Here is a 112,310-nt window from a genome sequence, read left to right as displayed (position 1 = left end):
ATGAAAAATGAAATCCGTCATCCATGGCTTGTTTTTGATCTGCAGATGATGCACAAAATATAAGCCTCTTAAATATAAAGATATTTTGCTTTTCTGAATATTAATTGATCGTAAGCCAAAGCCAGAGAAAGATGTTTGGCAATGTCATTATATTAAAACCCAAACCTAAACTCCAGAAAAAGTTGAGATTTTCTGAAAATTCAACAAATAATTAGACATTAAATTATGTAACAGACACAAGTACAAATGAAACATTTTTTTTAAACCTAACTGACCCACCACTGTTTTAAAACATTATAGGTTTCTGGAATTTGATGCCAGCAGCACACTAAAAATACAGGTCTTCCAGCTGTAACGATTAGGTAGGAAGTTCATCCCCTTAAATACAACACTGTTGTAGGAGGGAAATATGACTCACATGAGCATATACACACATCCGTGCAGACTTAATTTTCCTTTAAGAAGCTACAAAATCATAATAAGAAAGTAGGAGAGCGTGGTGGATGATGACGCAATTCAAGCGTTCATGGTGCGAGTTTAAGACCACCTTAGACCAGTGCTTATTTCTGAGTTACATTCAGTTATTTTAATATTTCCTATCCCTAGTTGGGGATAGCTAATAGCTCAGTTGGTTGGGGGTTGAAAAATATCATTCTTTTTACAAAATGACAGCTATCTGCATAGAGACATTTTTCACCATTTACATGCAGTTTCTCTCACAACTAAGATGCTCTTATTTAAAACCAAATAGGTTGTTTTCAACCTGCTTGAACTATTAACTAATGGGGACATTTTTGGACTTCTCCATAAAAAAGTTGTGAGAGAGGCATGTTTAGGTAGATTACCCCTAGTTTAACAGCACATTTTAAATGTTTTGAAAATAAGACCACTAACTAATGCAGTTTTGCAAAAGAAATCTATTACAATTCTTGCTGAATACAAGATTTTAGCTGCCCAACAATCCATGGTTGTTTCTGATTTTCCTCTTCATAATGCAACATTCAATAAGAGACATTTCTGAACTGCAGGCAGTCTAGTCAAGACCACACTCTGGTTTCTGTAAACCCAGAATGGGGTCTGACACTGACCTGCTTAAACAACCACTGTTCTGTTGGGAAAAGATGTTACCTTGATAGTCTCATATGTCTCTCCACAATTCCAACATACATCAATCAGCGGTACTCACCATGTCACAGGCACAGACACACCATTGTATCATCACAGACACAGGTTCTGCACCCTTTGCTGATAATAGCCTGGATCATCTTTGACATGCAGAACCCAGTGTAAGTTTTCCTAAAAGTAACAACCATGTGGACTCATATGAACACAGAACATGTCCACTGATGTTTTTTCCATCTGAGATGCGCTCCCGGCCAGAGAACTAGTGTTTCTGTGCAGAGCTGACGTGTGGCTTGTTTCTTGCATAATGCAGTTTATGGTTAGATTTCTTAATGCAGGGATGAGCTGTTTTGAATGAAAATAGTTTTCCAAGGTAATCCCAAGCCCATGTGGGTATATTGATCACTGTAGCATGAAGGTTTTTCATGTGTGTGTGTGTGTGTGTGTGTTACTGGTGTCAAATTCTAGATTTGACAAAATTTTTGAATATAATGAAGGTGGTTAATGAATACATTGAAAATCAGCCATTTTTTTCATGTGAAATGACGAACGAATTACAAATTTAGGTATAGAAAACTTTAGGAAACCTTGGTCAATTTTTACTCTTATATGGTTTTTAAGTATAAAAAAAGAGACAGAAATAAGAAAAGTTTGTTCATAAAAGAAAGGAAGAAAATAATTTTATAATGCATTTTATAATACATTTTACAGCTGCAGATTCATGTTGGTGTGTGACTGAAACTGGAGAGTGGGTGCTTGGGCAAAGCAGCCAAAACACAAAGTTTTAGCCACCTGCATGTGTGACTGAGAGAAAGAGGCTACATGTCTCTAGCACATTCCTGCTCTTGAACTTAGACAACATTCACCATTGTGGATGTAAACCATCTTGTGCTTTAGGTACCTACAAAAGTGTGGTCAAATGCTTCCTCACTTACAAATAATTAAATACATGTGCACGAATTACCTGATACTCACAGATAGGAAGCAGGTTGGATGGGGCCCAGCCTCCAACCTTCTGTGGAGAGACTGCTCATTTAAATCTTGTCCTTCACAAGTTTTTGTCAGTCTGTTTGCTTTTCTGCTTCCTTGCTCCAGCTAAAAGGTTCAAATTAATGTATATCTCTTGGTTTAGATGTTTAAAAATACATAGTTAGGGTTACACACATACATTGTCACAGCATATGAAGTTCTTCACTTATTGGTAACTGTTCCTGTCATATGACTTTGATCTACCCACCACAAAATAATTCAATAAAAGGTTGAGTATTTTTGCATTTTTTATTTAACTTTCAAGTTAAAGTTCCTTATTGTGAATAGAAGAATTTGTTTGGTAGATTACGTTTGCTTTGGTCAAAACAGGGATGTGTTTGGTGATCTTGATTTTCACATTTCCATGTGTTACAAACCCCAGCTCACCATGGGGAAAGGAGTTGCAAACATTAAGCCAATGTTTGCAGACAAATTCTTATCAAAGTCTTTATTTACAGGGCTTTTTAGTGACAATTTAAGCAGAATATAAGATGTGTTAATACAGAATAGGCCTAGAATACCAAATCTATCTATCTATCTATCTATCTATCTATCTATCTATCTATCTATCTATCTATCTATCTATCTATCTATCTATCTATCTATCTATCTATCTATCTATCTATCTACAGAAGTTCTCAGATGACATGGCCGTAGTTGGGAGAGCTGAGAACAGATGGGACGATGAGAACAGTACAGTACAGTGTAAGGTGTGCAGGGGAGTGGGCATTAAAACTAAGGACACAGACTGAACAAACTCATCAAAGAGGCAGAGTCATCGGGATGAAGCTCCCAGCTCTGGACGAAATGGTTAGGGACAGAATGCGGGCAAAACTGCTAGCAATCATGGACAATAGCTCCCATCCCCTCCATGACACACTGAACAGTGTGAGGAGCAGCTTCAGCAGCAGACTCCTCCATCCTTACTGTCTGAAAGAACAACACAGGAGGCCGTTCTTGCCTGCTGGTGTCAGGCTCTACAACACTTCCACTACCACCCACCCCGGACAGACACAAAGGACCATGCATGTGTGTATATATGCATAAAAATATCTAAAAACATGTATGTGTATATGTATATATATATACATATATATATACACACTACCCTTCAAATGTTTGGGGTCACTTCCCTATTGAATCCCATGGCAAAGTGACCCCAAACTTTTGAACGGTAGTGTATATATATATATATATATATATATATATATATATACATATATATATATATATACATATATATATATATATGTATATATATATTTCTTATAACTTATCACGGTGTATGATACACACACATATGTAGATATATAATTATAACATGATGAGTTTTATTGTAAGAACATGAAACACGAAGTACTGTACTCAGTAGTTGTTGCAATCTAGAAATATTAAAGCAAAATACATTTTATGGAGATAATTCTCACCAAGCATGAACATTTAAGTACTTTTTGTCAAGGATTAATTGTTGTTCTCTGATTTATTGTTGTACGCACAGGAATGTGGGATAGTTATAAGCAACAGGATACGTCACCTGACTGCGTTCAGTGTGTGTTGCTTTTAGTTAACACAGGCAGTACCATTGGTAATGCCTATAGCCTACCTTGTCTTCTGAAAACTAAAATTAAAATTATATTGGCTATATGTACTTCTGGGACTGGGAGAATTAAGTTGCTGACAGGAAGATGCAGTCCTGGAGGGAAGTCCGCTTCTCTCTGGCCTTACCTACCCAGACCCCTCTCCTTCCCCACTTTCTCACACACACAGGTAGGGTGCTGGGAGGTGTGCACGTCATAGTGGGTGAAGTGGAGGAGGGCATCTAAGTGGCCTCATTATCTGCACCCTGTGGCGACTTGCATCTCAGTTTTAATTACGTTTATCAAAACACGAGAAACACAACAGACAAACAACTTTTGGGGGTGTGTCATGTAGTGCATGGTGGGCGGAATTGCTCGTGTGGCCTTGCTCACAGCACGATGTGGTTACTGCCCCTCAATTTTGCGGGGTGTTGGTGTGGAAAAGAGGAGGAAGGGGGGGAGTGGTCGATGGTGCCCTGGTGCTCAGGATGTGAGGATGGAATACTGGGGTGGGTGTTGGCCTGCACTAGTGGCCGTCTGAGGGGGGCTTGGGGCGCTTGGGACCCTGGGCCCTGTGCTCTGGCCTGGCAGGATCGATGACTGCCAATCTTGGCCAACAGGGACCTTTGCCCCTTGACCGCGGGGGCTCTAACTTGGTCCTTCTTCTGCCAACCCTTAGGTGGGTCCTGGGTGGTCTTCATGATGGGGTGGCTTGGGTTCATGCTCCAGGAGTGCTGCTGATCTTCTGGGTCTCTGGGACGCCCTAGTCTGCCTCTAGCCTCCATGGTGATGTGGTCGCATTTGCACGATCACACTCATCTCTGATCCCTCCTCATTCCTCATACTCTGCATGCTGACACAGCCAGTGAGTTGTTCATACGCTAAAAGCTTCTTTTGTTTAGGTTTTTATTTTGTGAGTGTGTATCTGGTCCTTTGTGATACATTTTTTTTGTTTGTTTGTTTGTTTTTCTTTGTCTTTTGTTGGTTATTTGGATATTTTTTAGAAACTCCTGATGATTGTCAGCCTTGTTTTTCTGTAAAAGCCAAGGAATTTCTCTGTTGTGCTTTTGTACAGGTGTAGCAGTTGGTTGTCTGGTAATAGTTTAGATTGAAGGGTCGTTGTCTTCTATCTGTTGTGTCTTTGTCTCCTCTTTCTTCTTTTTGCTTTCACGTTGTAACGTAAAATGTTTCTTGTTATTACAATAAAACTTATAATTTATAACATAAGACCCCAACTTGTTTTTATTGGGGTGGCAGCTCTACACTTCCATACAATAACGTATAATGCAACATCAATTGGTATTATTAAAGGGCAGAAATAATCAACCAAAAACAATTTTCCTTACTTTTAGTGGTAAGTTTATAGTTTACATAAAATATGAAGTCATTCTATTTTTTTTCCACAAGGCATTACCATATCAGTAGCTACATTCAAACCAATAAATATGTTTCCTTATTGTGCTTTTGAAATTAAGGGCAGGTTAAGTAGAAATTAGGACTTAAATGGTGCATTCAGATCTAACATGGGCTGGGGCTTTTTTTTAGTTGTTAAAAAAATTACTTTAGCTTAAGGTGAGTTGCATTTCCCCTGAGGTTTAAGGTCCAGGGTATATTCGGCAGATTAAACTTCCTGGATAGTGTCACTCCACCCCGTATGGGTTCAGTGGAGTCTTGGCGCTGCCATGCTGAGCCTACAGTAAAGCTAGACCATGTTACATGTTTTATGGGATTTGAAGTGTTTTCATTTGTGATTTAGAGCAAAACCGCTGTGAAATAATTGGAGATTATCTTTTAAGTACATTTTTGTTATCAGAACTGCTGCCTCAGTTGTGTGCTGTAGAGGCTGTGCTGTGCCCCTCACCCAGCAGCCTGCAAACAAAGAAGTGCACTTCAGCTGTAATCACTCAACATTCATCCATATTGTACTTCTGTGGGGTTTGAGGTGCTTTTAATTGTCTTTTAGAGCATAACCATTTTGGAGAGATCACAGATTAACATTTCTTTGCTCTAATTTCACAACTTACTTGTTACAATTAGCAAAAAACCCTCTCATTCAGGAAATTGTTCGAACACAGCAGCTCACAGTACATGCTGTATCCAGTCGCTGCTCTCTCACGCTACAATAGAAACATGAGGAAGTGCGAGTCAGCTCCATATCTGTCAATGTTACACACTTTTACAGATTTTGGGTATTATGTGTGTTTTAACTAACAATTATACCTGCGGTACAACTTAAAATAACAGATTTAATGTGTTATTGTAGATATTAAACCTGTGATGACTACAGTAATAAGGTGGAAATAAAATGCTGGGAGTACTCAAATGTAAATCTCGAACTTATTGTTTGTTATACACAATCTCAGATTTGTAACATGCACAAAAAAAAAAAAGATTTACTATTTTGTCTCTCAGAAATCTTTAGTCAGGATGGCTCACGTGACGATGCAGGAGTTGTGCCAAAACTGCCTTGGGGCTTGCTTGGCACAACTTCTCTGTCATTTTATTTCACCACCTGCTCAGTTATTAACCCCTTTCACAAAGCATGTTCATGGGAGGATCGTTGCTGCTGGTTGCTCTGTGGAAGGTACAGAGGGAGAATGAGGAGACATTTTTAAATGCCTTGGAGGCCTTCAGAAGAAGTAGCCTCAAAGGTAAGTCAGTGTCTTTATGTGTAAGAGCTGACATGGAGAGACGTTACAGAAACTAATGCTCAGCATTAGAGCTGCCCAGTCTGTTTCTGGTTTTAAGTCCTTGCTCAAGACCCACTTTTTTGCACTGGCTTTTGAACCTAGTTGAGCTTGACATTTATTTATTTATTTATTTTTGCTTGCTTGTGCTTTTTATTTCAGTGTTATGTCATTTTTTTCTTACTGATTTTATTGTTTTACTGTGTAGTTGTTTTATTGTTCAGCGCTTTGGGCAACGGGGGTTGTGGTAAATGTGCAGTACAAATAAACTTCAACTTGAACATGTTATCTAAGAAAACACATTGTGTTTGCATTACATACTGGCTTTGTGACTTTGTTTTGCCCAGTTCAAAGGAAATAAGCAGTAAAATGATTGGGTTTTCTTCGTTGCAGAGTCTGTGTTTAAACACCTGAATGATGAGCAGCACAACACAGCTGCTGCTCATCGTTACACAAGTGTAATTTTCTTCCTCTTACACAAAACTTTCATTGTTTTGGAAGCACTCAGTTATTTTCCATTTGTACTTTAGGATCACCTGCTGTGCCATTGCTAACTTCATCAACCTCAGTGTTTTGTTTGGTTGTTGAAATAAAAAGCTGCAGGTCCTGCAGTGTGTCTCAGCTAAGTTCCTGCTGAGGTTCACAGCAAATTGCAGCGCTGTAACCTGAACGTTGCTTTGGTCTGCAGTATACAATGAAGTGATACACAATGTTGAAAAGTAAGCTGCAGATAGGAATGGTTTCCCATGCTTGCAGATAATTATAGTATTCATAATATAATAAGTGAAAAGAAAAGTTGGCATTTCCTAAAAAAATACCAGGAAAGCAGCTGCTGTCACAACAAAAACATTTGGTGTTTTAAATAGCTACAGTTTATAATAAGAAAGACTTAGAAAATCCCACTATAACTCAGATTTCTTCATTTTATCTCTAATTGAATTAAATAAAAAGACGGAAATCTACAAAGATTTTTTGTTTGTTTGTTTGTTTTTAATTAAAGTAATAATAATAAATTAGAAGATGATAATGCCTTGTTTCAGAGGGGGATGAAATTGGTACCTTCCTTTTTTTCTGTCTCGCATTGGACTTGATGAAACCTCACACTGAACACACTCAATGTGTTGGTGTGTTGTGTAGAGGATGTGAAGAATGGTCAGTTATGTTCAGCAGCTTGTACAACATTGTTCTCTGGACAATCAGCTCCAGTGGCTCCAGAGTTATCTCCAGCACAGAACCAGCTTTCTTGATCCGTTTGTTCAGCTTCTTTACGTCTCTGGCTCTGATGCTGCTGCCCCAGCAGATGGCTGCAGAGCTGACTGTGTTTTCCACAACAGACTCATAGAAGATATGTAACATCTTGGTCCAGACACTAGCTTCAGTAAGAAGTAGAGTCTCTGTTTGTAGATGCTTCTGTGTTGCATTTCCAGTCTAGTCTGTTGTCTAGCTGAGCATGGAGGTATTTGTATTCCTCCACCAGCTCCAGCTCATCTTACAGGATGTAAACTGTCTTTAGTTTCTTTGTGAAGTCAACAGTCATGTCTTTTGTTTTGTTTGTTTAAAAGATCCGTTATTCTTCCTCTAATTAAGCACAACATACTGTATTTCATTCTGTACTGTATATCTTCTGGAACATCACAGTTTCCTGGGCTTTTCCTTAACAGTCATATGGAGCAATGAAACTATTTGATGGATAATTGAAGCTGGTTATAAATCAGTAATATCAGCAGTGAAGTAGTAAGCTTAGAACATGTAGCTCAACCTAAGACAAGTACAGTGCCGGCATGTCGGAAAGAAAGAGCCACATCTACAGGGGATACTGTATTTTGTTTTGCTTCTCATGCTTTCAAGAAAACATATTCCTGCTACAAGGGTTTACTTTTGTTAAAATGGCTGTAAAGAGTCAACAGGATTATGGTTTGGCAGAAGACAAACCTAATGTATGAGCTTTTGGTCTGTCTTCAGGGGGAACATCAGAGGTATAAGGCTGAGACAGAAATGCTTTTTGTATTTCGTGCCAGAAGAGCACATTTGAATTTTAAAGGTACTGAGAACAGCAGAAGAGGAATAGCTATTATCTTCATAATAATAGTATGCTCAGAGGAGCCTTTACACTTTATAGGCTGAATTAAAGAAATAAAATGAGAGAGCAGGGGGAAGGTGGTGGGAAGGAGTGCGAAGCTGCACGGTTTTATAATACCAAACAGACAAACAGGTTCAAGAAGAAGTTATGAGTGTTGTGGGTGTATGATGGGGGAGGAAGGAGAGTATGGGGGTCAGATAAAACTATGACAAGAACAGGAGGGTGCCCCACCATCATCACCACCACCTCAGCGTACACACAAACACTCTCCTGTACGAGTGGCTCATTTGAGCGAGCTGTCTGCAGAATGAAGGAGAGGAGACAGAAGTAATGTAATGAGAGTGGTCTCGACACAGGCACGGCATGTCTCTGCCGCTTCGCTGGTCACCACTACATCCCACAGAGAATCAAGAGTGTTTGCTTTTATCTGCCGTTGTTCCCTCCTCCTCCTCTACTCAGCTCGTCGCCATGACAACAGCAGAGCTCCACCCAGGAAAAGAGATGTGTACGCTGGGAGAAAGAGGATTATTGGGGTCAGTGGTCTCTGCATGTGCCTCTGTCTCTCACGCACATTCATACACAAGCTTTCCCACAGCATACTGTATGATTACGCACAAACACATACCAGTACACTAACTCTGGTGCTTGACGTTAATGGAGCCAGACATTTATGTTTTTGTTGTTTATTCAATTAAACGCAACCCTGGATTGGTATGTGTGCTGTGTTTGTGATTATAATCATTATTTTCAGGTTTTAGGTTTGTTTTTGGAGGATGTTTTTGTACTATTTTTACATTCAGTTTGTGAACTGAAATCCGGATCGAGTTTCTAAAGGGCTTTCTAAAGGATTTCTGCTGTGTTTAACCATTTCTCTTCTATACATTTTAAGGACTCCAAAAGAGTGATTAAATCAAGGATAAACATAATGAAAGCAGCAGAGTCCTTTTGTCTTTTTTTTTTTTTTAAATTTAACATGGATCAGACCAAAATCGCTGAATCCCTGCATATCCCATAATGCAACTTAAATCGCTTTAGTAAGTCCATCACTGTCTGGTAAATGCCCTCTTCTCTCAAATTCTGTGGCTCAGATTTGTAAAGCTTAAAGCTTTCTGTCATTTTCATTTGTTAACTCTAACATGGCTAACATCTACTTACAGAGGAACCAGCTCATTCCTTTCTAAGACGGCACTGGTCTTAAATCCAACCCTCATTTTTTCTTATATGGCAAAAAAACAGCAAATCCTGGTAACAAAATATGCAAACGTAAATAAAAACAAACTGATTTATTGTATCATTCTGACAAACTTGAAGATCATTATTTAATTTGACTTAACTTCATCTTTCAACATGAAACCCTGTTAGACATGTTTTCTTGTTATTTATTTAAGTAGTCTTCAGAATGATCACACAGTGCTTCCGTAATGTTGAGGTTCAGGCTCTTTACATCCCTTTACAAGAGCTGTTACTACTGATTTTCAGTCCAGATCTTATTTCCCTTCCTTAAACATGGCTGCTGGACAGGCACACTTCCATGTTCACCATGCTAAAAGTCAGCTAAAAAAGATGGTTACATGGAGTGTCGGGTCAGATCTTTGCTGATTATTTTTTCCTCTACTTTTTAAGGACGTTACTTTCAGATTCTAGTCATCTGCTACAGTTTGTCAAAGCTCAAACTTCTTCTTTTGTCCTTCATTGTTTCAGTTTTTTTAATGGATTTTTAAGGACACACCACCTTGCTGGGATGTGTGAAGTTTTTAAACTAATGACCCTTGGTGTTGCAAACGTACTATGTCTGTCAACGTACAAGAGTCTGTCCAGCTGTTTTATCATTGACATTTTACATAACAAGGAAAAAAAAAGGGGAAAAAATGTACGTCTTAGGAACAGGTCAAGCGCCTATGTTCTTGCTAAAAGATGCCACAAGGATGAACTGTTAGAGTTATGAAAACTACTGGACAATGCTCCTTTAAAAATTAAAAGACGTCTGGTTCCTTAGAAGCAACATATAAAGAAATGAGAGATGGTTTAAGAAGTTTGCACAGTACTGTACCTCTGTGTTTTTAAATAAGGTACATGTTAAAGACACTGGATTTCAAGAGCTTCACCTTAATAACAAGATGTACTTCTTCTACAAATAAAGAATCACATCTACTGTCACTTTAAATCAAGCATAATCTTACAGAAGTCTGTGAAATGAGCATCACATTACATGCAGTGGAGACTTGTAATGGGTTAAAGTTATGTGTCAGTGCCAACGAGCTTATCCTCTCCTGACATGATTACTTGGGTAGCGACTCCATCCCCAGGCAATAATGACAACACAGCACAATCGCTTTTGTGACAATGTTAGGCATTAATTAGTTCATACGAGAGCAGAAATCAGATTATCTTGTCAATTTTTTAGTAACATCAAGTTGCCTAAGCCATATACGTTCTCAACTCTGATTAATTTAGGCGCCTGTTATTACTGAACAAAGACACTACTACCACCGTAAACTACTTCCCGAAACCTAACCAAATAACAAATAAAAACAAATGGAAAAGTCTAAAAACCTATTTAGTTGGGAATTGGTTCCAATGAGGAATTAAAACCTATGTGTCGTGGGTAAAATCTTTCATCCCCCTCCATTCCCAAAAGTGAAATTTGCTGCATATACTTCTTTCATAGAGGAAATGTAAAAGCCCCGCTGTAGGAGCTACTAACTGACTTTCCATTGTTGATGTTTCTGATCTTTCCACAAAGCCAGCTTCCAACATCAGCACATTACATGCCACCAGGTATTTCTATGAGAATATGTTTGATATGTTTGGTTTTGTTTGTTTGAGTGATTTTTATCTAAAAATCAAGATCACCTTGATGATTGTACAGTCCGTGGTTCTCATCAGGGGGTATTGTAACACTCATGTTGTAAACCAGAGAGTTAGAAGATAAATAACATTAAAAAAAACATTGGGATTGGCAGTACAACACTGAACGCACTACAGCATTTCTTCCCTGCTGTCAGCTTCCCAGGCAAGCAGTGGGGATTAGTCGGCACATTTGCTGCTATTTCACATTCCTGTTTAGCTTGATCCACCGTTGGCCAAAAAAAAAAAAAAAAAAAAAAAAAGCTCTGTAAGGTCAGTGTTAATTACTGCTCAGGGTCTTTTTGGACAGATCTGATCTGTCTGTGGGGGGTTTTGGGCATACGTTCTCATGAATGACTGGGCAGATTTTCAGGTCCAGGGGGCCATTTTTTTAAATTTGTGATTCTCACTGCTGTGTTGACATTTCAGTATTAAACCAGATTCCCGATAATCTCAGACACTACTATTTAACTTGACTGTATATATATATATATATATATATATATATATATATATATATATATATATATATATATAGTTTGATACCATATTTTTTATTATTTATTTTAGACTAGGATTTATCACCATTACTTAAGATGTTCAGTTTGACAGATATTTTTCCTTTTAAAATCAAAGCTTGTTCAGTTTAAATTTTAAATAAAAAAAAAAAAATATATATATATATATATATAGATAGATAGATAGATAGATAGATAGATAGATAGATAGATAGATAGATAGATAAACTAAAGAGGCTCAGTACAGGATAATCCTAGTTGAAATGAAAACTTGCTCATTATTACCATTTTAAACAAGTACTTTCAGTAGGCATTATATAAAACTGCACTGACCTTTGAGGATCTGTGATTTGGATTGTTGTCCTTGGCCCTGATTACTGATTTAGAAGACTGAAGGTTCACTAGAAAGCTGACTTAAACTCATCTGCTATAGGGTGACTGTACTGCAGTAGACCCCTCAGTCTGACCCCAGCCTCTTAAGAAGCAGAGATAAACAGAAAATGTACACAGCTTAGAAAGTCCTCATCTGTAACACTTCATCTGTCCCGTTTAAAGACAGACTTGTGAATCTTAAATTTATCCTCAGAGTAGGCTGTTATTACTTGAACACAGAGCTGTGAGAGGTGAATCACGTTTTTTTCCAACCAAATGGTCCATGAAACAAACAGTTTGGCTAATTTGTGCTCCTAAAGTATTAAACCATTTGATTGAACTTTGGTTGCTCATCTATGACTTTCTGAATGTTTCTTGTCCTCTGTAGCCTCCACAATCTGGTATATGTCGCCATCTTGTGGTAGTCAAGCAGCATTACAAACTCACAGCCTACCATGTCAATAGAATGAAGCCGAACACCTCCTTTCACACAAAACTGCGTCCCTGACTCAGTGATATGAATAATGCATTAATGCTCTTAATTTATTCAATGAAAGAAAAACACCTGGTGCCATTCCAGAGTTAATTGGATCCATCATGCATGAGATGAAGGAGCACATGAATGGCTGCAAACTGGATCAATTATTCACCCCTACCAAGGTTTGGATGAGCTTTTCTCTTTGTTATATTTCACAAACTGAGGAGCTGTTTCATTCAACGTGTGCATCTGAGAGCTGCGTCTGAACATGTATTATATATTTAACCCCAGCTGGGAAAGAACAGTTCTGTCTCACACCAACAATGTCCTTGAAACTGAAAAGAATAAGAATCAGAGCTTTTTTTAAAAAAAAAAAAAAAGCAAATGAGTCAGATGTTATTGTTTTGTAAAAATCCTCAATGTGCAAAACTAGCATGATATGAGCTACTCATTTTTAGCATTTTATACCTGAAGAATACAGCTCAGGAAGGTTCACAAAAGTTTTAATAAGATGCAGTGAAGTCACTAAAATGTGTTCAGCCAAATGATGGAACAGGAGCTTGAGGGGTTTAAAAGTTAATGAAAAGGAAAATATGGTTCTGCTTTGTTGTAAACTGACATGATCTAGATGTACACTGCTCGGTAAAAATGAGGATGCAATGGCGTCAGCCTCAGGATTGTATTAAGGGTTACTGGGTTTGGAAAATGTGTTTACAGCAGGTTTTATTTAGTTAAGCTATTTGGTGACTAAATAAATAAATGTACTAAAGGTCTGACATTTTTTTAAGTCAAAACAGTCTTATTCAATAAGCCGTCTGGTCTGCTGTGACGTTTTAACCAAGAATTTACTGTTTTATCATTGGCGCTGCTGCAGTATGCTTAGCATGACACTGCTATAAAAAGTGACATTCAGTAGTGTGGCACTACCCTCATGACAAGCAGACTGTCTCTCAGTGGTAACATGGTATGATTAATTAGAGGGACGCAGAGAAAAGAAATAAGTCTTGACAGTAGTTGACCTCTTACAACCAGTGTGCAGTGACTGTTCTGTCCTGACCAATGATCTAAAGACCACTGTTCCTCCACCAGGAAGGACAAATGTTAGACCTGATCAGGTCAGCACAGAGCACAGAGCCTGTGGAGACAACAGCCCAGAACGCCTGTGGTGCTCAAACAGGTCTGGACATGTCAAGAGTCAGCTGATTGATACCAGCAGTTCCAGGGACAGAAGGAAGAGGTGACTCATAGTGATCAGATGTGAAGAAAACTTTAAACAAGAGGCTTTGTTGCTCAACTTTCTTACTTACTTATCTTATTGTTGAAAAATGACATCAAATTTTCACTCATGCTTAATTGTAACCTTGCAAATAAAAATAATTTAATTGTGTCATTTCTTAAATATTCAATTACAAGTATGATCTATAAAATTTCAGGTATTTTCTAAACATCTGTAAACTGGAGAGAAACATCAAGAACAATCATCACACATCTGCCCAATAATGCTATTATTTTACTAAACTTGACCAAGAAAATCCGATCTTCCAATGAACCAGTGAATTTACAGCATTTTTCTCACTAAGTTAAAAAGACTGATGATCATAAATTGTTGCAGATACATTTTCTGCAGCTTGGCTTCTGAAGTGATCATTTCAACTCTGACTGAATCGGGAGGTTTAGGGGGAAAGCATTTCAGCAGTTTAAATTGAAAAGTTGAAAAAGTTTTCATTACTACAGCAGCAGTAGTTACCAAATTCCCACGTTACTGAACTGGCCTCCATAAATAAATGCACACAGACATGCTTTGTGTATTTTTTAGGAATAATTTATTGCCAGTAGGAAAGCGTGAGCTTGTGGCAGTATTCAATAAAAACCTTAACAAGACCATAGCGTTGCTCAGACACACACAGACACCTGAAAAGTCACGTGTCCATGGATAACTCTGCACTATAAATATATTGGGTCCCATTATCTTGGTGGAAAAATAAAGAGGTTCCAAAGTCAAAATGTACAAACAAATGAAAACAAAAAAACAAAAAACACAAGAATATGCAGTCGTTCATTGAAGACCCTTTTTGAAATGAGCAAGAGACGATAAACTTAACGAGTACACTGTTCAGAAAAGCCACGCTCTTCTTTTTTTTTTAGTTTGTTTTTAGTGAATGTAAGCACAGTAAGGCTGATGTCACACCATTTAACTCTTTTTTTCATTGAAAAGAAAAGCATAGAATATCTACAAAACCTAGTAACCTTTTAAAATCAAACTGTACATTTAAATTTACACTGAAAATGAAGACTTTTATAAAAACATTTTTCTTGGTTTTGTTTATAGAAACAAGATTTTTTTTCATGATACACATATATTTTTGTTGTACACTGAAATGCTGATCCTTCAGAAAAATCCACTTCCTGTTTGAGATTAAAGTTACTTAAAGGGGACAAATTATGCTTATTTTTTTTCCCAAATCTATATTCTTATTCTGGGATGCCACTAGAACTGCTTTGCATGATTCAGTCACACTAATCCTTTATGCAATTACTTTCTTCATCCTGTGAAATAAATCTGTTTAGCTGTGTTTTAACCCACTCCACTGACAGCTCACCGTCTTCTGATTGATGGACTGTGTGAAAGCCTTTAATTGTGATCAGCTCGTCTTCTTGCTGGTGTGAAGAGACTGACTGTAAACTGGACCCAGTAGCAGCAGCTACATTAATATAAGAGTTGACTGAACAAACAGCTACAGATTACAATCCTCAGTTTGGCCTTTTTTAACACTCATTTCCTGATTTTTGTTTTGTATAATGATGAATTTAGTCTTTCAATCACAACATTAAGAAAATAATTTAACTGCATCTGCTGTTATTAAATGCCAACAGTACTGTAGCAAGCAGGTGTTATTCTGCTGTGTTTGAATACTGCATTACATAAACATCTACATAACTGCTCAAGTAGTATTCCTTATGAAAACACGTATATATTTATGAAGAGTAGTTAGACTTTGTGGGTGTGCTGGAGTAGATGACATTATTAGGAAATTCCTCACCGCTTACGTGAGCTCAGCATTAATGTAGAAAAATTGTTAAAGAAGTCTGAAGCCTGAGTTTCTGGCTCCCAGGGATTACTTTTACATTGATTTGCTTCATTCTTTAAAACTTAGACCTTATTCTATATAAATATGTGATATTATGGTGGAAAATAGATGACAGCATAATAGGTCCCCCTTAAAGCAACAGTACCACCGACTCAAAGGTGCAGGAGTTGAACCAAGATGTGAAGAGGTTACAGAATCACTTATGTACTTCTTATTTTCTCTGACCCTTAGTCTCAACCCCTGTACATGTACCGTACCGTATGTGTGTCATGCTGTTTTGTGTCCACGTACTGTGTGTGTTTAGTGTTGTGGTGTTTTAAAGGCTACCATAAGGTGTAGCTGTGGGTTCAGGCACTTTTGTTTGGATCCAGTGTCAGACTTCAGTGTGCTGTTGGGAGTCCAGCGCCGGGATGGCCAGCCGTTCGAAGTGGCCCTCATCACCGCTCTCGTAGTCGCTTATCATCACCTCAGACTCCTCGCAGCACGCCGACATGTCCGAGCAAGAGGCTGTGGATGTGTACAGAGACATGGACATGTTGTCCAGAGCTGAGGAGTCAAAGTCCCGACTACAACCTAAAGGATAGCCTCCTCTGTAATCACTAGTGCCCATGGTGGAAGCAGGGGTAATGGTTGCAGAGGTGGAGGTAGCACCCTGTCCCTCAGTGTCGCCCCCTTCACTTGGGTAGGAGTGATGCGGCAGATACTGGTTAAGGCTGTAGAGCTGGGGCAGCGCCGGACGCTGGCGGACTGCGCTGGAATTGCCTGAACCAGACGCGTCCAAATCTCTGCCGACGGGTCGCAGTGTGTCGCATCGGTCGCTGTACTCTGGCAGAGGCGGCAGGTCATCGTTTGCAGGGAAGTCCTCTGGCGGTGGCGGGAAATCACTCTCTATGTCTAAGCCACCAGGATAGTAATCTGTGTCGATGGCACTCGGGTCATTGTACAGAGGGGCGGGTGACTCCACAACCTCATAATGTGGAAACTCCTGTATTCCAGGAAGTTGAACACTTGGCATCCAATCAGATGTGTCCCAGTGATATCCTGTTTGATAATGAAAAATCAAAGCATAAACATCTGTGTTAGTGCTGTGCAGTCAATCAATCTCATCCAGTCATTAACAGACACCAAATGCCATCATGTTAATGTTAAAAAACCCATACCATGCAAAGGGAACATGAGTTGAAATCACACCAACACACAAAGCTTCAACACAGATTTTTTAACAATCTTTTTACACACTGCAGACATTATTCACAAACTGAAAAACCGTTAAATAAAAAAAGAAAAAGTCATATACAGTTATCCAGATTTTATAGCTATAAAATTGATGGCTCATTGTGATATATAAATATATAGGTATACGTATATATGGTATATATTAATTATTTTATACAAATATGATACAAATATGAGAGAATATTACTAGTGTTAGAGGTCTATGTTCATTTTAAATAGATTCTATTTAAACTAGGAGTCTTTGGATGTTTCTGTGCTTCAACACACCTGCCTTAAATTAATGTGGTGAACTTAACAAAAAGCTGTTGGATCCATTTCATCTAAATCATGAGTGTTGGAGCAGGAAAGCATCTAAATCCTGCAGGACAGTGGTTCTCAAGGACCCCTGGTTTAATACCTGAAATACAGGCTTGTACTTCATTACAACTTAATTTAAAAAAAAAAACAAAACAAAACAACAAAAAAAACAACAAAAAAAAACTGATTCACCAAGACAGACTACATGCAACCACTGTGTCTGATTTTAAGGTTATAAAAATAGATTATGTGAACATATATACACACCCACACAAAACACAAATAAGAATATTTCTAGTCGACTACTAAGCAGCACCTTTGATCATATAACACATTTAATAATGTTGTCAGCAGTAAAACCATGCATAGGGGTGCGTTGAGGGTTATGAATAATCTCACAAAAACAGAAACGACGCCTCATAAAGCCACTGCAGCATAAAACGCGCTCCGTGTTACATCAGCTTCACCTTACAGAGGAGGTTTTACACACATTCATTCGTCTTTTGGGATTAGTGGTTAAAAGTTAGAGTATGGGATCAGAGGAACACCAGTGAACAAGCAAACAAAGATGAAAAAGTCACCTCTTGGGTTCTTGAGATCATGAGCCAAAAAAGACTCTTTAATACGAGGCAATAAGAGGGAAAAAGAGAAAGAACAAGTTATAAAACAAATCTAAAGAATGAACAATTTGCTAAGAGCAATAATGAAATGAGGACAATGACACACGTAAGGGCACATGATGAGCGGCAGGTAAATTAATGCATGACAGCTTTGCCATTTTCTTAAACAGACTTCAGGAGGTATCAAAAGTTCTAAAATAACAAGTCTTGAGAAATAGCGGTAACAATTGACTGTTTGTGTGTTTGCATATCTGTTCAATTAGCAGGTAAATGTAAAACCAAAGATGTGAGAATTGGATGAGGCTGTCAGTGTAAGATAATGGCAGCGTTACAACCTACACTTCACATCCCAACACCAAGGACAAAGCTACCAGCAGATAGAAGCTGGAAGAATACCTTCTCCTTCCACCGTGTCAACAACAGAGTTAACAAGGTGGATTACTGTCACTATGGAGGCTTGTGAGGGGTAGAGGAGGGGAGAGTGGGTGAAAAAGATCCAGCATTAGTACAAATGCTATTACCAATTATGAAGACAGAGAAAAAAAACACATGGAATGTGGTGGGAGTGATGGCAACACAAGTGACACTTCCCACAAATATCACTGTCCTTGTTGCTAGGCACACTTTTTAGTCGTTTTCACATCAACAGTGAGTGTCTTAGGAGGTTTTATGGAAGTGGACAAGACAATATCAGAGGGTAACACACCAGCATGTGTGTGTGTGTTGTGAGGGAATGGTGAGGGAAGGGGATCTGGTTTTACTTGCAAGATAACACACAACAACATACTGAGGAGCTAGAGGGTGCCACTGACAGTACAGATGGAAGAATCAGTGAAATTCCCCAGAGATATGAACACATTTCCAACCTGACACACTGAGACAAGCTTGTGTGTGTTCAGAAAACAAGAGCTGCTGATTAGAAATATATTCTCTGTTTCTGATTCACATTTAGATTTACTTAGAATTATGAAGGTGCAGAGGAAGGTTTTGATGACTTGTGAACAGGAGAACCATCATGACATCCCAAATATAACTGACGGGAATTAAACATCATACGATGAAGGAAATGGAGAACATAAAATAAGAGTCTATACCCTTGTGAAATGTTCCTCGTTTGCTTTAAACATCCACTTGTAGCTATAGTTTGAAAACAACAAAACAAAAGAAAAGGCATGCTGGTAAATTAAAAACAAAAAAGAAATGATCTGGTGAGTGATTTTCAAACAGGATAGAGATGCTGTTTGTGAAAGTCATCAAACTCTTCTTGAAGTGTAACTCATATAAGCTTTGAAGTAAAAGAAGAGATAAAACAGGATCTCAATGTTTTGTTTTGAAATAAATAATCCCAGGAGAATTACACAGTGCAGGCTGTTGTGATTGCTTCCGTCTGTACCGACAGCGATTGAGGACTTACAGGCTGAACCCCCTATTTAAAACCTTGTTCTGGATCTGTGGACTGATTTGATCCATATGGGAGCTGAAGCCCCGCAGCAAAAAGAAAGAGAAAAGACACGTGACCCCACAGCCGCTACTGGGCCATCCATTCTGAACATGCAAAGTGAAAATGTTAGCATTTAAATCAACAAGGCTGCAAAAAACACAAAGGCAACTGTTGCAAAATCCCACAAGCTTACCACACAAAAGAAATATATCAAATTTCCAAATGCTTACATGTTACAAAATAAAATCTATCATTTTTCAAACTATGCTGTCAGGTTAGTTTTTCTCAAAAGATGTGAAGGAACAAATTCAGTGTGGCAGCTTACCGTTGTCATCACAGGACTCGGATTGAAAGGAGCTGAGGGACTGGACCTCAGACATGCTGCCTCTGGTGTTATAGGGCTGACAGGCGGTGTCTTCCACAGACTTCTTGGTCAGGCATGGATCCAAGTCCACCACTTTAGCTGGAGGAGAAAGCATGGTATGACTGTAGTCTGTAGCTTTCATTCTGTTATGTGAAAATCAGTCAGATTTTTACTAAAAAGAAATTCCTGTCATTTCTTGGCAGTAATGTAATTTTTCTTGACATTGACATTTTAGTTTTATGGACTAAATTTACCAAAGATAAAAAAGTAACCCTTAATAAGAGAGTTAGTATTATGAGAGTTGTCTAAAATAATGAGAAACCTTCTCAACATAAAGAGAAACCAGTTGAGGGATTCCACCAGACTCACTGTCTGCCTTCATGAGCTGCATTCAGTCAGAAAAATCATTTATTTATTTATTTGGTAACTAATGACTGAGCTATTTATATTCTGCCTTCAAATCGCCCATGGGTAATTTCTATGCTTGGTTCTCTCTGGTCTTTTGCTTTATTTAAAAAAAGAAAAGCATCTGTGGTGTCATTTAACACATCATACTTATTTTGCTATCCTTTGTTGAAATCGTCTGGTTTATTTCTGGCCACGAGCTGCATCAATTCAACGATGTGACATAAGATCTGAAATCTGCATAGGCTGTTTTATGTTGACTTTATACACAAGAAGAGGAGAGAAAAATATGTTAACTGCTCAGTTTATAGTAAATTTTAATTCACTGTTGTTTGTTTGTAGTCCATGTGCTGGATGTTGGAATAAATATTGGGATTATTTTTTTCTGATAGTCAGAGGTACCTTCGATGTTTCTCAATCTAATCCTGTGTATGTTTATATGTAATTTATCCCAGCAGGCTTGCAAGGATCAGCGAACTTGCTGACACCAGAAGCTCCGACATTAAAGCAAAAAGTACAGTAGAGTGCTCATTAAATGTAATGATAGTCATTTGAATTCATCTCAGTGCCTACGATCAGGTAAGTAAAGCTGTTGCTACCTAGAGGCAGACTTACTGTCATAATCATAGTCCCAGTTTGGCTTCTGGATGGAGTCGCTGTCAGAGACAGAGTTGGATGGAGGTGGAGGCGGGAGATTGGGCGCCACGCTGCACACAGCCACGGTCTTGCGATGTCCATGCACAGATTCTGGGTTGAAGGTGGTGAACTCAGGGTGCTCTGGGATGGCTGAGCCCTCAAACGAGTTTCTGTCCAAGTTGTTCCGTGAGTCACTTGGAATGCTAGGAGTATAGGAGATGGGACGCACGGGCACCTGAGGAGGGATGTCTGAGTAGATGTTCTTGTTTATTTTGGAGTCAAAGTAAGGTCGCTGGAGAAAGGAGTGAGGCATGCTGGAACTCCCAGGATGTTTGTCATCGTCATCTATCTTTGACTTGCTGCGGCAGGCTTTCTTGCGGATAATGATGAAGAGGAGGACCAGGATGAAGATGCTAGATACAAAGACCACAATGCCGATCACCTCTTCCAAGCCGATGTTCCAGGAGGTGGAGACAAAGTCATTTCGGACAGCTGCACGTTGTTCACACATGTGCCCGCTGAAACCCAGCGAACAGTTACACTTGAAGGAGCCGTACGTGTTCTGGCACAGTCCTCCGTTGGCGCAGGGGTTCTTGACGCACTCATCTACATCACTCAAACACCTGGATGACATCAGAATTCAGTGAGAAGTCCAAGAGAACAACAAGCTGGATATAATCTATGATGCAATAGGTTTTGCTTGTCGAGTTAATGAAATTGAATTAATTTAAACTCAAAATGGGCATACCTGTCTCCCTGGAAACCAGGTTCACATTCACATACAGGACCATCCAGACTGTCGATACACTTTCCACTGTTTTTACAGGGGTTGTCTCTGCAGTATGGCCCTAACTGGCACCTGCACTCATTACAGACAACAGTGACAAGATGTTGTGTTAGTGGTAGATTTTTAAAAGCTAAATTTCTGCATGATATATTACTTTGATATCACATTATATTTTATAAATTGCATAATTTTCCTTCCACCTTCATCTCCTGTCGTCACAACACATGCGACACATTTTTTTCCTTCAGGGCAACAGTCAAAAGAAAATAGTATAATACCTCTGTCCTGAGTACTGCCCTCTGCACTGGCAGTAGAAGTCATCTGCACGAGGAACACAGGTGCCACCGTACAGGCAGGGGTTGGACGCACAAGGACTTATGGCAATCTCACAGTGTGTGCCCATGAAAGAGGCAGGACACTTGCAGAAGTAGCCTGTAAAATTCCCAAACAAAAAAAACCAGCACTGAGCCAGGGATCATAGAGCAAAGACATTTTCACTTTTTAACTGTGCAAGAAGTTCAGCACATTATGTAGATTCATGCCTTCTGCTGATGGCAAGTAATACCTCTAGATACAGATGAAATGCTGAGTTTACTTTCATAGCAAACAGCAATAATGACAAATTCAAAGAAAATTAGAAGAACAGTTTACATTATGATAAATGCACTTTTAAAACTTCAAACTGGCCTTATTTCACCTTTTAAGTTTAAAAGTTTTGCTACTGCTGGCTGACTTATACCTCCATTAGGCAGTGAGGTGCAGCTTCCTCCGTTGGTGCAGGGGTTGCTTGAACAACTCTCATCAGGTGTGAGTGCACAGCCTGGTGCCACATCCACAATGTCCTCCAGCACAGCGTGGGCCCGGTGAGCTTTGGTGTTGAGTGGTAGCTCCTGGCCATTCAGTGCGATGGCCTCCATGCAGCCACGGAGCCCATTAGTAATAGGCAGGCTGCGACCAAGGCGAGGGGAGCTGTGCTGGCGTATGTGACCACCAAAGTAAATGCTGTTGTCGAGGTTTAAGGTGCGCAGAGTGCCCGGTGCTGTACCAGAGGCAGCGTGCACCCGGTCTAGAACCAGTTTCGCATAGTTACCATCTACCTCCAGAGAGACAGAATGCCACTCCCCATCGTTAACTTGAGCGCTGTGGACAGACACTAGGCCAGGACCACTGCCGCAGTCAAACTTGTACTGAAGACGGCCGTTTACTATCTATTTCAGACAAGAAATACAGAATTAGAACAAACAGATTCTCACTATTAATCACACCAGGTTATCCATCTCATTCTGACCTTTTCACATGGCTCAAACACATTTACATCAGTATGTAAATGTAAAAGTAGTAAGTAAATCAGTAAAGCCTCCAGCATAGGACACGTTCACTTACTGATATGCAATGAAAAAAACAAAATAAAATAAATAAAAGGTTTATACATCAATATGCTTTAACTTCTGCTCAAGCCTCTAAAACACACAGTGTAGATATGAAAAGCCTTTTATGGAAGTCTGATAATCAAAAACTGTCTCTTATCCAGGCAGGGTATTTGTCTGGCATGCAGACTGCTTACCAGACAGTCTCAAAAAGGAATGTGTGGAAAACGGCAGTGTGTTTCCCTCCCAGTACTAAAATAGCTTGCGTGTGTGTTTTTTAACTCACCAATACATTCCCATAGTCCCTTGTGTGAAAGGAGTTTTAAAAAGGCTTTTTGACCCCTCAGCATAACTAGATTATACATATGGCTGGGTGGTCTCACAGTGGATAAGGTCAGTTTATTAATGCCCTCTGATATGGAAATGTTATATGATAATGCAGAGACTCACTAAGAAACTCAGAGGGACAGTTTGTTTATACGCATCTATGATGACCAAGGTTGATTTAATCTGAGAGGTAAAAAATGATACCTCTAGTTAGTTACTGGGCTGGAATTGAAGGTTAACACACCTCAAGGATGCTGTAGTCAGTCCCTTTTGCATACATGACAGTAGCATGGCTGGAGAAAGTCCTGAGCCTCAGAGATAGCTTCATCAGCTCCTTGTTCTCATTCTCCATCAGACGGTACTTCACATAACCACCTCCGCTAAATGTTAATGAGTGGCCATCTAATGAAAACAAAACAAGCATTGTAAGTCTGGAAAATCAGACACTGAGAGTTATTTTTACATTAGTTTCATCATCACTATCAGTAGAAGAAGTCAGAGAAAGACAGGGAGAGAAGGATAAAACTATTCAAGATAGCAGATTAAGATTCTCACCTGAACATTTGCCCTTTTTGCCTTCAGGACACACACAGCTGTACACAGTATCTTCAGGATCTGCTACACAGTCCATGCCCTCTGGGCAGGGGCTGTTCTCACACAGGTTGTTCAACACAGGACATTTACCACCTAAAGACCAAAATAACACCACTCAGAATAGGAGTTTAAATACAACAACAGTAAATGTGTGCATTTGCATGTGTGATAAGATGAACTGTTACCGTCACACTGGCAGGTTGCGGTTCTCTGGTGTTTTGGGGTGACGAAACTGAGGCGGGACGTGCTGTGTGTGGACATAACAGTTTTATCCAAGGAGATGACCTCATCGCAGAAGTGCAACGGGCAGTCAAGACCAGCACAGAGCTTCTGCACCACCCGCACGATGCCTACCCCCGTCATCTCTTCGATCACAGCTGCAGAGGAGTTCAGCTTGCGGAAGACAACCTGGAAAAAAGAACAATGACTTAATTAAGGGGAATACCTGCTAGAACGAGAGCTGTACTTATACAATAACTGACAGAAAATTTTGCAAAAAAAACTGTCCTGGTAATTAATTATTTTTTCACAGTACTGTTTTATTATGGCATGTTCAATTAGCTGATTAGTCTTTTGATGGAATGAGAAATTTTTCATACAAAAGCTGCGAACACTAGCTGGTTCAAGTTATTTAATGTAAGGGATGGATTTTTTCATCTCTGTTTTATGCCACATTGAATATATATGTGGATTATTAATATACAAAATACTCAAATCAAAGAAAGAAATTCCAAAGGTAAACACAGAACTAAATAAGGGAATGTTCTGACATTTCATAACGCAAACAATGAAAAGATTGTAATTACAATAATAAATTGTAGCAAAACTACAACAATAGTTTTAAATATGCTATTAGTTCAGTTTTATTCTGGCTGGTTTTACCTCCTGAGATTGATATGGGCTGCCAGATCTTTCTAGTGTCAGCAGGACATCCAGATCTCCTTGCTCTGAAGGCTGCAGGCTCACCAACTGAACCTCACTCCTCCTAACCCCGGCAATGTTTCTCAGCGCTCGCTGGAAGTTGCGCCAGTAGTCCCCGATAAACTCCTCAGGGGCAATGTTTGCAAAGCGTACTGCAATAGAGTTGTCCAGGGCCTGGCGAGTCGCTTGACGAACGTGCACAGTGACGTCGGCAGGTGTTGTGAAGCGTCCGTCGGTCACTGTCACATTGAGAGGATAGTGGCCCACATCGAGCGGCTGCAGGGCAATAACTTTACCATCGGAGGCTGAAACTGAAAACAAGGCACTGCTCTTGTCTGCGGATGAGGAGGCTGAAGGGGCGAGGCTGTAGGTGAGAGTGTCATAGATGTCTTGGTCGGTGGCATGGATCTTTCCCAGGACACCTCCAGGGTATTCATCGCCAGCAATAGAGACGAAAATGTCTAGTGGTAGTACTGCTGGAGGGTAGACACTCTCTTCAATTATACGCACACTGATGAAGGTGGTAGAGAACAGCTGGGGTTTGCCACTGTCTGACACCTGAAAATAAGAAAAGAGTAGGACACTCAAGCTTTATCTGTATTTCTAACACCAGAGGGCAATCAAGCTCTTGCGATTCTCCCATACCTCAGTAACAGAATCTGCATTTTGCAGATGCACCAAATAAAGTAAAAAAAAGAACATTTACAAGATCAAATATATTAACTATCACACTTTTACAGAAATGGCAGTTGTACAGCAGGAAACAAAATAAAAAACTCCAATATAAGTGTGCAAAACCACATCATACTTATCATTTCATGTCCCATTTGCCCATACATGTTCTCTGTTCCTTCCTCTGAGGTGACACATGATCATGAAACATACTCTGAAGAAGCTGCTTTACTTACTTTCTATATGAAGTTACTTAAAACAAACCTTATTCAGAATACAGAATGAAGGGGATGCTGACAGGAACAGTGGCTGGGAGGGAAAGTGAGTGATGAGAGATAGAATGGAGGGAGGACTAACAGAGAAGATTGCTGTGGCTCAACACTCTAATCAATGCATCCCCTCAACCCTGGTCTCTCCTTGGCTCTGTGACTCACCTGAACTTGCAGCAGATAGTGTTCTTTACTCTTCCTATTCAGCGCCCCCACGGTCACCAGAGCTCCCTGCTGATTGATGTGGAAAGCATTGCCCTCGTTCCCGTCCACAATGGTAAATGTGAAAGGTGGGCCGTTGTGAGAAGCATCACGGTCGCTTACAGTGAGCTGAAGAACACTTGTGCCTTTTGGTCGATTCTCCTGAGGGACACAAGAGCGTTGTGGTGAGATGAGGTGCTTGATATGTGGCTCACTCATTTTCTGTTGTAAAAATGTGTTTTAATAAGTTAACACATACACTGACAGAAAAGTGATGAGCTGCAAACAAAACTGTTTTGAATAAATTGTACATTTGGAAAAAACACAGTTCTATTATACCTACATCTGCATGTGCCGTAAATGAATGTGACTCTGGTAATTCCAGGTCAAACCATGAGACAAAACACGAGCTAAAGCTCAGCCAAAAGGGTTATTCATGATCAGTTATGATAACTTTGGTAACCTTTTCCACCCAGCTTCATCATCAGGTGAATAGAGGCAACTCATTCATACATGCACTTAGGAAAGGAAATGGGAACTTAACAGCTGCTTGTTGTGTACGGTGTATAAACAAAACAAAACAAATAAAAAAGGGAAATTAGGCAATTTTTGGGTCCTTGTATAACAGTGTGTGAATAATTGGAATTCACAGTTATGGGGCCACTGATGTCATGAATGGCTTCTTTGCACTGCAATGTTATCATTTAGCTAAAAGCATCATTTTGCATAAAAACAGCCTCATGGTTGCAAACCTTTTACTTTAAATCAGACTACATGTCATAAACCCCATGGATGGCCTCATATGGGGGGCAAAGTAAAAGATGGCTTACTGCTCCTCTAATTTGACTAATCTGGCAGTGCTAATTATTGGCTGTCCTTGATGACAAACTTGTCAAACATGTTGTGGCCTGGTTTCTGATCAAAAACGGCGAAAAAAGGGAAAAGACATCAACTTAAAACAAAGGCTTCATCTTTTATTTTTCTGTTCCTGAATGGGATACAGATCTGACGTTTTGTTGAATCCTCCATGTCCTGGCTCCATTCTACTTTCACTCTCAAATGCTGAAAAAACTCTCGCTTTTCCAGGTGGTGTGCACAATATGTGCATCCTGTGTTGTTTTATTTATTTGTTGACTTAGTGGGATTTTGGACTATACTTTAAGTATTCCTCGTAACTATACTACGTCAGACAGAAGGTAAAACAATGTTTCATCTTGATGCACTTTAGCTGTTTTCATTGTGTATCATATATATATATACTACCGTTCAAAAGTATGGGGTCACTTCCCTATTGAATCCCATGGCAAAGTGACCCCAAACTTTTGAACGCTAGTGTAGATATATATATATATATATATATATATATATATATATATATATATATATCTTGTAAAAAGAAAAAAGAAAATAAAAAGACAAAGCCAGTTGTTAAATAAATATGACCAGTATACAAGTGCCTTAAACATGCATTCTATACAATGGCCAGCAGGGGGCAGCTCATCTGGTTGCACAAGGCAGAACCTAAAAAATTCTGTGGGTGGATGATCATATTAATCATGGAATTGGTAACAATATTTTTTAACTTTACATCAAGTTCATTTACAAGAACATGATGTTTGTTATATGAGTTACAGTTCCATTTTGATTAACTGTATTTGAAAAGCTGCAGACCACTGGAAGTATTTAGACTCTGCAGGTCTTTGTTAGATCTACCGCTCAGTGGTAATTTCTGGTTTGAGAAGACTTTAATGCAACACTATAATGCTAGTCCACAAAAGAATCAGTGGTATAACAGTGATTTCATGCTCATTTTATAAACATAAAGAAAAAAATTGCTAAATCGTCTCATTAACCTTTGGAATCAGTTCTTTTTCACCCTTTTTCAGCTTAGCATCTTGCACATCACTCCTATTCAGCCCTTTCTTTCCATCCCTGATCTACATTCTCATACTTAAGATGCAGCCCCCGTCTTTCAATTCCCTCATCCCTGTCTTTCCCTCTTCTTACCTCTGTTCCTGCTCCATCCTCCAACTTGCTTCTTGATATTCTGGTCCCACAGCCTTCCATTATTTCTCTCTGCTAATCCCTCTCTGTGTCCACTGCAATCCCTCCTGCAACTCCTTCTCTTTCTTCCTCTCAATCTATACTCGCTCTCTCTAATCAGTTTTTTTGCTCTGACCTCTTCCCCGCCTCTCACCTGGATGATGAGGCTGTAGTTGGCCTGGGAGAAAAGAGGCGGGTTATCGTTGACGTCCGAGATGTCGATGTTGATCATGGAGCTGCTGGAGAGGGGGGGCACTCCGTTGTCTGAGGCGACCACCATCAAAGTGTACCCTGATGTCTTGAGAAAAAAAGAAAGCCAGAATTATCATACAGAAGCAAAGCAGCTCTTCTAAGCAATAATGCAACAGAGATCCTTAAACGAGTTGCACTATTAGGTCTGGTATGAGTCTGATTGGATTCTGCATGGACTGCATTTAGCTCCTCAGTGGATTAAATGGTATGTGAACAGTCAGCATTGTATCTGCTGTTTCTCTTACTCTTTCTCTGTCCAGCTGGCGAGCAACTTTAAGCTCCCCTCGCAGCAGATCAATGGTGAACGGGCTGCCTTGGTTACCATCCACAATGGAGTAGCGGATGTGATTGTGGGAAGGCCCGTCAGCATCCTCAGCCATCACCTTCGAGTCAAACAAATGCAAGCATCGCAATTAATCAGCAATCTAAAGAAGGCTTGCTTATATGTGCTTTCACGGCATAAAACCCTGTTTTCTCATGCTGCCTTTGATAAACAGTGAAATACCAAATAAACACACAGTTTTATTTCAAAAGGAATTTGTTTTGTCACACAGGAGATTTCTTATTTCTCATTTCTGCAGTTTTTATGTTTTTACTATAAAAGCCTATATTTAGACCACATGGTGAGCGTGTTCAGACAATGCATCCACTACTGTCCTCCACAATAAAACGTCTGAGTTACTCCCTCTTAAAGGAGGAGCTACTAATATATCCTAAAGAAGAAATTTGGTAATTCATTCAAAATAATATGCTGCTACCGGCTTAACTATGTTTTTGCATCTCATAGTATTTCTTGTTAAGAAATAGAGGTCTTTAGTGCTCTACATGCCTTTCCCGCATATAATTCTCCACAAGCACAAGTGATGAAATAAATGACTGACTCCATGTGATTTTAATGCCTTACGTTCATGTCTGTTGAAGGTAGTAAAATAACTTGAGCTGGTACTGTTGGTCAAAACAAAAATTTCTTTTGATGATTTAAAATGAGTCGCGGATGCTACCGCAGGCCCCTCCCCCATCCACATGCACTCACAAGAGGTTTATTCTCAAGATGCAGGAAGAGCCGATGTTCTCTCCTCCTTCATGACCGGCCTGAAAATGAATTGCGCGAAGCCGCTACCGGCTGATCACACCCAGGCTTACAGTCAGATATTAATGCCTTTTAATGTAGACTGTAGACAAACACATTTAAAAAGCTAATCTTTCTTGCCTGATCTCATCTAAAGTACTGTGAAGAAAAGGGCACTTATGTAAACAGGAACACTACCTAGTGTTGAAGTTGTTTTTAGTTTTGTATTTTTTGCACCACAGTGAGCAAACAAGTCTGACAACACTGTTCCGAGACTGTGTGAAGACTATCTCTGCACAAACTAATAGAGCTTTAAAATAATGCATGTATTTTACATTGTTAAAGTCCTTTCATATATTTATTAATATATATTTTAGATGTATTGTTTGGATTGTATTGTTATTTTTGTGATGTTAAAAGAATAATACATTTCCCCATTCTATAGTATAGAGTATCAGCCACCATCCTTAGTATTGGTATTGAGTTTCAAATTTTAGTATTGACAACCCTACATGGAACACAACATCTAAACAATTTACCAGTGGCTTCATTTGATTATTAAACTGAATAAATTATGAATATCCATATTTCTATAAACTTTATCTGTTTGTTTTTTGCTGCATAAAAATAATTTGATTTGAGATAAAGTTTTGAGAGTGATGTAACTCATAACAGTTACTCACAGGAAGAAGAGGTCAAGTTTCATATTTTGTGATTAATCAGACAAACACTGCGCTACCTTCAACAATGGAAAAAAAACTCTCTTCATTATATTTAACTTCATTCTATAAAGTCTGTCTAATTTATAATGACAGTTATTAAGTTTTAACCTTACTGTTGCAATTTCCCCTCAACTTCAAACACACATATATGCACAAAAACAAACACACATGGTCTTAAAATCCATTAACTATCACATACTGAATCCCCAAAGAAATCATCAGACACTGAAGATTTACATATGTGAGACTGAGTGACAAGCAATCAAAAAAAAAATTATGATGAATAATTTATATTTAGACGCATTAGATGAACACATAAATGGCCGTAACTAGGGGTCTTTGTTTAGGAAAAGCGAGGAAGGTAGATAGAAAAAAACAGGAATGGAAATATAACATCCAGGAGGATGAAAACAACCTTATCTCTGATAGGAAGCTTAATGACTCAAATGCGTTTTAATTATACTGTTTGAGCATGTGTGTCAGATACTGCACAGGAACAGGGGTGCAGTGAGCATGAAGAACAGTGGTCCTAATTTAGCTTTTCCGCCAGATGGTGATTTGCCACAGGTGCAGATATGTGATAGTGTATTCAGTAAATAATGGGCAGAGAGGAGACGGGCCGTGACTGAGCGAGAAGGTGGATGAACCGACAGTTTCAGCTGGAAGAAAGTTAAAAGAGATGAAAAATGTCCAACCCTGCATCTGGTTTTAGACTAATTATGGATTATTTCCCCACAACAAACATCTGCTCTGTGCTATATAAACACTTCCCTAAAGATAACATGTGCATCCTTACAGTCAGCACAGTCCTCCCAAGCTCAGTGTCCTCACTGATGACAGTCGTGTAGACGTCTTGGCTAAAAACAGGCCTGTTGTCATTGACATCAGTCAGGTTGATGTTGACAGTGGCCATGTCACTCAGGGGTGGCGAACCACCATCTGTAGCCTCTATGGTAATATAGTATCCATGGGAGACCTCATAGTCCAATGGCTCAATCACAAAGATATCACCTAGAACAGACAGCAAAGAGACATGAACATAATTCTTTAATATAATTAATTCAATGCAAAAATACAAGTAATTTAGGAGAATAACCTGCCTAAGTATAGTTTTATGTTCTCCTGGCGGCTTAAAGCTTGCTGTCTTGATTAGGAGGAAGGGTCTAAAATTACGTAAGTCTTTAACAAATCTGAAATTTATTATTATATGAAATGCCTTCTTTACCACATAACCAAGTTTAATGAATGTTAAACATGTAACACTGAAGACATCAGCACTCACCTCCTTAAAGCAACAACAAGAAACATCTTGTTCCTAACAGCAAAAAAAAAAAAAAAAAGTGTTCACCTTCATTCTGCAACATACCAGTACGTGAGTCGACGCTGAACATGCCATGCTCATTCCCGCTGATGATGCTGTAGGAGATCTCTCCGTTAGCATCTGCGTCACGGCTGGCTGCCTGCACTCTGAGCAACTGAGTGCCCACGGCCACATCCTCAGACACGGTGGCTGTGTATTCACGGTGCTCAAACACTGGTGGATTGTCGTTAATGTCCAGGACGGAGACCACCACTTGGCAGAGAGAGGAAAGACGTAGGGAACCCTGGTCACTGGCACGGGCCTTCAGCTCATATACTGACTGCACCTCGCGGTCCAGAGGACGCTCCAGGGTTATTACACCAGTGTGCTCGTCAATTGAGAAGAATCCTTCAGCAGAGTCATCCAACGAGTAGAGGATGTCACTGTTCAGACCTGGAATAACATACAAAGGATACTTTTTTTTTTTTCTTTTTCACTCAACAGTGTTTGTTTTCAATTGCACTTTGGTAACCATCTATATTATTCATGATGTGACAGCTTACAGTTAACAATTTGTTTTAGTGTCTGGCCACCCATCACGCCTACCCCACCCCATGAACATCTCGGCCAGCAAGCTGTTGGGAATGTCATTATTATTGCCACATAAAGTACAGGGTGTAAAAAACCATAGGGATTTCTAAACTGATTTATTGAGTTTTAAGATGATTAAAACTGGCACCTTCTATGTTAATTCTGAAACATCCATCTTTCACAGGGCCTCTGATAAACAGGAGCTGTAAACGTCTAATCTATGCCATCCTTATAACTCATGTCCTCCCGCAAGCTAGAAATTCCCAGAAACAAGACAAAGACTGATCACGATAAGAATCATCATGCTTTTCTGCAGGTGGTCCCCATTTGGAAAATGCTATTATAGTCCCATTTATCAGGTGAGAGCCCCCTATCCTCTCTAGATCTCATTATCAAGCTCAGGAGAAGAACTCTGCTTATATGCTTTCTCATCACTCTCCTCTGCTCCGATCAGTCATAAGATGATAGCTTAATGATGGTTAAGAGAATTGTATTGTGTTATGATTGCATATATTGTCTTACACACTAATGTGCACAATGCATGTCTGACTCCCATGGCTGGAACGTTTAATATTAAGCAGAGCTGGTAATATTAAGTCAATTTATTTGCTATTACACGAGCAGAAAATACATGCAGCTTCTCACATCAAAAGTAGCATGATCACAATAGCTGGAATTGAATGCTATGATCTAAAATCCATTGACTATTAAATAAAAAAATATTTTTTCATTGATGTCTATCAGAAACCACAGCATACCTCTAATTACAGGAAGGTTTCATTTTGTATTTTAGTGGAGTGTTATTTAAAAACATTTTTTCTTGGCTAGTCCGTGACAAACTGCAGCAATGCAGACGGGGGAAAATGATTAAATTCCTCCACAATGGTGAAACATTAGAAACAGAATGAAGAAAATAACATTGCAGGGCATCGCCAGGGGCAAAGAGATATACTCCAATCCAGGTGATATGATAAAGGACAAAGCTGAATCAGGGCAGGAATTTTGAAGTTTATCACAGATCAAGGGCACAAGTCTGAGTCTGCGTGTCTGTCTGGTTCATAATCATTCCACACTGATAAGTGCTGCCTCTTAGAGACTGAAACAGAAGGCTGAACTGGGGAGCAGCTATGTGGGTGAGTACGAGACTTCACAGAAGGATCATAGAGGCTGTGGTACACAGTAACCAGTGCCAAGAATGAATCCACTTAGAGATATCCAGAGAGTATAAAGGATAATGCAATGCTTTTCCGTTTTTCTTTCATGTTTTAAATTTTGATTGTTGGCTGCAAAGACAGCTGACTGAAGCCTGCATTAACTGGGTCAAAGCTTTATTGCCTATTTTCTGTAAGCTACATATTTATGTGGGACCAGTCGGCTGTGCTTTAAGCTTGTAACTCAATAAAAAAAATCACAAGATTCTTAAAAATAACTCTTTACGTAAGCAATGGCCACATGTCAGAAATACTGACCAAATCTCTGTGTTCTCTCCACTGTAACTAATAGTTATTGCCTCTAAGTAAACTGTAAGGTGCACCATGTTTTAAGTACATTTGTCCTCGATAGTCAAAACTTGGACCAACCGATCTTCTGCAAAGAGTCTAAATGTCTTAATGCCAGTTGTTTTGTTGCATTTCTTTCATTCTGTCAGGCTGTCAGCCATACCCATCCCCCTTGAAAAAAGAGGGGGAGGAAAATAGAAAGAGTGTTTCTGTCTGTCAGTCTAAAAGGATTCTTCAAGCTTGGGGGGGTCCCCCTCCTCTAAACTTGCAGTGCAATCTGGAATTGCATGCCCACTCAAAAAAGAAGAAGAAATCATCTGAAGGTGTTCCAATGACTGCTAAATAGCATAGTTTAAGCTCTCAGACTCACCCATGTGTGAGCCTGTGAAAGCAGGAGACGCCTGACATAAATATGTGGCCCTGAGGTTTAGCACAAGGCAAATGAGAAAACTGCAATAGTCTCTTTTGAGAATTTAGCTTGAAGAGAAAAGAATTTCATTAGTGTAATAGAGCTTTTAATTTGAGGGGTTGATCATTCATAAAATTTCACATTTGTTATCTTTTCCTCTCACCACTTAGAGCAATGTCGCTCCACAGCAAAAAATTAAGAAGTGCATGATGAGCACAGATGAATATGCAAAAGCCTCGATGCTGAAGTCAAAAGGATACCTGAGCACACAGTTTTTCTGTGACCCCCAGTAATGCACCAGATGCTAATTGCATTTTAAGCACATTTGAAATTGACTTTGTACTGCCTGAACAAAAGCTAAAACAGTTTAATTGTTTTTCATGCTCTCTATAGTCAGTATTAATTGTAGTATTAAAAATACTTTTTAAATTCAGAGCAATATTAAATATCAGTACTTCAAAAATAAATATTAAATGATGAAAAACTCTCCAAAGATGAAAAATACTGTAGCCTAACCCTAACCCTGTGAGTTCTGGTCATACTTGACAGTATAAAAGCAACAAATCATTTCTGAGGACATTTTTTAAGAGACTCAATTTATCATCATTTTAACATCAATAATATGCAAAAGTGGTAAACCAAAGTCTTTATGAAATACAGTATAATGTACCCAATATAGACCCAATTCCCCAAGCTGACAAACAGTGCAGTGTGGTAATCCTGTGACATGCAGATGCAGATTTATCTGACACTGGCAGGGTTAATAAGCATTTTGTGAACCAGTTTTTGAAATATGAAAGTCTCATGTAGCAATTTACAGCGTCGAGCTGCATTGTTTCTAAACTGGAATCTGAATTCTGACTGACCGTTTACCAAAACACTGCCTTAAACTAAAACTGCGTGGCCAAATTTTAGACCTCTTCTTCCGGCTGACTCAGTATGTGGTTGTAGAAAGACTGAAGCTCAGCATTTAAAGAGAATCCAAGGGTGGTGTTTTTTTCTTTCTTTTCTTTGTTTTTTCTTTTTTGTTTTTTAATCTTTCTAAAGTTAATAGTGATCCAGGTTTTTTTCATGGATCAATGAGGATGAAAACGCTGACTTTGTGCCTGGAACATAATTTTATTCTTATTAGAGACCGTTTTTCACAGGGTTCTTGTGCTGTGAACATTAAAACGTTAGCTGGAGACAAAACTTTAACCACCTCATAAAATTAAAGTCAGGTTAGCATACTGTTAGCTTCATAAATCTTGTGGTAAGTAAGAAGCATGCTTTTGACCTTTTGGGACCTTTGGTCAGGATGAATGCGTGTTCTATTGTGCGTGGTAAATCTTTTCTCCTATGACTGTAAGCTGCACATGTACGGTACAGCAATGGCAGCTAAAACACGGCAGTCAGTGGACTCATGTGAGTCAACCATCTGTCCACAGTTTTAGAAGCATAGATAAAAATAACTACTAAATAATTACACATAATTACTAAACACTTTTGGTTATAGTGCATAGTTTTGAATAAAAGAGTTAAAATTTCTCACCGGTATCAACATCATTTGCCAGCAGTTTTGCAACAAACGTGCCCGTCTCTGTGTTCTCAAAGACTGTGATGGTGTAGGGATCCGATGAGAACTGCGGCGAGTTGTCATTTATGTCCTCCACCGTGATGTGGATGTCAGATTCACAGTAGCGACCTCCTCCATCCAGCGCTCGCACTTTAAACCTGTGCTCGTCTTGCTCCTCTCGGTCCAGGGGTTGCAAGGTCCTCAATTCCCCTGAAGTTAACACATGTACATATATAAAGTGAGATATGGATTTTCAACCAATTAATGAACAAAACATATACACTTTAAAGCACTGTCATCTCCTTCTCTTCTGTCTGCTAACCAATATAAGAAGTATCCAAACAGCTATAGCTTTCAAGATGGGGAAACAGGGGAATGAAAAAGAAACTGAAGCACAGGAAGAGGTATAGAAAGGCAAAAAAAGGGTTTGATGAAGAAAAACATCACAGCTGGCAGCAAAAAACAGACTGAAAGTGTCCTGGGAAGTGAAGCAGCCGATATTACCACAACCTCTCTGGAAAACTCCAGAGCCTCTTGGCAATCCAAATCATCAATATCCCTACTTGTCTGCCCTGGAAAAAGAAAATAACATTCTCTTCTCATAACAGTAGCGCTGACACTGGAAACTTAATATTGGCTGCTACCATAACAAAGCTGGATGGCATTACTGTAGTTTTATCTTTCGATGCCACAGCAGATGTGTTGTGTAGCTGCTAAAATCTACTGACTTAGTTTGCTGTCTTTTCATGTTCATATTTTGCATTAATTTTAAAAACAAGTTGGTTTGATTGACTGGGATTGTGTTGATATTTCAGTTTCTTTCCAGAAGCCAGATGAAATAGCTGATTTACAGCATCTCCCAGAGGAAATAATTTACAGGCAAGAAGTATAGCAGCCATTAAATTAATATAAGTGCACAACTCTGTATTTTAATTCCACTGTGAGACTTTCTGTTGCCCTGCAGGGAAATGTGCACAGTGCTTTGTAAAATAATAAGTAAATAACAACAGGGTAAAAGTTCTAAATCTCCTCTGTGGCTAAAAATCGTTCATACACAAAAAAAAAAAACACAAACACACAAAACAAAACACAAAAATTTTGCAGAGGGATCACAATTCTCATGTAAAATGTAAAACTGCTGTCATGCCGAATGCTTTTTGATTTGGTGGCTCAAAGCTAAAACCCAGAGGGTTTCATGACAGACTTGTACATAATTGTCCCACACACTGCTCCCTAATAATTACAAATAACATCCAACACAACTGGAAATAAGTTACACCATTAATGCATATGCAGAAAAAAGTAAATAGTTAGCTATATTACTTTTGCAGATCATATATTTCTTCACACAGTTACTGCTCTTTTTACTGAACTCGTTTTGAACAAATGCCTGCTGCTGCATGGGTTCATACCTGTGTTCGAGTCAATGATAAACAATTCGGATCCAATGCCTTGAAGCTCGTAAAAGATTTGGGCATTTGAGCGGATGTCAGCATCTGTGGCAGAGACCTGCAAGATGAGCCTGCCAGCTGGGGAGTCCTCTGGGACACTTTCACTATAGACAGACTGGAGGACACAGACAGCGAAAAGAAAATAAAGAAGGGGGCAAATTAAAGCTAATACTGGGCAGAAATTAGCCTGGATAGAAAAAATATACAACTGACTAGACCTTACCTTTTCGCAAACTGGGTCATTGTCATTGGCATCCAGCACCTTGACCTCCACAACTGCTTTGGCAATGAAGATGCCATCGCTGGCAGTAATGTTGAGGAGATAATTGTCCGTTACTTCTCGGTCCAAGGGCTTCCTGACAGAGACCTTCCATTCATTCTGAACGTGTTCGATGGCAAATTGGCCGAGAGGGTCCCCTCCTGTGTAGTAATACAAGCAAATATACAGCTTTAACGCAATCAACAATTCAGAAGTAAAAAGCAACCTGAGCCTTTAACAAGCTTTATTCTCTAAAATATCAATTAGTAATTATGGAAACAAGAACTGAGCTACTTCACAAATCAAACTGCCACTTCTAAAGCAAATAATGTGCATACACAAGCCATCCTGCAAACCAAGAAGCAAAAAAGCACCTATTAAATAATGATGGAGCCTACTTCTAAATTCTCTTGATATTTCCAGACCTGGCATTGTTGCTCACACATTTGCTAATTAGAACCAGTCTTTTTCCAGGTCTATTTAAAAGCATTATTCAAATAATTACACATTTCTGTGTCATAATGACCTAAATACTTGTCTAGATCTTGGGCAGATTAGGTGATTGTTCAGATGGCAAGACTGTATGATGTTTCAAACATGAGATATTATCATCATATTAAGTGATATAAACTGGTAACTCCCCTCTGAGCTCTGTTAGTGAAAAACTGTTAGACAAGGAAATAAAATGTAAACTCTAAGCTAACCAATTGTTATTATTTCATAAAATGATTTAAACCCACCTGTTATGAAATAGTTCACTTGTTTATTAATGTCTTCAGAATCATCGTCTGTGGTGCTGAGGATAGCAATCACCCCACTGGGTGGAGGATCATCTTCACTGACTGTTCCCTTGTAGATCTCTGCAGTGAAGCGCGGCGCGTTGTCATTCACATCGGCCACCGTTACCTCCACCATGGTTCCAGTAACGTGTTGAACTGTGCTGCCTTGGTCTGTGGCTAGGACGGCAATGGTGTATTTGTCCATGTTTTCCCGGTCCAGCTCTTTTAAGGTGGTCAACCATCCGGTTTCACTATTAACAGCAAACAGCTCAGAGATCTCCTGCGAGTTCTGCTTGGGGTCGAGACTGTAGATGACACGGCCGTTGGTTCCAGAGTCGAGGTCGGTTGCTTTGACTTGAATGACTTGAGTCCCACTTGGAAGGTTTTCAGCAGTGACAGCCTCATAGGGGTCTGCCTCAAAGATTGGCTTGTTATCGTTGACATCTTTCACCTGGATGTTCACATTTACAGATGCAACTATCTCATTATCTTCATATTTGCTTTGGGCAAACAAAGTGAGCTGATACCATTTGGTTGTCTCATGGTCAAGGCTCTTCTGAAGCTTCAAGGATCCGTTGTCTCTATCTACAACAAACACATCATCCTCGTTGCTCTCAGGAGTGTTCCCTTTCATGAGGCTGTAGAAGAGCGGCTGCTCGCCCTCAGCCTGAATCACATCTATCTCTGTTCCAATGGGAAGGTCCTCTGCAATAGTGTAACGATAATGCGGTTCAGCAAATTTGGGAATTGGAGTTTCAGATGAGACAATCCTGATGTAAACTTGGACAACTGAATGTTTGGGTGGATTCCCAGTATCCTTTGCCTTCACAAAAAATGCATAGAGTTCATTTTCAAGTCCAATGAGGCTTTCTTTGGTAACAATGACCCCAGAGGTTTTGTGAATTTCAAAATTCTCTGCAACATTTTCAACATCTGCTTCCAGTGAATACTCAATGTCAGCATTACTCCCCTCATCCATGTCTGAAGCAGCAATTTTAAGCACAGAGGTTCCTCTTGGGACATTTGATGCAATAGTGGCTTTGTACTCAATTGCTCTGAATTGCGGGGCATTATCATTGGTGTCTGTGACAATGACATTGACAGTACAGAAGCCTACATTTCCTCCTCCATCTTGAGCTCGCAAAGAGATAGGGATAACTTTCTCCTCTGTATTTTCACGATCAAGGCTTTCAGCAGTGAAAATCTCTCCTTTTTCATTAATAGAGAACTTTTCTTTAGCAAAGTCATTTACAATCTGGTATGTTATCTGGCCATAAATGCCTTCGTCATCATCTGTGGCCTGTGCTTCTGCTACCAGGGTACCAACAGGTGAGTTCTCAACAAGCTCAACCAAATACTCCATCTGAGAGAAAGTGGGGGTGTGGAAGTTGGCACCAGTAACTGTTACCATGACAAGGGCTGAGCCTCTGAATACACCATCTGAAACTGATATGTTAAGATTGTAAAATGGCTGCATATGTGACCGGCGGTGGTTAGAAACAATGATGGCACCGGTTTTTTTGTTGATGGCAAAGTTCTGCTCTTCATTTCCAGATATAATTGAGAACTCCAACTTGTTTATGTCTGAACTGTCAGCGTCAGATGCCTGGACTTGGCTGATGAAGTGACCACGTGGGGCTAATTCGCTGATGGTTGTTTTGTAAGTATGCTCTGTAAATATGGGAGCGTTGTCATTCAGGTCAGTAACATCTATTGTCACAATGATGTCACTCGAGAGGGCTGGAACGCCTCCGTCCACCGCACGGACTCTCAGTTTGTGTTGCTGGATCTCTTCGTGATCAAGAACTTTAGCTGTAGAAATTATTCCTGTGTACCGGTCAATGGTAAAATAATCAGAACTCTTTTCTCTTTCCTCAACCAGCTGAAAGAATACTTCCTTGTTATTGCCTTTGTCAGAATCCATAGCATCCACCTGCAAAACTGATGTACCAATTACAGAGGCCTCAGAAATATTAGCATAGTAAGCCTTTGACAGGAAGACAGGGGCATTATCATTTACATCTTCCAGTATGATATCAACAAACACCTCAGAGTGTGCTCCAGTCAGGGAGTCGGTGGCTCTTATGTTTAACTTATAGGCAGGATGAATCTCAAAGTCTAAAGACTGTATCACATGAATGACCCCTGTGTTGAAATCAATTGAGAACTGTTTGAAAGGATCCCCTTCGGAGATGGTGTACACAATGCGAGGGCCCTCAGAGTCAGTGGCCTGCACATGGAGCACAGGGGAGTGCAGCTGAATGTTTTCAGGGATTTCAATTCTGTAAAAAGGCCTCTCAAACACAGGCATGGCTTTGTTCACCACTGTTATTGGCACTTCTACTTCTGCTGACAAAGATGGTTTTCCATTATCTTCCGCCACAGCAACTATGAGAAAGTCTGTGTTGAGTGACTCTTTTTCAAATTTCTTTTTGAGCAAGATTTTACCAGTCAGACTAATCTCAAAGTGTTCCTGATGCTCCTTTAGGTAATAACGGAGATCTGCATTTGGGCCAACATCTTTATCCACTGCTGTGACCTGTCTGATGACCTGGCCTTCCTCTGCATCCATCTGGACCAGAGCATGATAGGGAAGATTTACGAACATGGGATTGTTGTCATTTACATCTTCCACAGTCACAGTAACTAAAACATGAGCTGTGTCTGCAGATGACTCTTCACCAGTGACCTCCACAACAATATCGTATGTGTCTTGTGCTTCACGATCAAATGGAATCCCAGTTGTTGAGATAACTCCAGACGTGCGGCTGATTTTAAACCTGCTGTCAGGGTTCAATATTCTGTAGAACACAGGCTCATTCACTTGGTTCCCAACAGCCCCAATGACTGCTAGTGTTTTCTCATCTGAGGAATTTTCTTGGATGTAGGCTTTGTAGGACTCCTGGGTGAACTTCATCTTGCTTCCCGTGTTTTCTTTCACACTGATCTTAACTGTTGCAACAGCAGCAAACCTACCATCAGAAACTCTAACATTTAATTCGTATCTGCTCCTGAGCTGTGTGACGTTCTGAATAGAAATAATGCCTGTTGTTGGATCAATTTTAAATTTCTCACCAATATTCCCCTCAGAGATAGAGAAAAGCAGTTTGGAGATAGGCTCTGAGTCTGAGTCTGTAGCACTGACTTGGATTACTTCTACCCCTTTGTATGTTGGCACAATGATGGCTACCTCATACACTTCTTGGCTGAAAACCGGTGAGCAGTCATTAACGTCAATTACTTCAATGGTCACATTGGCCGCCGTCTCTGCAAACAATCGTGGCGTACCTAGATCATGGACCTGAACTGTGAAGCTGAAAATGCTCCTCTGTTCGTAATCCAAAGCTGTTATGGTTCTGATGGCTCCGGTGCTTGAGTCAATGGCAAAATAGTTATGAGCAAATGGTTCAACTATTTGATAAATGAGTCTTGCATTTTGGTCACAGTCATTATCAGAGGCTCGGATAACAAAAGGAGTGTTTTCATGGGTCAGAACGACGCTACCGATGGGGGCCGACTCGCTGATTACTCCTTTGAATTCCTTCTGGGTGAAAACTGGGGCATTATCATTTTCATCCTTCAGATGAATCAGAAGGGTTGCATTGCTGGAAAGTCCAGCCATGTTGGTGCCCTGTATAATGAGTTTGTATTGAGAGGTGGTCTCATAATCCAAAGCTTGATGCATTACAACCACTCCTGAGTTTGGATTTATATCAAAGGCGTTGTTGATGTTACCGCCTTTTATTTGATAGAAAACAGAGGACTGGCTGACGGCTGTGACGGAGCTCACAAAGCTTCCTAGATGGGCTGATTCACTGATTTCTGCAGAGAACTCCTTTTCAGTGAATCTGGGGGCTGCATTGTCAGAAACTGTTACTGCGATGTTGACCGTGGTGGTGGTGGACAGTGGGGGAGTTCCATTATCAGACGCCTTGACAATGAGCTCAAAAGCTGTCTTGCTGCTTCGATCAAGTTCTTTGGCCACTGTAATTGTCCCGAGAATAGGATCAATAGCAAAGGAGTTTGCAACATTTCCTGTGAGACAGAAAGACAAGGGGATAATACTATAATATTTTTGGCATACTGTACAAGGATAATCATTTGCTATTTTAACCCAAGGTTGACTCAAAACAAATAAAGCTACAACACAGCTATCAGCTATTTTAAAACAATGCATATCTCCAAACAAAAAAAAAAATAATAACATGTTTGTTAGAGCACGCTGTAGGAGAAAACTGTCATGGGAAAGTATGAGCTATCTCCCACTTATTGGAAATCCTCTGAACAAAGTCCTCCATATTTCCCTACTCTTTGTAAAGCATTTCATTCATGACCAAAATCCAGTGGGCAGCATGACTGTAATGAGTCATACATTTTTAATGCGTTGACTTCATTAGCTTACATATAATGAAAGCTTTCTGCTACTAGGAAAAAAGAAAAATGAGAAGAAACTGCAGCGGACGCAGTAACTTATTGAGCATTTACCTGATTCGAGGCTGTAAACAACCTCTGCGTTAGAACCCTTGTCTTTGTCAAGAGCTGTGACCTGCAGGACTGCTGAGCCTATGGCAGCGGATTCAAACACACGTCCAGAATAAGGTGTGCCAATAAACCAGGGTGCGTTGTCATTTGTGTCCTCCACGTTGACAATAACACGTGCAAGATTCCTCTTCACTGGAATGTCCTGGTCTCTAACCTGGAAAAGAGGACAATTATAAAGCTATGAAACAGAATGGCATGACAGTTGTTCAAAGGACAAGTAATTTCTGAAAGGAAAAATGATAAAAATAAAAATAAAAAATCAGAGGAACAAACAACCTCATCTGGATTTTCATGGTGGTTTCTTTTTTTTAACATAGCAAACCAGTCTAAAATTAAATCCGTTAAACCCTATGTAGAACTGAAATTCCTTCCAGAAAGCATAGCTAATATGCCAGTGTGTACTGATTCATACCATGACAGTGAGGATGTGACGATGCATGGTCTCATGATCCAGTCGCTCAGTGGTGTACAAAGTGCCAGTTCCTCCATCCAGGCGGAACTTCCTGTGGCTGATGGGATCAGTGCTGCTCAGGAGTGTAAAAGTCAGTTTGTTTTTCTCATCTCTGTCTACGGCACTGATCTGCAGGACCTCAGTCCCTGCTGGTTTGTCTTCGGGGACATTGGTGACATAAACCTGATGAAGGAATTCTGGCCTGTGGTTGTTTGTGTCAATGACACGGATAAGCACCTAAAACAAAAAGAAAAGAAAAAAAAAACAAATCTTTTAATACCAAATGACAGTTGTTTTGCAAATCACTCATGTGAAAATAGCTTTGAGGCAATCATTTGAGTATTTTCCAATTTAAAATGTGTGCACTAACTGTAATGTCAACATAAATACAGAGCTATATGTTAGTCTTGAAATTCTGAAGTTATCAAAATAGGTTAGGTGTGTACAAGAGTACACACTGTACATTTGTCCAATAACCCAGTAGCTGTGGTAAACACAGCAAAAATGTTCAGTAAACATAGTTTTGTTTTATGTCTTTTTGCTCCTCTTCACACAACACAGTGGTTTAAAACTTTTGAAATAATTTCCAGAGTTCTGGAATAATAAAAACATTATGATGGAACAGACTAAATCAATATGAAAGCAAAAGCAATCTTTTAACTGGAAGACCAATTGGTGCTCAAACAGTAAAAAACAAGACATCAGTGCTGAAAAACCATTAAAGCATTCCAATGGATTCTAAGCCTTGTACAGAAGCAGCTGATTCAGGAATATCTGTGTGAAACACAAAGAGACAGCGAACCGTCCACTGCACTAGTGAAAATGATAGTAACAATATTACATCTTTACAGGTAAAATAGCTTTTTAACTCCTGTGGAGATGTACTTTTCCAACAAGTAACTATCTAGATTTAAATCAACAAAACATTTTGCACACACATTTCTTTCTCTACACAGCAAAAAAGTGTGTCTGCATGTGTGTGTTCTCTCCCACATACACAAAGCAAAGAATCCACAATTCCCAAAGTGTAAAATTCCACTGGTAGCATGTTTTATCAACAGCAGCCACTCGTCTACTGGACTTCCGACAGAGGATTATGAAGAGCTGCTGGAATGCCATATTTGCTTGCCAGACCAGCGAGAGGGCTTCTACCATTGCCAAACATGGGGAACAAAGGGATCAGCCCAGATTAGACACCTGCATACCAGACACCAGGGGGTGATGTCCCGTAAGGAAATGGTCAAAGCTGAGCTGTTTTGTGCAAAGGAGACTAAAGGGGGCTGTGGATAAAAAGCCTTGACCAGGTGACAGCTCTCTAGCTAACCAGGGTTTGTCAGATCTTTGGTCAAAACAACTGCCCACTGGCATTTGTGGTCCTAATGCTGTTTGTTGAGCACTGTGAGCTCATATCAGAGACAAATATAGACTCAACCTGACAGGACTGATAACATTTACAATCTGTTGTGTGCTGTGATGTTGGCATTGCTGCTGAGGCTCACAGATGTCATCTTGCAGGGGGAACTTTGAGATGCATGCGGTCCATCAGAGCTAAATTCTGGCCATTTGCCACAACTCTTGTCTTATGAGCAACTCATATCACACCACTAATCAGGAGGTGTAAAGTAAAATTAACACATTTCTCTATGGCAATATTTATTTCACAGAAAGCAGCCTATTTTCAGCAGCACTGTGACAATCTCTCTCATTCCAAGCATGTATTCTCATGTCAACTAGATCACTGATGTCTCAAAATCCACCTTTTACACACACAGACACACATGCATGCATCCAACTACCCACAAATGCCAAAATGAGCTCATAAAATGTGCATCCACACAAAGAGGCTGTGCAATGTGTCTCAATGTGGCCGGTGTCAGATAACACATCTTGTGAAGAGCCAGAAAGGTGGCAAGGACTGATAGTGCTGTAAACAAGCTGAAAAGGATCAAACCTGGTCAGTAGTATCTACACCTGTGTGCAATGTACTATTCCAATACCTTTTATAGAATCCACAAAAGGGCTATTCACCCCTACACCCCACGCATGCAAGCAAACCCACCATTCCTTTTGCAAAGAGACTCTACAACACTTCAAAGGAACTTGGCCCCAAACATTACAAAGCAGTATGATGCAGGCTGACTGCAGTAGAAATGATGGTGTTGTCTTTGTGTAAGGCTTCCTGAGGGAATGCTCAAGAGGAACAAGACTGGGACGAAGAAATAGACATGGCAGACGGAGACATTGAGGACAAAAAAAAAAGCGCTGTTAGGGTGAGATGTGAGTAAGAAAGATAAGAAATGGTGAAAACCTAAAGAAAGTTCAGGGAAATTGTCAAATTTAAGAAAATAACACAGGCTGAGGGTTAAAATGAAAGGAATACACAAACAAAAGCTGTGGTTGGAACTCAAAAGAGTCCTAGATACAATAATCAGCTTTGAAACCCGAGGTAGGAAAATATGCAACTATGACCGAATAAACTGAACCTTTGAGTGAGACATAAAGGGACCTTTGTAATGTGGACAGAGATAACATGAGAAACAGGAGACCAGGAACAGATTGTGAGCAGAACAGCTTGAGGTGCTTCTGCACGGCCAAGGGAGGATGTCATATAGCTGAAGACTGGGGGAGGGAGGCTGGGCTGCATGCCGAGGCTGCCTTGTTGGCACAGCTTATGGCTATTAGGTGCCCGAGCTGGAATGCAGCACCCCTTGTCTACATCAGCTGATCCTTTGGAGACGCCTTCACAAAACTAGGATGGCTAAATGGAAAGCAAACAAGAGAATGGCCACAATCCTTTAAGACAAATTTATTAGTAGAACCCCTAGAGGGTTGTTACCTAAAATTATTACCACAGTTTACCAAAATTATGTGAAAATAAATGTAAAATTTTCAAGAAATAAACTGAAAAAAGTGTCTTGTGAACTGTGAAAATTCTTTTGTGTGGTTTCCAGAACAGAGCACGGGGGAGATTTAAATGTGCTGCTGACCTCCTGTGCAATGCGTAGGAGAGGAAGCCCACCCTGCCAGGTGCCAGGTTCTGGGCAGAGAGAGGCCACTGGCACTGAACAGTAAAACATGTTCCCAAAACAGGATTAACACTGCCCACTACCCACAGAGGTCCACTGCTCTTGATTGCACTTGATTATACCCAAACAGAATAATCATTGATCCTGCATGCCTGGCCAATAAATGCAGAGAATTTTTAAAAAAGCTGAGAGGGAGACAATCAGTAAGAAATACAAAGGGGAATTGAGAGCGAAAGAGAACAAAAAGAAAGGAAACATTCCAAGGAGAGAGAAAATAGGCCAGCCCGTCTGGCAGCACAGCCTCCACATGACTTTGATTTGAGGAATAGATAAGTCCAACGTTCAGCTTTCACGAGGTGCACAGCGTTTGACGAGGTAGATCTAATTTGTCTTGAAAAATTTGTTAGTTTCAAAATAAACAACACACTTCCCCCAAAGAAAACACATTGCTACTACTAATAATTAACCAATGAAAACTCCTTTAAATTTATTTTTCTACTAAATTATACCTTCAGTTTTGCAAGCACAGAAAATGGACCAATGATGACTCAGCATGTCCTTGTTTTTCTCATAATGCACAAATTGTTACACTGGATTTCTTTTAATTGTTTGTAATAATAATCAACTACACGGTTTAAATGACTTGCCTGCTTTAAAACAAAAATGAGTGAACCTAGCAGGGAACCTGAGCGTGTGAAGGTTTTAGTAACATCAAATGTTGAAACTAGAGATTTTCCATCAACACACTCATGCTTACCTTCCAAGTGTGACAAAGGTATGGTAGCCATTTTGCCTACTCTGGGCTACTGTAGAAACAAGACAAGTGCAAAATAGCCGACTCCATGTTGGAGGACAGTAGACAGAAATTACCTAAAGATGAAGATTTTTATTTTTATGCAATTCTACACTAACAATAAAAAAGTTGAGAACATCACATTCTAATTCTTCCTTAAAAAAAAAAACTACTCAATAAATATTAATACAAACCATTAAGACCCTTACTACCTAAAATCTTGTATATGTTGGAAATAATAGAGTTTCAACAGCTACCAGATTTTAAATGCTATTTTACTGAACAGAAAAATAAAACAACTTTCCTACAACACACCAAAAATATACAATAAAAGAAGGATTTTTTTTTGTTGCAATTATTAGCAGCCAACTAAATGCAATGTGTAATGTTACTGACAGCTGACACGTCCCCAAGCAGTCATCATAATAAAGCACGGTTTACTGAAACATAGAAATTCAGTAAATCTGATCCTCCAAATGAAAACAGCTGACCAAGAGTAATCAGCTGGATACACAATGTCTCTCACACACTCCAATTCATCTGCAAGACAGCAGATCAGTTATAGTTTAGATAATATCCAAAAAATATGCACATTTAAGACTGCTGCTGTAATCAGTTAAATTAATCTGGTGTGAAACTGACGGTTTTATTTCAGTTCAACATGGGAAACTGTTGAAATGACATTTCTGAAGCTGATCATCAAAGAGCTTATCAAAGTCATCTCCACTCAATCTTTTATCATAAGGATAACTCTTTGGCTTTGGTAAAAAGAAGGCTTGATTTTAAATTAGATTATTAAGAGAACATCAGCTCCAACAAATCAGCATCAATTGTCATGGCTTTGAATGGCTTCCTTTGATATCGTGCAGCCAGTTCTGAGAAAGTGTCAGAGAATTAGTGCAATATCGAACATTTTGTTTGTTAAATTACTGAAGAATGTTGCAGTTACATGAAATAATTACAATGTCCTCTGTATTTTTAGATTTAGTCTGAATAAAATCATCTTCTTTCCTGTGAAAAGGTTGCAAGTACAGTCATACTGAAAAATAAGCTGCACTAAATTAGACCTTTCAAATAGGTTAACCTTTAAATGTGATTAATGTGGCTTAAAATGTCACTGCATGCTGGATTGCTGAGAGGCTTTTAAAGAACTCAGCGTTGCCAGGGCTTTTAAGAAAGTGTTTAAATGAGGGAGAAAATCACAACTGAGGAAACGGGAACTTTGTGGCTGTTTTTAAGGTTCTGCACTAAACTAAAGGAACTGCCTCTCCTGCGGATGAGCTCCAAAATGCCAGTGAAGGCGGCGCTTCATCCAAGGCTCAGTGGAGCACAGCAGCCAGATGATGAAAGGCTTTATTCATATGGGGTGACAACAAATAGATTCTTTTCCAGCTACATTTCTCTGAAGCTCCGCTTTGAGGACAAAGGACAAAACATTTTAAATGTCACCATCCTGTATGACCCAAACTACCATGTAAAAATGTTCAAAATCTCATGGACAAGGCATTACCATCTGAAGGAAAACAAAACAAAAACTAGACAAAACAAAGACAGTTTACATGTTTAAGAAACTTTTATCATAGCACTCCAGATTTGGTATTAGCTAGGCTGAAATGCAAACTATTCCATATTTAGTTGCATTAAAGAAAAATGACTGAACCAATCTGCTGGTCTCACAGTACAGGAGGAGAAGGTTTACTGGTTCGGGGAGACACACGGTGGATAGGAGGAGTTAAGAAGACAAGAATGCACACTTGAAACAAAAAACCTTTGGCTAGACAGCACCATCATCACAGCAGCTCAACATCAGAAAGAAGACAATGGGGGATTGGTCCTTGTGAAGAGTGTTTCCAATGAAGTATGCTAACAATATGAGGCTTTAAAAATGTAATTATGAAAGCTAGTTTTTCTTAAAACTGACCTGAACAATCAGTCTTTCGATTTGGGAATGTGGTTATTTAGTTAAATGAGACAGTGGATGATGCGCTAGATCAGCAAATTTGAATCATGGTGTGGTCACTTTTAAAAAGTATGAAAGCAGCAAGTCAGCTAACCTGATTACATGAAAGGTTTGTCTACACTCTACTTTACAGTCTTGAACTTACTTTGAAGTTGCCAGGCAACCGGAGAAGTCTTAGGAAACTTACTGAAAATGGAAAAGAATTAAGCTGGATTTATACTTGCACAGTAGTGATGCGCGGGCCGCCCCCTAACCCGCGGGTCCCGCCCCGTCAAAGAATTTTCGCTTCACTGCGGGGCGGGTTGGTGTGGTTTGCTATTCTGAAATAGTTCTAGTTCTAGTTCTATCTATTAATTTTATTTTTTGTCAAACTGAAAATAAAGACTTTAATCAGTGTCTACATTTTGTTACTATAACATGTAAGACAAAATATTTATTGTTTTGTATTGCACTGATATTATTAAGTCTCAAAAATAACCCTAATTTTATTTAATTTTATTCAAAACACTTTATTTATTTGCCTATTTATGTTTATAGGCTTAACGTTCAAATGAAAATACATTTTGTGTTGCCAGTTTCCAGTGCCAATTTAGGAGACCATATGCACCTTATGTAGAAAAGATACAATACAGCACTGCCATAATATCTCTATCATCCAGTAAGAAATCAGCTCATGTGACCTCATCACATCATCAGCATATCTCCCCAAAAGGACAATCTGGCCACTGCTTTGCTCATTACCTTCTCTTAACTCCTGCTATCTTTCACATGAGAAAAACAGAACCATGATACCTGCCTCATCAGCCTCCAACCGTTTCATTAGTGTTTCAATTACCTGAGTGCTGACAGTTCGTGTCCCATCTGTGGCTTCCACCGTCAGGTTGTAATTTGATTTCTGCTCAGCGTCCAGGGGCCGCGCTACAATCAAGGTTCCACTGGCTTTGCCAACGTCAAAGCGATTGTCGTAATTACCACCTGTGTTTTTTTTGTTTTGTTTTTTTTTTTTTTTTTTTTTTTTTTGTGTAAACAAGAAAAAAAGACACAAGATTAGAGAAATCATCACATAGTTAAGTTAAACAAACACTAAATGGGGGCACTGAGATAGACATGTGAACATTTATTTTCTACTCCACCGATGTTTAAGATGATACTGAACACTTATACTAATGTCATTATCCAGTAGTATACATCTATTTGCTTGTTTAAATATTTTCTGGCTATTTCATGCATTTAATCCAGACACCAACAGTACTTAGGCAACATAATGATTATGTAATATAATAACCACTGTACAAAAGGGATCATGAACTCAGGAATAAAACTGTGGTGCTCTAAGCACACAATACAAAAATGGACTATTAAACAGGTTAAAAAATCTAAGCGAGGGAAAATGAATCACATCATCCTCATGGCACAACACAAGTCAACCACAACCAACAGCCAGCACCAACAAACAATGTCAGATGATCTCTGAACACAGCACAGCCTGTTAGGAGATCCCAGCAGCTACCTTCTGCTGTACAGTTGTGGTCACAAGCCATCTGAAGGATGTAAAACATCTCAGAATCCTCTATGCCGTCTTGCAAAAATCCAACCAAACAGAACATTCCAGAGAAAAGAGGAAAGCAGTGAAAGAGCACAGAGAAGAAAAGAAGAAAAGGAGATGTGTCAGTCAGACATTGATAAGTAGGAAAACAGGCTAGTAGAAGAGACAAGCATTTTTAAAAGAGTCGTTTTAAATTTGCACAGTGGCGCATTATGGAGGAGAATAATAATGTCAAACACAACAAAAATACAGTAGCTTATTTAAAATAAAGGAACAAAAATACACTGTATCTCCAAAACCTATGGAAATTATCAGTATAAAATATAATATAATCTAAACTACCATTGTTGTAATCGTTTTTTTATGTCCATATGGATCATCCCAGTTTACAGAAAGTGGGATTTAATCTGTCTTGTAGCATACTTAAATGACCCACCAAGCTGAATGAATTTTATTTGAACTGAAAACTGACATGACAGTTAGGCTGCCTTGACAAAAAAAGATTCTTTTTTTTAAGGTTTCTGAGTTTTTTTTTATTCTGTATTTCAGGGCTGCAGGTCTTTTCTTTTCCCATGAAAGGGAAATCTTGTTGCAAAATATACACCTCTTTCAGCACTTATTTAAGACATCTGATAATAACAAGCAAATTTTTTATCTAAACTGTAATTATAACAACCTTAAATGGAGATGGTATTGGCAGATCATTTAACTGTGGCTACTTTTTGAGCATGTTTAATGACAGACTAATATTTTCACAATATTCATCTGCAAAATTGTTAACCATGTTTAATATTTTGGAGCAAGTCCTCAAACTGGCTTTTTCTTAATGTTGAATATGCAGCTCCAAGAGAAGCTCCTCCACTAAACCATGCCCCCCCTGTTTTTTGTTCTGCAGACACAAACATGTGTGAAAACTAACATTCTCCTGTCTAGAGCCATTTTTTTCTTCCTTGCCCTTTTTTTAAATGAAAAAAATGCTTCAGTAGATGTTCAACAAACACTTTAATATAATTTTGGGAACAAACACTGCCAGATTTAACAATTTAACTTAACCTTTAATATGTTCATCTGGGGAAAAGCAGATTTAGGTTAAGGCTACATTGGGTGTGACCAATTCTAAATGATTATTTTATTAGTTCAGATGCCAAGTAATATCAAACAGACATACACTATGTTAGAGCAAAAATGCTTTTCTACTTACAAACCCTCATTATGACATGCACAAAACAAATATGCACGTAGAGAAGACAATACCTGTGATTTCAAACCATACGGGAACATCAGACGACTCAGTGGCAACAACGCCCACCATGTGCGCCACAGGATCGCTCTCCATGACAGAAAAGCTAAATGGAGACTCCTCAAAGCGCAGGGGAGCTGCATCTGCTGGAACTTCCGGTTTAGGGATCCACTCTATGTGCAGACGGCAAGTGGAGGATTTCTGAGGACGCCCGTTGTCGACGGCTTTAATCTGAGAGGCAGGGAATGAAAATTTGAATTACACAGTGTTATGCAACACGTTTGTGATAAATGAGTTCCTATGCAGCTCTCCAGCAGACCAACCTCCCTGAAGCTCTTCAAAGGTAAAGTAAAATCATTTCTACAAAATGAGATGTCCACGCTGGCAGATGTTCAGAATAACAGAACACCTTTGGTGATTTAACTGTGAGTACGTCTTTGTGTTGTACTGTAATCTGTGGTGAGAAAAATGTTCTTATAACAGAATATATTTAGACAAAAATCTGGATAAAAATCACTTTAAACTTCAGAAAATGTGTTTTGAGTATCACCATGATCTGTATCACAGCAAGTCTGACAGCCAACTTTGATGAATAAACTAGAGTTGAAAAGATTTTGGCTCCGAGCTGGAAGATTGACAGATGCACACGCATTCATTTCCCCACACACACACACTTGCTAACATTTTAAGTCTATGCTCTTGCAGATAAGTTTTCCTCTACATCTGCATTTCATGATGGTGGACTACGCTGGGTCTCTCTAACAGACACTTTTACTGCATTTTTAAACACAAAAACTGAGAGAAAGGGAGGCCAGTGAAACAAAGGGGGCTAGAGGACTTCAGAGGATGAGGAGAATGAAACAGTAAAACAATAAACGAACATCTGCTGTAAAAATTTACAGCTCATTGAAAAACTCTCAGAAAAGGAGCAACATGAAGACCTGAAATGAAATACTCACAGTAAGAATGTCATATTCTCCAGCAGAAGAGAACTTCTTGGATGAAACTAGACCAGTCTTTGGCTCGATAAAAAACTTCCCATGTTCGTCTCCCTCCTCGATGCTGTAGGAGATCTCAGCATTTGGTCCTTTGTCGCGGTCTGATGCAATGATCCGATACACGGGGTCTCTCTTCATGGCTCTCTCTTTCTCTGGCTTCTCCCGCTCAGGGAGCTGAATCTTGTAGATCTTTTCCAAGAACATTGGCCTGTTGTCATTCTCATCGAGGACCTGCACGATGACGCGGACGGTGGTGGATTTTGGAGGAATGCCTTGGTCAGTAATGGTAATCTGAGGAGAAAGATTAAAATCTTCACACAAGGAAATGTGTCGGCTGAAACAAGACAGTAAACATTATCTGATGCAGCTAACTTTAAATCACATCCACTAGCTCTTATCTGTTCAATGCACAAAGCCTCTTTTGTTCTCTTTTACTGTCATGGTTTCGGAAGCTGACACATTGAATAAGAAGAAAAAATATCACTGAATATTATGCACAACTCTACCAGAGAATGTCTCAAGATCACAACACTGTGCTAGAAATCAATCATTCAAAGCCTAGAAAATATCAAACAAAAGAAGTGAATGGAAAGCTTCGTTTTTCTCTCCATGCCTTCAAATTATTTCATTGTCAGTGAGTTTTTCAGGCAACTTCAACTAAGGCTTATTGTCAGTGGGTCTTTTCTAAAAGACATTTTTCATTTTTAAAAAAAGGGTAAGCGTCAATAGATTGTTCTATATTTGGATACTGCTGAAGTTGTTGAATCAGTCCAGTTAAACAGTCATGAGAGCATCTCTTGCTCAGCCCCACAAAAAAAAAAAAACAAAAAAAAACCTGAAGTTGTAAAAATATATATTAAAAGTAGAATGTATGCATATGTAATGCTGTGCGTAAATCAATTTTATTGATGAATTTGAATTTGTCATTGTGGACTTTTAAAGGAAATGTGATAATCTCTTTAATTTCAGGCTTTCCTGTAGTTCAGGAGTTGCTCTCCCTTGTTCACTTACTTCAGAGATGTGGCAGCATGTTGGGAAAACTGAGTAAGTAAAACTATTCTCTCTAATAATTATTTTGGATAGTGAAGCCCATCTTACCACTGAACTCATCATTTGTAAAACTTTATTGTCCAACTCTGAACCCCCCATGTTTCCACTAGAGGAGGAGGGAGAAGGAAGAAAGGTTGGGTACAATGGACAGCCAGGGGGGGAAACCACAGCACCACATTGAGGTTAGCTTCCAAGGGAAAGTCTGGAACCAGAAGTCTTTCAGCCTGAACAAGACACTGGGAGTGCCATCATCCAGTGAATAGCGAAACCTTGAAGGGAGGTTTGACTGTGTGGAAACCCATCTCAGGACTAGCAAAGGACGGCTGTGGTGGATGGAAGAAATGAAGAGACTCCAAGATGGTGGTCACCTGAGAGCAAAGCTGGGTGGGTGGCCATTGTTCCACCCTCATCTCAACCTTGAGCACTTTAAGCACAGACTGCACAGGAGTATAAACAGAATGAGATGTTTGATCATTGTTGTGGTTATAAATGTGAAAATGATTAAATTTAGTTGTATAGCCAATCTGTTAATCTTTTTAGATTTTCAGTGTTGTTTAGAATGGCAGACTGTCTTATTTTCACATATTTTCAAGGCTTAAAGGTCCCTTATTATGCAAAATTCACCTTCTAAAGCTTTTCTAACAGTCATATGTGTCCTCATAGCCTGTGTATGAGGCTAAAAAATTATTAAAATTCTGTCACCTTTCTCACTTGTTCCACTTGTTAGCGAATGTGTGCTCAGACAGGGGAGTCTGAGATCTTTCCCTTTGTGACCTCACGAAGGGAAATAACCACTGCCCCCGGTAGTGAATACTGTCATTGACCCGCCCCCCGGCTAGCTGAGTCTGCCCCCTAAAACCACCGAGCGGGCACCAGCAAAGACCGGCTCCTCTCCTAGAGAGGGGCATGTACAGGCACCGTTTATGAACATTTAAAGGTTCAGACACGGAAACAGCCCGTTCTCATTAGAACTCACTAGAGCCACATTAGGAAATGCTGAAATTAATGATAAAGGCTGAATTTGGGGTAATGCACTTTGAAAGCAATGCTGTTTGACCTCTGATACTCAAATGAAATTGTTTGAATAAAAACAATAAAAAATAAAAAAATAAAATAAAATAAAATAATAGACTGAGGTCAATGGGAAACAAATTGCAGATATTATGTTTAGACAATATTGTGAGGCCTAAATGTAAAGAGAGTTCTCACTTTGGACAGCAACTGTCTCTGATGAGCAAAAATAAATAAAGAAATAAAAAGCATGCTATTTTCCTTCCAACAGTTGTAACAGGTTCATAGGTTAAATTTTGATTAATCCTCCTATTTTGTAATAAAAAAAGATTGTGATATTTTTGCTGATAACAGTAGCTTGTGTGACTAATATGAACAGCAAACTGGTGGTAATTACTTTTAATTAGCTTCATATATTCTGTCTGCTAGCAGTAGCTGCACTGATTCTGCTCCTCTGTGTCGAGTTGCACACTAAGATTTCTTACTGCCAATAAACATTAAGACTCACTGCTCTCAACTAAAGGCTGGGGGCTTTTCTTAAACCTCAGAAGTCCTGAAGACAGCGTGGAACAACTGCACCATTAATAGGGACTTAATTTAAATCTTGACACTGAGAGTTACTGGTGACACTCCAAGGCTTTTTTTTAAATTTGTGCCATGATTTCACACATCAGTGTAACTTTAGACAGTTGAGTGCACAGTCTGTGAAGCTTAATCAAAGGGAAAGAGCCACGGGCTGACCTAAACAAACAAATGTTTAACAGAGTCCCACAAAATAGGATCAAGGATTGTGTGTCTAAGCACTGGCAGAAATGTGAGCATTGCTAGCTTCAAGCTGCAAATTACAATAGAAGGGTAGAACAAATGTCACAGTCATTTAAAACCATCTGCTAAGTACTTCAATAAAAACAGTCAGGAGTCCAGGGCCAGGCACACACCATTTGGTACCATACTTTGAGTTATTAAAGTAATGTGTTTTTGTTTTTGCCACAGTGTCTGCAGCTGTCCATGCTATTCATATGAGCAGAGTCAATTAAATAGGATGACAAGAAACCTGAGAGTGAATGTCTCTCTAAGGAATGATACAGCATGTTGTATCACTGCATGTTATTGTTGTATGTTAGGTCTCATATAGAGCACTAAAATGGAGTATGTGCCCCAGATCCACACCACGTCTAAACTATTGTGTGTGACTGTGTGCACTAGCAAGGTAGTCACTTAGCTATTCATCACTCTGCCCATTTCTGGAACATTTTTACCAAAAGCCTTAGTCTTAATGTAATGCCACAGAAGGTAAATCACATAAAAGGCAGAGATGTTACAAAGGTGGGAAAAGTGTCACTGTTTCAGTACGGCACACTAAGACACTGACACAAGCCATTATGCTCAGACTATCTACATACTCTAAGACTGTATCTGATATGTCTGAATGCAAATTATGCATGCAAATTTGTCATATCAATTAGTGTTTAAAATGATAAAAGGACTTGCAGGAGTTTCCAAAAAAGTTAAAATAGGATATTTTTTTATTACCAATAGTCCACAGTACCTGCATACACAGAAAAGATGCCACAATGTTCTAATATAATTCTATGTGATTGAACCGGGGTCAGTTTTTCATTTTGTAATAACTTTTTGAGAGCTGAGAAAGCTAAAGGTCCATTCTTCAGGAATTGCACCCCCCCGCCCACATCATGCTGTGATCATCCAGCTGTGCCAAGGTTAGAGAGGAGCAGGGCATTTTCTGAAAAAAGTGTACTGATATCTCTGCTGTTAAAGGGTGGGCTTAAAAAGCAACTATGTTGATTTCTTACTATTTTAGCCTGTTTATACACCAGCTAATTAATCATAAATAGTGCTCTGGTAGGATCTAATATCTATTAAATCGGCCAGCCTGCATGCTGGCATAGGCTCCAGCCAACAGATGTGAACAGCCCATTCCCCTCTGCTTTAACGTTACAATGTGTTCCCTATAGTCCTACAGCATGTCCTGGCATGTCCCATTTTTGCTATTTACCCACAGCCCTCCGCCCCTTCTGCGGACGAAGGCATCTGATCATGCTGCTAGAGCCCACACTCAGACCAACAACAGCAGCTTTGCCTTTGCTCAAATTCCCCCACTGCTTTTAGCTCTCTCTCTGTTTCACACACAGACACACGACAGCCACCAACCCCCATCTGTCTCATCATAAAAGCTGAAAGCCCCCTGCGCTCCCTCCACCTCTTCTTGGCATTTGGTACAAACAATGCTGACACAGCCCCCACTCTAATTGCTCCACATGTTCCACATGGCCCCACATGTTTAGTTTTTTCTCCTACAGCTAGCTAGTATAAAAACTTCAGCACTTTTTAGGACCTTGGTCTGATTTGCTCTGCTAGCGCCTGGATACTAAACTGTGAGGTTTAAGGGTCTGAGCTGCTTCATGAATGTGCAGCCGTGTAAAAGGCTTCCTGTTAAATTTCCAATAACATGCAAACTGCAGGCACAAACTTACTTAGTTTCCATGGTTTCAAACAACTTTTCAGAGAGTGTTTAGTCAGCTTTCGTTACTTTTACTTGAAACTATTCCTTTAACTAAAATACTTAACAACAAGTTGCAACAAGTTAGGATAACTTGCAACTTTTCTGAAAAGTTATTGTCTATAATATTTAAAGTTTTGATATAAAAACTGTTTATCATTAAAGCATAACAGTAACGAACAGTAAAGAACAAGACTCATAAAATCAGCTTAAGCAGGAAACTGTTCTTTTTTTTAATAAATAATGGCAAAAAACTTTGCAAAAGACACCAACTACAGCTTTGTAACTAAACAGTTTCAGCCCACATGGAAGAAGTAATTCTACCCCTACTGCAAACCACTGGAGCGGAGGAGCTTTGGGTTGTTGACCCTGGTATCCAATGGTATAGCCCAAAATATCAAACTGTTTTTCTCTGGCACTGCACAGAATAGTCTTCCCATATTCCCCACATCTATCCCTATCATTTACGCTCAGTCCTGTAAAGCAATTAGTGCAGGGAAACGTACATCCCGAGAATAAAATATGAAACAATTCTGACACCAGATGCAGCAGCACTAACTGTCACCCAGAGATCACTGGACTGTGTAACTTCTAACAATAATTAAAAGGCAATCAATCTGCTCCCCGTCAGCACTGGAAACACAATTAAAAGAGCTATTATCAAACTGTGGTGTGAAAGAAGGAGGGAAGCATCAGAGGAGCACAGAGCTGAGCTCAATTAAATCCCACAAGTTTAGACATTGGCCTGTTGGTTTGACAGCAGTTTCCTGTCTCAGCCTGCTCCATCCACGAGACGGAACACTGGGAAAGAACAAAGGATCTCTCACACACCTCTTCCTCATACTCCATCTGCAAATCAGTACATGGGGAAATTATTCCGAAAAGACCTTTCTTGCATATACATGAAGCCTTTTCAGTTGCCAGCATGTGGCACTCGGCCGATGTTGACTGGAAATGCCAAACCTCAGAGACGGAAAATCCCCAGTTCCCCAGTTAATTTTTCCTTTTCCTGAACTGGAGAACTAATTGTGTTGACCTTTCTGATCAAGGTCTTGATTACCATGGTGCTAAATAGTTTTAATATTAATAAAAGAGGCCCACTTTTATTTTTATTCATTTAGTTTTTAAAGGAAAATTCAATCAACATAAAGTGCTAACCTCAAGTATGTGTTCATCTTGTTGCTCCCTGTCCAGTTTCCTTGAAGTGGTTGTAACCAGACCTGTTAAAAACAAACACAATACAAAATCAGTTATAAATATAAATAATCTAGCTATACAGTCAAAGTGAATTCAATATGCAATGCACTATTTTTTGTCCTTTAACAGAGAATACCAAAAGTCAGAAGCAGCAACGCTGAGTCGGGCTAAAACAGTAGCCAATTAACTTAATTGGATAAGCATATATGCCATATGTACAAGAAAAAAAACAGAATTATCAAGAACATGGTATTTACATCACAAACTGTGTTACATTTAGTCTAAAAACAACTAAAAAAGGAGGGATCCTCATGAAAAATTACATCAGCATCAGCTTTTAAACGATCAGCAATCAAACACTGAAATGTTTTAAACTTAAGCAGCATTGGACTGAAAGAAGAAAAAAAGAAAGGAAAAGAAAAAAGAATGCCACCACTCACTGTTGGGTGACATAATCTAAACCCTGCTGGTTATCTAATCAGTCACCCATGAGTGAAAAGCTTGAAATTGCCAGACAGTTCTCCATACTGCCTGACATGTGAAATATCACAAAGATCTGCAAATAGTACCCAAACAGCAGTGTAGCCTTGACACCCTACTTTTAGTTTCTCCCCAAGCTGAATAAATAGATCGGCCACAGGTCTGAGCACTTTTCTAACAGGGACAGAAAGTTCAAGAAACATCCTGCTGTTAGTTATAATGTTTTAAGTCTCTTTTTGAGCTCCATCCTCGATTTAAAATAACTTGACAGATGTCGTGTGACATCAATCACAGAGGGAATTTTGACAAAAGCAAAAATTAAACAAGCTGGAGTCTTGAGTTCCTGGCTAATGCAATTTTGCATCAAACTCACAAACAAGGGCAGAAGAGAGAAGAAGCTGGGGGGAAGGGTACTGCTACATTTCTACGTTAAAGGCAGCATTCTGCTCTCACTCCCAGTGTAATTGCAACTTTGCAGACACTGAGTGTAGAGTAGACATGCCAACTTTAACCGCACCAGAGCTTTCTGCTTGCCACACTGCGCCTGATTAGCATAAAGCAAAGGATTTCGGAAACCCAAACCCATCAATGGCACATATGGCTGCTACAAGAATAGCAGGCCACAACTTGCAGGTCCACAGAAATAGCTGTCCTCTGCTCTGAGATTGAGGGATATGAGCGAGGCACTTTTGCTCCCCCTACTTAGGCTTTATTTAATCTTCACAGTGAACTACACAGATGTAAGTCTACTCGCATTTGCTCAGAAAAATTGAATTTCCAAAGGTGCAAGCTATATTTTTTGCTCTAATTAGAGATCATGGTTGCATACTACGGGAACCCCGTTCATATTATGCATCTGTATAAAAAGGTTGTCACTAAAAATGCAATTACGAATAAAACTGACACAGAACACCACAAACCCACTGGCCAACACTTAGTAAAAAGAGGTGTTCCAACACCGACAGCACACAAATTATGTTTAAGTAAATTTTTACACCCTGCTGGGATCATTTCTTTACATGCTGCATGCTGTGTCCATAACCAGCATCGTTGAAATGAGCAGGTACTGTTGTCAAAACAAGTAGTTCTACTGCACCACATCAAAACAGGCCACACTGGCCAATTATTTGTGTGTTTTGGTAAGATCAGAGATGATGGTTGATTATGTTTTTAAGATCCCATTTGTGCTGTGCAAGGCATTCTGAACATGTATTATACAGCAGAATACAAATGACAACATTAACAACACCAAGTCTACATGTCAAATTTATTATTTCTCTGCACAGCAACTGGGCATGGTGTCATAGCTGTTCCACTGCTTGTAATTACAATATAATCTCTATGCTGTGCCCTTTAAACAGCAACAAACACAAGAAAATAAAAATAAAAAAAAATACTTGCATTTCTTACAAATCTGCTCTGTAAAAATGGAAACTGGTTTTATTTATTAGAATGTGGATAACCTGCAGTTCCTAAGACATCATTTACACCTCAGTATTGAAGCAGTTAACCCACTAGAAAATAGGGAACAAACAAAAGATTGCATGCTCATCATGATCATTATTTTATTTATAAAGAGCTTAAACACTTGCCACAATGTGCTGTACATCTAACATAGATAAAATAAAAACATGAAACACATTGGTGTTTTTTTTCTGTTTATAGGTGCAGGTGAGGACAGATTTGTTGAAAATGCTACAGTAAAGTAAGAGAAGCTAAAGCTATGTGTAACCCAAAAGTTTTGCTCACAAATCATGCAGTTAATTAGAGCAGTCGTTTCCAACCTGGGGTTCCTGATCCCCTGAGGGGGTTCCCAAAGAGAACAGGGGGTCCACAAAGCTTTCACTGTACAGAGACTGTGTTTCTTAAAATTAAGGACATGTTTAGGTGTATCCACTTAACTGGTTTTTATCATTTGGAAATTTCTGTTCTTAAGCTAAACAAATCTGAAGACTCTGGTTGAGATTATTTAATTTATTTTAGCCCTTTCCATTCACATTTCTGATTTGCATCTTCTAAATACGTAGTTTGCTTTAAACTAGATTTGCAATGTTTTTTGTGTTATTTGATTAAATTCTTTTACTTATCAAGTTATAATGGATTCATAAATTCAGCTTTACTGTGGTCAATCAATTTTGGGGCAAAGATATTAAAGAAATTTAAAGGAACATGAAACTTCCATCTGATTTGAAAAGCTGTTGTGCACAAGTAAAACTATTTTGGTGCTTTTGCTCACTTCTGTTCCATTTTTGCTTGATAAGTTGCCATTTTAAATCTTCCACCCATTTTAACATCCAAACACTGATATAATGCTCAAAATACTATTCACAAACAACTTGTTTCCAAAAATACAAACTTTTAAAGTGGTGAATCCTCCTAAATTTATGCTGCAAGGCAAACCTCTGCTGGCACAAATGTTCAAGTCAGTAAAGGTACATACCTCTCTCTCACTACCTAAACGTTAAGGAACTGTAAAATAACTAGGTGGCTAACCACAACTGACCAAAGAGGAACATTCACACATACACGCACAAACACACAAAAGCTATCCACAGACGTGGGCTGAGCTGGGCCGACAGTAATTACAGCCATGCTGTTTTGAGAGGGGGAGGAAAAAAAAAAACCACCAAAGAAACAGTGGCACTCTCAACCATGTCCCTCAGCATTACAACCACTGCTTCAAAATGGGGGCCTGAAAGGAGTTCTGGAGGCCGGAATATTGTTGGTGTGGTTCAGTTTTTGGGCACTGCTCCTGTGATTAGCAGTCTTGAGAGTGACACACATATTTATGTTGCACATATTTAGCTGTGACACCAGACAATCAGGAATGTTATGGGTATTTGCAGTGGTTGGAAAATTTTAATTCCTTATGATATTCTGTACAAACAAACAAACACACACACACACACACACACACACACACACACATATATATATATATATATATATATATATATATAAATATATATATACACACACACCACTCACTCTTTATTATTGTTTCTGCTACCATAGTTATAGCAGCACTGAAAACCATTTTCCATTCACACTACAATCATACTATCAATACAGTGGAGTATAAAAAAAACCTTAAGCCAATCTGAACTATCCAGGTTTAAATGGGACCAATACATCAAAGAAGGAACTGTTTGTCCTTTTTTAATAACTGAGCTTCCAAAATGCAACTAAAAGAGACATGCTGGCAATTGTTTTCTATTGAGAGGGAATGCAATGCTTGGCATGCCATTTTAAGGTCTGTGTAGTCCAACAAATTTCCCCTCCAGAAACATACATAATGTACCAAGAGAGGCTTTATGAGCAAAGGCAAACACATCCATACATACATGAGGGCCATGTGAAAATGAATAAAAGGAATTAAGGTGGGGGAGCAATGTTTACATTAGGATTGAAATATCTCAGCACCTCACAGCTGCAAGGCTAATTTGTAATCTGAAAAGACAACCATGTTGTGGAAGAGTATGAACTATGGGGGATTCAGGTTCCCAAGTCCTTGTGAAAGTGAATGTCAAGATAACTAAATGAATGGAGCATTTAGTACCATTATAGAAGAAAAGGTACTTCTGACCCATGTTCAGATATGCTAACATAAAATCTAACAAAATGCACAAATGTGATAAGGAGAATAAAAATAAAATGGCATTATGAATGTTGGTGTATGACTTGGTTATCAGGTATGCTTTGCATGCATACTCTTAGTAAAACTGAATGATTAAATGTTAAACAATAAAGTAAACCTGCTAAGGAAGGTGTTAATTGAACTGATGGACAACCCCAAGAGCTTAAAAAGGGTGAAAATGATAATGATAAAAAGAGCTACATAAACTTAACATTACCAACATTAACTCTTAGCTTTACCTACAACTGTGCAGAGGTCTAGAAGAAAAAAATTTCTGTGGAGGTCAGTTTTGCCTCCTTATGGTAGGATGAGGCTTTTAGAAGTTACCACACAGGCAACAACATCCAACAAATCTACATGTGCTACTTAATTTTTGTTCAGTGCTGTCTTTTTTCTTTCACACTTTTAGATCTTATACATCTATAAGTGTGTCTTACTGACTGTGCAGTAGGGCTGGGCCATATGAACCACATTTTATGTCTCGATAATTTTTACATGAATGACGATATATATATATATATATATATATATAGCTATATATATATCTATATCTATATATATATATTTGGAAACTCCCACGAAGTCCTTTTATCATTTTAAACACTAATTGATATGAAAAATATCATTATATCGATAGCCTTACATAGGACTGGGCAATATAAACCAAATCTTATATCTCAATATTTTTTACCTCAATCATGATATACGATATATATCTCGAGTTTTTTTTTTTTTTTTTTTTTTTTTTGTCAAGTAACCAAAGAGACAGTTCTAATTTACAGCCTTCAGTGCTAAATACACTTTTATTAAGGATCAGCAGCACATGTGCATTAAAACAGTTGACAGAAAGTAAAGCAGCTTTATATTAAATTAAATGCTCCTAAAACAAAATGAAAGAAAAATACTTTTCAACGACCATAACAAAAATACAGCTGTGCAAAATGCAAAAGAAAAGATGTTTTTAACTCAAAAAAAGCTATCTCGATATAAACGATATTCCTTCATTGTATATCACATCTGATAAAGTCTCGATATATTTGAAAATCTCGATATATTGCCCAACCCTGCTGTGCAGCCATGTTATAATGTTACAAAGTGTCTTGTCTGCTCGATGTCCTGATGTTTGGTAGCATAGGTTTACTTTACTCAACCTCACTCTAAAAGCAGCCATGCTTTCAATGAATTTATGCAGAAAATGGAAACAAAATTTTTTTATTCATGTAACTATACAGGTGATTCTGTTTCTAGAGGGAAAAAATGGTCATTATTAGTTGACATGTCAGAAATCTTAAAATGTGTCTATATGAGAATGAGTTTATCAAAATCTTATTGTTTTTATTTTTGTACATGACAGGTGACAGGTTTTGTTTGCTATTCCTTGTTGGAAGTTTTGTTTTAGGATGGGGTCAACTCTGACAAACAACAGCTAGCAGTAGCAGTCTACTTCTTTTATTTCAGATTTGCCAAATTACTTGCTCATGAATTCAGAATATAACTGTGTAAATGTAACAAAATGGCAAATCAGCCACTTGATTTGTGATGATGCACCTAAATATCACTATTACTATGCTTCTCCAGTAAACTCCAGTAAACTGATCTCTGCATCTGGCCGAGATTACAAGATTACCTATATACAATTTTTTAAAAACATTTAATACTTCAATTTTTAAAAACATCTTCAAACCAATTCACTCACAATGCCAAACACTGGCACCTGTTCCTGTGTTAAGAGGACAAAAAAAAAATCACAGATACAAGAAAAGCATCATGCCACATAGGTTGCAGGTTATACTGAACCTGAGCACTCAGAGCCACCATGACCCCACTTTCAAGTTTTAAGGCATAAAAGTCTTTATGAGAACTGTGACAATTGTTTTCCCTCAAATCACCGGAAACATCAGGAAGTTGTTGGAAATATCTATTTCCTAGCTCACTTCCCTTGATAGTGGTTTAGACTTTCGTGAATGACTGATAACACAAGCATGTGTGTGTCTTCTCTCCACAAAAGAGCAGGCATTATTAAAAGTTGATATGAGAAGCAGAAAAGGTAGATGATTCATGGTTGCAAAGCCTATTGGCGGTTTCCCTTCCTTTCCATTCAGCTCCAGGGATAACAAATGCACATAATGCCTGATGAAGGTGTACAAGCCTGCCAAAGGACTGCTAGCTGTATCTTGTTTCAGTTCATGACAATGAGCCGCTATCTACAGGCGAACAAAAGGAGTGGGCTAAAGAGGTTAAAAAAAAACTTCCAGACTTCACCTTAGATTTACCTTTCTTCATTTGGGTTCAACAACTGGAATGAAAGCAGCCATTAAAGAGCATTTATGGACAGGTATATCTGATTAGAGGTAACCTGTAGTCAGGAGTAAGTACACTACAGTCCGGTGACAAATACAGGTAGGTGCTGTTATTATAGGGTGGAGTCTTTTACAGGCTTCAGAGGCTCTAATCTGAAATATCCTGTGTTGGGTTATCATAAACTAAAGCTCATCTGTTTTTAAAGGTCAGTGGACAACACTGGGGGACAAAAAAAAGTGCTAATACTAAAAAAAACTGTAAAGCCACAACAGGAAGTAGGGTCATGAACGTGCAGCAAGATAAGACAGATAAAATCATAAAACTCTTTGCTCAAGATTTCTATTCTTGGCTTAGGTATGGAAAACTTCCTGTGTGGTGTGTGTGTCTGTGTGCTCTACTTGTTCTGCTTGGTTGCTCTTTCCTAACACATGCGTTTTCTGGCATCAAACCTCTGGTCAAAGTCCGTAGCAGAGCAGAAACATTTCGGAGAAGACAGGGAGTGATTCAGCAGGCAATAAACACTACTCACTCTCCCACAGAAAAAGGTGGGCAACTTGTGTCAACAATCTCAGATCAACTGGATCAGAGTGTTGACATATTTTTTATGGGGAGAAAATAAAACTAGAATGGTAGTGGGTTGGCTGTCTCAAGAGCTGTATGTGTGAACAAACTGGCTTTATTATAAATTTACACCCAAGTAATAAACACTTTGATTTTTCTTCCATTCAACAGATATTTTACACAGAGCACATTCGCACCAGTATCTGTCTAAGATCCTGTTGCAAACTGCAACTTCTGACTCCTATGCAGGACATTCAATTCTCCTTAGCTGCTGAATCAAGACCAGGAGCCTGGAACAACTGTGGTCATGTCTGTGGGTGGTATGAGATATGAGCTACCAGACAACCGAGCGCTAGTTCATCTCTTATATTTTTAGACTTGAACACGAATATTCAAATTCAGCAATCTCTTACTGTTTTACAAAACATAATTCCTATGAAGCTGTGAGGAAAAATTTCCTCCTCTATACAACTCAGTCTGGTTTCCTTATTTCAGTCATTTCAAAAGCAAGGATATATCAAGCTGTTAAGCTCTCAGACGTTGGGACTGCAACAGTGTCTGTGGGACAGAAGAGCTGGTCTTGCACTTAAATGACAAAGTAAAGTCAGGGAGCATCCAAAACAGCAGGCCTTGTTTACTTGGCAGAAATGAAGTAGGTCTAAGCCTTTCATCCCATGCTTTACTGAGTCAGTGTGAGTTTGGCTGAAAAAAGGGTAGCCACCCAACCACCAAAGACATCAAGTGAATCCTTCTTACTCAAAAAGTTTAGGCTGCGAGGGTGGTTTAAGGTAGTAGACCATGAGAGAGCCAGTTAGCTTGAAACGCGTAGCTATGATGTTTCATAACCCACAAAAACATAGGCCTTAATGTCTTTCTTTTTGCCACATTTTCGGAGCACTTTATAGATGTGCCAAGACAGGGCCGTCCCATGCATTTTTAGAACATGCAATTACAGATACTTGCATGTTGTAAATGTAAACATTTCACAAAATGCGCTGATAATGTCAGTTGTCAGGCTTTTTTTGAGCAATTAAGAGTTTGAAATTAATTTTAAAAAGTATATATATATGTGTGTGTGTGTGTGTGTGTGTGTTTGCTTGTTTGCTCTTCTTTCCTTTCCACACATACATTTCTTGATGGGTATTTTTCTATCATAAAATAAGACACAAAGAACTCAGAGTGAAGTCAGCTTCATCGCGATTTGGAGAGAGGGTGGTTCAGCACTCAGAGAGTGTCTGGTGTCAACTCCGAAGTCTCAACCAAATCATTACCCATCCTTAAGGGAGAAACTTTAAACTGTTAACTTTAAACTGTCAACTTCTGCTTACTCTAACATTTCTACTTCCACTAAATTTTAAAATAAAATGCAACAGCAGTTAGTAGCAGTGATTCAGTAAAGTTTTCTTTGTCCAAACAAGTCTTTGTTGAACCTGACACAAGGCTCTGGTGTTCCACTGCTGAAAGTTTTAACATGCTTTGTTATGCATGAATGGGCCTTATCCTTTTGCATAATGTTTCCCCCCTTTTTTTCCTCCTTTCTTGCTGGGGGGCTTGGTGAGCTCCTCTGGCAGCATATGCAAATTTTACTGTACAAGTTTTGCCTGAGGTGGATCTTTCCAGAAGCTTTATTAAATATCCTAGAATCTACATGTAGGATAAGAAGACTTTATCTAACTGCTAAATAAAAGATGCACTGTAATTTTTGGGTGAGCATTTATGAAAATCTCTAAGCAACAAGGACTCAAGGAGTTTACTGTAGTTGCTTCATTTATATTATCAGGTATAGCCCCAAGGTTGATCATCTATAGAGGGATAAAAATCTAAATAAATAGATGATGAAAAAAATTGATATATCAGCTTTTTTTAAGATTTGTTTTTGTTGTTAAAACAATGTTTTAGTTCCTATGATTCATTTGCTGAAAGTTATAAAATTGATCGTTCTCGTTTCAATAGCTCAGACTCATTATCTGCATGTGTAAGCAGATTTTTTCATGCATGCAAGCAAAACACAAACTATATGTGCATACAGAAAGGTTGTCCTTCTCCTTTATCATTTGTTTTTTCTTTCTTTCCCTGTCCATCAGGGAATCTATAACTGTGAAGCTTGTTTGGGGGGCAACTTACACACTGAATCCTTATTTGGTCAAAAAATTCACATTGCCAGTTCCAACAAAAATAACTCATTTGTTGATGTGACTACCTTGGGAAACAAGACCACACACGTATGCAGCAACAAACAAGAGCAACTGCTAAACTACCCATCATTATTATTTCATGTTTTCTGATCAGTTACACTATAAGCAGAGATGAACCTGTGAGAGAGTTAGCTGAGAAAGAATAACAGACACAGATGCTGAGTTTAACTTTCACATACTGTAATTTATAAACACAAGCTGATTTCTTTAATGCATTTTCTATCAGTTTACTTTGTAGAGAAAAGATACAAATATTCTAACAGGATATGCATTAAAATTTGCACAAAGGCATAGCACTTTTTACTTTATAATTTAATATGAACAAATCTGTATATCTAAAGGAAAGCTGTGTCTGCAACAGAGGTTCACTTTGCACCTCTCTCAAGTATTTCTTTTTTATTTTTTTCTACTGCAACACGAAGCATAGCCTGCTCCAGCTACTTTAAAAGAACCCAATGAAATATTAATCATCACACCACTTCCAGAGAACCATATGAGAACACACTTTACAGTGTTAAGAGTGCAAAACCCCCCATAGGCTCAGCCCAGTCCCGTTCTGGGTGTTCATATAGCTCTTCCTTTTAAAAGGAAACAGGAGCCTCACAGAAGCCAGTCACTAGCCATGCACTACTGTACAAAACAATCTTTTTATTTGCCACATTTATGGCCTTTTAAGTAGTTGATATGCTGAGATGAAGATGGCACATATGGTATCTCAAGCTAATTTCCTGCCTGCTATGTATTTAGGATATCAGCTTACTTCAACGGACCACTGCTCACATGACAATTGTGAGACCCAACATTGGCAATATAAGGCAGTGTAGTTAATATTTAATAATCTAGATGAAGACATACTAAAAAGGTTGTAAAAGGTCTTGCCTTTTAACGCTTCACCTCATGATCTCATTTTCACAACAAACACATATATCCTGTTACCATTTGTCCCAGATTACAATCAAAGCTCACGTCTCAGTAGCAGATTTCAGCCTGCATTGATGTAACTTGAACATAATATAAATTTTTATCCCACCAACAGCTGTCCTACCTGTTTTGGTGTTAATGGCAAAGAAACCCTGGGGATTGCCACTGGTGATCCTGTAGGTGAGTTTATCACTGGCCTTGGCATCTGGATCAACGGCGTTTATCTGGATGATTGACACATCTTTTGGAGAGTTCTCCATAACAGACGGATAGTAGACAGGTTCGGAGGTTTGTGGTGCATTGTCGTTGACATCCTGCACTTCAATGTAGACATCAACAAAAGCAGAAAGGGGCACCACACCGCGATCCATAGCGTAGACTGTTAGCCAATAGTGAGGTGTTGTTTCATGATCCAGAAGCTCTTGTGTTCGAATGACACCTAAGAGATGAGAAAAAAATCATAATTACACTCTTGAGCCTGCAGTATGTAGGAGAATATTTTTATATACAACACATGACCCGAACCTCACATCACTGCCTGCATTTTCAACTCAGTTAAATTGATTTCTGGCTGTGAAGAAAGGGGAACAACAGCTGCCCCTGAACAGGCAGTTGTATGGGTTGGTTAAAGGGACCTTTCCTGAAACATGTCAAGGTAACAACCAGTCAGCGCTCTCCTGTTTACATTTCACTGCCATGCGGGGGCTCTAACCTTCAGCTGAGCAAACAAATGAGCTTTCAAGCACACATATAAGTAAAGAAGGATGACAATGTTTAAATAGAGTGGTGAATGACTACATCCTGCAATATGAAAGAAATATGTAAATCTATATCATGTAGCATTTGACAGAGATGTGCTGGACTGATGTAAGACATCAATTCTTCTAACACTCCCAGTCACCAGGTTACATGTTCTAGTGCTGGAGGCTTAAAACGGTTTGAAAGTTGCGTGTTGATCTTTCTAAGGAAAAGCTAACAGGGAAGTTCAGTGAGTTTGCTTTGCTTTTGTGCATTTCATTTCTGTGTGACTCAGTGGGTACACTACAGTGTGGTAAAGGCTAAGAGTGCATGCCAGTGTGCGTTTGTTTAAAAGTGTAAATGATTTAGCCTGTATTTTGTGTATGTAAACAGTAACTGCTCCTATCATATATAATTTGAATTAATTACCTAATATTGGATTGATTTTAATCAAGTTACAAATCTCTATAGGACTTATAGAATTTCTTTTTTTTTTTTTTCGTAGGAAACGATCAAGCGATGGTGACAGCGAGATGACCGTCATGGTAAAACAACAGTGACATCATTCATTCATACATTCATTTTGAACAAAACAACAACTAGATCATCTTATTGACTGTTAAAGTTCTGGTGACAAAGACACATTATAGCTGATAACTTGGCTACATGTTTGCAGACATGAAAGTATTGGGGAAAATCTTGTTGTTTTTTTGTTGTTCCAGAAATCAGGTAATGATCAGATTTTTAGTGTGCAGCTAAATGGATTCAGTAATGTCCCACAATGTCGACTTTTGATTGACTAACTGACTGACTGATTGAACGATGGATCAATCGATCACAATGCTGTATCAATGTTGGGCTTGTCAGTGACTGGAAGGTAATGTTGCCTTCACAGCCATAGATTGTACAACTTAAATGGTTGTGAAGTTTGTAGTATGTTCAAGTGCTACTATATTACAACAAATACAGACTCTATAAACATGGACAAACTAAAATTTACAATTACTGTCATGACAAGAAAAGCTTCAACAATCCTTTTAGCAGCAATTCCCATGTTTGTGTTATTCACACCACCTGAATAACTGCAGTGGAAATGTCTGGATATATTTGACAAATAAAAGTAAAGCTGGCAAAAGAAAAAAACATCTCAAAATTAAATCATGAATAAATTAACATCAATCTTAGTATAAGCATAAGACATTTCTTGGGACGGAGCGATATGAAAATTTAGCCAATACCAAAATACGATGTCAGATATTAATATTACTGTTACGGCCGATAACGGATATTTACAGATGTCGATATATATATTTTGTTTCAAAAGGTTTAAGATGATCAAATTCTGTACAAAGTAAAAATGATGCAAATATTAGGGGCGTTAGCTTCCCGCCATTGTTTGTGAGCTTCTGGATGGTAGTTTTCCAGATGAAATCTCAAATTTGTGGTGTTGAATGATTTGACACGACATCCTCCTCGCATCACTTCGACTTTGCAAATACCGCATACTGCTTTTCAAATATCTTCTTTTGACACCGTGAAAAATTACCACACAGCTGACATTGCTTCAAACTTCAGTTACATCCCACAATGTAGTGCTGCATCGCTGTCACATGTCCAAACATGGCTGCATGGTTAAACCCCCTCCTCTTCCCGACACACATACACAAACAGCAATTAGACGAAAATAAATATCAGCTGTTAATATCGGCCCAGTTTTGCTCATCAGACCGATACTGATATGCTACTGTTTGTTTAGTTAATTGAAAAGGTGCAGAAAGCATGAAAATATGGGCCAATGCGCTGTTTCTTGCAGTTCAAGTGTCAAACAGAAAAGCATAAATCCATCATGTGTGGCTGCCACCCCTTATGAAAACAGTCAAACTGAGGCTAGGCCTGTCACGATAACAAATTTAGCTGTACGATAAATTTTCTCAGAAATTATCGCGATAAACGATAATATTGCGCAGAGCGCTAATGTGTCATTTTGAGACCATTCTCAACTAATATAGTGACATATGCCGTAATAATGCAAGTACACATTTTCAAAGGTCAATAAACTAAATAAATAAAAGCGCCTTTTTCACTGTTGCATCTTCAAATAAACTCCAGACAAGTAGACAAGCATGCCGGTTTTAATGACGAACCAAACTTCAGCACTTTACATCGAACAAAAACCCGTGTTCTTCTTCTGCTCTTCAAAATCTACTGCTTGTGAAACAAAGTCATTCTGCCCTCTGTTGGCCTTATAAGTAACTACAACCCAGCAGTTAGCTGGGATACCACATTCACATACGCCGGGACACCGGCCCAAAAGTTATGCGGCCCACTGGGAATCCTCCCAAACCTCTCGATTAGCCGGCATTGCTCTTAATGTGTATTTTGTCATATACGGTAGTATATAGGCTGATTCTATTTGCGTAATGTGCCTGCGGATTACAGGGGTTATTACGGTAGACCAGGAAGTGGGGGCTTTGTACTGACGTCGTAAGCTAGAATGTGTGTGTTCTGCTTACATGTGGGAAGCAGCGAAACAATAAAAGAGGAGATGCTTGCATCTATTATTTACATATTTCAGCATGAGAATCGGAGGTTTAGCGCGAGAGCGTGAGAAGCCACTTAAATACGCAAGTCTCACGGCCATTGCGTGTTGGCAGCCGTGCAAAACAAATGCGGCTTACCGGCTCGTGCTGCAACATGCTGCAGTCAAGTGTGACACTAGAGAGATCACTCCGCAAGAAACCAGAGCGTTTAGTCGAAATACTCCATAGTGAAACCTATTGTCATACACAGTCTATGGTAAAGGGGGGACGAAAAAAAATTATCGCGGCCGGCAAACTTATCGTGCTCTTATTTTCTTATCGTTCAATTAATTGACTTATTGCTTATCGCGACAGGCCTAACTGAGGCAACAAAATGATTATAACAGCAGTTTCACATTTCATAGCAAAAGACACAATGCCCCCGTGGTCATTATTAATGCAATTTTGAAATTGACAGCATTAACTTGCAATATTATAATTGAGAACAATCAAATTGCCATATCACCCAGACCTAAAATTAATTAATGTTATGAGCAAAAATGACCAGATTTGGGTGTTGTCCATTTTCTATTGTTAGTTATCTATTACCAGTTTTCAAGTCTCTGGTGTCTTTTATATGGAGCCTCCACAACACATTTCTAATAGTTTACATAGAATACCTTTGTGCTGTTCTTGCCTTTGTTCACTTGCTGTAACTTGAGAAACTTTTTGTGTCTGGATAATAAGAGATTCTCAAATTTACCTCAAGTGCGGCATTCGTCTCATTTATTCTCTAGCCCTGTTTTACTTCGTTCCTGCATTTTCATCCAGGAATTGTATCTTGTCATCAGTCATCATTACAGCTCTCTCAGCTTAGCTTGAGGCATGTAATAAGAAGAGTAGCCAAGCAAGAAAAATAGGCAGCAAAAGTTTTGTAAAGCCACAAGTCACAGCAAAATTTACACTCACCAGTATGAGCAGAATGAAAATGAGATGACTTGATAGCAAAAACACTTGCTTAAAGCGGACAGAGCTTTAATCTGTGCACTCATTTAATCAACAGTTTTTAACTCTGTGTAATTTTACCTTATTATGACAAAGAGATTGAAACACTACAAATCATGTGAAAAAAAATAAGACCAAATATTTTTTCTAAAATATAAAAATAATATATTTATAATCTATAATTTGTTCTCACCAGCACTTTTTGAATTGAATTCTAGTCTATTTGCTCGGAAAGTCTACTTCATTTGGGGAATTGTGAATCCGCAAACATATCCTGATTCGGATCAAAGAAGCTGACTCAGTCCGCCTACAATCTCAAATATCGGTCTGCCTCAAGAGGACCAAATACAGGAAGTGGACTACAAAGCAAAGTTTACTGTGGGCTCAGCATGCAGCATTGTGGTAAACACAACCAAAACATACAAACGTGTGGGATGATAGGCAGCTCTGGACGAGAGAAATGGCTTGTGGTCAGATGTGGAATAACATGGTAAAAATTCAGAAAAAAAATGTGTTCAACTCAAGATCGCTAGGCTCTGATGCAGCTCCATGTTTAGCTGTTATGTGGTAGACACAGACATCCTACATTAAACAATAGATTAATGATTTAAATTTTTTTTTTTTTTTTCACTGTGTGTCTCGTCTTCGTGTTCAGTAATTCTTGATGCAGCGCCGCCTCTGGCGGGGAGTGAAATACGTTATCTAAAAGGTCAGATTCGTTTGAGTAGTGCAGCGTGATCACAAACTTGGTCTGGTAGAATGATGCACCCCACCAGTTGAACTGAGTCCCCAATCGTACCAAGTCTAGCAGACTATCCTGGTGTGAAAGCACCCTTGTTGATGAAGTTTTAGAACCACTGTTAGAAGAAAATAACATTTGTCAGTAAAGCAAAGGCATTTGTGACCTGACCAAAGACAAAAAGGAAGAGGAGGACGAATGCCTCAGAGACGCTTTAAGAGAATTAGAGAGAAAAAAAGCATCATTAAATAAAGGATGTCAAAGATTAGTGTGAAAATTCAGGTGAAAAAGGTGACGTGAGGAGAACAGGAACAGCAAGGCAGAGGTAGTCATGTGTGCACATGCATTTGCACCAAAAAGACAAAGCATGAGCAAAGGAAGAGACAACTCGGAAAAATATGAGACCTCTTCTGTGCTTCTGGAAGGGCGATATCATGCTCGAGTGCTTAGTGATTTGAGTTGCAGTCACCAGCGAAGTACAACTATTCTAGTTTTACTAGGGTCAATGCGTCTGAGCTTGTAGCTGTCAGCATACAGAAGATAACTTCATAGTAATCTTAAAACAAAGGGATTAAGTGGTTATTGTCAACATTTAAAATGTTGTTTGTTCATGTCCACTTTTAAAAAAGAGAGAGTGAGAGAGACAAAAAAAAAGTAATTTGATGTATTTTGACAAAAAATAAATAATAACTAAAAATAACAGGTCATATGAAAAGCCATCTGCCATAGCTCTTGGGTGAGCAGTATCTAAAAAGCACGTGAAAAATGAATCTGAAGTATTTAGACACCACACCCATCCTATACCTAGCCTACCCAGTAAAGATGGCGAAAGACCTGCCCTGAGGCCACAAAGAAAAAAAAAGAAAAAAAAGCTGTGCAACAGCCTCTGCCAGATTTGCTTTCCGCTTTTTTTTTCCTTGCTCTTTTCTTTCCCCTCTGGCTTTGTTCTTCAAAGCTACTTGAGCACAGTGGCAATGCAGTCGAAGCTTCAGACGGCCAGCAGATTTTTAGTTATTGAGACCAGCAGGTATTTTATGTTTATGTGTGCCTAATCTCTAGTTCATTCTAATAACTCAAAAGTCACACTGATGACTTACTTATCCACTTTTTTAAGATGTAAGACTTGCTCTGAAACAGTTGACTGCATGGTACCAGTCAGAGCATACAGAGGCATTATGTGCAATCAGCCCAGCAAAAGACAGTTTGAATCTTGCTGTTATTTCTGCACATTTCTGAACCAAACCTGGTACTGTAGCCATCAACAACTGACCTAACAGCTGTGATCATTTTTGGCTATTTTGGCATAAATCACTACTTTTGTGCTTATACTGTAGAGGTTTGAAAAACCTCTGTTCATTTTGCTCCTCTCTACCCCACATTCCTTCTTCTCAGGCCTTGAGCTCACAGGCTTGCATAAACTTTCTCACTGCCCTGCCCCCCCCCCTTTCCAAAGCCTTGGCAAAATGCTTCAAATTCCAATACCTCGTTGTTGGGCCTAGTGTAATAGAATGAGTCCTAAACTAAGCTTTCTATTGCCCAGCAACTTGATATCACATCATCCCAGTTCCCAGACATCTGTAGCCAAGATCTGTGTTTTGGGGGATATTAAGCCTGTTAATGCCTGAAAAGGCAGAAATATCCAAAGATTTGAAGTGCAGTCCGAAAATATGTTACGCTGTTGTAATGTGAAACACACTAAATAGGCACCAATTTAATTATTTAGGTAAGCTTTTAGGTAAGCTTAGCTGCCATTAGCTGAAGGCAAAAACTTTAAATGTTTTTTTTTTTTCATCACATGCATGTAAGAGTTTAAAAGGTTGCACCACCTTTTCAATGCATTAACAGACTTTAAGAGACATTTCCCAGCTCTCATGCTGGGAATTTCACTTTCCCAGTGTTCAGATAACACCAGCAAAATAAAACACAATGCAATAAAACCCGGTGATTCTAATACTAGCTAGCAACCTGACAGGGTCATTTTATTTTGTCATGATCACTGCACATTACATGCTGACTTGTTATCTTCACTATAATGTATGTATAGGCAGAAGGTAAGCAAGTGGCAAATATTTGCAAAATGCAGCAGCAAGTGTGACTATCATAGTCTAGGTTTGCTACGGTATTATCCAGAAAGTGCACAATTTGTTGTGTTAAATTTGACACCACCTGTCATCAAGCATGTACTGTATTTAATTAGCTAGCTGTATATACTAGGGATAGGCATTTATGGTGAATTTTGAAGTCAAGTAGTCGGGCCAATCAAAACCAATTAGTCATGACGTCATAATTATCAATAATTAAATGAAAAGCATTTAATCTCCAAATGGAAACTGTAAAATAAGTGTGAGATGTTATTTGTATAATGTGTGTGTTGCATAAACAAGTGTTTATGCAACACACACTGCGCCCACAGGAGCATTCAGCTGCAACAAAACAAGTTATTTTCCTCGTCTTTCCATCTGGTCTTTTTGTTCCTGAAGTGCAACATTTCTTTGACAGTTTAGTAACCGTGCTGTTCTGGTCTGTTGCTTCCACTATCAGTGAAAACTCCAACAGAAACAGCTGTTAAATTGCCTGCTTCCACCTCCAAACCTAGCTTGTGAGGAAGAGGCGAGGTGATTACTCCTGGGCTGAGCCTGCAGCTAGCTTCTGGGTTAGCTCCCTTCACTTTACCAAGCAGGTAAAGTTGAAAAGAAGAAATGAACGCCCAAACGCTGACTCAAACCAGCGCTGTGTCACAGACCAGCAGATGTGCTGTGCATCCCATCTCTTCCCCTCTCTAGCTCGACCTTAAATGGGCCACGCTGTTCTTTTACCACAACGCTGTAAACAGAACAATATCCGCCTATGAGACATATCCATTGTCCAAAAACCAAACAAAAGAGTCAACTTTTTTAAAAAAGCAGTCGACTTTGTGATGATCCCTCGATTGGTTGTGCACATCTGTAGTAAATACATTCATAAAAAATATAAAAAAATGGCTAGAGGCAACCAAACTGAATTAAACTTTGTGTACATCAGCTATCTTGTACATAAATGAGTCACTTTGATGCATTTATATTAGGGCTGTCAAATGGTTAAACCAACCATCTACACATTATCATATGGTGATAATATCTGTAATATAACCAGAAGATGTTGACAAATAAAGTTAAATAGCTGATACTGATGAAGAAACTCTGATAAAACTGATTATCTGGCTAAAATGGAAATTTGTTCCACCCTGTTCCCTGTTCCCCCTTCAAAACTTTTCTAGACCCGCCCCTGCATACCTCTGTGTTTGAGAAGGGTCGTGTCCTTTGGGGTAAATATGTGCTGGTATGAACAGTTAACCGCTAGTTTCCTCCTTCTCACCTGAACGATGAACAAACGCTACAAGCGAGACGGTACTAGCGATAGAAAAGCCGATCAGCTGATCACCTTCAGTCGACATGATTCACTACGGAACAACAGGAGACAAACAGGCGGAAACACATTTATCCTCCTCGAGAGTGACGCCCATGTGTTGTTTCATCAATGGACTTTGTATTCTCTAATCGGTGATAGAGTCATCAGGCTCATCTTTTCCATCTTGCCTCTAGATGCCTCCATGTCCCACCATCATAACAGCGAAATGACGGATGTATTGGGCTTGTTATGCCGGGCATGTATTAATTGCGTTAAAAAAAAAAAAATTGTGCAATTAATTGCATAAATTAGTTAATGCCATTAATGCATTATTTTTGACAGCCCTAATTTATATATTACACTATGGAGAAGTTTATAAATTTTTTAGATATTTTTTTCTGGTATTTTCGTGAAACTTTTTCCCAATAAATCTTACTTCACACTTTATTATTCATTAAGAAAAAAACTGATTTGCTTTCGGTTCAATCTTGAAACGTCCTTGAAAAATCCTTATTATGTTATTTTAGGTAGCAATCTCTTGAACAGACATAGCTTCTGCCCACACTAGTAGAAGTCAGTAGTGTGAATATAAAAGTTAAGTTTAACAATGAAGTGATAACACTAACCTCAACATAGTTTCCCCTGGTGTTTTATATTGGAAGCAGTCGTGAACACAAATCTAGTAAATCTACCACTTTGATAAGACATGCACTCATGAATTGCTGAATATCATACTATGAACAGGCTTGAAGTAAGTGGCATGACTCACATAAATCCCTCTGGCTTTTGTTTTAAGGGCAAACAGAGGTCATAAAGTTGGGATCGGTCTGAGCAATAATCATAACGATGATAAAGTATCACATAAAGCCCCATCTCTCATATCTAACTCAACACGCTAGACATATTACACCCTATTGAACCAGTGAGCCATTTCCACTCCATGCATCACTGAAAATTGTTAGTTAATGGCAAAAAAAATGGTTGTCAGCAGCTATCATATAGGAATGTTTTGCTTTGTTTTTGTTTTGTTTTTTTGTTGTTTTTTTTTTTTTCTGGGGATAAATGTATTATGTAAAGTTCGGTATGAAACACCAGAGCAGTTTTGATAGTAAGCTCAATATTTCTTAAAACCCATTAAAGCTAGCAGAGACAGATTTAGAGATTTAGCAGACAACATAAAGCTTCAATTGTTACTGAAAACTCTGTTCACAAGCCACAGAGCAACACTCCCTGACTCAAATCACAGTACTATTTCAGAGCAGTTAAAATACTCTAACACTGAGCCCCAAAGAGCTTTCTGCTGGTTCCTCTGATGACAATAACTCCATCTCAATTCACTTCTGTACCATATTTCCTAAGCATATTTTATCCTTGGACACTACACAGATGTCTGTAGATGATAATCTACATGATAAAGAGACATCACTTTACATTGGGTGCCAGTATGGGAGCGCCTTCAAAGAAATGTTTTAGATATTAACTGATTTGATTTTAGATCATATAGTTTGAGCATATAAGCACTTTCCTGAAGTTAGAACTCAGGGTCTTGTGCATAAGGCATCTAAGTAATCCAACATATGAAGTCAGCTCTGCATTCTCTATATTACTGCTACTTACTCTGGATTTCAGCCGATAGCATCCAACGTCACAGGAGAACATAATTTGAGTGGAAAACCATAAAATTTCTCCAGGTATCACTTTAATGACCTAAATATGATAATCAATTGACTTACTATTCACAAAGCCAAGCATCAATACTGCCAACAGCGGTAATAGAGATTGTATCAGCAAATCACAGCATAAGAAAATATGGACATAATTATGATGTAGGTCTTCAATAATTTTAGAAAATGCTTAATTTGCTTCTTGCAGACAGATAAAATAAAAACATGAATAGTAAACATGAAGCTACACCCTGCACCACACTAATTAACATCATATGTCGTGAGTCTCAGCAGCCAGGCAACCTCACAGAAGCAACAGGAATTCAATAATTTCAATGTAGTCCCTAAATGGTCCAAGATATAATTATCAAACCTCTACTGGTTAATTTTACACTTTATTTTTTTATGTGAATTAAACAAATAAACACAAAAGTTTTTAGGGGTTCATTTAAGAGATGGCATTAGAGTTTGACTATGTTAACTAAATGTGTTACCTCTGGCTAGTGTTAACAGTAGCATCTTGTTTTTAATAATAATTAAGCAGTAAGCCCCTGCGGATGATGCTCCAGGTTAGCTGTAGAGAGGACTGTAACAGTTTGAGAATATAATTGCAAATGACTTTACTTTGTGCATTGCGCTGCTATTTGGCACACAGACTCTGGACCAGAGACTTTAATTAACAAAAACTGTACAATGAAATTAATACATGAACACTGAATTATATTAAATTAAGCAAAAATACTGCTGACTCTTTACTGGACATGTTCAGATGCTCAGTGTTGAAAAAACATCCTTCAGAACTGTGAAATCTGCATTGCATTGCAGCTAAAAAAAGAAAAGATGTAATTAAATGGTAAATGCTCCACACTAGTTTCTACAACAAAGCTGCTCTCACTCACCCATTCCCACAAACACTCACGCAGCGCTTCTAATAATATATTTGTACTCTGCATACATAGCGCTTTATTCTCCATGATCACACACCAATAAGCATATCAGGGGCAATGTGTGGTTCAGCGTTTTTGCCCAAGGACACTTGGGGCTTAAACCACCAATCAGAAGACGGCCACTCCCCCACCTGAGCCACAGCTTCTGTAACTTAAGTGAATGTTAGCATGACATTGAATTAACACATAATAAAACCCATCTTGTGCACGAGGCTGCTCTAGGTTTCTTTAAAAAGATTTAATGGGCTGAAAGAACAACATACTTTTAACTGGGGAGAGTGTGTTTTTCATTTAGCAACCTACAATCAACTTTGTCCCGCTGCACATTCCTGGTCCCGTCTCCACAGTAACAGCACTCAAGCAAAGACTATTTGGAGTCATGTGCCATTTTGCAGTTCAACTTTTATCTCAAACATAAGGAAAATTAATGAAAGAGTGCAAAAGCAGCCACTTTTAAAGCGATACTTTATGGCTAAAGGGGTGACCTTAACAAGAACACTACATCTTTTCATTAGTGTCAAAATTTTGTTTACTTTAAAATGGAGGTGACAGAGGAGGAAGTGAAGGACTGGCAATTTTTTTGTGGAAATGGAACAAGACTTTGTCTTGATGTATCAAACTGTTGTGTTTGCTTTTACAAAGAATGCTTTCACAGCACAGGCTGCGTACAGCTTCAAGTGAAAGGGCAATGCATATTTTATCCAAGAAGAAAGGGCAATGCATACATTATACAATCAGCATCTGCTTCTCATGTACACTGAACACACTCTGGTCTGGTGACCTTGTATACTAGATTACTTCACTTCAAACTGAGACACAACTTCCTGTCAATACATTTTAAAGTAAGTTCTCATCACCACACAGGATTCTGTTACCCTTTCCATTTGAGTAAGGATGACACAAGAACAGATATATTTGCAAATTCTCCTTTATTTATTCCTGACAAAGAAAAATTGATATCCTAACATCTTCTATTTATCTTATTTACTTTGTATTTCTTCAGTTCTTCTGAACTGTTTTTTCAATGGTTTAGTACATAATGTTCATAGCAGGGTTTTTTGTCTTTTTTTTTACTTGCAAGTTACTTTGGATAAAAGCATCGAAGTGACTAAATCTGAATGAAAAAATGGTCAGACAATTACTCACCGACAGTAAAGGAGAAAAAAGCTTTTCTTGTGTGTAGTTGATTGTTGGCTGATCTAAGGTGTGCCAGGATGAGTCAAGATGTACTTTGAGAAGTGGAGACTTGTTTAGGTTCGTCATGATAAGCATTCGTTTACGACTCTTAACCAGCAATGAGAGTGAACCTCAAATGGACTGAAAATTTTCCAATCCAAGCCACTAAAAGTGTGGTTACAATTTATGTTTTTGTTTGGTTGTTTTCAGTATTTTACTGACTTGTCCTGTCAAAAGTGTACAGGTATCATAGCTCGCTCTGTACCGGCTCTTCTTTATGGGCTATTTTTTAACTTGTGATAACAATGATGTTCAAGGAGTTGAAATTCTCTGAACTTTTTCCACTATTGACCCCCATGCAGCCTGCAGCACTCCGTTGGGGTTACTCTACAGCTATACTGTCAACAAAGCAACATTTCACAGTGTGTGACCAGACAAAGGTGTCAAAAGTATGGTGGTGGTGGTGGGGGGAGGGCAGTTAGAGTATAAATTTAATGTCCCTGTGTCACATTCTTTTAAGTTAAGGGTCACAGTACCTCAGCAATGCACTCATTCCCATCCAGTGCAGGTCTTTTTTGTATTATTTGTTACAGCACACCAATTTTCATATATAATTTAAAATATATTTTCCATTGCAGTTTGTGCCATTACAGCTCAGCTGTGATTAAGTATTATGGTTTATTGTACCACAAGATACCCAACTTTAGCTCAGCTAGCAGAAAACCCATATACCAACCGCAAGATCAGCGGTTCAGATCGTAATGTCAGCCTCTTTAGAGGGAAAATTCGTGTTTATTATGTGAAGTCTTAGACATTTCACTTTTAGCCACAACAAGGCAGACTAAAGCCTACATTGTTGTGTCTGGCCCATCAATAAAAAGATTGCCTTAAACTGTCATTTTAGAGCATTAGCTGTAAAAGTTTTTTAAATACAAAATGAAACTCTCAACTTGGGTATAAAAACTTAAAAACCCATAAGTCAACAGTACTTTAAAGGGTTCAAAATGACAACCTGCAGACAACCACTTACTGCATGGTATGAATCCATCTTATATTAAATGTTAGTTTCCTTCCCAGCACAAATGGTAGAGCAACAAAGAGCTGTAGTGTCTGGTGCAGGATAACCTCTCATATATGGGATGTGGATATACACTGCCTGGCCAAAAGAAAGTTGTCATCAAACTGAAAGGCTGCACCAGCTATTCAATGCTTTAACACACTTGAGCATCATTTCCAATCTCTCAAAACATACTGACAATTTCACTTTAACAGACAACACCATTAAAACACAAACACACACACACATTGCAGTGAAACTTCTAAAGAACTATTAATCAACTAATAAGACTAAAAAATGTCTCAGGGCAATGTTTAATAGTGCAAGTAAGACCATTTCCACATACACAATGTAAAAGGAACGTCATTGGGACTTAACAGCTGTGTAACCATAAGAAAACCACTAATCAGTGAGTCTAACTGGAGAAAAGGGCTTAAGTTTGCTAGGGAGCATAAAGATTGGACTGGAAGAAGGTCATGTGGTCTCATGAGTCCAGATTTACCCTGTTCCAGAGTGATAGGTGTATCAGGGTAAGAAGGGAGGTAAATGAAGTGATACACCCATCATGCCTTGTGTGTACTGTACAAGCCTGTGGGGGCAGTCTATGATCTGGGGTTGCTACAGCTGGTCAGGTCAGGTTCAGCAACATTATGTGTGGAAAGACTGAGACTGAACTAGAGTTAGGTCTAGGGAAATGTTTGTCTATTTGAAGCACGAATGTTATGCTGGAAAAAAATAAATGACTAGACTGAATGAAAATAAACATTTCAAACTTTAAAAATGAGGTTGTGCTACTTCTGGCAAATGTCCCTCCTCTGGATCTTTTTCATGATAATTATATGCTTTGACATGAATTTTATGAAAGACACCTGCACTTTGGAAATATATGCCACATTTCTGGCAGCTCAAACAGTTTTAAATGCAGAGCAGTTTTTAGCAGTTTTGTCAACAACAATTAATATTTTTTTAAGGATCTTCTCCAGAACAGCCTCCTGGTGCAGCTCAAACACACAGAGTGAGTTTGATGGAGGTTGCTCTTGTTTTGTGGCAAGTTTTAGCAGCAAGTATATTCTCACTTTCAATGGTTTACCAGAAATAGATGCAGCTTTTTTATTTTTTCTGGAGCTGCATAGTGTTGGATTTCTTTATTTTTATTTTATAACCTCCTAACCACCGCTGAACTTCTGGGAAAGTTGATCGGTGCAAGTGACGTCACACAGATGGAGGGCTGCAGCGGTCAAAATGCATTCAATTCTCATCCAGATTTTATGGTTTGTTTTGCCCAGGCACTGTGAAAAACTCTTAAATTAGTGATAATAAACCACATATGAGCAAATTCCATGATATTCCATGTTTTACAACTGACTCCAGTTACTGCAATTCTCGTCTGTGTCGTTCTTCACCTTACCGGATGTCTAATGTGTGCCGGTCCGAATTTTAAACCAACAGACAACACATACACCTGTGCATCAGAGCCAAACGGAGGTGAAAACCCACCCCTTCTCTTGGCTTTTTTATCATGGCGTTATTCTTCTCTGAGCTCAGGTAAGGAGGGAATCTGTGTTTCCCTGATACTGACTCAGAAGTGGTGGGCCGCCACGACTATATTATTAGCGCCATGCTAACAAATTACGAATTAAATCATTTCATGTTGACAACATCAAAATTTCTTGAATAAACCTGGATTGCCACCTCCTGGAGCACAGCAGCGGTAGCCTAACAGCATCAATGCCACAAGGTTCATGCAAGACTGACTTGAAAAGCAGGCTGTGGGGGGAATCACCTGGCTGCATGTCTGCAGATTAGCATCAGTGGGCCACCTTTGGGGGAATTTCCCTATAAAAGGGACTAGAATTTCTTTTTAAGAGGTCAAGAAAAATAAAATGCCAACAGCCAGAATGCAAATTGGGGCACCAACACATATAACTTAATAGATGTGCCTATTGGTGAATAATATGTTGCTGTTTATGGTGCCTGTTGTTTGATTGGTCTGTTTAATAATAAAAAAAAACATTTGCATCAGTTGCAAGAAGAGTGATATTCAGAGTTGGTATTTTGTATATGGTATGATTGATCTGTGTTAATACCAAAACAACATAAATTACAGTAGTATTTGTTATTGGTATTTTTACAAGTCATTGTTTTCAGTCTTTTTTAGTCAATTTGGTCCCCACAAGTCAAAACTCAGCCATAAGCAATCTTACCAATAAAAGCAAAGGGAAGTAAATTTGGTCCATAACATGAGAAGGGGCCCAGTAAAGAGCCTTGATAAGAGTGCATTTAAATTAAGATGGCACAGATCCAGTGACCACAGAGCTTTTAATAACATGGAGAATGTCTGGACAAACAGTTGCCATGGGCTCCCTGACCAGTTTGACTGCAAGAAACTATAGCTGAAGAAGAATATAGCACAGCTTGCATAAGAGGGTTTCTTTTACTTTTGCAGATAAAAATGAAAACAGCACTTTGCTCCACACACAGCTATAGGCCACTTTAAATGTAATCACTGTCTAAAACAGATAACTCGGTTGTTTACTTGCATGGTTTGAAAATGTCACTCAAGTGGAAAGCAAGCGTTGCCTGTTTGTCTATTGTAAAATTCTTCTTTTGTTTAGATTTGTTAGAAACACCTACTCTGGGAGATTTATTCACTCACTGCAACACCACAGAGTGAAATATGTTTCAAAGCACATTGTTAACCAAATGCTGTAGTGGGGTCTTTGTTACCATTCAATGGTGGAGGGAGGAAAGGGAGCAAAAGAGAAACAGAAAAGTGAATCACAATGTGGTGATAGATCAAGCAAACACTGCCTCATAGATAAACACCATACTGTAGACTGCTGTACTCTTAACATACACATGTGCATGGGCTTTGTAAAAGACATCTGTAGTTTTCCCTCACCTCTTCCCACACTAAAAAAATAAAATTCAAAGATGAAGGTGTGTGGCTACTGGCATATTTCCGTGCACCACTTTTTTTTTTATTTGTTTTCCAAATTTAAACTATTTTAAAACATTCTGGTCAAAATTCACAGCATGCAGCTGCAGCACTGAGTATATAGCAGGGTGTGCACCCATGCTTATATTTTCCTTTTGGAGGCATAATATTCTAAACACATATGGTTGCTTAACAATCCACACCCTTCATCTAGTGAAATCATGGGAGGGGCATTACCACCTTAGCTGTATTTAGTTGTCTACTGACCTCAGATGTTATCCATAATAACAGGACCCAGCAGAGGACAATCCTATCATTGCACCTCTTGATAATCACTAAATAAAGGGCTTTAAGATTAAGTATAAGATCAAACCTGGACCCAGAATGTAGGTCCTGCACTGGATTCTTAGGCTGCCAAGTGGCTCCAACAAAACTATCTGTCTGCTCTGACTGCAGCCACAAGAGAATTAGATGTAATATGTTACCTGTCACTAATTTGTTTATACCAACTAAGGGTTTTAGGGCCAGTCACTGATCACTAACCACTGGATAGAGGCTACACTTGATTTATAACATAACATTTATTTTACTAATGTACTATTTTTTTTTATCAATATTCTATTCTAAACATCAAATTAATAGATGAGAAGGTCATGATTTGACTGCTGTTCATTCATTATTAGGTAATAAGTATTTTATGCCTTTGTGTAAAACACTACAGTCTGTTCATGCTTATTTAGAACAGTTAAGAGCTTAAGTCCTCTTAGAATAAAATATGTCACAATTTATTACATTACAATTATAGGTAAATGAGAACATCACTTCATGTAAATACTAAATTATACTGGGCCAATAAATTTAAAGCCATTCCCCTTAAGGCTACTCATTTTGTTTACATTTTGTTTTTATTTTTGCTGTTGTGTAGACCAGGGCCCTGAACCGCCAGGCTGTGAAGCATTTCTTACAAGGCCACAAGTGGTTCGGCAAAAGCAAATAAAGAAACAAAATAAACAAAAATGATAAATTGTTTGGCTAGTCACACCCAATTTTTGGAATACACTGCTGTGTTGGGGGGATGGCAGTTTTATCCTTCATAAGAAAAAAAGGGCCGTGTTTCTTATCAATGATAATTCTTATCAATACAATTACAGCTTTGTCTTTTAGACAAAGCTTTGGGAAAGCATCTTTATCTGTATGCTAGTTAGCTATCTACTAATCACTTCATGCTACAATTTCATTTTAAGATTCAGGTTGGGTAAGTTTAACAAACTGTCCCTGTCAGACATAGGCTTCATGTCTGACCATGATGATTTACATACATTTTACCCTCCTTAAGAAACTGTTATTGAACTTAAAGTAACATGAGGACCTGTGGTCAACTACACTGATGTTATCTTTGCTGGTATGCAGAATCCATATGTAGGAGTATACATGCTAAAACTAAATTTGAATTGATCATAATAATCTGCACATCAGAAAGTAGTGACCCCAAAACACACCCACCTAAAGCCAGACAATGTGAATAAGATTACATGCTGGCAAAAAAGAAAAAAGGTAAAAACCCCGCATCATTAAGTCCATTAGTCCTTCTTGCACTAAACCCCAAAAGAATGATTGGATATTAATAAACTCAGACAGTGTTTTGATTTTTTAAACAAGTCCATTTTTTCTATTATGTTCTGCCAACTTTTCATAAAACACTTTTACTTGGAACGGTACCACAAAAGGACTCTAGACTAACTTTTTTACAAGGAGCACAGTGGCCCCTAACCTAAATTTTTAGGAGCCAAGCAGAAAATTTAGGGGCACACACTGAAATCGCCTTACATAGTAAATATTCACATTTCCTCTCATTTTCACTGTATTACTGATAAATACTTAAATTACAATAAATTCAGAAAGTACAATGTTTACAATTCACATTATTTGTGCAGCAGTTGAAAACAAGTAGACATAGAACTTGTCAAATAAATCAGATTTGATTTATCATCCCCCACAGGGCATGGTATGACTGGTCCATGTAGTTCCTGACAATAAACAGCCTCAGGGACTGATGCTCCTCTCCAGCCACTGTTTCCAACTCCTCAGTAAGAAAAGTAGCTATTGGCTGTCCTACAAGTCGCTGGAAGTTGCTAATTAGCGAAATCAGTCTAGTATATATAGTTGTAATGGATGCTGCCATAGAGAGGGATGTTTAGAACAGCTAATAATAAATAAATAAATAAAATTTAAAAAGTGTATTTTGTTTTTTAATTAGGAGTCTGGAACATGTCACAACACTTAACTTTTTAAACATTTTTGTCCACACTCTTCATTAATAGACATTACTCTAACGGTAAACCAGCGCAGGATCCTCCAGCAGCAGCTTTGTACGTTAATCAGCATGGTCATGGGGAAGAGTAAATTATGTTCATTCACGTCAGTCTCCAAACGTTTCCAATAATACCAGAAAAAGTGGCTAGATTTGTCGCTAGTCACTTAAAAAAAGCCACTAGAGGGGTCTGAAAACTCGCTAAATATAGCGACAAAGTCGCTAAGTTGGCAACACTGAGGAATAATAAATTCCCCCAAGACCCGCCTGTTTCCACACATAAGCCAATCACAGTGCTCGTTCGTCCCCGCTCACACGCACATTGGTTGTCATCTTCTTCGTTGGTGTTCGTCTCCTTGTCTTGTATTGAAGTTAGTTTGAGTCGGCAAACCAGCAGCTAATTTGCGCATTACTGTGAACTACTGAAGGAGCGGAAGAGGGGAGCAGAAGTTTGTTAGCGACAAAATAAATTTAGTTATAACTACTACAAGAAAAAGACCAGCAAATGTTTTGGTTGCTATTGTGCAAGTAGATGAAATATTCACTCGCACTGTCGCACATTTTAGTCGCAAAATGCAACTATTTGGTCGCAGTCTGGATTCCTGCACAAGAGGAATGACAAGTTGCTAGAAGCTGACAATGTGTTATTTTACACTACATATAACTTAATTCACACTGATCTCCCCCATTAGACGGGTCAAAAGCACTTAACTTCTGCCAAGATGAGGCCAAGCAACTTCTACTTAAGAAAAATGTATTGCAGTATAACAATATCATACATAAAGAACAATATATTTTCCTTTTTAATCTTTCTAATTGTTTTTCAAGCTGACACACTGGTCAGATGTTCAAGAAGTGTTGAGGTATTAAGAAATGTACACCAATCACACTAATACTTGAATCTGTATTTGATTTGTACTATTCTCTGCAATTCTGTTCAGTACAAATAAAAAATTTCTCCTTCCATAATAGTTGTGCCCAAGCTTGAATTACCCCAGCATCCATCTCCATGAAACAAAATCCTGTAACAAATCAGATATCCACCCACTACCACAGTAACAATCACAGACGCACCTTAGCTGACACACAGCTCTGAAGTACACATCCTTCATAAAAGCTCATCTTCTCATCCTTCTGTATTTCCCAAATGCTTTACGGAGGAGACTTCCTGTCAACTTTCTGAATAATTTGCAGACACATCTGACTCTTAATAAACACTAACCTAGGGCTAGTTGTAAATCAGGAAAAGCAGCAGACTGAGAAATTGCATTTCCAGCTTTCTTATGCAGATATGAACCTGAGAGGTTTTTTTTCCCAAGTCAGTATATTATACATAATTTTTCAGAGCCTCATTTAGACATTAAATATGATGAATGTTGAGGGAATTTTAATTACAACTAAGAAAAAACAATCACATTAAGATGTCCAAGAATATGGCTACCAGTTTATCGAAAAGAAGGTGGGTAGATGGGTTCACTACATCGCACGCAGGTGACTGCAGGGTCTTGGATAAGACCTCCTAGAATTCCAGGCTACTTATTTCGAGCTAATTTGAGTCAGCTGTTGAAATCATTCAAGGCAGCTGAGCATGTATTAACATATTTTCTGCAACATTAGAAATCCACAAGCAAATTCCTGTCATCAACATCATGATGAAAATATTCTATTGTTAAAACCACTTTTGACTGTCGAAACAAACTTTGTCATTCTCCAAATCAGAACTATTTCATTAAGCTAGTGTGTGTATGGTGAGAGGAAGGTATAAGAATAAGAAAAGGTGACATTACTCCATAACCTCTTAGTACCACAGCACTCCTCACAAAAGAAACCAGGAAAGATTAAAGGCAGCTGGTTCATCTGTTCCTGTCATCAATTCTCCCCCAAAAAGAAAAATGACTGGAATCAGGAACTTGTCTCAGAGGATTTTCCCCTCATTGTTCCATGAGTCAACTCATTCATGTGCAGAATCAAACTTTTCAAATGCTTTCATTTGACATCGTGCATTCCCATTTTAACAATTAACACAAGACGCATATAGATCAACTGATAAGAGACTCACCAGTTTCCTCATCAATGGAAAATTTTCCTAAGCCAGATCCATCTCGTATGGAATATCGAATCTCTCCGTCTTGTCCTGTGTCCTCATCTTCAGCTGAAACAGTCATCACAGACGTCCCGACAAGAGCATCCTCTTTTATAAATCCCTTTTCCACAAACGATCGAAACAGAGGCCTGTAGAGATTCTCATTCACATCTACTACGTCCACTTCAATGAAGCAGGTTGATGATAAAGATATGGGCTTCCCCTTGTCTTTAGCTTTTGCTGTCAAGTTATACACCTGTTTTGCCTCATAATCCAGATTCTGAACAATTCGAAGAGCACCACTAATTTTGTCCACTTCAAATTTACCATCTCCGTTGTCAATAAGGCTATATCGTACCTGGCTGGAAGGTCCAATATCAGGGTCATGAGCCTCCAGCCACATAATAACAGTACCTATAGGAAGATCCTCCCTCACCTTCACACGGTAATTGGGAGGCACAAATTTAGGTGGATTATCATTCACATCTTCCAAGGTGATTTTAAGAGGCACCGTGGACACTAACTGAGGCTCACTCAATGCTTGGTCACGTGCCGCAATCTTCAAGATAAAGAATGGAAAGCGCTCACGATCCAGTGGTTTCATCACAGTCACAACACCGGTTATCTCATTAATTGCAAAATAATCTGTGCCTCCCAAAATTGAATACTTCACGATTCCATTGTCACCTTGATCCTTGTCTGTGGAATCCACCTGGATAATTTCTGTCCCAACAGGTGTGGTCTCACTTATTTCAACTGAGTATGAATCTTGCAAAAACTGTGGACTATTGTCATTGGCGTCTAAGATTTTCACATCCAAGAGACGTGAAGAGGATTTCTGTGGTATCCCAAGATCATAAACTGTAATATTGAGGGTGTAGTGGTCTGTTGTTTCCCGATCAAGCGGAGAATAAATCAAGAGCCAACCGGTTTCCATATCAATTATGAAGCGGCTTTCTGTATCCCCACCTGAAATAACGTACACCAATTTCCCATTGAAGCCACTATCTGTATCTGTGGCACTTAAATGGGCAATCCTTGCTCCAACAGGGAGGTCTTCTTTCACTTCAATAACACTTGGGAAAGAGTCTGCAAACTGAGGAGAGTACCGATTGACTGAGTGAATGTCCATGAAGTCGTCATCTGGCTCAGTTTGCGTGTGGATTTTGCTTCCCTGAAGGAGCTTTTCAGCCAACATAGTCGCCACACCAGTTTCAACACATTTCAACTGGACAGGTTTGCGGGCTGTGATGACAGTTATGTTCATGATCATTGGCTGAGTCTCATGTTCGCCATCAGTTGCCACAATTTGTAAACTGTGAAAGGACACCTTGGCTGCTTCTCCCTCACTCAATGTGCGCTTCAGTGAAAGCAAGCCTGAGTTTGGATTTAGTTCAAACAGATCAAGATCATTTCCAGCTTTAATAATGTACCGCACTAGCTGCAGTTCATCAGCATCAATGGCAGATGCTGTTGTTATCTGCTCTCCCACGCCGTGATCTCTGGGCACAGTCACCTCACAGTCTACATTTTCAAACAAAGGCTTGTTGTCATTCAGGTTATTTAAAGTTATGGTTACTGATGCCTCCACTTCTCTCCGGAAAGGGGATCCCCAGTCTGATGCCCTGACTCTGAGATTGTAAATCCTGGGCATGAGTTCATAATCTAGGACCTCTGAAGTGCTGATGACACCGGAGAAGTAGTCGATGACAAATGGCTGGGGACTTGGATTGGTAATGCTGTAGGTCACATAGCCGTTTTCCCCTCTGTCGAGATCAGTGGCTCTCACTGTAATCACACTGGTACCAATGGGGACATTCTCATCAACGCTGGCCTTGTAAGATGTCTGCTGGAATTCAGGTGCATTGTTATTGACATCAATCACGTCAATAATCACTTTTGTGGCTGCTTTTTTGTCACTGGTAATCACTTCCAGCTCAGACTGTGGGGAAATATCAGCATTGATTGGTCCTGCAGTGCTGATTAAGCCAGTATCTGGATTGATAGTAAATCTGTTTTTGTCAGAACTGTATTTAAAAGCATATTTTAAATGTGGATACTTTGGCACAGCTGTTACCATGGTGACAGGTGTGTGTAGAGGGGCAAATTCACTCAGACTGACTCTGTAAATTGCCTTTTCAAATACAGGGGGGCCCTTTTGGAACTGTGCAGAAGTTACATGTACCAATTTAGCAGATGAAAACTGAGGGGGGGTGCCCTTGTCCTTTGCCTGTAAAGTGAGGTTGTATCCAAAAGGTTGACTGTCCCAGTCCACATCTTTGACAGCTTTTATCTTATACTCCTTGCTTCCAGGGCTGCTTCTTACAGCCTTGAACTGCTGAAGAGGGTCACCGGCAACAATGCTCAGCGATGCTATTTCTCCATTTGGTCCCTGATCTTTGTCCTCCACCATCACAATGGCATATGTGGGGTCGTGATCTGCATCTGAGGGCGTCAAAGTCACTGCAGTAATTACAGGTGCATGCTCATTGGCCTGCTCCACTCTGACTGTCAGTTTGGCCATGCTACTAAACCCACTGCTGCCATATAGCTTCATCCCTCTGTCCACTGCAAGGATCTCCAACTCGTACAGTTTCGTCTCAGAATAGTCAAGTTTGCCAGTCAGTGTAACGACACCGCTTGTTGGATGAACAGCAAACATATCCGTCCACTCTCTGAAACTGTAGTAGTATTCTCCATTTGTACCAATATCTGCATCAGTTGCCGTGACCTTGGCTACACTTGTACGTATGGCCGTGTTTTCTGGTAGAGAGATGCTGTAGGATGTCGGTGAGAAGAGAGGCCTCAGATCATTGGTGTCCAGTACCTGCACCTTAACTCTAGTGCGACACTCGAAATTGGTGTTCCTCTCAGAAGCTTTAACAGTTAGCATATAGTGGTCTTTAACCTCCCGGTTCAGAATGGCAGTGCTGCCTCCTTTGGTCCTTATTCGCAAAAAACTGAAATCTCCCAGCACGTAGTCCTCTGCTTTGAATAAGTTCTCATTGTCTCCAGAGATTATTTTGTACCGTATCTCCCAAGTTGGGTCTGTGATATAGATCCCCATCTTGGTGTGACTCTCTAAGTAAGTCTTAGCAGCGGAGTTTTCATATATGGTGGAATTGTAAACAGAATGAGTGAACTGCATGGAGGTGGCCCTCGCCATCCTTTGGTTCGCTGTGCAGCCACAGAAAAGCTGCAGGAACAGCACAAGCAGTGCCACCCATTGTTTCCCCATCTTCGTACCAAGATCTTCACAAAACCACCTGGGGAAAAAAAACAATAATAATCATCATTTTTAACATTAAAATCAGGCTCAAATATATTTTAGATAACATCTGCTGTTATTAGGAAAATATTAATAACCAGAACTCTTCAAATGGCATAACAAGTGATGTCCAGGTTGATAATGTGAAAATAAGATAAGGCGGTCAGGTGACAAGATCCAAGCCAGCACCGCTCCCATATCTGCACAAAACCAGATGCCAACTATGTGCACTTCCCAACAGTAAAAGCTCATTTTTCAAACATCATCTTAATGAGCTCAGAACACTGGCACTGAAAGAACATGAGCAAGAAAATCTTTCATTTCCCTGCTAAAGTAAATATATATATATATATATATATATATATATATATATATATTATTCATCTGTAAAAGAAATGCAACGGAAAAGCAAAGGCAGCAGCAGCTATTTTAGATTTCTGATAACTGTGCTTGACGTTTCTTACTATTTTAACAGCACGTAAAGAAAAGCAAAGGCTTCCATGCAAATTAAACACAAGGCTGCTTGTTATAATCTCGCTGCAACAGAATCAAGAGTTAAAACCAGCCTTGAGATGAGTCTGCAACTGTTTTAAGATTTCACATCCATTCATTTACAGCCGCTTTACGGCGCCTCAGCCTGTGTTCTAGAGTCCATATAAAGACAAATAAAAGCAAGACGTCACTATGTCTGCGCAAGAATGTATTAAACCTACATTATTTACTTTTGGCGTGTTAAGATCACCAGATCAGGATTTAATTATTAATTTTTTATGTCGGGTTAATAAGTGACACGACCGAGCCCAATGCACCTTAAGTCTAAAACAACTGCCTGCAGGTACAAAAGAACCATCTGCTTGTGGACGACCATTGTAAAAAAAAAAAAAATCTAATTACACAAACAACTTGTAGCTCATTTTGTGCCATAATAGGCAAAATTTTCGGGCAATTAGTAGATTCAGTTTGCCTTCAACCTCTATAAGGTAACCCGTTTTCAATGAGAAAAGTTTACTGCTTCAAGAAAATAAGTTAGGTGCCTCGAGACTATTTCATTTCAAACCCCATCCCCCAACTACAGCCATTCACTTCTTGAAACGATGGCAGCCGTGCGCTGAGCGGAGACTGGCCAGAAAAAACCACCGCGCACCTTTCCAACACTAAATTAAACCATGCATAAACTACTCTTTAACTGGACTATATGCGTGCGCTTTATTGAAAACTGTGTCCAAATATTAGTTTCGTCAGATATAAAGTAAACTTATTCAAAGAGCCAGAGAAATCACAGTTGGATTTTCACACAGCCCGCAGCTCACAATAGCAGTCCTAACCGACCTCAACTTTTTTTACACGTTACAAAGATGCCGACGCTAAAGCGCTGCGCTCTGAAAAAAAGCCCAGAATATTCCAAAAATGATTATTTACATACCTCTGTTATTATTAATTTCGTATATTAGGAGGTTTTGGATGTAGTTTATGTGGTCCAAATCTCGGCATGGTAATACGTGGACTTCTCTCCTCCCCGTTACTCCATCTGCCACCAGCAGGCTGGCTCTCTTTTCCCTCACTCTCTGCTTCCCTTTCTCTCCCACACTGGATCTGCCCGATATCTTTCCGCGCTGCGCACGTCCGGATCTACTTACCGGCTCGGAAACCTTTCAGCTCTCAAACGCACGTACTGGGGCACTTTGCTGTGGTTGCCTTGTATTTTTGAAAAATATATCCTAATTTAAACTAAATCTGTTTAAGTAAATTTTTTAGAAGCTAGCACTTTATGTCAATCGTCACTTATCGTATATTACGTGCATCTTCACATAAACAACCTACTTTTGAGCCTGCTATGTGCGCACCTGTAGAGAATAAACTGCTATAGACATCTTTCTTATTTGCAAAATGTGACTATTTAGACTATTTAAGCAGGTATGCGGGGGTTAATGGGATTTTCTATCAGCTGTGGATGAATTATTTTTAAAGTTCTCCCTTGGCTTACATGCTGATTATTACAACAAGCTCATTTAATGTAACCCACTACAATGTCCTCGCGCTGTCTTAATAAAATAGCTATCTTTTTCATCTCTAAGGCTGAACCACTACATTTGTCTGGGCTGAACTGAAAGGTTATTTTGTGCATGACTTCCTTAAAGATAATAAGCAAGCAATTTCGATTAGACAATAATTTATGCTCGTTTTGCTAAATAGCCTTACAACAATAATAATAACTAGGTGATGCGGGAAAAGTAGGCCTACTACTTTGCAAATGAAATCGCAGTTTAGGGATTCCTTCATTGTGATAAATAAGATAATGATACATGAGAGTGCAGAAGAGTTGCAATGCCAGTCCTTAAGTTGATCTCGTGATTTTTACTGTAATACTGGGCTGAAAGTGAAGTGGCCACCGGTGCGTCCTGGGTGGTGCTGGAAGTCGTTGTTCAAATAAACACCCCATCCTTATTGGGTCATTCGGATTTTTTCTCAGTTTAGACTAAATCTGTGCCACCCTCTCCACATGCACAGGAGTGTGGCTTCTGTGCGACTGATGGCGCTGTCTCACTGCTCTTGTCCGGACCGCACAGATCCTGCTGGGGCGCTTGCACAAAGCTGCATGCAGCTTGGCAACTTGACAACATGTACTGATCTGTGCGGGAGTGCGGGTGCGCCTAAGCGCGTTTTGATTGCGCTAAGCGTGCAAATTATTGCGTTTGGGTTGTTTGGAAGTAAACCGGACACACGCATTGATATCCAAGATGCAGCAAGTCAAAGTTTTAGGAGTTGCTTGAGAAATAATTTCTTAACTCTATTAGCCGTATCCTCAAATATCACTCACCTGATGAGCAGAATGACAACTTGCTCCAAAGTTTGTTTCAAATAAATCCTGGCAGTTTTTTAAAAATATTTTTGCAATCATCTCTCAGAAAAGCTCCCTCCGTTCAGCGTGAATAGACCACGTTTTTCCTTTTTCCTCTTCAGTGCCTCGCGGTTTTACAGCCACTTCCGATCCACATGCTGTCATCGTACAGTGGAGCTGCGGGCTACAGTTTTACCTCGCGCCTCCACTCCACAATGGCACAGGTGGGGTGGCATATTGTCGCTGCCTTCAGGTGAAATCGGAAATATCGCGATTCTTGGAGGAGCCCAGAGGCAGACAAGAATAGTAAAGATGTTGTGATTTCCTTGCTCGTTGCCCTCCCCCTGGAAAGACGGCAGAACAGAAGGGGGTGGGAGTGGAGTGAGAGGAGATCTCATCGCTGATGGAGAAAGTGATGTCTGCAACTCTTTGCCTGTGTGTTTTTGTTCTGGCTTTCTCCTTATCTGATCAGTTGTCATACTGATAAATTCCCCAGCTTGATGAATTAATTAAGATTGTCTGCTGCATAATTTATGCTCTACACAAACAACAGCATTTAAAATATATTCTGACACCCGAATTCATGCTTTATATTTAAAGTTAATAATTGAAAGTTATTACATTGAAAGCAGATAAAGGATATAATGTCAACACCTTCATCAAAAGCATTGACTTATAGATTCCATCAGCAGTGTATGGCTCAATGTAGTTGTTTACTCTGATTACAGTTTATGCAACCAGGTGCTTTTTTATTATCTGAATCCTTCATTCTTTTTATTATTTGTGCTCTTGTGACCCTTGTGAAACAACATCTAGATTTTATAGTGATCTCTGAATGCACTTCAGAGAAGTAAATGTCTTCACTCAGCTCCTTGAACATGTGGTTAACAGCTAAATGCGACACCATGCTGTGAAGTGGCTGCCAAAAAAATGCCAGGGCAGAGAGGAGAGGGCGGCTGGAACCAGTGCTCCAGCATGAGAATTTCGTCCTAATGTCTATTCAGCACAGGCTCATTAAAGTCCCATATGCCCACAGGCTAAGTAAACGAATGAGACCAATGAGCTTGGTGTGCGGATTTGTAAAGCAGAAATAGAGGGAGTGAGAGAAAGACATGGCTTTTGTTACAGAGAGCAAGTGTGTAACATTACATCCCTCTTCCTTACACCGATCTGTCCCCGTTCTCTCTCTTGGTTTTGTCCCAAGCATTGTTAGGTGTCTGAAACTTCTATTTTCTTTAGCCCGCTCTCTGCTCTGCCTGTAAACTTTAACTGAATTCAGGTCAGGTGATGCCCAGGGCTGGTTCCATCTCTTTGATCTCGCAAAGTGTTTGCAGTCCGGGTTGCTGATGGGTCAGGTCCTCTTGCCTTATAGACCTTGTGGATGTATAGTGGGGAAGTCCTTTAGCCCCTGAATAACGGATTAAATCATCCGAACACAGTGACTTACAGATCAAGTGGAAATCCTTAGTCACAAGGGAGGGAGTTATGCCTTTTCAAAGATACACTGTAACGTCTTTGCAAACCTAAGCAGAGAGGGGTATTAAGGGTAGCTGAATACTGCAGATGAGTCACAGTAAACACGACACACACAAACACACACCTCTCTGAACCTAGCATCAAGCAAGATGATCAGATGATTCAAGTGCAAAAAAATGAGGCAAAAATGAAAGTAAACACATGCAAATATTAGCCAAACGAGAGCTCCCACAGCCAAAAGAAGCCTGACGTTGAGCAAGGCGAGGGGTTAGAATGTAAAATTCAGTTGTTAGATTCCACTTAATTAAGTAATTTTCTGTTATTTGTATTTTTTTAAAGGGTTTACGTTATTTTATAATTTCACATTTTTTGCTTGTGAAGCCTCAAATTCAATATTTTGGCTAGTTTATTTATAGAAATTGTGCACAACATGGGGTAGCAACATGTAAAAAATAATGTACCACCATGAAGCATAGCCTGCATTTCTGACTTTTGTGTTTCAATTTGGGCCATAATTTACAAAATCCTTGTATCCCAACTGCAAGTGAGCTTGAAGCAGGGCTCATCCTGGATAGGTCACCAGTCCATCAAACGGCTAACACAGAAACAAATAGGACAAACAACCATGCATAACAGCACCTATCAATTTAGAATCATTAAAAATCAATTAAAAAACATGCATGTTTTGGGGTTATAGGAGGAATCCAGAGTGCTCAGACAGAATCTGGTTTGCATGGAGAGCATTGGGGCGGGGCATTTGAAGAGTTAGTTTTCATTCAGTTACAAATTACATTAAAGTGCATTTAGATCTAGATGTACTTTGTGCACATACTGATTGCATAGAAACTGATAAAGTAGTCTTAGTAACTTTTTTTTATTAAGCTTTTTACACATGCATAGAGTCCTGAAATGTTCCAGAGATGTTCCTTGGGGATTGACATAAAATGTGGAATTCTGAGTTGCAAAGCCTTAGAGTTACTAAGTATGAAATCTAATTTCTAGTTGGTTTTCTTTTATATCCCCAGTTATAATTTGGAATGGATGATGTATTATCGTATTAGTTTGAGGGCCATTACTTCTCTCTTTAGTCACAGAAAAATATACAGGTCTCTATAGAAAAATTCTCAAGTGGTCGTGACTTTATTTTCTTTTGCAAGAACTTTGCAGTGAAGTATAATTAGTTTTAGAACAAACTGTATCAGCATGTCACTAATTATTCTTGATTGCCAGGGGCTATAGAATATCCTACAGACAAAGTTTGTTGCCTTCCTGTCCTGAACTCAGCAGGCATACACAGGGCAGGGATTGTTTTTTTTTTGGACAGTGGTGCAATTTCTCACAAGGAGTTTAACACCATTAGTGTGTCTTTGTACAGATGCAAATAAGCAACAGAGGTGGTGGCCAAGGGACCATCTACTGGGGGGGGGGTTCTTTCTAAGTAAGCCAGCTTTATCTCGGCAGGTATTAATCTAAGTCTGGGGCCTCACTGGTATTTAACATTACCATGAAAAAGAGGGAAAATCCATAAGATGCTTACAGAAAGGAAAAGTTTCTGTAATAACTTGTGTTTCTTCCCCCCTGACTAACATTTCTGCACCCCATTTCCTGCTGCAGTGAATAGGCCATAGGAAAGACTACACCCCCACCCCCCAAATAACAGGGTGACAGACTCAATTTTCCTTTGAAATCATACAAATACTACAGATTGTCCTTATGTTTCATAGAGAAGAAAATATGAGGCACAAAATGGCTCTCTGAGTGTGTTATTCTCCTTTGCCTGTGACTAATGTCTTCAGCTTTGCGTCCCCTGCAAGTTGAAAGTGGATAGAGATTGGGAAAAGATATAAATGATTTGTAGTGTGCCTGCAGCGATAGAGCACCCAGGTATCTGTTTCCACCACCACCCTGTCGGTGTACAATCTGAATCCTGAGGCAGAGCTTAACTGTAAGTGAGATTGAAATTATTCAGTTTCCACCCTTCTAAAGTGTCTTGCAGTAAATGCAGCGACCCTCCAAGAGCTGGTGGTGGAGATGACCCTCTCTGCAACAACAGAAAATACAATCAGAAAAACAGAAAAAAAAAACTCCACCAAAAGCAGAGCTTCTTATATCAAGCTTTATTCATTTACTTAATGTCACTGATGCTTGTTGAATTAGAAGCATTTATAAAAAAATCATACATGAAATGTATGGCAAGTAATAATAGCAACCAATTGACATTTTCCCTGAAGCAAGAGGCACACTGCTGTGCTACGAGAATAGTCTTCATGCTGCCTCAAGCAAAGCAGGAGATTAGCTTAGCAAAGCCCCATGGTTGCAGAGGCTCCCGTAATTACTTAAAAGATGACACAAAAGTACACTGTGCTATATCTGGAGCAATCTATCTGGAGAGTTGACATTATTGTATTATTTATTGGTGTTCTTGCTTAAACAGAGCGTGCAGGTAGAATGAAATGTATGAAACAGATTAGTGCCCTTTTTTGTCATGCAAGGCAATCAGGAATAGGTGTAGTCTGCCCACAGGGAAATCAATAGGCCCCTTTTCCCACTTACAAACTCTACATTTGACTCAGATTACCTTGCAGTTTGAAGCTTTTTGTTATTCACTGGTTCATAATCCAAATAAGATGACTGTTGCTAGAGATGTCCCCAGGAGGATTGCAGTATTGCATTCAAACAGCATTGTTAACACTTTGTTTGCCTCTGCATGGAGATCATCTTCCCATTAGTCACCAAACTACAGAAAGGACTTGGCAGCGATTTCAAGTTTTTGAAAGAGAGATTTTGATGTTTTGTTTTTTTTAAAAAAATGTTATACAGTTGGCTGTTAACGTTGACCGTGGCCAGAGATTTAAATATTGTATGTTAATGCGTCTATTGCCAGTCAAAAAAGTCACTTAATACAGATTTTTATCATTAGCTGTAAAATTTGTCAATGCTCTGAGCATATTTATTTCTATATTTCTCATATAGTCAGTGGGCTCTGACTGAAAAAGTTAATCCACCATTATGTTAGAAAATAAGCAGCCTTTGAGCACAGCATGTTACCATCATGTTTTCTAGTTATGTATTCTGACTCAGATTAAGGCTCAAGACAAAAAAGATTTAAGAAGTTGTCATTACCAATGATGTCTCTAAAGTAGTGCAGAACCCCTGCATACTTAAGACATCTGTGCATACTGTTTACATCTGTGGATGCAGTTTTCAATTCTGCACGCAGCTGCTAATAATAAGGTTATAAATAGAGGATAGCTTTAAACATGGCTTTGTTGTCCAGCAGCAGCTTTGCTTATGTGGATCCCTCTGCGTATTGTATATCACGGTATGAAAGCATTCTTGGGTCAATAAACTTGTATGATAGTCAAATAACACAAAAACTGTGAGCTCTGTGTGTGTGGCCTCTGGTAGCTTGTTGGATAAGGCTTTGTGCAGCAGTTTTTGACACAAAGTGTATGATAAGAGAGCTACTCCACAGCTGTATACAATCAGTTGGTGATACACCCGTTGCACTAGGAAATAGGAAATCCTCATCCTACCCCTCAGCAATGTGGGAGGAGAGCAGGGGCCACACACCAAAATCCCACATATGAGACATGCTGTATGTTCAAGTTTTTACTGGTTTTTAGTGGAGCATCTTTTTGCTTTTATACTCATCAGCATGTCTCAATTTTATACTCAACAATGTCTTCTCTTCAAGAGAGTCTGCACTGTGGTTGCTCATTGACCGACTAGTAGAGCAGACGGCTTGGGTAGATCATAGCCCATCTTTGAGGAGTGCTAAACCCATCATGACTGCTTACGCATGCAGGGCAGTCTATCTGTGCAGTATAGAGTAGGAAACTAGACTGAAGTAAAATGAACTGTCATGATGTAGGGCTAAGTAATTAAATCTGTTTTTACACGCCTCTCTGATTCTGCAGTATGTGTACAGTATTATTACTGCACATTAACATACAGTTTGGTTAAAATATCTCTGAGGCAGACCCTCCCCTCAAAGGCCAACTCTTTGATGTGATGTAGCATATAATAGCAGTGGGGGGATAAATAACAAATTGAACACAACACTTACTGATATTTTTGATGTACTGCATTCCGCCAGTCATTTTTTTCTTGCTAAATCCTAATCCCTCAGAAATTGTGTCGGGATTATACACAAAAGGCGCATTTTGGACATGGATTTGCATGGATGGATTAGTAGGGTCTTGTAATAGAGGCTAGCATTTGTAGCAAACCCTCCATCTCCTTGTTGTTGCACATAAAAAATGCTGAGCTCCACTTCATGTTAACACACATTATCTCCCTCTCTGGGAGAATAGATCATTTCTCATTGCTATACATGTTGGGAATTTGCATGTATCAGCAACAAACAGATGTCCAGGTCAGGAGTATTCTGCTTCACATGGACAGTTTCACACATCAACAAACCACTCAAAAACAACACACACCAATTGCTGTAAGTTCATTGGCAGTAGTAGGCTTTTAGACAGTGATACAAAGGATTGGGAGTGCTTTGAACCCCAGAGGAGGATGTTGCATGTTGTTGTCACCAAACCCACATTTTCCAGGGAAGAAACTGATGCTCACAAAGAAATTTGCAATTTCAATAAAACCATCAAGTATTTAATGTATTCATACAAGCGTCATACCACCCCGCTTCACTATTTAGTCACATTTTTTGTACAAAAACAAACCAGTTTTAGCCTACGGCAGTTTTGTATTATACATTTTCACACACATTTGCTTATCTAATAGGAGCCATATTGACAGTTGAGAGAATTCCCAGAGGTGCTCATGCAGCTTCTCAGTCCTGAGATCTGGGGGGGATGTCAGATCACTCCTAGAATAAAAGGACCTTAAAGGACAACAGTTTCTCTAAATCTCATTTCTTTTTACATTGTAGTCTAAACAGTGAACATCTGCGTGACTAAGTCCTGGAATAATATATGTGTTCCTGGCCACTACTGTGGCTGAGCTTGGTGCTGCCTGCAGACAATCATTCTGAGGATTCAACCCAGACAATATCCCATTTCACAGCAGGTACAAATGAAATGTGTGATCGTACTTGTCTTGTAGCTGAAATGTGAGGTGTGAATCATCATTTTGTTGTCACATATAAACCAAAGCTGTGAATCAGGTTATCACTGTTTGCTCAGTCTCCTTCAGAATTCATTTAACATTCACTTAATATTTATTCACTATGCATGGACAGATTACTGAAAAAGCAAACAAGATGCATTTTCCAGGGCCCAAGAAGCCCAAAAAGCCAGAGAGTTGTCTGAGCTTTTTCCCAAAATATAATACATCATGCAGAAAGAGGTAGAAAAGAACAAAATGAGATGCAGATGAAATGTAAATGAGATGTAGAACGACGAGACGGAGAAAAAATGGCAACAAAGAGATGCATAAATGGTCCAAATGTGACACAAAATAACTGTGAAGAGATCCAACATAGCCTCAAAGACATGCAGAAAAATAAAAACAATATAAAAGAAATGACCAATATTAGGCAAATATTGTTGTTGTTTAACCACAGTACAAACAAACGTCAGCAACAGGATCTCAAAATCTTGTCTAAAAATATCACATCATTTCTGCAATTTCTATGCATTTTAACCATTTTTGGGTGTATTTGAATATAGTTAGAATGACAGAGAAAAGGTTAGGGTCAAAATACAGAGCAGGCTATAATCCCCATTCCCTGACAATGATATGAAAACTACAAAAGCTGCACAGTATTAACATGCAGCATGATTTGGCATGTCATTACTTGTCCATTTCACATGAACAGCCTGATATGCCATATAGCCCTAAAATATTTCAAATGTTTTGGAAAGGTGGGATGTAAGGACATGTGTCAAGCAGATTTTTATCAGCCAGTTCTCTGGTAAAATATCTGGATGATCACCCAGAGAGACGAATGTGTGTAGCAGTCCAGAGGATTCACAGCTAACAAGACGACAACAGTTACATAACTGGACAGTATAACAACCATCACAAGATACAAAATGGGCACAAAGTATCATGAAGTTATATAAAATATCTTAATAATACTAAATCAACAAGAACAAAATACAGATTAAATGACATAGTTTGTGTTTTTTTGCATATTGTTTGGTTGAAGTGTCCTGGTAATGGAGGGGGGACTCTAACAAGCTGGTACCTATACATACAAATACTTATCTAACAGTATACTGTAGGCACTGATCCCTATGAAGATCAATTATGTGATAATACATCCATGCCACTGTAAAGATGTAGCCAAATTTGGATGCTGCTGTTTCTTTGTTCTGATAAAGGAAAGTGACTCCATCATCTCAGCCCAACAATTACCTTAAAATGTTGATAGAAACTGCCAAATATGAAAGAAATGGAAAAAAAATCCTCACTTTTTCCTAAAAGATTTTTTCTCTTGTTTGAATGGAATTTACCTTTTTCAAAACAGTTAATGTGCACAGAGGGGGTGTAAAACCCCTTTTATGAGTGACTTCCATCCAAGGGAACATTTAATTAGCTGCTTCCTCTTCCAGAAAAGAAACACGGCCAACACTGGTTAATAAGGGAGAATAAAACCAATGTGCCAAACTAAAAAAAACCACAAAAGATAATTGTCTTACTCTAGTGTACAGCTAAGTTGACTGAGTTTCTTTTTTTATTTTTAAGGTTTCATCTCTTGTAAGCAACTTTTGTCTTCTAATTATTTCAGCCATGCATGCAGCAACTAAATTCAGCATAACTTCAGAATGAAAGCTGGACTGTTCATAATTTGGAGGACAAAGGACAATAATGATTCTGAAGTTGTAGACTGACTGCAATGTAAAGGCTCCAAAATAATTACATACCAGTGTTGGCCTTTACAAACTGTGACAATTTTGCATTACATTAAATGTATTTCTTGCAATATTTATGAAAAAACCCAACAACAGCAAAGAAATATATACAAACCTAAGGAGGTAATGGGGGGGGGGGGGGGGGGGGGGGGGGGGAATTGGCATTAATATATTCAAATCAAATCAATGTTTATTTTTATAGCCCTTTCACATACCAAGAAATACCCAAAGTGCTGCACAGGTAAAATAACAAAAACATCAAAACAACAATAAAACAAACAATAAGAGAAAAGATGGTAAAAAGCTTGATGAAAACATCTTTATTGTGCTGAGCTTTTGTGTTATTCTGTGTGTAAAATTTGATCCATATGGATCTGAACGCATCACACATAATTTTTAGATTTCTTTTATTATCTCAACCTCTGACAGTTTTTTTTTTTTGTATTCTATACCTAGTCTGCGTTGACAGTGGTCAAATATTGAATTATTAAACTGGAATTTGGCCCGCCCACAGCAATCACTTGCTCGTTCAGGTACTCTGTCCTGGCTCTGGACTGTCTGCACACATCTGGAGCAGTCTGGTTAAAAACCCTGCTGAGCTGATCGGCACAATAATGAAGAGTACGCCCACGAATGGACCAGAAGTTTTTCCTAATTTAACCCTAATAAAATGAGGTTGAAACATCACAACTTCATTTAGAGACTCAAGAAATTCCTTCCAGAGAGACATTCTCAGTAAAATCAGATGTTTCAAAGTGGAAAAGAAAGAGTTAAAATAATTTGTTAAGTCAACATCGTGCCGCAAAACAAAAGGCATCTCACAAATACTAGTTAGTTAGTTAGTTATAAAACTACTATAATTTTGTGTTTTGAAAAAATGTAGCTATAGCATGTCCTGGAGTAAGCGCTGAATGAAGCATTTAACACCACCGTCACTAATACATATCCTCCAAAGCAGATAATTCAAACTGGCCAACAATGAAAACACAGCTAGTAACCATTGTAAATAGCATGCTTCCCACACTGATAGGTCCTAACTGACCCAAAGGACTGGAGTCTGTTTGCAACAACCTCAGTGCAAGGACTGCATGACAATTATCTTACATAGAGGTAGCAGAGCCATAAGCATGCTCTCCCTTCCTGAATAATGTGTGTGCATTTGCTTCACTTCCTACTTTGCTCAGACGCTTATGATCAGTAAAACAATCGTGCAGGCATTTTTAGATTAACAAACAGTAAAAAATATTACTTCATGCTTGCCTTTTGTTCCATATGATCGTATACATTAGAGGACACAAAAGAGTGTATTATCCGAATTTGTTACAAGACGAAACATCACTTATGCCTCCCTTTCATAGAACAATAGTAAATTGCTTTGCTGGAAAATAGTCAGCCTTCAGGACATGTGCAGCCCAAGCTGTTATAACACAACATGTTCCCGTGTGTGTCATCACCTGTGTGTGCTTTAAAATGGAAGTATTTTATTTAAATGAACTGGTGAGTTTAATTAACATGCATTGGCATGTTTAAGTTCATTTTGCAAGACCCAGTGTGGGAAATCAGCACCAGAACAGAGATGCAAATCAGTGGAGCAGCAGGCAGAGAGTGGCATTCATCAATGTTTGATGGCTTCCATCTATCTTAGTGGCAGACCGGCAAACTCAGACTGGTGAAGAAAATTAGCAAGAGGAAAACACACAAAGGCAAGCTGCAGCACACAGGGCCATTATCATGTGGCGTTTAGTCTGAAACAATATTCCACATATAATAAACATTTACAAGAATGAAAACAACATAAATAAAATATAGAATTTCATATTCATGAGCTTCTTTGTCAGTATGGAAGCTTGTCAGCTGCTCTGAGTGAAAGACCTTCCCTCACAGTCTGACAGTCGATTCAATATAATGGGATATAATCTCTCATCTTCCAGGGCTCAAGACTGTTGTAAAAACATCAGTGTTCCCCCCTCTGACCCTCAAAGAATGACATCACATATAATGCATGCTGACAATTTGACACTTGACCACCTGACTTGCCATATTTGAAGTGATCTGTATAAGATTAAAATGATTGATTTATGTATGTGTGTGTACACAACCAGTCAAAAGTTTGGACACATTTTCCTTTTAGATTCACTGGAAAAATGTGTCCAAACTTTTGACTGCTACTGTATATGTTTTTCATTTTTAGCCAAAATAATATGAGTTATGTAGCACTGAGAATTTATCATATGAATAATCAAATTGTTCAAGATGATATCTTCATGCAGATCCAACCGGCTGAGATGGATGTACTGTTTTCTGATCAGAAAGATATAAGTTGAGTTCACTGTCAGCTGGAAATGTCAGATCCTGAAAGATCCTGAAAAGGCAAACAACATGCCTTATATTTCAACCTGACAGCATGAGAGATCCATCAACCAAAACAAATGCATGGCAGCCCCTCACCAAACACACTCAAATATCTTCATTTTAAAGCATTAATTATTAGAAAAACTAAGGCTTTGAGGGGTTCCTGCTGAAGAGAAAATACAGCAGTACAAAGAATATTGTTTTATGTCTACTGAACAATTTTATAGTAGTGAATTTTTTATGTTCCTTGAGCTCTGTGTTGCAAAAGAGGAAACAACATGAAAGACAAAAGCAGGCCGGGAGGTAGAGGACAGATAGTTGTTTTTGTGGAACCATCCGCCTCCCAACTAAAATGAGAACCTGGCCTGATCAGAAAAAACGAACTATGAAGCATTAAAGACTTAAAAGCATCACTGCTGAAAGCACATTCATCGCTCTCTGTCTGCCTTTCTTCTGACTGCAGTTATTAGCTATTTAGCAGACATTAGACTGGCCCTCGTTAGCTAATGACCTGCCACACAGAGCGCTACTGCTGATTCAGCACAGATGTCGAGCCAAAGCCAAGCTCAAGAGCTGTACTCATACATAACACAGCAAAGTGCATGAAATGAGAATAAACCTCCAGCACCTAAACAATACCAAGCCAATACAATTAAATGTCACTCTCAGTCTTCTTTGTGGGGGCAAAACTGAAAAGTTCAGTCTTTTTTTTTTTTTTTTTTTTTTTTTTTTTTTGCTTATCTAATAACAATCACCTCTCAAGTGCATGACCTTTTCTGAAAATGGGGATCAATACAGCTTACCGTGGAGCTGCAAGCAATTTACTGTTTACCTTAGCGTATCTTTCACCCATTTTAAAAGGTCAACAGACTGTTATTATGATAGGGCAAGAACCCTGCCCTTTCCTTTTTGGATTGATTTGAAGGTTTCTGCAAAGTGGAGTGCATTCACTCCTGCTTTCCATCTTGTGTCATTTTGACGATGGTGCCCATATTCTGAGTGTGCCTGCAATGTATGGATAAGAGTTTTTGCAGAGTTTGCTGGATTTAGGTACAGTTCATATTCTGTTACACTCTTCCAAGAGATGGGTCAAAGCAGTGTTTTAGCATCAAGCAGGTTCAGCGTCCCTTTGAAGGTCTAACGAATGTTTCCTGAAGCCTGGGCCCTCTTTGGGTTTGTGTGCAAAACATTACAGAGGTAGTTGTTGTGGGGGAAGTGGCAACAGCGGTAGCTATTGAAGTTTGGGAAGAATGAAGGCTGGGGATTAGGGTGTTCAAACATAGCTGTCCTGTGTAGGCCTTGATATCAGTGCACCTGGGAACAGGCTGTTCTGTACAGTGATGGTTCCCTAGAGTGCAGCACATGAGTCATAAAGGGGTCAGAGAAATAAGCTTTATCTGTGAAGTGTAACTATATTTACTCAATATTTCATAGATTGTGCTCCTTTCATTACAAAGCAGATGTTTTCAACTGTATTCAAAGCAGGAGAATCTACTTTTGTGATGATAAAGGTACAAAAAACACAATATCCATCTATCTATTTTCATATTTTATTTTAATTTAAAATTTTATCTATCTATCTATCTATCTATCTATCTATCTATCTATCTATCTATCTATCTATCTATCTATCTATCTATCTATCTATCTATCTATCTATCTATCATGTAAGCATTTAAATCCCTACAGTTTCAAACTAATGCCTTTCCTTATTGCCCTGTTTCCATATAATCCAGTTGGGACCAGAACATATGATTTTATCATTTTTCTTGCACAGTGGAGGGAATCATTTGATGAAACTGTGCTCATTTCATAAAATTACCTGGGGCCAGCCTGGTTTTTGTCATGTGAAGATGCTTAGCAGATATCAGAGTGAGTTCAGCTTGTTCAAACGTGGCTTATTACACATTATCATAGGAGACAGTTTTATACAGAGTTGTAACAGGGAGCAATTTATTGGTTTAGAATGTGAATGGTAATGTTTTGATCAGTGTTGGGCAAGTTAAATGAAAAATTAAATTCCCCATTACTTTGTTTTTGTCATTGTACACATTATTGAAAGTAATTATTGTATGAATTATCAATTGTTGTTAAGCCTTCCATCAAGGGTCCAATCAAAAATCTTTGATGCCACTAAATGCTGCTACTCTTTATTTGATGTTGTTTAGCACTTATCTATAGCTGAAAAGTATTCATTAACCATGAGGAGCTAACATTAGCTCCGCTGTCCATAAGGAAAGGCTAAGAACACTGGCTGAATTTTACACCCCTCTAATGCTTGGTGGTTAGAATTTCTTTTTCTTTAGTAAATGCACATTTTTAGAAACTTATTAAACTTTTCACTTATTTTCCCTGATGTAGTTGGTGAAGGTTAGGGCACAGCTTTTGAGACATAATTTTATGTACATGTGTGTGTTGGTGTGTGTGTGCATGTCTATATGTGTGAATATGTCATGTTAACGTGCAACAGGGGTTAGTGTTCATTCTATTTTTTAACATAAAGCACTTTGTGTTGCAAAGTGCTTTAAGTTTAAAAAAATGGACAACTAAAAGAGGCCATCTAATGTCAGGAAAACTACATTTTTAAAAGCAAACAGCCAATGATTATTTTTTTCATCAACAATTGTTTACTTTGGATGATCCTGCATTGCATCTAATTACTGTTTCACAAAGACGTATACTTGATTGATTACAGGGAAAACTCGCTGCAGTTTTCTGTGTTTCTTCTGCATTCTATTTGCACAGCCATCACATCTGGTGGTTTTATGACTTTTATATCCTCGTCATAAAAAGTAAATAGTTTGGACAGACCAATATCCCTATGTAATCTGTGGCCTATGATGCAGACTGCTGCAAGTGTTTGGTAATATTTATTTAGAACATTGCATTGAAAAACATAGAGAAGTACATTACATGCTGCATTCACTTACCCTTGGGCATCTGAGAAGGGCAGTTTACACTGAATATTTGTTGCAGTTTGACTGAGGCCGCACTTTTAGGGGCCAGTCAGATTCTAGGGGTGGCCCGTGGACCCCTATGAGCACTATGCACTATGAGCTACTGGTTTCACATTTTAGAGCCCACAGCTGAAGTATGTGACTAGAATATGAAATTCTTCTCAAGCCAGATGTACACAAGTTATTAGGGAAAATGTTAACAGCAATAATTAAGCTACAGCTATACTTTCTTCATTAATGCATTTTTGTCCTATACATGTCACAGCAAAGAAGAGATAAGTTAGGACCAAAGTGATTTAAGTTTGTGTTAAGTGTTCCCTGAAACAACATATAGATTTTATGTCCACACTGTAAATGATGACTTTTAGCAAAATCACTCAAACACAGTGTGTGTCGCATTCATCATACAGTATGTATATAATAAAAAACAAAAATCAAAACAATAAAAATCGTATTAAGCACTAAAATCTATCCCATCGCTCTTGCAACAAGAATGAGGTCTAAGTTTATCCATCCATCCTCTATACCCATTTACTATTTATTCCAATGCAGGGTCACAGGAGGCTGGAGTTTTTTCGAGCAGGCAAGAGGCAGGGTACAACCTGGACAGGTTGCCCTTCCCTCGCAGGGCCAACACAGAGCAAATAATAACTACTCACATTCATTACGAGGGAAAATTTAGAGAGACCAATCATCCTAGGAAGGAAGATGGAATTCCCAGAGAGAATCCATGCATGCACAGAAAGGACATGCACACGCCTCATATTAAGGTCCAGGACCAGGTTTAATCCAGCAACCTTCTTGCTGTAAGGCATTGGTGCTAACCACCACACCACCATGCAGCCCAGATATGAGTTCATGTATAATGATAACATAGAACAAATAAAAGACAATGTGTGCTATTTAAAGTGGGAAATAGTATAAAGCATAAGCAGCACTGTCAGAGTACTGATAAAAAAGGGGAAGGGGTGGTTATGTAATGTCCAGTTGAACATCAGAACTGTTCACATCGGAGTGTAAATCTTTTCTTTTCCTCATAATATTACATCACATTGGACAAGGGGGGCAAATACACTTAAGAGACAAATGAACATCAGACAAGACAGAACAAGTGAGTAGCACTGAAAGTGTACCTTCTAGCAAAATCCAATATTTTTGCAGGGAATCAGATATACATAAATTAATGTCAGGCAGAAGTCCAACAGAGTAAGAAAAAGATTAAGTAACAAAGTGCAATTGACACACGGCTGTGACTAATCTCAGATAAAGCTTCCATCTTTCAGCATATTTCAAGTGAATAAGTGCAGCTGGGGGGAGGGGGGCTGACAATTTCATACTAGTTACTACTCATTAGTTCAATTTCCACCTGGCAAAGTTGTCTTCAGACAGGGTTTTGAAAGTTTCTGTTAGATTTCTCATGCTAGAAGACATAAAATGCACTGATATAAAAACACACAAGCTAGCTGAACAGACTGAGTTCTCCCACGAGACTGAACCAGTCTGTATATTTAGTTTTTGGCATAACTGATGAAGTGCTGTTGTACTTGTGGATTTAACTGTTTTGATATGGTGCACTACAATGTTCCCTGCATCAAAATGCTGTTACAGTCAGCCCCCTGCAGAGAGAGGCAGCTTCGAATTTCTGTCACAGAAAAAAAAAAAAAAAAAGAAAAGTTTTCTTCTCCTTTTTCACTTGCCAGCCGGAAATAATAAAGGGAATGTTCCATCACTTGTCTCATTTTCTCAGTATGCCCTGTGCTCCTCGCAGACAGGAAAATGCCAATAGGACAATATTGAACCAGATAATGCAGTATGACAGTGTTGCTTTAGTGAGGTGTCAGTAGCATTACAGAGGATTGTCCTGAAAGTGGAAAATCCAATCTGCCTCTGATTCTCCATAGAGCTAAAGGCCCACAGACTAAAGAATGATTCATTCAAATTCCTTTATCAGTCTACATTTTTTCCTCACAGCTCTGAGAGTGAAGACAAACTGTGGAGATCTAGACTTTAAGAAGGGGAAACAAGAGGTTGCTATAGTTGGATTATGTTGTGGAAATGTTGTGTTCTTAGTAAGACATTACAGAAACTGACAGAATTTGCAAATGGCTTTTATTCCAGCTACTGTACATGGAAATTATGAGCAGACAGGTTTAGAATAATACAGTAATAATCTTAAACTAATGTGTGCAGTGTGTGAATCTGTCTTTTTGTGGGAGGCAAGGACAAAAACTTAAAATATTGATGAACTTTAATATGAGTATTTTAAGAAACCATGAATTGTAATGAGTTTTCAAAGACACTAAAATTAAAGATTTCCTAGTATTTCATCACAGTCTGACAATATTAAGAAGACTGTACACCAGTTACAAGAGGAGTTTATGAATGTGGTTCATATAGGAGATCCAAAAATACATTAATATTTTACAGTGCTGGAGGGATGACCGGGCATATCATCCTCATTCGTTTGGTTCTGCCCAGAAAATTGTCTGTGGCCAGTAAGACAGAGTTTAGTGTTCAACTTTTTGAAATATACTATACGTTTATGCCCCAAGTCTTTTTCATTGTGTAAAAGGCTGGAGTTCAGGCATTATGGCATGTCGTCAAAGAATTATGAGCACATGACCAGGGCTGGTGGGGTCATGGTAAGACACACAAAAAAATGAACATAGATACATTTATTCATTTCACAGATTTAGAAGTCAAAGGGAGGACAAAGCAGCTATAAAAACATCCGTGCATGATGCCAGGCCATATGGTATTATGCTTCTTTTATTTGAGTTCTTTGTAAGCATAATTTTTCAATAAAAGCCAGGCTAAGCTTGATCTAAGACTATTTAATCAAGTTTATGTTGAAGAATGGTCTTTTTTTACCTATTTTATTTTTCTTTTTTACCCTTTGTGGCATTGTGAAAGAGAAAATACACTCTCTATTAAAGGTTTTCTTTATCAGGATGTAGAACAAAGAAAACAATCCATGACATATTCTACTATGTTATTACTGACTGAACAAAAACTAAGCCTAAACTCAGAAACACCATGTTAAGACACCTACTGCTTTCACAGTAATGGAGACCGTAAGGTGATAATTACCTAATTTAACAACCTGGTTAGGACCATAAAATGTTTTCCTCACAAACTTGAGTATGTACTTTTTCTTTCACATGAGATTTTTTTATATAAAAGTTTGATATTTTTGCTTTTGAATGACAATACTGGCAACCAGCACCTGTGGTTACCTGTTGTACATGTGGTTTCTGCCTCTCCTTGTTTGATACACATACATCAGGGATTGGAAATCCATAATTTTTATGGTTCAAGTCTGCCAGTGTGCACATGTACAAGATCCATAAATACTGAAAACCCATTCAATAACAATGTCATCATTAAGCCTATATGTAAATATTATGCTCTTGGATATATCACAATACAAAAGACACTGAGCAGCATGGCCACGCCCTTACAAAAATTAACTATGTTAACAGAAATTATGTAATTATTGTTGGTTCAATCAGCACCAATCAAACTTCTCATATTCTAAAGATAATTTGTTGCCTAAAACAATTAAATGTTAAGAAAACATGCTGGCAAAAAAATTGTAATTAAAGAAACCATTAAAATTCAAAGTTGGGGATGAAAATTAATGTATAGCTTTTGAACATGAAGTAAGGCAGGGCTGATAAAAACCCATCTGTTTGGAGAAGCAATTTTGAACGAATCAGTTCCAATAAGGTC

At 38.9% G+C, this 112,310-nt stretch overlaps 1 protein-coding gene across 6 annotated transcripts; it reads right to left on the bottom strand.

The window, feature by feature from the left end:
• Positions 1-14,516: 14,516 nt before the first annotated feature.
• fat1a (FAT atypical cadherin 1a) lies at positions 14,517-94,995 on the bottom strand. Of its 6 annotated transcripts, none has more exons than XM_041982942.1 (30): positions 93,551-93,671; positions 88,836-92,125; positions 68,420-68,734; positions 58,162-58,223; positions 52,383-52,712; positions 51,438-51,654; positions 49,473-49,612; positions 42,820-43,095; positions 42,351-42,561; positions 37,827-41,900; positions 37,051-37,247; positions 36,789-36,942; positions 35,353-35,586; positions 31,389-31,775; positions 30,819-31,033; positions 28,477-28,614; positions 28,134-28,277; positions 25,901-26,098; positions 24,756-25,352; positions 24,059-24,281; positions 23,835-23,966; positions 23,524-23,681; positions 22,325-22,793; positions 21,864-22,017; positions 21,547-21,657; positions 20,778-21,421; positions 19,719-19,856; positions 18,349-18,408; positions 17,914-17,949; positions 14,517-16,840 (listed from the first exon to the last, which is right to left on the bottom strand). In XM_041982942.1, exons 2-30 carry the CDS (start codon positions 92,095-92,097, stop codon positions 16,173-16,175), a joined length of 13,944 nt encoding a protein of 4,647 aa, XP_041838876.1. In that variant the 5' UTR covers positions 92,098-92,125; positions 93,551-93,671; the 3' UTR covers positions 14,517-16,172. The 6 variants fall into 6 exon arrangements, 4 of the variants coding, with proteins under 4 accessions (XP_041838876.1, XP_041838874.1, XP_041838873.1 ...); XR_006010002.1 differs by lacking the exon at positions 18,349-18,408 and adding an exon at positions 19,367-19,429 and having other exon boundaries at positions 16,740-16,840; XM_041982940.1 differs by lacking the exons at positions 18,349-18,408; positions 93,551-93,671 and adding an exon at positions 94,946-94,995.
• Between the last annotated feature and the right edge of the window lie 17,315 nt (positions 94,996-112,310).

The sequence above is a fragment of the Melanotaenia boesemani genome, chromosome 4 (genome assembly GCF_017639745.1).
Source record: "Melanotaenia boesemani isolate fMelBoe1 chromosome 4, fMelBoe1.pri, whole genome shotgun sequence".
NCBI classification, from domain to species: Eukaryota; Metazoa; Chordata; class Actinopteri; order Atheriniformes; family Melanotaeniidae; genus Melanotaenia; species Melanotaenia boesemani.
Note: the sequence above shows the minus strand (reverse complement) of the source record. Positions and strands in the feature narration are given on the sequence as shown.

Excerpts from the sequence above, each read along its gene's own strand:
- fat1a (XM_041982942.1), bottom strand. The coding sequence starts at position 92,097 with ATGGGGAAACAATGGGTGGCACTGCTTGTGCTGTTCCTGCAGCTTTTC. Across the intron at positions 43,096-49,472 it reads CACGAACTGTCAGCACTCAG|GTGCTTATCCGTGTCATTGA; the intron begins GTAATTGAAACA and ends TTTTTGTTTTAG. Across the intron at positions 25,353-25,900 it reads ACTATCTGCTGCAAGTTCAG|GTGTCAGACAGTGGCAAACC; the intron begins GTGAGTCACAGA and ends TCTTATTTTCAG.